General features: G+C 45.3%; 1 protein-coding gene across 3 annotated transcripts; it reads right to left on the reverse strand.

Moving 5' to 3' along the window:
* Window positions 1–27,485: 27,485 nt before the first annotated feature.
* Window positions 27,486–92,224, reverse strand: LOC130290992 (gap junction delta-2 protein-like). 3 transcript variants are annotated; one of them, XM_056539289.1, is made up of 3 exons: window positions 91,193–92,224; window positions 34,054–34,804; window positions 27,486–27,920 (listed from the first exon to the last, which is right to left on the reverse strand). In XM_056539289.1, exons 1-3 carry the CDS (start codon window positions 91,261–91,263, stop codon window positions 27,855–27,857), a joined length of 888 nt encoding a protein of 295 aa, XP_056395264.1. In that variant the 5' UTR covers window positions 91,264–92,224; the 3' UTR covers window positions 27,486–27,854. The 3 variants fall into 3 exon arrangements, with proteins under 3 accessions (XP_056395264.1, XP_056395263.1, XP_056395266.1); XM_056539288.1 differs by lacking the exon at window positions 27,486–27,920 and having other exon boundaries at window positions 32,607–34,804; window positions 91,193–92,222; XM_056539291.1 differs by lacking the exons at window positions 27,486–27,920; window positions 91,193–92,224 and adding an exon at window positions 49,452–49,650 and having other exon boundaries at window positions 32,607–34,804.
* Window positions 92,225–144,179: the final 51,955 nt, after the last annotated feature.

Here is a 144,179-nt window from a genome sequence, read left to right on the forward strand (position 1 = left end):
AACCCCTTAACGACGCAGGACGTATATTTACGTCCTGCGCCGGGACCCACGACTAATACCACACATCGCCGATCGTGGCGATGTGCGGTATTAACCCTTTAGAAGCGGCGGTCAAAGCTGACCGCCGCTTCTAGAGTGAAACTGAAAGTGACCCGGCTGCTCAGTCGGGCTGTTCGGGACCGCCGCGGTGAAATCGCGGCGTCCCGAACAGCTGACCGGACACCGGGAGGGCCCTTACCTGCCTCCCCGGTGTCCGATCGGCGAATGACTGCTCCGTGTCTGAGATCCAGGCAGGAGCAGTCAAGCGCCGATAACACTGATCACAGGCGTGTTAATACACGCCAGTGATCAGCATAGGAGATCAGTGTGTGCAGTGTTATAGGTCCCTATGGGACCTATAACACTGCAAAAAAAGTAAAAAAAAGTGTTAATAAAGGTCATTTAACCCCTTCCCTAATAAAAGTTTGAATCACCCCCCTTTTCCCATAAAAATAATAAAACAGTGTAAAAAAATAAAAAATAAACATATGTGGTATCGCCGCGTGCGTAAATGTCCGAACTCTAAAAATATATCATTAATTAAGCCGTACGGTCAATGGCGTACGCGCAAAAAAATTCCAAAGTCCAAAAAAGCGTATTTTGGTCACTTTTTATACCATTAAAAAATGAATAAAAAGTGATCAAAAAGTCAGATCAAAACAAAAATCATACCGATAAAAACTTCAGATCACGGCGCAAAAAATGAGTCCTCATACCGCCCCGTACGTGGAAAAATAAAAAAGTTATAGGGGTCAGAAGAGGACATTTTTTAACGTATAAATTTTCCTGCATGTAGTTATGATTTTTTTCCAGAAGTGCGACAAAATCAAACCTATATAAGTAGGGTATCATTTTAACCGTATGGACCTACAGAATAATGATAAGGTGTCATTTTTACCGAAATATGCACTGCGTAGAAACGGAAGCCCCCAAAAGTTACAAAATGGCGTTTTTTTCTTCGATTTTGTCGCACAATGATTTTTTTTTCCGTTTCGCCGTGCATTTTTGGGTAAAATGACTAATGTCACTGCAAAGTAGAATTGGCGACGCAAAAAATAAGCCATAATATGGATTTTTAGGTGGAAAATTGAAAGGGTTATGATTTTTAAAAGGTAAGGAGGAAAAAACGAAAGTGCAAAAACGGAAAAACCCGGAGTCCTTAAGGGGTTAAGCTTGTGTGTTCAGTGTTGTGTTCATTTCATGCTAGGAAACATTACAAGATTGAAAAAGTGAAACGCTGGCAGGATAAAACTTCCACGCTGCTCCATTACACTTGACGCTAGTTGTGCATTGCCAAGCATTATTCGGAATTGGTTGGCGCCAGGGTAAGTAGTTGACTGGTGCAATATGCGGCATAGGCCTGTGTGGTAGGAAGTGCTGGGTGTTATATGAGCCAGTGACCGTGCCATATGGTACATTACTAAAAGGAAGTGCTGTGATTAAATGACACAGTGTGGCAGGTATCAGGCGATTCCCAATGGAGTCTGTGGAAGTTCATGGCCGCTGCTTAATGCAGAAATGTCCTTTTTTCCTCTAATCCCCCCGGCTGCTCATTGATTGCGCATCTGTCTGCTGATGTGAGGCTTCTTGGCTTTGCTCCATGTATTATTCAAGGGATTAATGCATTTTCTATGTCTTACATTCCGTTTTGTCTCCTCCTTTCCTGCTGATGCCACAGAAATAGAAACACTGAATTTGTATTTTTTTCTTCTTCCATCCCCCCTTGTCCTTTATACATTCTAAATTTAGCTGTGAGGCTGCCCTGCGGTTCTAGCGGCGGAGAGAAAGATGGGGGCTTGCGTGTAGAGGAGCGAGCGTGCTGGTCTCCGAGGCTACCTTGTTCTGCTCGGTTGATGATATGTTAACTATTGAATGACTGAGCATGGAGAATCCACAGCTCTCTGGAATGGACCATAGATATAAGGACATGACCTCCGCTCCTATATTAGAGGTCAATGATTCGGATTTTCACTGGTGTCTGAGCTTTACATGGGTTCACTGCATTCTCCGTAAATAATCTTTGCTGGCACTCGTATATTTATATCAAGAAGTGTATTTCTGGAGCAAAATGCAGTGGGAATAACTGGAGGTTGCAATGAATACGAACATAGGGCAGCAAGCCTATGACTAGGGTCGCCACCTTTCTTGCAAAAAAAAAAATTACCACCCATGCTAATTTGCATAATTAATTAATTATATATGCGTAACGTCACAGGATACACATATGCGGGGGAAATTTTGTCCTATTCTGACCCCTATAACTTTTTTATTCCTCCTTATACGGGCCTATATGAGGGCTCATTTTTTGCACCCTGACCGATCTATATTTGTTGTGATGTTACTTCTTGATCGCTTACATTTTTTTTTTTTTTTTTTTTAGCAAATACGGGAGGTGCAGTTAGTTACTAACTACAACTCCCAGCATGCTTTGATACAGCCTGGGGCTCAGCAGCTGCCCCAAACAAAAACTACAACTCCCAGCATGTTGGACTATATGGTAGTATATGGTATAGGTCTATGTTTCCTAACCAGGGGTACCTCCAGCTGTCACAAAACTACAACTCCCAGCATGCCCGGACAGCCAACGGCTGTCCGGGCATGCTGAGATTTGTAGTTTTGCAACAGCTGGAGGCGGCAATCTTGTTGGGAAACACTGACCTATTCTATATACTACCATATAGTCCAACATGCTGGGAGTTGTAGTTTTGCAACAGCTGGAGGCCCTCTGGTTGGGAAACACTGACCTATTCTATATACTACCATATAGTCCAACATGCTGGGAGTTGTAGTTTTGCAACAGCTGGAGGCACTCTGGTTGGGAAACACTGACCTATACCATATACTACCATATAGTCCAACATGCTGGGAGTTGTAGTTTTGCAACAGCTGGAGGCACTCTGGTTGGGAAACACTGACCTAATCTTTATACTACCATATAGTCCAACATGCTGGGAGTTGTAGTTTTGCAATAGCTGGAGGCACTCTGGTTGGGAAACACTGACCTATTCTATATATTACCATATACAGTGGTCCCTCAACATACGATGGTAATTCGTTCCAAACGACCCATCGTTTGTCGAATTGATCGTATGTTGAGGGATTCGTGCAATGTAAAAAGTGCATTTAATACTCACCTGTCCCCGCCGCTCTGGACCGCGTCCTCACCGCTCCCGATGCTGTCCCGCTGCTCCGGTGTCTTCTTTGGGATCCTCCGGCGTCTTCTGTATCTTCTGCAGGGTCCGGGCCTCGCTTTCTGGTGACGTTATTACGCTGCTGCGCCGGGACGGCGTGCGTAGTGACGTAATAACGACGCCAGAAAGCGAGGCCCGGACCCCGGAGAAGATGCAGAAGACACCGGAGGATCGCGAAGTGGACCCGGGCAGCGGGGATAGGTAAGTGAACCTGTCCGGGATGCTTAAACTGCTATCCGACAGTAGCTAAAGCATTTTGCGCTGTCGGATAGCAGTTAATGCGATGGCCCCGGCATATAAAAGCATCGTATGTCAATTTGATCATATGTCGGGGCCATCGCATGTCGGGGGGGTTACTGTAGTCCAACATGCTGGGAGTTGTAGTTTTGCAACAGCTGGAGGCACTCTGCTTGGGAAACACTGGTATAACATATGGTGCAACAATCCACAAGTTGGAGGATTGGTTGGACACATACTGGCAAGGTGGCCAAAATACCGGCCATGTGGCGACCCTACCCATGACTGTGGCTAAGATGAGCACAGCCGTATTTGGTATTGCAGCCCCAATATCACATTACCCAGTGTTCCCATTGGGTTTATAGTCCATGGAAAATGGTTTATGCTTTTAGTTAATGTATAATGCATGCTGGGAGTTATAGTTTTGTAACAGCTGGAGAGCCACCGCAGAATATAGACTCAGTACCTATAACCTGGTAGCTAGGATACTGTGAAGGTGCCCCCTCTTTGTTTCCCTGAAGTGTATGGTAGGTCCTACTTTAGAACTACTAATGGCAATTTGAGTCCCTATGTGCAGTACTAGCCCTGCTACACCATTACACGTATTCAATGAGATGCTATCATAACATTGTCACCACTGAATTAGTACAGAACCTGTCAGCTGCCTTTGCTGCTAGAAGTGGCAGATAGTTTGGATAGTTTCTAGGGATGATGGTGTTTACCAAGTTTATAAAATTGTCTTTTTATTGCTCATACAACAAATGGTTAACCAGATATAAAGAGAGAACTTAAAGGGGCACTCCGCCAAAGGATAGGGGATAAGATGTCTGATTGCGGGGGACCCCCGTGATCTCCCTGCTGCACCCGGTGTTGGTTTAGAGCATCTGGTGCAGTGCTGGAGGCTTGTGACGTCACGGCTGTGTACCGCTCGTGATGTCCCCCTCAATGCCATCACGCCCCCTCCCCTAGACTTGCATTGAGGGGGCATGGCCGTAACGTCATGAGCGCGGTGTGACCTTGACGTCATGAGCCTTCGCCCTGCATCGCCAGTCATCCGGCAAAGTTCGCTCCGTGCACCGGATGTCTGGGTTGCCACAGCCGAGATCGCAGGGGTCCCCAGTGGCAGGACCCCCCACAATCAGGCATCTTATCCCCTATCCTTTGGATAGGAGATAAGATGTCTAAGGTTGGAGTACCCCTTTAACCTTTTAAAAAAACTAAATTGCAAATCCCACACCAACAGGTGGCATATTGCCAGTATACATAGGGGCTTTAATATCTGCTCCTATCCAGACAGACAAGTACGGCTGAAGATCGTGTACTAGAGGACTGCAATGGGATTCCTTGGGACCTGATAGAAAACTTGCAGGTCATTTTTTAGACTAGAGCGAGCTGTCGCAGAACATAGAGATTCCTGCAAAATCCTGCGCATTGCCAAAAACCTCTGTGCAGCAGTAGCCTGGTCGTGGGCTGTGAAGATGCTTCCTCCCAGGAAATGGCACATGGGTTAAGGAAATGGCTCGGGGGGGGCTCATGCAGTTGAAGAAATGGCACAAGAGGGTGATGAAATGGCACAAGGGGGTCATGAGATGACACAGGGGGTGATCTCAAGGGAAGGCTAGAATGTTTGCAGGAGCTGGCGGGATAGGACAGACACATTGAGAGAGAAGGCAATAATGGTCAGAAATTCAGTTGAGCAGGATTACAAAAACAGTCCCACAGGGCTCTATCGTGCACCTCCTAAACACAATGGGTCAGACATGCTGAAAAACCTTTAGGTTGTATAATTGGGTGTCCTTACAGCCTTATGCCTCCTTGCTAAGGGAACTGGTGAAGCACCTGTACTGATAAGGGCGACCCCTGTACTGTACTCACCCTCACCAATGGCCAGCACTTGCTCTGCTCACTCAGGGAATGATTGGGGCACTTGCCCTTAAAAAGGTGGCTTCTGCCTCATATGAACCTATATTTGCCCTATCTGGGCCCTAACATTTTCCTGGAGCATCTTAGGGCCCATATGCACTTTCTTGTGTGGAATTTGCAATTTAGTTATTTAAAGACAATGAATAAGGGTTAATATATATATATATATATATATATATATATATATATATATATATATATATATATATTGTAGGGTTAACAATTTGTATGGTATTCTCTTTATAATCCACTTGGTTGTTCAAAGAACATGAGTGGTTTGAGTTCTTTTTATTTCTCACCTAAGTGTTAAGGAGAGGCCATAGCACTCTACATCAGTTTGTTGGGTAGGTAGTCAGGAGGCATGGTACTTTAAAGGGGTACTCCAGTGGAAAACAAATGTTTTTAACTCAACTGGTGCCAGAAAGTTCTATTTAAAAATCTTAATCCTTCCAGTACTTATCAGCTGCTGTATGCTCCACAGGAAGTTTGGAAGTTCTTTTCAGTCTGACCACAGTGCTCTCTGATGACACCTCTGTCAGTGTCAGGAACTGTCCAGAGTAGAAACAAATCCCCATAGCAAACCTTTCCTACTCTGGACTGTTCCTGACACGAACAGAGGTGTCAGCAGAGAGCACTGTGGTCAGATTGGAAAGAACTATACAGCAGCATACAGCAGTTGATAAGTACTGGAAGGATTAAGATTTTTTTAATAGAAGTAATTTACAAACCTGTATAACTTTGTGGCACCAGTTGATTTGAAAACATTTGTTTTCCCCATAATACCCTTTTAACAACTCAGCCCCTCCCCCTTGACACTTGACTGATAAATAAAGTTTGGCAACCATCATCAGCCTCCAGGAAAGGCATAGTTTGGTTTTAAAGCCTAACAGCTACCTAAGGTGTATGCAGCCCTTAGTATCAAATAAAGCTGTCAGATTCTCTATAAAGGCTATTGACATCTTTGAAAAGCATTTTGTTTATTCTTGCCTAGTACTTATTGGGGTGTGTTCGCAGCTGGGGACCCCTGCGATCTCTCCTGCAGCACCCCCATTCCTCAGCTGCACAGAGAGAGGATTGTTCCGTGGCTGATGACGGGCGATACAGGGGACGGAGTATCGTGACATCACGGCTCCACCCCCTTGTGATGTCACACCCTGCCCCCTCAGTGCAAGCCTATATGGGAGGGATTTGATGTCACGAGGGGGCGGAGCCTTGATGTCCCGACACTCCATCCCCTATATTGCCCGTCATCAGTCACGGAGCGATCCTCACTCCGTGTAGCTGAGGGACGAGGGGGGTCCCCAGTGGTGCGATCAGACATCTTATCCCCTATCCTTTGGATACGGGATAAGATGTCTAGGGGTGGAGTACCCCTTTAACTGACATACAAGGTAAGGAACCGAAACAAACTAGCACACTAAGAGCATGTTCACATGGTGGACTTTTCCATCAGCAGAATCCACAGCAGAAATCGGAGGCATAGTCATGGATTTCTGCTGTAAATGTTCATCCTGTATGGTGTGGATTTAAAGGGGTTACCCAGGAAAAAACTTTTTTATATATATATCAACTGGCTCCAGAAAGTTAAACAGATTTGTAAAATACTTCTATTAAAAAATCTTAATCCTTTCAGTACTTATGAGCTTCTGAAGTTGAGTTGTTCTTTTCTGTCTCTCTAATTACACGTGTCTTGGGATCTGCCCAGTTTAGAAGCAAATCCCCATAGTAAACCTCTTCTAAACTGGGCGGTTCCCGAGACACGTGTCATCAGAGAGGACTTAGACAGAAAAGAACAACCTTAACTTCAGAAGCTCATAAGTACTAAAAGGATTAAAAAAATTTAATAGAAGTAATTTACGAATCTGTTTAACTTTCTGGAGCCAGTTGATATATATATATAAAAAAGTTTTTTTTCCTGGATAACCCCTTTAATGGGGCTGATCTGTGTCCTCCCATCTTATGTGGAAACAGTGTCAGTAAGTGCCAACAGTGCTAATGGGCTGTGGTCTGTGGGCGGAATGCACATGGATTTTGATGCAGAAAATCTACAATGTGAACATGCCCTAAGGGTGCCCATACAAATAGTGGTAAAAGATTGTATGGCAAAACTGCAATTATTTTACAGCCAATTACACGGTTTTTGACCGCCGGGTGTTTACATCTGTTCGTGTATACTCTTTGCTCATTTAAATGCCTGTATTGAGGAATAAATGTGTTCGTATGGTGCAGCTACTGAATGGTTTCTCATTTCTAGTAACCAGTCTCACAGATGTGGTCTGAAGATTGAATTGGCACGGAGCTGACAGCAGACAAGACTTGGCAATGCTGAGCCCCATGAAATGACTTGGTATATCAGTAGATTTCATGCAGTGGAACAGAGTCACTGTATTATGGCATTTTGTGTTAATGTGTGGATGTGGGGGCAAAGTGCAGGGGGCAGCTACAACGTTTAATAAACAGAAAAACGTTTTGCTGGAAGACCAAATGTGTCCGAGCATTAGACAGACAGATCAGCAGTCTCAAATAGCATTGTGAAATGTGTAAATTGCCCTGAGGTGGCGCTGCAATGAAAGTGAAAACTTGCTGCACGGTGACTCTGCTGAAAACAACTGTTTTATAAATTATTGTTGTGTTGCTGCAGTCTGGCTTCCATAACCCCTGTCAGATAAATGTCTATATATATATATATATATATATATATATATATATATATATATATATAGTGATCCCTCAAATTACAATGGCCTCAACATACAATAGTTTCAACATACAATGGTCTTTTCTGGACCATTGTAACCAGACTCAACATACAATGCTACGTACAGTCCAGATCTGTGAAACGTGTCAATGGCCGGAAGAATTGACCAATCAGAATGGACATTTACACCTGTACTACTGAAGTGTATGCACTGACTGGTGTCTGGTAGCACCCCCTACAATACAGGGAGGTATTACATGTTCTGTACTACTCTTTATCTGTTCCTTTGGACACCAGGTGAGGGCGGCTCAATTTAAATTTTTTAGGACACTGCGTGTACTGTACAGGACCCTGAAGAAGCTCCTGTCCTCTACATAGACCAGCATTTCCCAACCAAGGTGCCTCCAGCTGTTGCAAAACTACAACTCTCAGCATGCCCGGACAGCCTTTGGCTGTCTGGGCATGCTGGGAGTTGTAGTTTTGCAACAGCTGGAGGCACCCTGGTTGGGAAACACTGACATAGACAGTGATTACAGCTCCCAGCAGATCTTTATTACTTTTATATGTAAGGATTTCCTTTATCTATATTAGTTATCTACTTATTTTTCTTTAATCCTCACTTTTCCTATTTTTGGATGACATTTTGGTGGCTTCAGAACCAATTACCAGGTTTCCATAGAGTTCTGGTCTCAGCATACAATGGTTTCAACATACAATGGTTTCAACATACAATGGTCGTCCTGGAACCAATTCATATTGTAACTTGAGGGACCACTGTATATATATATATATATGTATATATATATGTGTATATATATATATATATATATATATATATATATATATATAAATATATATAGTTTACTGACCACTGTATATCAGGAGCAGGATGATGACACGCAAAATAAATCTCCTGGTCCGGCTCAACTTACTCCTAAGATCCTCATAGGATGCAGAATGCACGGCTAGAGTAAAAAATCGATCAACACTCTTGTTCCTTTCTTACTTAGTCCCTTATATTGTGCTACATATAGGAGGATAATCCATCCCTGATGAAGGAAAGCGTTACTTTCCGAAATGCGTTAGATGCTTTTTGGCCTTGCGCTCTCCCTGTAGTAGTGACGTCAGTCGCAGCGCTAGGTCACAGCACTCTGTAATCCACCAACAGTACAGCAAGCCAGTGAGACGCCACCGGCCGGGGCAGATCTCCCGGCTACTAGGCTGGAACCACGGACTCCTGAAAACTACTCCAAGCACAAAAAGCAAGTACAACGGGACAAGCTCCATACTATCAAGGACACGGACTTACAGCTTTGCGGACTTAAATTGGCATAAAAATGAAAAGTATGCCAATTCCCTGCTGTGCCCCTCCTAATTTTGCCCAGTCCATACTGAGCAGCACTTCCTCCTTTTGTCTTCACAGTATGGCCCAGTGTTTCCCGACCAGTGTGCCTCCAGCTGTTGCAAGATTACAACTCCCAGCATGCCTCTACATCTCCCCCACCTTCCAGGAGACCACAAAGCATAACTGCTGACTGATGTCTGGTCAATTGCGTAAAGCAGTGTTTCCCCAACCAAGGTGCCTCCAGCGGTTGCAAAACTACAACTCCCAGCATGCCCGGACAGCCAAAGGCTGTCCGGGCATGCTGGGAGTTGTAGTTTTGCAACCGCTGGAGGCACCTTGGTTGGGAAATATTGCTATGGCTGATCAGGCATTCCCTGTATGTCAAAATGAATGCAGCAAGCGCTGCTCAGCAGGGACCAGGTACCATCAAGATAGATGCGGTGGGTGGAAGATCAGGGCAGGTAAGTATAATTCATTTTTCCTTTCTTTTAACAGCTTGAGCCCATACAAGTTTTTATTTAAGTGAATGATGAGTTCAGGAAAGAAGCGGAGAAGCAAAGGATCTTTATAAGTGAAGAAAGAGATTTTTCTTTCATAAGACACATTACCTAGTTTGTTATATGCACTTGTACTATTGATTTATGCATAGTTTGTGGAAAACGTTATTATTCTGGACTCAGTTGTATTGCAAATTTATTGAATCAGGACTGAAATCTCCCCTAAAAAGTTCAGAATGGTTATAAATCAATTTATTCATATCCGACAACTGCAAAAAAAAGCATTAATACATTGTCACCTTACAGCTCCGCAGTCCCTTCTCCCCTTCACACAACACATTGTAAATCTGTAGCCACCACTGAAAGAAGTCCAATGCATAAAAAGAAGATTTTGGGATGGTTTCACTTTGTGTTCACTTGTTTTTATTTAATTAAATTTTTTTAGAAAAATGGCGAGTTTTGTGCATTTCTCTGTTTTGGCTAAATATTTCACGATTAGATGTTCGCTGCAGATCAATAGGAAGTCATAAAACGCTCTACAAACATTTTGGTATTTCCTTACTTTAGGAGCAGTTTTTTGTCCATTACATTTTTTTGTTGAAAACGCAAGATACTCTAGATCAGTGGTTCTTAACCTTAACCCCAAGGATTCGGTGAGTCAGTCCTGGGGGTTTGGTGGGGGGAAGTCGCAACAGGACAGGCAAACCAAGCAATTGCTTGGGGCCCCAAGCAGAGCCGGTGTTTGCCCGTCCTGTAGTGACGGGGCAGTTCCCCCCCATCACTATTAACTCCCTGCGGCCCCGCATTAAGTTTAAAAATGCAGGGCCGCCGGGACATAGCGCACGCCGGGAAGTCACTGACGTCCCGTGCGTGCGCCCATGGAAACGAAGGCGCCAAGGACCGGAGGATAGAGAAGGAGGAAGATGCCCGCTGGACAGCTTGGTAAGTTATCAGCGGCACGTCATCTTCAGTGCTCTGACCACCGGCCCCGAGACCTTCTGATATAGCCGGAGCGGTGGTCGGAGCACTGAAGTGGGCAGTACACAGGCATACAGCCTCCAGCCATACACTGTATATGGCTGGAGGCTGTATGTCTGCCGGGGAACACTGCCTACATGAGTGGTCTTCAACCTGTGGACCTACAGATGTTGCAAAACTACAACCCACAGCATGCCCGGACAGACGTTGGCTGTTCGGGCATGCTGGGAGTTGTAGTTTTACAACATCTGGAGGTCCGCAGGTTGAAGACCAGTGGCCTGCCTAATGTGGGGGAACACTGTCTGCCTAATGTGGGGGAACACTGCCTGCCTAATGTGGGGGGAACACTGCCTGCCTAATGTGGGGGGAACACTGCCTGCCTAATGTGGGGGGAACACTGCCTGCCTAATGTGGGGGGAACACTGCCTGCCTAATGTGGGGGAACACTGCCTGCCTAATGTGGGGGGAACACTGCCGGCCTAATGTGGGGGAACACTGCCGGCCTAATGTGGGGGAACACTGCCGGCCTAATGTGGGGGAACACTGCCGGCCTAATGTGTGGGACCACTGCCTGCCTAATGTGTGGGACCACTGCCTGCCTAATGTGTGGGACCACTGCCTGCCTAATGTGGGGGAACACTGCCTGCCTCATGTGGGGGAACACTGCCTGCCTCATGTGGGGGAACACTGCCTGCCTAATGTGGGGGAACACTGCCTGCCTAATGTGGGGGAACACTGCCTACCTAATGTGGGGGAACACTGCCATTGTTGTGAAAATGACATGAGAGTGGCACTTGCCAAGGTAAAGCCGCACATTTCTGAACTGGTCTCTGAAAGACAACAGCAGAAGTCACTGATTTGCAGTAAATATTCATTGGGGGATATTTATCAAAGTTGTCTATTTCCCGCATCAATATAGACCAAACTACAGAGGGTTAGTCTGGTCTATTGTGCGCCTAATTTATCAAAAGGCGCACGGCTCTTGATAAATTCTGTGCACAGACTGCATGATCTATGCTTTAGTCCATATTTAAACCTGCTCCAACATGGTCTGACATTTCGGCGTACTTTCAGCCTATGCGACTTGTCGCTGAAAAGTCGCTTTTGATAAATTCAGCACCAATGCATTTTTCAATGCATTTCAGTCTAAAATAGACTAGAATGCATCATGTTCTAAAAATCCTCTAGAGCAAAAGTCGCAGAAAAGTTGCACATATTTAGACTGCGACTTTCTGTGCGACAAATTTAGACAAGAAAAACCAGTCTAAATCCTTTGATAAATCTCCCCCATTATGTTTTTGTTTTTGTGTGAAAATCCTGTTTTCGTGGTTTTGTTCTTTGTTCTTTATGGTTTTGTTAATTTTGTGCACCTATGTATAAATATATACTTAAATATATACCTCCTATGTTTTGAATCTGAAAAAATCATATTTTATTTTTTCCAATTAAGAAGGATTCGGTGAATGCGCATATGAAACTGGTGGGGTTCAGTACCTCCAACAAGGTTAAGGACCACTGATATAGATAAAAGATTTGTTATGCATTATGCATAGGCTTTTCTGTAGGATAAAAAAGTGTGTGAAGGAGGCCTTAAATAGGCACTGTCATTTAAACTAATTTTGCATAGATCAATATTACAAGTAAATATATGAAACTTTGTATTTTATTAGGCAAAAATGCTTCTTTCTCCTAATATGAAACATTTTCTTCTCCCCCCCCCCCCTGCTTCTCAAACATTCTTTTCTGAAAATCAGCTCCGCTTTGTCCTGTGTATGAACAGGGAAAGGAATGGGGAGGACGGAGCTCTGCCCACTAGCTCTGGAAGAACTGTAAATTAGAGATGAATCCTGCAGAGCAGAAATCTGCTGAAAAATACCATATACACCTTAAAAAATACAAAGACTATACATACAAAATCCCGCAATGTCTCTTGGACTGAAAGGGGTACTTCAGTGAAAAACTTTTTTTTTTTTTAAATGAACTGGTGCCAGAAAGTTAAGCAGATTTGTAAATTACTTCTATTAAAAAATCTTAATCCTTCCAGTACTTATTAGCTGCTGAATACTACAGTGGAAATTCTTTTCCGTTTGAAACACAGAGCTCTCTGCAGACATCATGAGCACAGTGCTCTCTGCTGACATCTCTGTCCATTTTTGGAACTGTCCAGAGTAGGAGGAAATCCCCATAGAATACATATGCTGCTCTGGACACTTCCTAAAATGGACAGAGATGTCAGCAGAGAGCACTGTGCTCGTGATGTCAGCAGACAGCTCTGTGTTTCAAAAAGAAAAGAATTTCCGCTGCAGTATTCAGCAGCTAATAAGTACTGGAAGGATTAAGATTTTTTAATAGAAGTAATTTACAAATCTGTTTAACTTTCTGGCACCAGTTGATTAAAAAAAAAAAAGTTTTCCACCGGAGTACCCCTTTAACCCCTTAAGGACAATGGACGTACTCCTACGCCCCCATTTCCGAGTCCTTAAGGACCGAGGACGTAGGAGTACGTCCTGTCCATTCCCGGCCCCCCCGCTGCTAGCCGGAGGGGAGCCGGTGCCCGATGCCTGCTGAAATCGTTCAGCAGGCATCGCGGCATATCGCCCAGGGGGGTCATTATGCCCCCCCATGTCGGCGATGGCCGCAGATCGCTGGACAATTCAGTCCAGCGATCTGCGGCGATTCCGGGTCAATCGGGTCTCCAGTGACCCGATGACCCGGAATTACTGGCTGATCGGGGCTGTCAGAGATGGCCCCGAACAGCCAGAGCCTGCAGGGGTGAGGTGGCACTGGTGCCTCCTCACGATCGCCCTGATTCGTCGGACGGATTCCCGGCCGACCAATCAGGGCGCCTGCTGCGGGTGTCACTCCCGCACCCGCTCCGCCCCTCTTCCGGAGGACATAAGCGGGTGCGGGAAGACGACCCCGGGTGCTGGGGACCCCGATCCCCGGCGTTAATGTTGGGATCGGGGCCCCAGGAGCGACGACGGCGGCGGCGGGACTGACCTGCAGCGTCAATCAGCAGCAGCAGGAGGTGAGTGACAGCCTCCTGCTGTTGCTTAGCAACAGCTCCCAGCATGCAAAAAGGGCATGCTGGGAGCTGTAGTTATGCAACAGGAGGAGGCAGACCACCACAACTCCCAGCATTCCCTTATGGGAATGCTGGGACTTATGGTTTTGCAACAGCTGGAGGCACATTCTTTTTATGGAAAAGTGTACCTTCAGCTGTTGTGTAACTACAACTCACAGCTTGCACAAACAGCTAAAGTGCATGCTGGGAGTTGTAGTGGTGCATCTGCTGGTTGCATAACTACAACTCCCAGCATGCCCGTTGGCTTTCGGTGACTGCTGAAAGTTGTAGTTTTGCAACAGCTGAAGGCACACTGAGTTAAGTAGCAAACCAGTGTGTCTCCAGCTGTTGTATAACTACAATCCCCAGCATCCCCAGCCAAAGTAGTATGCCTCCCGCTGTTGCATAACTACAACACCCAGCATGCCCTTCCGCTGTCCGTACATGCTGGAGGTTGTAGCTTTTGCAACAGCTGAAGGCACACTGGTTGCAAAACACTGAGTTTGTTGCCAAACTCTGTGTTTCACAACCAGTGTGCCTCCAGCTGTTGCAAAACTACAACTCCCAGCATGCACTGATAGACCGTACATGTACAGGGTACACTCACATGGGCGGAGGATTACAGTAAGTATCCGGCTGCAAGTTTGAAATTTTCTGCTGCAGCTCAAACTGCCAGCGAGAAACTACTGTGAACCCCCGCCCGTGTGACTGTATCCTAAAAACACTACACTACACTAACACAAAATAAAATAAAAAGTAAAAAACACTACGTATACACATACCCCTACACAGCCCCCCTCCCCAATAAAAATGAAAAACGTCTGGTACGCCACTGTTTCCAAAACGGAGCCTCCAGCTGTTGCAAAACTACAACTCCCAGCATGCACTTATAGACCCTTCATGCTGGGAGTTGTAGTTTTGCAACAGCTGGATGTTTCTCCCCACTCCAATGTGAACGTACAGGGTACACTCACATGGGCGGAGGATTACAGTAAGTATCCGGCTGCAAGTTTGAGCTGCGGCAAATTTTCTGCCAGCGAGTAACTACTGTGAACCCCACGCCCGTGCGACTGTACCCTAAAAACACTACACTACAATAACACAAAATAAAATAAAAAGTAAAAAACACTACATATACACATACCCCTACACAGCCCCCCTCCCAATAAAAATGAAAAATGTCTGGTACACCACTGTTTCCAAAACGGAGCCTCCAGCTGTTGCAAAACTACTCCCAGTATTACCAGACAGCCACTGACTGTCCAGGCATGCTGGGACTTTTACAACAGCTGGAGGCACCCTGTTTGGGAATCACTGACGTAGAATTCCCCTATGTCCACCCCTATGCAAGTCCCTAATTTAGGCCTCAAATGCGCATGGCGCTCTCACTTTGGAGCCCTGTCGTATTTCAAGGCAACAGTTTAGGGCCACATATGGGGTATCGCCGTACTCGGGAGAAATTGTGTTACAAATTTTGGGGGGTATTTTCTGCTATTACCCTTTTTAAAAATGTTAAATTTTTGGGAAACCAAGCATTTTAGGTAAAATTTTTTTTTTTTTTTTACATATGCAAAAGTTGTGAATCACCTGTGGGGTATTAAGGTTCACATTACCCCTTGTTACGTTCCCCGAGGGGTCTAGTTTCCAAAATGGTATGCCATGTGGTTTATTTTTGCGGTTCTGGCACCATAGGGGCTTCCTAAATGCGGCATGCCCCCAGAGCAAAATTTGCTTTCAAAAAGCCAAATGTGACTCCTTCTCTTCTGAGACCTGTAGTGCGCCAGCAGAGCACTTTTCACCCCCATATGGGGTGTTTTCTGAATCGGGAGAAATTGGGCTTCAAATTTTGGGGGGTATTTTCTGCTATTATCCTTTTTAAAAATGTAAAATTTTGGGGAAACCAAGCATTTTAGGTAAAAAAATTTTTTTTTTAACATATGCAAAAGTCGTGAATCACCTGTAGGGTATTAAGGTTCACTTTACCCCTTTTTACGTTCCCCGAGGGGTCTAGTTTCCAAAATGGTATGCCAAGTGTTTTTTTTTTTGCTGTCCTGGCACCATAGGGGCTTCCTAATGGTGACATGCCCCCCAAAAACCATTTGTCGCTCCTTCCCTTCTGAGCCCTTTACTGCACCCGCCGAAAAAATTAACATAGCCATATGAGGTATGTGCTTACTCGAGAGAAATTGGGTTTCAAATGCAAGTAAAAATTTTCTCCTTTCTACCAATTGCAAAAATTCAAAAATTGGGTCTACAAGAACATGCGAGTGTAAAAAATGAAGATTGTGAATTTTCTCCTTCACTTTTCTGCTATTCCTGTGAAACACCTAAAGGGTTAATACACTTATTGAATGTCATTTTGAATACTTTGGGGGGTGTAGTTTTTATAATGGGGTCATTTATGGGGTATTTCTAATATGAAGACCCTTCAAATCCACTTCAAACCTGAACTGGTCCATGAAAAATAGCGAGTTTGAAAATTTTGTGAAACATTTCCAAATTGCTGCTGAACTTTGAAGCCCTCTGGTGTCTTCCAAAAGTAAAAACTCATAAATTTTATGATGCAAACATAAAGTAGACATATTGTATATGTGAACCCAAAAATGTTTTATTTTGAATATCCATTTTCCTTACAAGCAGAGAGCTTCAAAGTTAGAAAAATGCAACATTTTCATTTATTTCATCAAATTTTGGGATTTTTCACCAAGAAAGGATGCAAGTTACCATAAAATTTTACCACTAAGTTAAAGTAGAATATGAGTCGAAAAAACATTCTCAGAATCAGATTGATAACTAAAAGCATTCCAGAGTTATTAATGTTTAAAGTGACAGTGGTCAGAATTGCAAAAAACGCTTCGGTCCTTAAGGTGTAAAATGGCCTGGTCCTTAAGGGGTTAAAATCTAACACAACACACAAACACCAGTCAGGCCTAGGCCTAGGCCTACTCTACCCATTTTTCAATTGCAACATGAACGCAAGAAAAATGAAATATTTGACAAAATGGGAAGAAGAAAAACTTTCCCGACCTTGGCATGCCAAAAAGCATTATATATTTGGAAGAGTTTTTCAAAATGCTCTAATCATGGGGAACATTAGGAGAAATTGTACTATAGGTGGTATTACACCCCTGAATGACTCGCCTCAATTTATACCGACCAAGACTCTAACTGTTGGAGAAATTGTGGCATGACTGGTCTACTCTCCCACAAAAGTGTCCAAAACTATCTACAACAAGACATAATTTATTATATCTTTTATAGACCCTCTCACCACCTTCCATGATATCCCTATAGAGATAGCACTTTTAGTGATAGGTATCGAAAATATCCCTGCTAGAATACGTATTCCTATTGCCATGTCTTACACAACTACAGACTCCTTCATCGTGAGGAAGTGGAAATCCTGTGATGTTCCATCCATAGCTGAAATCATACATGTGGTTAACTATAACTTCATCTTTGGGACTGTGGGAGGTTTGGATCCGTCATTTTAATCCCCCCTGACCCACCTTAGTATTTTTAAATTCATTTATTATATGTAGCCTTCTTCAAAATCTATCCTTGTCTTGTCAGTCTATTGGCCACAACACGCGCTGATCAGGGCCGTTTGAAGGAATTTGGGGGCCCCAAGCAAAATGGACATGGTGCAGTATAGTTCTCCCCACATTAGGTGCAGTATAGTTCTCCCCACATTAGATGCAGTATAGTTCTCCACATTAGGTGCAGTATAGTTCTCCACATTAGGTTGGCAGTATAGTTTACCCCACATTAGGTGCAGTATAGTTCTCCACATTAGGTTGGCAGTATAGTTTACCCCACATTAGGTGCAGTATAGTCCCCCCACATTAGGTGTAGTATGTTCCCCCCACAGACATACAGCCTCCAGCCATACAGTGTATGGCTGGAGGCTGTATGTCTGTTTACTGCCCTACTTCAGTGTTCTGACCACTGCTCCTTTTGTCCAGCCACCATAGCAGTAGGTCCCGGGACTGGAGGAGTGGTGGTCGGAGCACTGAAGCTGATGTGCCGCTGGTCACTTACCATGCTGGCCAGTGCATGTCCTGTTCGCTGCTCCACTTCTCCGCGTTGCTTTCCAATGGGCGCACGCACGGGACGGTGCAATTGCCCCGTTTCTCCCCCCTGTATCTGCCACTGCATGCATTATATACACACACACAACACACTGTATACATTACATACTGTACATGCATGCTTCATACACACACAGATACTGTACACATTACATACTGTACATGCATCATACACACACAGATACTGTACACATTACATACTGTACATGCTTCATAAACACACGCACACTACAGATTACATACTGTACATGTTCCATACACACACTGTACACATTACATACTGTACATGCATCATACACACACACTGTACACATTACATACTGTACATGCATCATACACACACACTGTACACATTACATACTGTACATGCATGCTTCATACACACAACATACTGTACACATTACATACTGTACATACATCATACACATACTGTACACATTACATACTGTACATGCATCATACACACACTGTACACATTACATACTGTACATGCATCATACACACACACTGTACACATTACATACTGTACATGCATCATACACACACACTGTACACATTACATACTGTACATGCATGCTTCATACACACACCACACTGTACACATTACATACTGTACATGCATCATACACACACATACTGTACACATTACATACTGTACATGCATCATACACACACACATACTGTACACATTACATACTGTACATGCATCATACACACACTACACATTACATACTGTACATGCATCATACACACACTGTACACATTACATACTGTACATGCATCATACACACACACTGTACACATTACATACTGTACATGCATCATACACACACACTGTACACATTACATACAGTACATGCATCATACACACACACACACTGTACACATTACATACTGTTCATGCATCATACACACACTGTACACATTACATACTGTACATGCATCATACACACATACTGTACACATTACATACTGTACATGCATCATACACATACTGTACACATTACATACTGTACATGCATCATACACACACACACACACACTGTACACATTACATACTGTAGATGCATCATACACACACACTACACATTACATACTGTACATGCATCATACACACACACACACACACACACACTGTACACATTACATACTGTACATGCATCATACACACACACTGTACACATTACATACTGTACATGCATCATACACACACACACAGTACACATTACATACTGTACATGCATAATGCACACACACACACACTGTACACACTACATACTGTACATGCATCGTACATACACACACACTGTACACATTACATACTGTAAATGCATCACACACACACTGTACACATGACATACTGTACATGCATCATACACACACTGTACACATTACATACTGTACATGCATCACACACACACACACACACTACACATTACATACTGTATATGCATCATACACACACTGCACACATTACATACTGTACATGCATCATACACACACTGTACACATTACATACTGTACATGCATCATACACACACTGTACACATTACATACTGTACATGCATCATACACACACTGTACACATTACATACTGTACATGCATCATACACACACTGTACACATTACATACTGTACATGCATCATACACACACACACACACACTGTACACATTACATACTGTACATGCTTCATGCACACACACTGTACACATTACATACTGTACATGCATCACACACACACACACACACACACTGTACACATTACATACAGTACATGCATCATACACACACATACTGTACACATTACATACTGTACATGCATCATACACACATACTGTACACATTACATACTGTGCATGCATCATACACACACACACTGTTAACTATGTTGCTTAAATTCATACGGAGGGGTGGGAGACATAGGCTCTCGGCGGCGGTCCTATCTGCTAAAAAACAGTTTGGAGGCCTGGCCATGCCTGATATATATAAATATTATTTGGCGGTGCACCTCCGGACCAAATTTTTGGCATATAACAGGTGGACTGAAGTTGAGAAGTTGTGGATTTCTCCTATACACCCATCCTCTATGATATGGTCATCCACCCCCTGCACTGTCGCAAGGAACCTTTTGGGGCCAATGAGACTAACTATTAAAATCTGGAATGAGGCCTCCTCCACATACCCTCTTAAATCACTAACCTCTCTACTCACACCAATGTTATTTAACCCTAGTATTCCAGATAGTGATGACATCAGGACTGTCTCTCCTTGGATCACAGCCAAGATATTTTATTTAGCCGACTTGGTTGATCCCATTACTCGAAAGCTTCTAACCCCACAATCTATTAGTGACACATTTCACATAAGAAGAAAGTCCCTGTCTCACTTCCACACCATTCAGGAACATTTAGGGATTCACCCATCCCATCCCCCCTTCCCACCTCCAACACCCTTTGAATCTATCTGTAAACGGGACACCTCCACTAGAGGCTTGATCTCAAGAATTTATGATATCCTAATATCTCCAGAGGACACGTCCCAACTACAGCACCCATATATGACCAAGTGGGAATCTTATTTAGGGAAATCCCTCACCTTTGCACAATGGCAGGTCATATGGTCACGGGCAGCTAAGTCCTCGACTTGTATCACACACAAAGAGAACCAGTACAAAATCTTACTACATTGGTATCACACGCCTGAGCTGCTGCACCGCCTCTTCCCGCAGCTTTCACCCTCTTGTTGGAGGTGTAATAGAGATATTGGTTCTATACCACACATATTTTGGGACTGCCCACTTCTAAGACACTTTTGGCTGGAGGTGCAGTCACTAGTTAGGAGGGTTATAGGGTCCCACATCCCACTGTCAGCGGAGACATATCTTCTGAACATCCCCCCCAACGGAATCACTACCATTCAGTCTAAACTTTTCTTACATATACTCACTGCGGCCAAGTGTCTTGTGGCTCAGTGGTGGAGGAAAACTGATAGCCCCCCATTCCAGATGCTACTAGATAAAATCGCAGATATACGGAGAATGGAAAATATGTCCGCCATGGTGGAAAACAGACTGGATGCTTTTGATACTTTGTGGCGCCGGTGGGATGAATTTGTGGAGTCCCTGAGAGTGGTCTGAGGCAGTGGACGGGCCCCGAGGAGCTGGAGCCGAGCGGATACTTCACTATTATCTTTATCTTCCCTACTTATCCGTCCCTTTATCTTTATCTTCCATACTTACCTGTCTTTTTCTCTATTAACTTTCTACCTCTTACAAACTTTTTACCTCCTGTTTTTTTTTTTTTTTTACATTATTTTACATCTTCTTCATTGCATATTGCCTGGATTATTGACCATAAACTGAGGTGTAATGGATCCAGAGTCAAGAGATATTATTAGTATCCTCTAATAGCACTTCATATTATCCTTGCTTCATTCTTTATTATCTGTTAGATAATGGCTTTTATCTAAGCTTCATGTCTCTGATGTGGGGTCTTCCCCGGATACTCACAGAGCCGACCTGAAATAATCTGGACTTTACAACATCATTACAGCCGGATCTATGTTATCATATTGTAACCTGGTCTTATTAATATGTAATGACTCTGTTTATTATTCTATGTACTTTTATTTTCTTATTCTCAAATATCTGTTTTAAAGAAAAATTCTTTAATTAAAAAACTGTTATAAAAAAACACACACACACTGTACACATTACATACTGTACATGCATCATACACACACTGTACACATTACATACTGTACATGCATCATACACACACACTGTACACATTACATACTGTACATGCATCATACACAAAACACTGTACACATTACATACTGTACATGCATCATGCACACACACACACACTGTGCACATTACATACTGTAATACAATACAGAAATTTAGGTGCACTACTGTGATAGATGTATACACTGATCCCTCAACACTGATGTTAAAATTGAGACATTCGCCAGTGTATCCTTATTTTAAGGACACACCAGAGCCCGCACACCAACGCCAAGGTTTCTCAGATGGCACGGGACCTAACGCTAAACCTACCTGTGCGTAATAAGCAAAAACCAGGGGCCAGTGGGCAATTACAGCAGCACTAGGTCGACATGCAGCCTGCTCCCAGTTCCCTCCAGCATGACTAAGCACACATACAATGGAAGGGGGGAGAGGCTACAAGCCCCACCCAAGTTGGCTGATATAGGTGCATGGCCTCACAGGTGCAACCCTAATGCTGCCTGGAAAATGTTCAAGGCACATTAACATATGGAGTTTACACACCTCCACGTATAAATTTACAAACAACAACAAAAAACGTGGTCTCAAATGGCTGGAGGTGCTCAACCCCAAATGCAGTTGTGCATATATACTGGGGGAGCAGATCCTGCCCTTGTAGTCCGTTGCTAGGGGTGATCCCCAGCATAAAAATGCATACAATGGAGGATGCCTGCAGTGGACTACAAGTGCCACAATAGAATCCTACACCAGATAAACGGTGTGGATGTGTGACAATTAGAATAATACAATACAGAAATTTAGGTGCACTACTGTGATAGATGTATACAATGACATTGGCTAATCCCTCAACACTAATGTTAAAATTGAGACATTCGCCAGTGTATCCTCATTTTAAGGACACATCAGAGCCCGCACACCAACGCCAAGGTTTCTCAGATGGCACGGGACCTAACGCTAACCTACCTGTGCATAAGAAGCAAAAACCAGGGGCCAGTGGGCAATTACAGCAGCACTAGGTCGACATGTAGCCTGCTCCCAGTTCCCTCCAGCATGACTAAGCACACATACAATGGAAGGGGGGAGAGAGGCTACAAGCCCCACCCAAGTTGGCTGATATAGGTGCATGGCCTCACAGGTGCAACCCTAATGCTGCCTGGAAAATTACATACTGTACATGCATCATATACACACAACACACTGTACACATTACATACTGTACATGCATCATACACAAAACACACTGTACACATTACATACTGTACATGCATCATACACACACACACACACACACTGTACACATTACATACTGTACATGCATCATATACACACAACACACTGTACACATTACATACTGTACATGCATCATACACACACATACTGTACACATTACATACTGTACATGCATCATACACACACACACACTGTACACATTACATACTGTACATGCATCATACACACACATACTGTACACATTACATACTGTACATGCATCATACACACACACACACTGTACACATTACATACTGTACATGCATCATACACAAAACACACTGTACACATTACATACTGTACATGCATCATACACACACAACACACTGAACACATTACATACTGTACATGCATCATACACACAAACTGTACACATTACATACTGTACATGCATCATACACACACACACATACTGTACACATTACATACTGTACATGCATCATACACACATACTGTACACATTACATACTGTACATGCATCATACACACACACTGTACACATTACATACTGTACATGCATCATACACACACATACTGTACACATTACATACTGTACATGCATCATACACACACAATGTACACATTACATACTGTACATGCATCATACACACACACTGTACACATTACATACTGTACATGCATCATATACACACAACACACTGAACACATTACATACTGTACATGCATCATACACACAAACTGTACACATTACATACTGTACATGCATCATACACACACACATACTGTACACATTACATGCTTCATACACACACAGATAGAAGAGATCAGTGTTTCCCAACCAGGATGCCTACAGAGGTTGCAAAACTACAACTTCCAGCATGCCCAGACAGCCTTTGGCTGTCTGGGCATGCTGGGAGTTGTAGTTTTGTAACAACTGGAGGCACCCTGGTTGGGAAACACTGGTATGGATACACACATGCACTTTACATATAGTCATCCACAGTAGTAACACACACACAGGCACAGTACATAGACATACACATATGTACACACATATATATATCCACACACACACGCTTATACACAAATACATGCAGGGTCACCTACTATAGTCAGGCCCCATGTTGTACAGCCTCTGCGGTCTCCTTTCCTCACAGCTCTGTGCTCCCCTCCCTCCTCCTGCTCAGACGGCTGAGAGAAGAGTCCGGGCTGAGGGAAGATACCAAGTGCAGCGGGGGTGGGGGGAGCATGATTGTGGTGAGGTGAGAAGAACTCCAATGCTGCAAATTAGTTTATTTTAAAAACATGTCAGACATTCGGGGGTCCTCTTGTTTGGGTGCCTGGGGCCCGGAGCACAAACTCCAAGAGCACGATTGTTAATCGCTACAGGACGGGCAAGCACTGGCTATGCTCGGGGGCCCCCAGCCAGCTCGGGGCCCCAAGCAATTACTTGGTTTGCCTGTCCTGTAGCGACAGGCCTGGCGCTGATGAGGAGGTTGGTGAGGTCCGGAGATTCCGTTACACCAGGAGAGGTACCGTATGTAACTCATATTTATAACATGTTACGATTTCCTGCTTTATGCAGGCCTTCTCCTGCTTTACTACTTGTACTTAATATTTCATTGATCTCATTTGTTCCATAGTGGCAATGTTTAATTTTGTTCATTCTTTCCATTTTCCTTTGTTTTCATACCCCAATTTATCTTGGAAGCTTTATACACTTATTGATATACTCCAGGAATGAATAACTACAGACTCTATCCCTACTTCTTAACATTTTATAGGGCTGACTCTGAAATATACGCCGTATATAACACATGGAGTATAACTGTATTTGATTTATGTTACATTTTACCAAATTTCTTCTAGAAAATACTTTGTTACTAACCATTGTAACCTGAGCATTGTAAACTGATACAACCATTGAAATGTTTATTTTCATGTTGAAAATTCTTTAATAAAAAGCCCATTGAAAAGAAAAATACCATGCACAGTAGAATCTCCCAATAGAGGACACTCACATTGGAAAAAGTGTCCACTTTTGAGAGATGTCCCCTATTGGGAAAAAAGGCTAAAAAATCCTTCTAAATGACCAAATACTGTACTGTAATTACCCCAGAGTGTAATTACCCATAACATATGAGAAAAAACAATATTACAGTAGTCTCTCAGTGCCGTTTAATCACCCCTTATCACCCCTATACCATTTCATCCCCCTATGCCATTTTATTCCTACTAATGATCCCTCCAATGCCACTTCATTCTTTCCCATTTGACCTCTTCTGTGCAATTTCATTCTCCCTTTATATCCTGTGTCAAAGCATCCCTCCATTCCCTCCCCCCCCCTCCGTGCCACATAATTACTGTACTCCTTGATCCACTCGGTGCCATTTCATTCCCCATTTTATTACCCTCTGTTCAAATTAATCATCCCCTTTACCACCCCTGTGCCGTTTCATTACCCCTTTATTACCCTGTGCCACTCTATTCCCCCTGTGCCAAATCACCCCCCCTTACCCCTTGTGCCACATTACTTTTCCCCTTCCCTCCTCCCCCTGTTGTTCTTCTAACCTGGCCAGCAGGCTCAGGTGTAGGGGCTTTGAGCGGGTATGACATTCTTCTGACGTCCTCTGCACTGCACTTACTGAGAGCAGCAGCGGCTGCTGCGGGCACTGACGAGTGATGTCAGGAGCGTAACTCGTCAGTGGCCGCAGCCTCCGCTGCTCACAGCCTCTCAGAGAGTGCAGCACAGAGGATGCCAGGAGAAGGGGTGAGGGGGGGGATGCTTTGGCACAGGGAACAAGGGGAATAAAGAGGCACAGGGGGTGGTAAAGAGATAGGGTGATGAATTTGCACAGAGGGTGATAAAGGGAGAATTAAATAGCATGGGGGATCAAGAGGAAATTGTGTCACAGTGGGTTATAAAGGGGGGGATGATTTGACACGGGGGGGGGGGGGGGGGATCCGGGGGCAAAAGATGATACAGGCAAACATTCAGAAGCAGGTGACCACTGTTTAAACAGCGCTGCCCTGTGTACGAGGTAGGGCCAGTACATAAGCCTGGTTGTCCCCTATTGGGAGCATTTTGTCCCCTACTAGGAATGTTTTGTTCCCTATTGGGTGTGTCTGTGTCCACGTCTGCTATTTGGAATGTCCCCTATTCGGAGGGTGTAAATACACTAAGTCTTATGCCACTCTGCCGGGGAAATAAAAAAACTGCCTGCTATTGGGAGGTATCCCCTATTAGGAGGTGTCCACTAAGGGAGATTTTACTGTAGAAACAGTGCTGCTTCTTATGAACACACACAGGGTAGCTTATCCTAAAAAGTAACCTGAAATGACAGGTACAACTTAAGAAGGCTCATCTTTAAGAATATGGGAAGAAACCAAACAAAGATATGATGAAAATGCCCTTCATGAAAATGCCGTTTAGAATTTATGGCCCTCAGTTGCTGTATTGCTAAAGCTCTCCTGTGTGCAATGGAGGTGGGTAGCTGGCTTGCTGAGCTCTCCTGCCTTCTCTTTATGCCATGCAGTACCCGCCCTTCATTTGAATATTCATTTTTCTTGACTCTCATGTGCTAGTGACGTGTGAGCCTGCGGCCACATGAGCACTTTGCTATTGTTGCAGAGCGCATGCGCCACTCTTCCAGGTGGTAGCAGAGCGCACATGTTGCTGCAGGCTTTCATGTCACTAGGACGAGTGAGTAAAGAAAAATGAATATTCATCAGCTGGGCGGGCATAAGATCTGCGTATGGAGGAGGTAGGGGAGCGCAGCAAGTCGGCTCCCTGCCTCCATTACACTCAGAATAGCTTTAGCAATACAGCAACAGAGGGTCATAACTTCTAAATGGCTAAACCAATTTCTGTAAGTGATGCCTCGTTCACCCACACTATAACTCAGGCTGTTTATCCACACAAAACCCAATACACTGTCAGTTTCCAATATGTAAACAACCAATTAATGGACAAAGGTAGAGATTTATCAAAACCTTTGCAGAGGAAGAGTGGTGCAGTTGCCCATAGCAGCCAATCGTATCTGCACCACTGTTCCTCTACACAGGTTTGGATAAATCTCCCCCAATGTGTTCAAGACAGGATGCAGGATGAGGATCGTACAGTTGAAACTGTTTTACTACCCCTGTCATATATGGTTCAAGATGAAATATAGACAGATAGATACATATGTAAGTGACTTTTAACACTTTTGCTTCAAGATTCGAGTGCTATATTCTTTCTGCTTAATAAGTGTTTGAGCCTGGAGAGTCCACAAACTTTTCCCGCACCTCCTAGCCACAAGTGAAAACGGTGGACATTTGTTGTATGAATATGGTGAGCTTTTTGTGGTTTTTTTTCATGTGCATATTTATTAGTCAATAGGAGAAGAAAATGCCTTGCCATGTATCCCGCTCCCTCCCCCACACAGCGATAACATTAAGAAGACACATATCAGCATTTATTATATTAATTCATAGTTTCTCCATAGAATTCCTGAGACTTGTTCTTCTCAGAATATTGCACCTGTGTTACAGCTGAAATCTGCATTGCATCATCAGTTCACCCCATCCCATGACCCTATGCCAGAAATGTAATGGTAGTAAGTCAATGTCTGCTACTGTTGGATATTTCTGTAAATTTGGTTGATACAAGCACCGTTGAGTTTCTTCCATTTGGCTGTATCCTGAGTCCGACCTGGGATGCTAGTTCCATGCCAGGTGACATCACCATGAAACAGCGCTGCCTGCAGATGACGGTGGGCGTAGCATGGATCAATGAGTTGACTCTTCGCAGAGAGTAACCTACAGATCGGTCAGTAAAAGACATCCATTGACTTGTCTCTCCTGAGGAAGAATTTGCTAAATGGAGGCAGTGATTCCTTAAAGGGAAATAAACATCAATTTAAAGAATAAAAACCCACTGGATTTCCCAGTTGCTGATCTGCATCATCAAACCACTAACATAACATTCTATTACAATACTGTCCACTTTTTATAAAAAAGTAAAGAAAAAGAAAAAAAACAGGCCATATACAGGTATTAAACACATGCTTACATACCAACTCATGATTTTAGAAAAGGTGTGTGACATATGACATGTTGGCTTACTAAGAAGAGGGGGCACATACATATCTGGATGGTTCATGTCTAAGCTGAAGTCCAGGTAGCAGCAGTCCCAGATGCATCAGCTAAGTGAAGGTATGCTATTTATTAAAGCAAATCTCATAGGACTTCTATTTGAGGCAGCAAAGGACAGAGGTGGAAACTCTGAGGTCAGGTAAATTATATATATATCTATATATATATATATATATATATATATATATATATATAATGTACAAAGCTGTGTAACTGCGTAAGCCTACTCCTTCCTGCTTCTCCTGCCTACTCAGGGAATGCTAATCCTACTACCCCACTCATATATGAATCCTGCATCCATTGTACACTCACGAACAGCCTCTGAATTATGCTTTTCCCACCCAAAAACAAAGAAAGCTTGTGAGTCCTACATTCCCGTGCTCATTCATAAAGACTGCAAATAAATCCTGTGCCCCTGCCCTTCCACAGAGAGAGACTGTGAGTCCGGCTTCCCTTGCCCACCCATAATGAGAGCCTGCTAGTCCTGCCCTCAACCTCCCCCCCTCCGACCACTCATAGAACCTGTGAGTCATTCTTGTCCCCACCCACCCATATTGCTAGTGAGTCCTGCTTCCCTTGCCCACCCGTAGGGAGAGCCTGTGAGTCCTGTTCCCCCTCCCCTTCCACTCATAGAGCCTGAAAGTTATGCTTCTCCCACCCACAAAAATATGGCAGACAACTCTCCATGTATACTTATACAGGAAAAGTTGTCAATTAATATGTATGGCTGGGGGAAGCAGGAATTATGAGTGGGTGGGTGGTGTAAGCAGGACTCACAGGCTTTCTCTATGAGTGGGCAGGGTAAGGCAGGACTCACAGGCTTTTTCTGTGAGGGGATCGGGAAGCAGAACTTGCAGGCTCTTTGAGTGGACAGGAGGAAGTAGGATATGCTATCTCTATAAATCCTGACAACAGTTGAACAGCTTTTTACAGTCTTTGTTGGATGCAAATAATAAAAAAAATTATATTGTTGACTTTAGCCTTAGAGAAAGATCCAAGGGCAGACTGACCTTTAGGGCACTGCTTATAGTCACATAAAGTCCAATGGGGTTCCAGAACAGTTTTCTAAGTTACATCGGGCATTCTACCGAAAGACACTTATGGGATATTTCTATGACATGCCCTAAATGTCTGAAAGGTGGGGGTCCCATCACTGGGAATCCCAACTCATTAGAGAATTCCTCATCCCTACTGTTTTTGAGCTCACCCACAGATTAGAGGTAGAAATTAGTCAGATGGACAATTGTGTGGCAAACTCCAATCTACATCTATGAAACAATTATTTTTTTTACAAGGGCATTATAGGGTTACTCATAGCTGTTTCTGTCATGCCCATGGAGTTTTAATAGAATGGTAGCATACATGCTTGACTGTCCTTCCATTTAAACTCCTCCTTGCTGTAGTTATGAGAGGCTGAGAGGGAATTAGGATTCACAGTTGGAGCATCCATTAGGCCCCGCAGCACCTATCTAATGGAAAGGTATTAAATATGTTTGGACAGAATACCATTTAATGCAATTTAAGCTAACTCAAGAAGTCCATGGCTCTACGGGCCGGTAGTGGCCCATGATGCACAATGTCTGGGGACTTAGATTACTCTCAGTCAGTTCCTGGATAAATCCCTACAGTACTTATAAGTAACATATTATGCAAATACTTTTCTTACAATACTCTGTCCTGCATTTGCCTCAACCCCAAAATACTGTAGAGTCAAATAATGTGGTTCTAAACTTTGACTCACTTGGTTTTAGCACTATAATTTTTAAAACTGAGCAGATCCAAATCTGTATTTCTGAGCTGCATTTTTTTTATATACTTGTTTTAATGGTACCCCTCTCAAGCCCCTACCTCTAAAGTAAGGTTTAGCACCAGACTATCATTATAGACCAGGAGTATACCACTATACATGGACTACATAATTTTAGGAGACTATAAAAGGTGTACTAAAAAAGTGGAAATGATACTATATAATATGTTTATATTTAATGGACCTTATTGGCGTAGCCATTGGATCACATTGGCACAGATGGCTGATTAGCCCAATTGCTACCCGAAGGTAGTCACTGGTTCAAATGGTATTACGTAAAGGACATCTGCAGCTATAACAACTTATCCCCTATCCACAGGATAGGGGATAAGTGTTTGATCGTGGGGGGTCCGACCACTGGGACCCACCGCGGTCTCCCAAACGGCCCTGGCATTGCAGCTCTGTGAGAGCAGCTAATGTGCGTAGAGTCGACCTCAGTGAGGTTGACGGTACACCCCCTCCACATACAGCTCTATGGGAGAGGTGGGGAGACACGAACGCTGCATCCCGCCTCTCCCATACAACTACATGTAGGAGGCGTGTCGACCGCAGAGCAGTGGCCCCGTGCAGGAGATCACGGGGGGTCCCAGCGTTCTGATTTATCCCCTATCCTGTGGATAGGGGATAAGTTGTTTTTGCTACAGTTTTCCTTTAAGAACTTTAGGGGTAAGCTACTTAAGTCTATAGACCCAGTTGTTTGGTCCTTTAGCAACTTTGGAAGGAACCTATTTAATCATACAAAAGTTTTTTTGTTGTTGTTTGAGCACTATATTAGGAAGGTAACCTAGAACGATTTGAAGAAGGGAGCTGCCATATGGAAAGCCTTACATATGAACCGTAGGTCCTAAACTTGCAGTATGTCTATTGCCTTGGGAATACTTGCACTGTACACATGCTATGCTTTCAATAGACAGCATAGTGAATGATCATAGCCTTGGGGATATGTTAATGTAATTTAGTTATGGGGCTATTAGCTTATGTTGATAAGCACTGGTACAAACCTTGAAAAAGCAAATGTCTAGCTCCTATATCCATGTATATTTAGCATATCTAGACTTTCCCAGTAGTAACTGACTATTATAAATCCATATCTGGACTTATGTTAATCTTAGCACCTACATTTATCCCCCCCCCCCCCCCCAGCAGCTACCAACATATGACTGGGGAGGTTGGCTGAAGAATTGAAATCTTCATGAATAGTTCAATGGATAAAAAGTTCCTTCTTTGAAAAATGGAGGTTTTGTATTACCTTCATTAGAGTTTGTACATTTAGAGAAGGCCAGATGTGGTGGGTGGATGTGACAAATTTTAAAGGGATTGTCTACTTGGGGCAATATTTTTGTAATAGACGCTAACCTGACTATAAGCTGATTACAGAGTGTCAGAATACCAGGAATCAGCAGTAAGTTTACTTTTCCCCGCAGTGCCTCCACAGGGAAAATGAAGTATTACATGGTGCCCACTGAAATCTATGGCTGCCCATGTAACACACCAATGTGTAGTGTCCTCCAGAGTGAGAGACTCTCTGTAGCCACTGTAAAAAATGAAGGAAATTTAAAATAGTATAGGTTATTAGCCCCAGTCATTCATGCATTGTGCTGGTTGGGAATCCCTGCATATGAATGAAAGTTATGGTGCCCACGGCCTGTTCCAGATACTGTGTCAATTTAGTAATAATAGAAAATGCAGATCATTTATATATATATAGGTGGTAATTCATATACCTATCAAATGAGAATGAAGATAGCACCACGGCATGCCAAATTTACAACCACTAAATGCACTCCTGGTTTCCTCAAGCAAGACAATTGTGTCCTTGGAGGCATCATCTCATCTTGCAAATAGTAAATCTTAATACTTATCTTTAACATGCAAAATTATTAAAAATTAGGTCGTCTTTTGTTTTTTGTCAATAGTCATGCTACTCGTACTGTCTGCCAGTATCAGAAATCTGCCCTGAAGCCTTGCATCTCAACAGCTTGGTGTTTTAGTGCTCCCTCATTGTGCCTATTTATGTATCCTCATTCTGCTTGCTGTTGCTGAGATTGGTAAGGTTTATTGTGTTCCCTATGTTTGCCTGTGTCTAAATTCTGTAAGTTGTAGTGCACTATCTGTTATTCTTGTTTTGTCATGTAGGATCCTGAGCCTTTTCAGTGCACCCTTTAACTACATGTTGGTTGTGTAAATCTTTGTTACCTATGTTTACTGATTTGTTCGTTACATTTTGCTGACTCTCTGTCCATGCTGGGTGTTCCCTCCCTTAGTGGTTGGGATAATACATTGGCTGAATGTTCCAATAGATTTTAAGTTCACACTTAAAGGGGTATTCCAGGCAAAACCTTTTTTTTTATATATCAACTGGCTGCAAAAATTTAAACAAATTTGTAAATTACTTCTATTAAAAAATCTTAATCCTTCCAATAGTTATTAACTTCTGACGTTTTCTGTCTATCTGCTCAATGATGATGTCATGTCCCGGGAGCTGTGCATGATGGGAGAATATCCCCATAGGAACTGCACAACTCCCGGGACGTGAGTCATCAGAGAGCAGTTAGACCGAAAACAACAACTCAACTTCAGAAGCTAATAACTATTGGAAGGATTAAGATTTTTTAATAGAAGTAATTTACAAATCTGTTTAACTTTCCGGAGCCAGTTGATATATAAAAAAAAGTTTTGGCCTGGAATACCCCTACTGTAGATTGAGTAAACATGGGGTGTAATATGCCAATTTGTGGAGTTTCTTAGCATTAGAGGCAGTTTGTAGATTGGAGCCTTAGGGATACACATTCCATTTCAGGGGTGTAATGATACCGGGTGCAGAGGTCATGGTTACACAGGCCAGGGGCTGAAAGTGGCCCAGTGGCTCTTCTGTCATATAAAAAGGCAGCAGTACCACAATTGGTCTAAGATGGTTGGTACCCAGAAGGGTTCATTTTAACCCCTACCTGATATCGTCATCTCCCCATCACATCTGGTCACGTAAACAGCCAGTTGTTCAGCTTGTGACAACCATGTGTTCCTTATTAAATTAAAGCATTGAAACCTTTATGTGGAATATTGTAATGTTTACTTTATATGCCTATTGGGTGTAGTAATACAATGTTCCCTCTGTTTGTCTCCTTGGCTTTGTTTTTTTATTTTTCTAATATCTTCTTAGCTATTCCTTATTCCCTGTCCATGAATTAGGATCTTTGCTGTTTCTTCTATAATACGTGTAAGGTTTTTTCCTTGCTCTATCAATGTCAGAATGTTTCCTTGACCCTTTTTGCTCCAGTGTTCTCTCACCATACCTGCTGGGTGTTCTTCTGCCCTTCTTAATTCATGATATGTGTTACAGAAAAAAATAGAACAGAAAAAGAAATTCCTGGCTCCTTAGCAGGTTTTGTAATTGGCAATTCTGTTTCGGGAGCAGGTGAGGTGTGAATGAGGATTTTGTTGGAGGGAGTTCGCATTGAGTGGGAGGTGAGAGGTATATAACAGTCGTGAGAGGTTTTCAAGCTCCTCTCTTAAAGAACCCCTATTTGTCGTATTTATTTGTCCTCCCTGCCTGTCGTTATGGCTTCTTATTAGTTAGTGCAGATTTTCTATATTTATACACACCCTGGAGGATACATGTATACTACTCTTCAACATCATCAGTCTGTCAGTGGCTGACATTATAAAAACGAGATAAGTTGCAGAATATAATAATACTGAGCAAAACTCTTGAATTTACAGGCCCAAAGTTGTAGTAAAAAAGCAATTGTCCATATTTTCATCTCCCACCCTTTACACATGTCCCACCCCATCCTCCCCCACTAAATTGAAACTTTGCTTCCCATAAAAGCCAGCAGCCAAAATTATTGACAGGCTGCTAACATAGTTTTGAGGGTCTCCACTGGTGGTTGGAAGACTGGCACCATTCTCTGCCATAATAGTGTTCCAATTACATTCTCTATAGTATAGAGACGATCTCTAAACCATTGGCATGACCACACATGGGGTCAAACATAAGCTGACTCACTGGACTGTGTCCTCCCCAAAGTTGGCACTTGAGCCAGGGTGGATGGCTCCTTTTTACGCACCTCACACACTGACTTCCTGCGAGCCTGTACTCCCCTCATGGCCGTCTTAATCTTTCGCCACCCAAGGTGGTTTAGCTCGGCTAAGTTAAGAAGCACACAGATGCCACTGACAGCAAACATGAAGACCAGGAAGACCGTCTTCTCAGTTGGCCGAGACACATAGCATTCTACTTCCTTGACACAAGGGTAGCGGTCACACTCAAAGATGGGTGGCACAGTGAAGCCATAAAGGAAGTATTGTCCTGCGAGGAAGCCAATCTCTAAAGCATTCCTAAAGAAGACCTGAATGATGTAGAAGCGGGAAATTCCCTCTTGACGTTTCACCTTGGGGCTTTTCGCTGCTTTCTTGGGTGTATTTGGGATTTCTTTCACTTCTAGGCAATCTGGTTCATCTTTGGAGGACAAGTCTGGGTTCTGCATTAAGATCCCATTAATATTTTTCATTCTCCTGTTTTCTCGTGGCAGTTCCTTCTCTAGTAAGGGGTAGAGAAAGGAATATCTCCGGTCTCTCTGCTTTGCAGACTGGTGGACAGAGTATGTAATAAAGCAGAGGCTGGGTGTGCACACAAGGATTATCTGGAAGACCCAGTACCGGATGTGGGAGATTGGGAAAGCGCGGTCATAGCAGGCTTGGTTACAGCCAGGCTGAAGAGTGTTGCACATGAACATTGTCTGCTCGTCTTCATAGACCGTCTCACCAACGATAGCCACAATCAATATGCGGAAAATAACCACTACAGTCAGCAGAATCCTAAGGGAAAAAGAAAAAAATACTGAGTACTCAACATATTTGATCTGGCATAACCAAAGTACAATGATCCTTTCTTGTTAAGTCGTAGGGTTAGTCTATCTGATTATTGACCAACAAACAAAGATCCTTAAGAACATTGGTAAAACACATGAGATACACATGGGAAAAAATAAAAATGTATAAATACACATGAGAGATACAGCACATGTGACATAAAGTAATCGGTACATGTTATAACGTCTAGAAATACATTTTATTACAATCTTGCAAATACGAAAAATCTGTACCCCCCCCCACCACCCTCACTACAGCATGAAATAATTGGGTTAGAAGAATCCCTAAAGATTCATGCATTATAGTTACACAAGTAAATTATTCAGCTAACCAGGAGCCAAGTAAAGTCCCACATCACTACAGAAATGTCAAGTTTAGCCCCAAAACAAACATGTTTACAGGGAGTTATAATAGTAATAAAAAGATGGGCGAGGCTGTCCAGCAGTTCCACCAAAAGTATACACAGTATTATAGATAACAGTACTGTACTTGCTATCGCCCGTATACTGCCTTCTGAAAACATGGCTGGATCATAGCATGTACAAAAGGGGGCAATTGGCTTGCAATCCCAACAATGTGTCCCAAAATGGGTCTAAGTCTGTGTCATAGTAATAAGAACCATATAGTGTTATCTGGCACTATGGCACAATGCGTAAGAGTGAATTAAAATCACATGTTCTTTATTTCTTTATATTAAAAATACATGTGTTTTTAGGCTTCTATCCCCTCTTTCATGAGAAGGCATACTCTATAGGTGGTCAAACCCCCCACGATCAGACACTTATCCCCTGTCCTAAAGCGGACATGACTGCAGGTCTTTGGAGTATAAACTAAAAAATGGCTGTATGGGACTTTTGACCATGAATCCGTGCACACCTGCTTTTTGATAATTGACCCTTCCAGTGCTGATATAACATGCTTTTAATTTAAATGTAAATTAGCCTTAAAAGCCCATTGGGCATCTCCTGGGGCTGCCAAAGCCCATCAAAGTTCATCCCATCCACTTGTTAGTAATGCCACTTGGGCTGATTGTAACCTCCTCCGAGAGGCGTTGCGAACAAAGAAAACTCCCACTTGGCTCTTAAGGCCAATATGCCTATTATTTAAAAGCATGATATCCTGGCACTGAAGGGTCCATTATCAAACGGTACATACAGATTCAAGGTCAGAAGCCCTAAACAGTCATGCTATTGTTTTAAACACCAAAATCCTTCTGACAGGTCCGCTTTAACTCTGAGTCTGCATAAAATCCCATCATTTAGAGCGAATGTATCATTATCATGCACCCTCATACTTCCTTGTGAAGAGCACTATGTACCGTACAATCGCTTTGTCATTTAAATTGTTAATTTGATTATAATCTTTAAATAATCCCGGACATAAAACCACAGTGGCATATTTAAATTGAACATGATTTATCTAGCTGTCTACGTCTTAAAACAAATAAGCTTATATAATTACCTCTCCCTTTCCCTTTCCGTAGCTTTACCAGCAGAGGATTGCTTTATTAACCCTTGTTGTGTCATTGAGCTAATCCAATGCAGATAAGCAGAGTGCGATGAGGGTGTGCTGTCTGGGAGGATGACATTCACTGCAAAGCAACATGTGAAAAAGCGGGGGCAAGAATGACACTTTTTGACAGCTTGTGATGCTGCCATAGCCATAGGACAAGCATCCAGTGTTTTTTTTTTTTTTTGCTATCCCACCCACGACAACTTGGTTGTCACATTGCATTTTTCCTTTTCCTCTGACTGGTGCATTAGTGAAGAGTAGCATAGCACTGAGTCTTCCTGGATGCAGGTAGCCCTGTGGCAAGGTTATACATGTATGCAGCGAGCTCTCTAGTAGTGGATGCAGGTAGTCTTATTGCGGTGGTGTACCTGTATGCAGTGAGCTCCCCTAGTGGTGGTTGGAGGTAGTCTTATTGCGGTGGTGTACCTGTATGCAGTGAGCTCCCCTAGTGGTGGATGGAGGTAGTCTTATTGTGGTGGTATACCTGTATACAGTGAGCTCCCCTAGTGGTGGATGGAGGTAGTCTTATTGCGGTGGTGTACCTGTATGCAGTGAGCTCCCCTAGTGGTAGAGGGAGGTAGTCTTATTGGGGTGGTGTACCTGTATGCAGTGAGTTCCCCTAGTGGTGGATGGAGGTAGTCTTATTGCGGTGGTATACCTGTATGCAGCGAGCTCTCTAGTAGTGAATGCAGGTAGTCTTATTGCGGTGGTGTACCTGTATGCAGTGAGCTCCCCTAGTGGTAGAGGGAGGTAGTCTTATTGCGGTGGTGTACCTCTATGCAGTGAGCTCCCCTAGTGGTGGATGGAGGTAGTCTTATTGCGGTGGTATACCTGTATGCAGTGAGCTCCCCTAGTGGTAGAGGGAGGTAGTCTTATTGGGGTGGTATACCTGTATGCAGTGAGCTCCCCTAGTGGTGGATGGAGGTAGTCTTATTGGGGTGGTGTACCTGTATGCAGTGAGCTCCCCTAGTGGTAGAGGGAGGTAGTCTTATTGGGGTGGTGTACCTGTATGCAGCGAGCTCTCTAGTAGTGGATGCAGGTAGTCTTATTGGGGTGGTATACCTGTATGCAGTGAGCTCCCCTAGTGGTGGTTGGAGGTAGTCTTATTGGGGTGGTATACCTGTATGCAGTGAGCTCCCCTAGTGGTGGTTGGAGGTAGTCTTATTGGGGTAGTGTACCTGTATGCAGTGAGCTCCCCTAGTGGTGGTTGGAGGTAGTCTTATTGGGGTGGTATACCTGTATGCAGTGAGCTCCCCTAGTGGTGGATGGAGGTAGTCTTATTGGGGTGGTATACCTGTATGCAGTGAGCTCCCCTAGTGGTGGATGGAGGTAGTCTTATTGCGGTAGTGTACCTGTATGCAGTGAGCTCCCCTAGTGGTGGATGGGGGTAGTCTTATTGCGGTGGTATACCTGTATGCAGTGAGCTCCCCTAGTGGTGGATGGAGGTAGTCTTATTGCGGTGGTATATCTGTATGCAGTGAGCTCCCCTAGTGGTGGATGGAGGTAGTCTTATTGCGGTGGTGTACCTGTATGCAGTGAGCTCCCCTAGTGGTAGAGGGAGGTAGTCTTATTGGGGTGGTGTACCTGTATGCAGCGAGCTCTCTAGTAGTGGATGCAGGTAGTCTTATTGGGGTGGTATACCTGTATGCAGTGAGCTCCCCTAGTGGTGGTTGGAGGTAGTCTTATTGGGGTGGTATACCTGTATGCAGTGAGCTTCCCTAGTGGTGGTTGGAGGTAGTCTTATTGGGGTAGTGTACCTGTATGCAGTGAGCTCCCCTAGTGGTGGTTGGAGGTAGTCTTATTGGGGTGGTATACCTGTATGCAGTGAGCTCCCCTAGTGGTGGATGGAGGTAGTCTTATTGGGGTGGTATACCTGTATGCAGTGAGCTCCCCTAGTGGTGGATGGAGGTAGTCTTATTGCGGTAGTGTACCTGTATGCAGTGAGCTCCCCTAGTGGTGGATGGGGGTAGTCTTATTGCGGTGGTATACCTGTATGCAGTGAGCTCCCCTAGTGGTGGATGGAGGTAGTCTTATTGCGGTGGTATATCTGTATGCAGTGAGCTCCCCTAGTGGTGGATGGAGGTAGTCTTATTGCGGTGGTGTACCTGTATGCAGTGAGTTCCCCTAGTGGTGGATGGAGGTAGTCTTATTGCGGTGGTATACCTGTATGCAGCGAGCTCTCTAGTAGTGAATGGAGGTAGTCTTATTGCGGTGGTGTACCTGTATGCAGTGAGCTCCCCTAGTGGTAGAGGGAGGTAGTCTTATTGGGGTGGTGTACCTGTATGCAGCGAGCTCTCTAGTAGTGGATGCAGGTAGTCTTATTGGGGTGGTATACCTGTATGCAGTGAGCTCCCCTAGTGGTGGTTGGAGGTAGTCTTATTGGGGTGGTATACCTGTATGCAGTGAGCTCCCCTAGTGGTGGTTGGAGGTAGTCTTATTGGGGTAGTGTACCTGTATGCAGTGAGCTCCCCTAGTGGTGGTTGGAGGTAGTCTTATTGGGGTGGTATACCTGTATGCAGTGAGCTCCCCTAGTGGTGGATGGAGGTAGTCTTATTGGGGTGGTATACCTGTATGCAGTGAGCTCCCCTAGTGGTGGATGGAGGTAGTCTTATTGCGGTAGTGTACCTGTATGCAGTGAGCTCCCCTAGTGGTGGATGGGGGTAGTCTTATTGCGGTGGTATACCTGTATGCAGTGAGCTCCCCTAGTGGTGGATGGAGGTAGTCTTATTGCGGTGGTATATCTGTATGCAGTGAGCTCCCCTAGTGGTGGATGGAGGTAGTCTTATTGCGGTGGTGTACCTGTATGCAGTGAGTTCCCCTAGTGGTGGATGGAGGTAGTCTTATTGCGGTGGTATACCTGTATGCAGCGAGCTCTCTAGTAGTGAATGCAGGTAGTCTTATTGCGGTGGTGTACCTGTATGCAGTGAGCTCCCCTAGTGGTAGAGGGAGGTAGTCTTATTGGGGTGGTGTACCTGTATGTAGCGAGCTCTCTAGTAGTGGATGTAGGTAGTCTTATTGCGGTGGTATACCTGTATGCAGTGAGCTCCCCTAGTGGTAGAGGGAGGTAGTCTTATTGGGGTGGTATACCTGTATGCAGTGAGCTCCCCTAGTGGTGGATGGAGGTAGTCTTATTGGGGTGGTGTACCTGTATGCAGTGAGCTCCCCTAGTGGTAGAGGGAGGTAGTCTTATTGGGGTGGTGTACCTGTATGTAGCGAGCTCTCTAGTAGTGGATGCAGGTAGTCTTATTGGGGTGGTATACCTGTATGCAGTGAGCTCCCCTAGTGGTGGTTGGAGGTAGTCTTATTGGGGTGGTATACCTGTATGCAGTGAGCTCCTCTAGTGGTGGTTGGAGGTAGTCTTATTGGGGTAGTGTACCTGTATGCAGTGAGCTCCCCTAGTGGTGGTTGGAGGTAGTCTTATTGGGGTGGTATACCTGTATGCAGTGAGCTCCCCTAGTGGTGGATGGAGGTAGTCTTATTGGGGTGGTATACCTGTATGCAGTGAGCTCCCCTAGTGGTGGATGGAGGTAGTCTTATTGCGGTAGTGTACCTGTATGCAGTGAGCTCCCCTAGTGGTGGATGGAGGTAGTCTTATTGCGGTGGTATACTTGTATGCAGTGAGCTCCCCTAGTGGTGGATGGGGGTAGTCTTATTGCGGTGGTATACCTGTATGCAGTGAGCTCCCCTAGTGGTGGATGGAGGTAGTCTTATTGCGGTGGTATATCTGTATGCAGTGAGCTCCCCTAGTGGTGGATGGAGGTAGTCTTATTGCGGTGGTATACCTGTATACAGTGAGTTCCCCTAGTGGTGGATGGAGGTAGTCTTATTGCGGTGGTATACCTGTTTGCAGCGAGCTCTCTAGTAGTGGATGGAGGTAGTCTTATTGCGGTGGTATACCTGTATGCAGTGAGCTCCCCTAGTGGTGGATGGAGGTAGTCTTATTGCGGTGGTATACCTGTATGCAGTGAGCTCCCCTAGTGGTGGTTGGAGGTAGTCTTATTGGGGTGGTATACCTGTATGCAGTGAGCTCCCCTAGTGGTGGATGGAGGTAGTCTTATTGGGGTGGTATACCTGTATGCAGTGAGCTCCCCTAGTGGTGGATGGAGGTAGTCTTATTGCGGTAGTGTACCTGTATGCAGTGAGCTCCCCTAGTGGTGGATGGGGGTAGTCTTATTGCGGTGGTATACCTGTATGCAGTGAGCTCCCCTAGTGGTGGATGGAGGTAGTCTTATTGCGGTGGTGTACCTGTATGCAGTGAGTTCCCCTAGTGGTGGATGGAGGTAGTCTTATTGCGGTGGTATACCTGTATGCAGCGAGCTCTCTAGTAGTGAATGCAGGTAGTCTTATTGCGGTGGTGTACCTGTATGCAGTGAGCTCCCCTAGTGGTAGAGGGAGGTAGTCTTATTGGGGTGGTGTACCTGTATGCAGCGAGCTCTCTAGTAGTGGATGTAGGTAGTCTTATTGCGGTGGTATACCTGTATGCAGTGAGCTCCCCTAGTGGTAGAGGGAGGTAGTCTTATTGGGGTGGTATACCTGTATGCAGTGAGCTCCCCTAGTGGTGGATGGAGGTAGTCTTATTGGGGTGGTGTACCTGTATGCAGTGAGCTCCCCTAGTGGTAGAGGGAGGTAGTCTTATTGGGGTGGTGTACCTGTATGTAGCGAGCTCTCTAGTAGTGGATGCAGGTAGTCTTATTGGGGTGGTATACCTGTATGCAGTGAGCTCCCCTAGTGGTGGTTGGAGGTAGTCTTATTGGGGTGGTATACCTGTATGCAGTGAGCTCCTCTAGTGGTGGTTGGAGGTAGTCTTATTGGGGTAGTGTACCTGTATGCAGTGAGCTCCCCTAGTGGTGGTTGGAGGTAGTCTTATTGGGGTGGTATACCTGTATGCAGTGAGCTCCCCTAGTGGTGGATGGAGGTAGTCTTATTGGGGTGGTATACCTGTATGCAGTGAGCTCCCCTAGTGGTGGATGGAGGTAGTCTTATTGCGGTGGTATACTTGTATGCAGTGAGCTCCCCTAGTGGTGGATGGGGGTAGTCTTATTGCGGTGGTATACCTGTATGCAGTGAGCTCCCCTAGTGGTGGATGGAGGTAGTCTTATTGCGGTGGTATATCTGTATGCAGTGAGCTCCCCTAGTGGTGGATGGAGGTAGTCTTATTGCGGTGGTATACCTGTATACAGTGAGTTCCCCTAGTGGTGGATGGAGGTAGTCTTATTGCGGTGGTATACCTGTTTGCAGCGAGCTCTCTAGTAGTGGATGGAGGTAGTCTTATTGCGGTGGTATACCTGTATGCAGTGAGCTCCCCTAGTGGTGGATGGAGGTAGTCTTATTGCGGTGGTATACCTGTATGCAGTGAGCTCCCCTAGTGGTGGATGGAGGTAGTCTTAATGCGGTAGTGTACCTGTATGCAGTGAGCTCCCCTAGTGGTGGATGGAGGTAGTCTTATTGCGGTAGTGTACCTGTATGCAGTGAGCTCCCCTAGTGGTGGATGGAGGTAGTCTTATTGGGGTGGTATACCTGTATGCAATGAGCTCCCCTAGTGGTGGATGGAGGTAGTCTTATTGCGGTGGTATACCTGTATGCAGTGAGCTCCCCTAGTGGTGGATGGAGGTAGTCTTATTGCGGTGGTATACCTGTATGCACTGAGCTCCCCTAGTGGTGGATGGAGGTAGTCTTATTGCGGTGGTATACCTGTATGCAGTGAGCTCCCCTAGTGGTGGATTGAGGTAGTCTTATTGCGGTGGTATACCTGTATGCAGTGAGCTCCCCTAGTGGTGAATTGAGGTAGTCTTATTGCGGTGGTATACCTGTATGCAGTGAGCTCCCCTAGTGGTGCATGGAGGTAGTCTTATTGCGGTGGTATACCTGTATGCAGTGAGCTCCCCCAGTGGTGGATGGAGGTAGTCTTATTGCGGTGGTGTACCTGTATGCAGTGGGCTCCCCTAGTGGTGGATGGAGGTAGTCTTATTGCGGTGGTGTACCTGTATGCAGTGAGCTCCCCTAGTGGTGGATGGAGGTAGTCTTTTTGCGGTGGTATACCTGTAAGCAGTGAGCTCCCCCAGTGGTGGATGGAGGTAGTCTTATTGCGGTGGTGTACCTGTATGCAGTGGGCTCCCCTAGTGGTGGATGGAGGTAGTCTTATTGCGGTGGTGTACCTGTATGCAGTGAGCTCCCCTAGTGGTGGATGGAGGTAGTCTTATTGCGGTGGTGTACCTATATGCAGTGAGCTCCCCTAGTGGTGAATGGAAGTAGTCTTATTGTGGTGTTGTACCTGTATGCAGTGAGCTCCCCTAGTGGTGGATGGAGGTAGTCTTATTGTGGTGGTGTACCTGTATGCAGTGAGCTCCCCTAGTGGTGAATGGAAGTAGTCTTATTGTGGTGGTGTACCTGTATGCAGTGAGCTCACCTAGTGGTGGATGGAGGTAGTCTTATTGTGGTGGTGTACCTGTATGCAGTGAGCTCCCCTAGTGGTGGATGGAGGTAGTCTTATTGCGGTGGTGTACCTGTATGCAGTGAGCTCACCTAGTGGTGGATGGAGGTAGTCTTATTGCGCTCGTGTACCTGTATGCAGTGAGCTCCCCTAGTGGTGGATGGAGGTAGTCTTATTGTGGTGGTATACCTGTATGCAGTGAGCTCCCCTAGTGGTGGATAGGGGTAGTCTTATTGTGATGGTATACCTGAATTCTGTAGGCTTCCTAGTTACTGGATGCAGTTAGTTTTATGGTAGTGTTATACCTCTATGCAGTGAGCTCCCCTAGTGGTGGATTCAGGTAGCATTATGGGGGTGGTATACCTCTATGCAGTGAGCTCCCCTAGTGGTGGATGGAGGTAGTCTTATTCTGGTGGTATACCTGTATGCAGTGAGCTACCCTAGTGGTGGATGGAGGTAGTCTTATTGTGGTGGTATACCTGAATTCTGTAGGCTTCCTAGTTACTGGATGCAGTTAGTTTTATGGTAGTGTTATACCTCTATGCAGTGAGCTCCCCTAGTGGTGGATTCAGGTAGCATTATGGCGGTGGTATACCTCTATGCAGTGAGCTCCCCTAGTGGTGGATTCAGGTAGCATTATGGCGGTGGTATACCTCTATGCAGTGAGCTCCCCTAGTGGTGGATTCAGGTAGCATTATGGCGGTGGTATACCTCTATGCAGTAAGCTCCCCCAGTGGGGGATTCAGGTAGCATTATGGCGGTGGTATACCTCTATGCAGTGAGCTCCCCTAGTGGTGGATTCAGGTAGCATTATGGCAGTGGTATACCTGTATGCAGTGAGCTCCCCTAGTGGTGGATTCAGGTAGCATTATGGCGGTGGTATACCTCTATGCAGTGAGCTCCCCTAGTGGTAGATTCAGGTAGCATTATGGCGGTGGTATACCTCTATGCAGTGAGCTCCCCTAGTGGTGGATTCAGGTAGCATTATGGCAGTGGTATACCTCTATGCAGTGAGCTCCCCTAGTGGTGGATTCAGGTAGCATTATGGCGGTGGTATACCTCTATGCAGTGAGCTCCCCTAGTGGGGGATTCAGGTAGCATTATGGCAGTGGTATACCTCTATGCAGTGAGCTCCCCTAGTGGTGGATTCAGGTAGCATTATGGCGGTGGTATACCTCTATGCAGTGAGCTCCCCTAGTGGTGGATTCAGGTAGCATTATGGCAGTGGTATACCTCTATGCAGTGAGCTCCCCTAGTGGTGGATTCAGGTAGCATTATGGCGGTGGTATACCTCTATGCAGTGAGCTCCCCTAGTGGTGGATTCAGGTAGCATTATGGCGGTGGTATACCTCTATGCAGTGAGCTCCCCTAGTGGTGGATTCAGGTAGCATTATGGCGGTGGTATACCTCTATGCAGTGAGCTCCCCTAGTGGGGGATTCAGGTAGCATTATGGCAGTGGTATACCTCTATGCAGTGAGCTCCCCTAGTGGTGGATTCAGGTAGCATTATGGCAGTGGTATACCTCTATGCAGTGAGCTTCCCCTAGAGGTGGATGAAATAAAAACCAGATATTTCTATCCTATTCTGATCACCAACATTATTTATAAAGTAGTAGAAATGGCTACACGGATGACTGTAGTAATTGGCCAAAAATGTGAGTGCAGGATATGATAGTAATTGTAGAATGTGACTGTGCACTTTTATAGACATCCCCCTGTAGACACTGGTCTAGTATTGTAATATGTGCGGTTCAGAAAACAGGAGTATATATACATAGGATAAGGAACAAGTCAAGATGGTAAAACTGATGAGGAAATTCTGGAATTGGTTTGATTGTTGCATAAATGAATAATTCTGGCGTCCTCTCCAGATGTTGTTAGACTCTGCGCATATGTTGGTGTCTGTTTGATGAGATCTCCAGATATTAGAAGAACGCTCTCACGTCGTGTCTCATTTGTGCTAGAATAGTACACAGCGATACCTGATGGGAATGTGAGTAGAAGGGGCCGGACATGAAGCAATAAACGGAGACGGACAGAAGAAAGGAAGGAACGGTACAATTGTGAGGAGAATAAAATGTCACAGGCGTGGGGAGGATGATGGGGTGGTGTAGGCTTTGGTCACATCAGATCAGTTTAAAGGTACGTTCACATACAGGATCTTCTGCAGATTTTGCTGCAGATTTTCTGCCAATTAAAGACAAATATGCAGCAGATCATGTATGTGTGAACGTACCCTAAGTGTCATAATATATGACCTATAACATCATGGACAGTGTCTATACCAGTGTTTCCCAACCAGGGTGCCTCCAGCTGTTGCAAAACTACAACTCCAAGCATGCCCGGACAGCAGACATAGACTTGACTTACTGGAATGACTGTAGCTTTGCGGCCTTCCAGGTGCTGGACACTAGCACTGAGATCTCTGGTGTTTGCTAGTCTCAGTAAAGAGCACAAGTGCTAAGAGCAAAAGAGACAGATTGCAGCACCTCCCTTCCTTATAAAGGGGGATTGTACTAGAAGCCCATAGGTCAAGCTGAGGGTCATGTGTTAAGCTGGTGCCCTCTGGGTAACATGTGATAACATAAACATAACATGTGACATCTCACAGGTCCTTTATACTAACTCTACATTAATACACTGACTACAATTCTATTACAATAAATGACAGTATAGTAACAGGAGGGGAGACACTGCAGGAGAGCCCCAGGTCACCGAGGGACTCAACCTAACCGTGCCTAAGTGTAGTGCAGGACCATGTCCTGTACTGGGACATCACACAATGTGTACAGTCATGGTCGTAAATGTTGGCACCTCTGAAATTTTTCTAGAAAAATAAGTATTTCTCACAGGAAAGGATTGCAGTAACACATGTTTTGCTATACACAGGTTTATTCCCTTTGTGTGTATTGGAACTAAACCAAAAAAGGGAGGAAATAAAGCAAATTGGACATAATGTCACCAAACTCCAAAAAATGGGCCGAACAAAATTATTGGCACCCTTAACCTAATATTTGGTTGTACATACTTTGGAAAAAATAACTGAAATCAGTCAGTTCCTATAACCATCAATAAGCTTCTTACACCTCTCAGCCGGAATGTTGGACCACTCTTCCTTTGCAAACTGCTCCAGGTCTCTCTTATTGGAAGGTGCCTTTTCCCAACAGCAATTTTAAGATCTCTCCACAGGTGTTCAATGGGATTTAGATCTGGACTCATTGCTGCCACTTCAGAATTCTCTAGCGCTTTGTTGCCATCCATTTCTGGGTGCTTTGTGACATATGTTTGGGGTCATTGTCCTGCTGGAAGACCCAAGATCTCCGACGCAAACCCAGCTTTCTGAGGCTGGGCTGTACAGTGCGACCCAAAATCCGTTGGTAATCCTCAGATTTCATGATGTCTTGTACACATTCAAGGAACCCAGTGCCAGAGGCAGCAAAACAACCCAAAACATCATTGAACCTCCACCATATTTCACTGTAGGTACTGTGTTCTTTTCTTTGTAGGCCTCATTCCGTTTTCGGTAAACAGTAGAATGATGCGCTCTACCAAAAAGCTCTATCTTAGTCTCATCTGTCCACAAGACATTTTCCCAGAAGGATTTTGGCAAAATGTAGTCTTGCTTTTTTATGTCTCTGTGTCAGCAGTGGAGTCCTCCTGGGTCTCCTGCCATAGCGTTTCATTTCATTTAAAGGAGAACTACAGAATTAAAAAATTGTCCCCCATACTGCCGGCAGTAAAAAAATTAAGATGTACACACCTTCCTCCGCTCCCCCGGTAACCGGCTCCGGTCTCCACCGCGATCCTCCTCCTGGTTGCCAGTGGTCGGAGAGTCATACTGCGCTCAGCCAATCACCAGCCGCAGAGAAGTCCCGCCTCGGCAGGCGATAGGCTGAGCGGCAGTGTGAGAACGCTCCAGGACACAAAATCCTTCACTACACCGGCACCTGCTGACGGGGCCGAAAACGTCACACTGCTGCTCAGCCTATTGCTGGCCGAGTCGGGACTTCACTGCGGCTGGTGATTGGCTGAGTGCAGTATGACTCTCCGACCACCGGCAACCAGGAAGAGGATCACGGCAGAGACCGGAGCCGGTTACCGGAGGCCCCGGGGGAGCAGAGGAAGGTATGTACATCTTTATCTTTTTTTTTACTGCCGGCAGTATGGGGGACAATTTTTATATTCTGGAGTTCTCCTTTAACTCCTTGGGGACGGAGCCCATTATAACCTTAAGGACGGGAGCATTTTTTGCAATTCTGACCACTGTCACTTTAAGCATTAATAACTCTGGGATGCTTTTACTTTTCATTCTGATTCCGAGATTCCTCCGCCGCCGCAGGTCCGGGTAAGCCGGGCCATGTCCCCCCCCTCGCCGCCCATGTTCCCCCCGTATTCCCCCCGCTCTGTACCGACTTCGATCGGTTTGCAGAGCGGGGGGAAATGAACTCTAACCCCCCGCCCCCCTCCTGGCATTGGTGGTCAGCCTGACCGACCAATGGTAGGGGATAGGAGGGGGTGGCAACACTGCCACCTCGCTCCTATCCTTTAGGCTGGTCGGAGCTCTGATCAGTCTTATTTTCCAGGAGATCGGGTCACCAGTGACCCGATTTGCCCAGATCGCGGCAAATCGCAGGTCTGAATTGACCTGCGATTTGCTGCGATCGCCGATATGGGGGGGGTCTCAGGACCCCCCTAGGCATTGCCACGGGATGCCTGCTGATAGATATCAGCAGGCATCCCGGTCCGATCACCGCCCGGCGAGCGGCAGTGATCGGAAATGCCGACGGCGTATGGATACGCCCTCCGTCCTTAAGTGACGGGACGCGAGGGCGTATGCATACGCCCTTCATCCCCAAGGAGTTAAATGTCAACGGATAGTTCGTGCTGACACTGATGCTCCCTGAGCCTGCAGGACAGCTTGAATATCTTTGGAACTTGTTTGGGGCTGCTTATCCACCATCCGAGCTATCCTGCATTGACACCTTTCCAAGGGTGCTAATAATTATGTCCAGACCATTTTTGGAGTTTGGTGTGACATTATGTCCAATTTGCTTTTTTCCTCCCTTTTTTGGTTTAGTTCCAATACACACAAAGGGAATAAGCATGTGTATAGCAAAACGTGTTACTGCAATCTTTTTCTGTGAGAAATACTAATACTAATTTCAGCGGTGCCAACATTTGCGGCCATGACGGTATGTAGTGGTATGTTAATCACTACAGCTTCATGGCAGGTATATTTTTATATTGGTATATGGACACTGCTGCATGGATGCTATGTACTATCCTGTAGTGATCTCTATATTTCTTTCTGCTAGCTGTAGTCTTTACTGGTTTACCAGGTATTCGGCCTTACTCAGCTTCCTCCACAGCTCAACAAATCACACACTCTCTGCATTACATTGCAAATCCTTATACAAAGGGACATGTGATTTTTTATGTAATTTAGGGGACCTGTATTCAGTCACATGCTCACACCAGCTCCAATAATCTCCTACCTAACAATATACTCCATGTTAGCCCCTGCTACCAGCTAACATTAGCATATCAGCAAGGATGGAATTCCCTAACACCATGATAATAAACCACACAGAACCCACAACCAAATACACAGCATAATAAAGCAATGCAAAAGTATAAATAGATTATAAATACATTTCCAGTTTTGCACTCCAATAAAATGAACATAAAAACAATATTAATACAGCAAAATGGAAGTTGCACCTGAATTTCCCTCTGCCTACAGTTGTATTGTACAGGATCAGTGGATCAGTACAGCACTGTCTACAGTACATACACATAGATGCAATATTACTATAGGCAGTGGTGGCTACAGTGTCGCTCGGGAACCCCACTTAGACTTTGGGGCATTTTTAGCATTGTCTTCTCTGCCTCAGCTGATGCTGGGCAGTGTCTTAGGTAGCCGTGGCAACAGCCCAAGGAGTCATAGAGTCGCTCGTCAATGGGAATTGTTGCTAGCCAGGCCAATCAGCAGTAACGGACGAGATATTTAAAGAGTACCTATCATAAACGAATCTGTCCCAAAATCCCTCCAGCATCTGTCCCTGACTCATCCTGCACTTATTCCCCCCTTTTACTTTTTTTTACAGTTCAGCGGTTTTCCAGTGAGGGAGGAAGTGGGCGTGGCTCAACAGGCGCAACATCACCTGATGCCTGCCTGGGCTGGCTTCCGCCCTTCTTCCTGTATGCTGCGATCCCTCTCGGTGTTGCGCACAGCGGGATAAATGGTACTGGAGGAGAAGGGGAAGATGCAGGGGGCGGGGATATTTAAATTGGGTGTGCACGAGGACTGCGCTCGCTCTCTGCCTGTTTCTTATAGGCAGAGAGCCAGCTGCAGGGATGTGATTTCCTGCAGTGGGACCACTGCCCTGGCAAGCAGTGGTCCGAACGTGCCTTATGTGAGGAGGGGGGAAGCCATCCTGGACCCAGTAGGGAGACACCTAGTGGCCAGGATTTCAAAAGTGAAAAAATATGGTAAAACTTAAATAAAAAGAAATATATTAGAAAGATTTGTATATTTTAATAATCCATATGATATAAAAAGTTTACTTTAGTGAGTGCCCATTTAAATCCTTGCAGTGGGTCCCAGCCTGGCCCATGATGGTTCTTCTACCCTCACCAGCGTTTACTTGCCTGTCTTGCTTTTACTGACCTCTGAGTATTCTTTTGCCTTCTGTCCTATGCCTTGTAATCCATCTGGTCTGACTCTTGCCTGTTTTTGACTACCCCTTCTGCCTATGTTTTGTCTCTCGCTGCTATCTAGGTTTTTGACCAGGCCTGTCTGACATCTTGTCTATCTGTTCACGCCTGTGTCTTTAACTCATTGTCCCGGTCCTGACTTGATCACTAACTTCTGTACTGTGCTGTTTGTTCCTTTGACTTTGCTATACCCTGCACCTTAGTAAAGTGGGGCCAGCATCTTGAATGGGGCCAACCAGTTAAGGAGGTGGTCACCCCAAAAGGCAGGGACAGAGAGTATCAGTTCAGAACTGCACGTATCTCTGCTCAACATGACACCATAAAGGTAACTCATCTCTCATCCTTTCTAGGTGTCTTCTTTTTCCAGTGCTGATCTATGGTTGCAGAGACTGGTACAGGAAGATTGTGTTGCTTTTGTTTTGGACAATGTTATGTGGCTGCCACAATATTCCGGTGGGTGGACACAAAATATATGGGCAGTTCCCTGGGGACTATATTGGCACTAGCAGTTGGCCTACACATAGGGGGAGATTTATCAAAACCTGTGCAGAGGAAGAGTGGTGCAGTTGCCCATAGCAACCAATCAGATTGCTTCTTTCATTTTCCACAGGCCTCTAAAGAGGCCTGTGGAAAATGAAAGAAGCAATCTGATTGGTTGCTATGGGCAACTGCACCACTCTTCCTCTGCACAGGTTTTGATAAATCTCCCCCTATGTGTAGATATTATGTGGGGGTGTCATGCGTCTCAGTATGTCTGTGTTAATGCTCATTTATAAAATGCAGATTTTTTTTTCTTCTCTTTTTCCTCTTTCTCTTTTTCACTTACTAATGTTGACATGTTTATTTTGACCGTGTCATATTTTCCATCTTACGATTCTACATATTTAGCATAAATATAATGGTAGATACGGAATGTAGGATGCCGATACAAATCTCTATTTTCAGTATTCAGTCATGTCATTATAATTACGGTCACGTGTAATAACTGCACCCCTCTGTCTTATTGTTGCACTTTATCCTTTTTATATGCGCATATTCCTGATATGTCTCTTTGTTTTATCCTTTCCTGGGAATTGTTAAAAATATATAAATAAACTGTTATATATATATATATATATATATATATATATATATATATATATAACTTTTTTTTTTTTTAAATCACTTCTATTAAAAATTCTTAATCCGTCCAGTACTTATTAGCTGTTGAATACTACAGAGGAAATGATTTTCTTTTTGGAACACAGAGCTCTCTGCTGACATCACGAGCACAGTGCTCTCTGCTGACACCTCTGTCCATTTTAGGAACTGTCCAGAGCAGCATATGTTTTCTATGGGGATTTTTAAAATGAGGTGTCAGAAGAGAGCACTGTGCTCATGATGTCAGCAGAGAGCTCTGTGTTCCAAAAAGAAAAGAATTTCCACTATAGTATTCAGCAGCTAATAAGTACTGGAAGGATTATGTTTTTTTAATAGAAGTTATTTACAAATCTGTTTAACTTTCTGGCACCAGTTGACTCCACCGGAGTACCCCTTTAACTTTTATATATATCTGGTGCCAGAAAGTTAAACAGATTTGTAAATTACTTCTATTAAAAAAAAATGTAATCCTTCCAGTACTTATTAGCTGCTGAATACTATAGAGGAAATTCTTTTCTTTTTGGAACACAGAGCTCTCTGCTGACATCACGAGCACAGTGCTCTCTGCTGACATCTCTGTCCATTTTAGGAACTGACCAGAGAAGCATATCTTTGCTATGGGGATTTTCTCCTACTCTGGACAGTTCCTAAAATGGATAGAGATGTCAGCAGAGAGCACTGTGCTCATGATGTCAGCAGAGAGCTCTGTGTTCCACGAAGAAAAGAATTTCCTCTGTAGTATTCAGCAGCTGATAAGTACTGGAAGGATTAAGATTTTTTAATAGAAGTAATTTACAAATTCTGGCACCAGTTGATATAAAAAAATAAAAAAAAAGTTTTCTACCAGGGTACCCCGTTAATTTGGCCCACAAGCAGTTTTAGTCAACAATTAACATCCCAGGTTAGGTCAGGCCCTGTGATCTTGAATCTCTATAGCCGACTCAGGAGGCTGTACATTTTAGGCTAGCCACAATGCTATACACTATACATGGGATATTTATTGTGTGCAAATTGTGTTTTTATGTTAATTGTAATTGGTCGCCATTCTTTGCAGTACATGTGTAGGATAAACACCATCCCTACAAGCTCCCACAGCTTACAAGCCAAAGTACAAACAGTACACAACAGATGGGGCTTTGATGTGTCTCATCTATAATAAAAAAAAAGCTGGAATATGAGGCCACGATCTGCGGTTCTGTCATGCAGAGAGCAATGGTCTGCGTGCAGCTAGAGCAGATGGAAAGGCTGGTCGCACATGTGCCAGACTGCACCACAGGGCTCTAGACAGGCACTCACGCAAACAAAGGCAAGGAGTACACAATGCCCTAGTGGGATGGTCCTCAGGCTTAGGGGAAACTTGCACAAAGATGCAGCAAACAGCTGATGTCTAATAGTGTTTCTTCTCTAGAGGATTTGGACCAACTGGGGATTATCAAAACTTCAATGCAAAATCACTATACCAGTGTTTCCCTACCAGTGTGCCTCCAGCTGTTGCAAAACTACAACTCCCAGTGTGCCTTCAGCTGTTGCAAAACTACAACTCCCAGTGTGCCTCCAGCTGTTGCAAAACTACAACTCCCAGCATGCCTCCTTTAAACCATAACCTGGTTGTGGACTCTCATTTTCACTCCCTAGCTATTGGAATAGCGGAGATACCATTCGTGTAGTTCCGGTACCCAAAAAGCACTCTGGCGTCACGAACATTAGGGGTTAATAACACCTTACCCCTGTGGTTAATACCATCTTGCCCCATCCACCTACACCACTACACCCCGTGGTCCCGCCATCATCGTGGGTCACCACTATTGTAAAGACCAGTGTTTCCCAACCAGGGTGCCTCCAGCTGTTGCAAAACTACAACTCCCAGCATGCCTCCTTTAAACCATAACCTGGTTGTAGACTCTCATTTTCACTGCCTAGCTATTGGAATAGCGGAGATACCGTTCATGTGGTTCCGGTACCCAAAAAGCACTCTGGCGTCACGAACATTAGGGGTTTATAACACCTTGCCCCTGTGGTTAATACCATCTTGCCCCATCCACCTACACCACTACACCCTGTGGTCCCGCCATCATCGTGGGTCACCACAATTGTAAAGACCAGGGTTTCCCAACTAGAGTGCCTCCAGCTGTTGCAAAACTACAACTCCCAGCATGCCCGGACAGCCGAAGGCTGTTCGGGCATGCTGGGAGTTGTAGTTTTGCAACAGCTGGAGGCACCCTGGTTGGGAAACACTGGACTATACATAGGAATTCACATCTCATCACCTGGATCCTTATATAATATGATATCCATTAGACCCTTGCAATTCGTTTCGGCACGAAGGCTAATTTATACGGATTTCACCGTTTTCGGGCGCTCAGATTGATCCGAACGCACAAAAACATATTTGGAACATTTCCGAATAACCACGATCATACGAACATCAGATTAACGAACACATTCGTAAAATAACGTCGTAAGATGACGAATGCATTCATTAACCGTAAAACGATAGTAAATAATTGATTTGATTTTTTTCAATTGGTCCTTGGGAGGTCACATGATCGGAGTTCATTGTCACATGATACCTTTTAGCCAATTAGCTTATTCCAGTCGATCCCTACTGTATCACAGACAGTGAGGCTGTTTAATTAGTTGTGAGGTCGTCCTGTGAGAGTTTGCCTGGTGGTGTCACTGGATTGGCAGAAATGGACAGTTTACCTGAGGAAAACTTGGCTTCTGGCACAGAGACAACTGCAAAACAAGTTAAAGGGGTACTCCAGTGGAAAACTTTTTTTTTTTTTTTTTATCAACTGGTGCCAGAAAGTTAAACAGATTTGTAAATTACTTCTATTAAAAAATCTTAATCCTTCTAGTACTTATCAGCTGCTGAATACTACAGAGAAAATTCTTTTCTTTTTGGAACACAGAGCTCTCTGCTGACATCATGAGCACAGTGCTCTCTGCTGACACCTCATTTTAAAAATCCCCATAGAAAACATATGCTGCTCTGGACAGTTCCTAAAATGGACAGAGATGTCAGCAGAGAGCACTGTGCTCGTGATGTCAGCAGAGAGCTCTGTGTTCCAAAAAGAAAAGAATTTCCTCTGTAGCATTCAACAGCTAATAAGTACTGATCGGATTAAGATTTTTTAATAGCAGTAATTTACAAATCTGTTTAACTTTCTGGCACCAGATGATTTAAAAAAAAAAAAAAAGTTTTCCACCGGAGTACCCCTTTAAGGTAACACCTGCTATTTTTTTTTTTACAAGAGAGGATCAGCAAGGCCTGCGTTAGAAATAAGCATTAAAACGAATATCGAAATTGTCCAAAAACAAAAGTGAAACGAACGATATATATAACGAATAGATCCGATATAAGGAATGCATCCGAAAGCCAAACAGTTTCCGAATAGAACCGAAAAAATATATAGGAATGCGTCCGAAAACAGAATAAAACAAATTACTGTATCCCGGAGGTTTAACAGAACCGAAAAAAAATTATCCGAAAAAAAACGAAACAAAACGAAAGTCTAATATCCATATGCTTTCTCCTACCCCTGAATCCGTGATGAATTCGACAAAAAGAATTCCGACAAGAATTTCACCATAATTAACTTCAAACTGATTTGAATGGGATTCTGCAGTCCCATTCAGGCAGCAGAATTTCTGCAGCAGGCATTCCGCCACGGAAATTCTGATACAGAATTCTATGGCGGAATCCCATTGAAGTCAATGGGGGAGATTTATGAAAGTTGTCTATGTCCCGCATCAATATAGACCAATAGACTACAGAGGGTTAGTCTGGTCTATTGTGCGCCTAATTTATCAAAAGGCGCACGGCTCTTGATAAATTCTGCGCACAGACTTCGGGATCTATACTTTAGACTGTATTTAAACCTGCTCCAACATGGTCTGACATTTCGGCGTACTTTCAGCCGATGCGACTTGTCGCTGATAAGTCTCTTTTGATAAATTCAGCACCGATGCATTTTCCAATGCATTTCCGTCTAAAATAGACTAGAATGCATCATGTTCTAAAAATCCTCTACAGCAAAAGTCACAAAAAAGTCGCACATATTTAGACTGCGACATTCTGTGCGACAGGAAAAACCAGTCTAAATCCTTTGATAAATCTCCCCCAATGGGGCTAAATTTCAGCAGAATTTTTTGTTTAAATAGCACAGAATTTTGCCGCAGTTCTGTTCAGCAAGCTTGGAATTTCTGCGAAATTGCGGAAATTCCGTCATGTGAACTTACCCTAAGAGCACGGGTAGGTATGAACTACTCAGCCACTGTAAAATGACAGCTGCTCTGTTCTTTCCTGCATTAACCTGTGACAACATGGATGTAACCTCCGAATAATTACCAGTGAGAGAAAATTGCGCAACTAGGTCACAATGTATGGCCTCTGGCCAACCAGAGAGTTGGCATGTTACCTTACGGGCAACCAAAGAGCAGAAAATCATTGAAGTGTTGTAGATAATTATGCCGGAGTGTATTCACTATGAGCACGGGCAGAACAAGGTTAGGTTGCATTCACATCACATTCTTGCAATATGGTTTCCGTGTCCGATTTCAGTGTAAAAACCGTATGGAACCGTATTTATAGACATGTCATAGAAAACCGTATGCCAAACGTGGCATCCGGTTGTGTATAGTTTTGCATCATTTACAGTTTTATCCGTTTTTTTCCGTACACAAAACCACAGTCTACTACGGTTTTATGTCCGGGTGAAAAAACCGGATACAACCCTTATACATTTTTTTTTAAATGGTGGTCTATGGAACCGTACTGAACCGTATGTGCGTACGGTTCCATCCGGTTTTGCAGTTTGCACATGCGCAGTGCACGCCAAAAGTTCCCACAAATAGAAGAAAAAGAACTTCATTTAATTAAAGACAAACAGAAAACCGTATCCGTTTAAAAAAAAACGTATTAAACCGCATGCAACCGCACATCAGTTTTCAAACCGTATACGGTTTAAAACTGTACAGAGGTGTATACGGTTGTATACGGTTCAGTCCGGTTTTGAGACATACGTTTTTTTTAACAAAAACCTGATACGGGAACCGTACTGTAAAAACGAGATGTGAATGCAGCCATACACAGTATACATACTGGGGCATTGCTGAATACCTACTCTTATCAAGGATTCATGTTAGTGCCGTACATCATCAGTCTAAACAACCAACACTGTTTGGGCTGTAATGGCAATGTCATTCTTTTATACTTATATTCCGACAACCTTACATTTATTTTTTCCATTGACGTAGATGTATGAGAGTTGGTTTTTTGGAGAATGAGTTGTAGTTTTCAGTGGCACCATTTTTGGCTATACTGTAAATATATAATTTATTATTAGCTTTTATTTTTTGGAAAGGTCAATGGAATAAAAACAAGCAAACAAAAAAAATGGCAATTCTGCCATTGTACTTTGTAGTTTTATTTTTTTTATTTAAACATTTTTTTTTTTACTGTTTACCATGTGGTAACATTAACCCCTTAAGGACCAGGCCATTTTATACCTTAAGGACCGGAGCGTTTTTTGCAATTCTGACCACTGTCACTTTAAACATTAATAACTCTGGAATACTTTTAGTTATCATTCTGATTCCGAGATTGTTTTTTCGTGACATATTCTACTTTAACTTAGTGGTAAAATTTTATGGTAACTTGCATCCTTTCTTGGTGAAAAATCCCAAAATTTGATGAAAAAAATGAAAATTTAGCATTTTTCTAACTTTGAAGCTCTCTGCTTGTAAGGAAAATGGATATTCAAAATATATTTTTTTTGGGTTCACATATACAATATGTCTACTTTATGTTTGCATCATAAAATTTATGAGTTTTTACTTTTGGAAGACACCAGAGGGCTTCAAAGTTCAGTAGCAATTTTGAAATTTTTCACAAAATTTTCAAACTCGCTATTTTTCAGGGACCAGTTCAGTTTTGAAGTGGATTTGAAGGGTCTTCATATTAGAAATACCCCATAAAAGACCCCATTATAAAAACTACACCCCCTAAAGTATTCAAAAAAACATTCAGTAAGTGTATTAACCCTTTAGGTGTTTCACAGGAATAGCAGCAAAGTGAAGGAGAAAATTCAAAATCTTCATTTTTTACACTCGCGTGTTCTTGTAGACCCAATTTTTGAATTTTTGCAAGGGATAAAAAGGAGAAAATTTTTACTTGTATTTGAAACCCAATTTCTCTCGAGTAAGTACATACCTCATATGTCTATGTTAATTGTTCGGCGGGCGCAGTAGAGGGCTCAGAAGGGAAGGAGCGACAAATGGTTTTTGGGGGGCATGCCGCATTTAGGAAGCCCCTACGGTGCCAGGACAGCAAAAAAAAACACATGGCATACCATTTTGGAAACTAGACCCCTCAGGGAACGTAACAAGGGGTAAAGTGAACCTTAATACCCCACAGGTGATTCACGACTTTTGCATATGTAAAAAAAATATATATTTTTTTTACCTAAAATGCGTGGTTTCCCAAAAATTTTACATTTTTAAAAAGGGTAATAGCAGAAAATACCCCCCAAAATTTGAAGCCCAATTTCTCCCGATACAGAAAACACCTTGCATGGGGGTGAAAAGTGCTCTGCTGGTGCACTACAGGTCTCAGAAGAGAAGGAGTCACATTTGGCTTTTTGAAAGCAAATTTTGCTCTGGGGGCATGCCGCATTTAGGAAGCCCCTATGGTGCCAGAACAGCAAAAAAAAAACACATGGCATACCATTTTGGAAACTAGACACCTCGGGGAACGTAACAAGGGGTAACGTGAACCTTAATGCCCTACAGGTGTTTCACGACTTTTACATATGTAAAAAAAAAAAATATTTTTTACCTAAAATGCTTGTTTTCCCAAAATGTTTACATTTTTAAAAAGGGTAATAGCGGAAAATACCCCCCAAAATTTGAAGCCCAATTTCTCCCGATTCAGAAAACACCCGATATGGGGGTGAAAAGTGCTCTGCTGGTGCACTACAGGTCTCAGAAGAGAAGGAGTAACATTTGGCTTTTTGAAAGCAAATTTTGCTCTGGGGGCATGCCGCATTTAGGAAGCCCCTATGGTGCCAGAACAGCAAAAAAAAAAACACATGGCATACCATTTTGGAAACTAGACCCCTCGGGGAACGTAACAAGGGGTAATGTGAACCTTAATACCCTACTGGTGTTTCACGACTTTTGCATATGTAAAAAAATATATATTTTTTTTACCTAAAATGCTTGGTTTCCCAAAATTTTTACAATTTTAAAAAGGGTAATAGCAGAAAATACCCCCCAAAATTTGAAGCCCAATTTCTCCCGATTCAGAAAACACCCCATATGGGTGTGAAAAGTGCTCTGCTGGCGCACTACAGATCTCAGAAGAGAAGGAGTCACATTTGGCTTTTTGAAAGCGAATTTTGCTCTGGGGGCATGCCGCATTTAGGAAGCCCCTATGGTGCCAGGACAGAAAAAAAAAAACACATGGCATACCATTTTGGAAACTAGACCCCTCGGGGAATGTAACAAGGGGTAATTTGAACCTTAATACCCTACAGGTGTTTCACGACTTTTGCATATGTAAAAAAATATATATTTTTTTTACCTAAAATGCTTGTTTTCCCAAAAATTTTACATTTTTAAAAGGGTAATAGCAGAAAATACCCCCCAAAATTTGAAGCCCAATTTCTCCCGAGTACGGCGATACCCCATATGTGGCCCTAAACTGTTGCCTTGAAATACGACAGGGCTCCAAAGTGAGAGCGCCATGCGCATTTGAGGCCTAAATTAGGGACTTGCATAGGGGTGGACATAGGGGTATTCTACGCCAGTGATTCCCAAACAGGGTGCCTCCAGCTGTTGTAAAACTCCCAGCATGCCTGGACAGTCAACGGCTATCTGGCAATACTGGGAGTAGTTGTTTTGCAACAGCTGGAGGCTCCGTTTTGGAAACAGTGGCGTACCGGACGTTTTTCATTTTTATTGGGGAGGGGGGTTGTATAGGGGTATGTGTATATGTAGTGTTTTTTACTTTTTATTTTATTGTGTGTTAGTGTAGTATAGTGTTTTTAGGGTACAGTCGCACGGGCGGGGGGTTCAAAGTAGTTTCTCGCTGGCAGTTTGAGCTACGGCAGAAAATTTGACGCAGCTCAAACTTGCAGCCGGATACTTACTGTAATCCTCCGCCCATGTGAGTGTACCCTGTACGTTCACATTGGGGGGGGGGGGGGGGGGGACATCCAGCTGTTGCAAAACTATAAACTCCCAGCATGTACGGTCTATCAGTGCATGCTGGGAGTTGTAGTTTTGCAACCGTTGGAGGCTCCGTTTTGGAAACAGTGGCGTACCAGACGTTTTTCATTTTTATTGGGGAGGGGAGGGGGGTTGTATAGGGGTATGTGTATATGTAGTGTTTTTTACTTTTTATTTTATTGTGTGTTAGTGTAGTGTAGTGTTTTTAGGGTACAGTCACACGGGCGGGGGGTTCACAGTAGTTTCTCGCTGGCAGTTTGAGCTGCGGCAGAAATTTTGCCGCACCTCAAACTTGCAGCCGGATACTAACTGTAATCCTCCGCCCATGTGAGTGTACCCTGTACGTTCACATTGGGGGGGGAACATCCAGCTGTTGCAAAACTACAACTCCCAGCATGTACGGTCTATCAGTGCATGCTGGGAGTTGTAGTTTTGCAACAGCTGGAGGCACACTGGTTGTGAAACACCGAGTTTGGTAACAAACTCAGTGTTTTGCAACCAGTGTGCCTTCAGCTGTTGCAAAAGCTACAACCCCCAGCATGTACGGACAGCGGAAGGGCATGCTGGGTGTTGTAGTTATGCAACAGCTGGAGGCGTACTACTTTGGCTGGGGATGCTGGGGATTGTAGTTATGCAACAGCTGGAGACACACTGGTTTACTACTTAACTCAGTGTGCCTTCAGCTGTTGCAAAACTACAACTCTCAGCAGTCACCGACAGCCAACGGGCATGCTGGGAGTTGTAGTTATGCAACCACCAGATGCACCACTACAACTCCCAGCATGCACTTTAGCTGATTGTAAAAGCTGGGAGTTGTAGTTACACAACAGCTGAAGGTACACTTTTCCATAGAAAGAATGTGCCTCCAGCTGTTGCAAAACTACAAGTCCCAGCATGCCCATAAGGGCATGCTGTGAGTTGTGGTGGTCTGCCTCCTGCTGTTGCATAACTACAGCTCCCAGCATGCCCTTTTTGCATGCTGGGAGCTGTTGCTAAGCAACAGCAGGAGGCTGTCACTCACCTCCAACGATCCTCGCCGCACAGGTCAGTCCCTCGTCGTCTCCGCCGCCGCCGCTGCTTCTGGGGCCCCGATCCCAACAGGGGCGCCGGGGATCGGGGTCCCCAGCACCCGGGGTGCATGTCCCGCACCCGCTCACGTCCTCCGGAAGAGGGGCGGAGCGGGTTGCGGGAGTGACACCCGCAGCAGGCGCCCTGATTGGTCGGCCGGTAATCCGGCTGACGAATCAGGGCGATCGTGAGGTGGCACCAGTGCCACCTCACTCCTGCAGGCTCTGGCTGTTCGGGGCCGTCTCTGACGGCCCCGATCAGCCAATAATTCCGGGTCACCGGGTCACTGGAGACCCGATTGACCCGGAATCCGCCTCAGATCGCTGGACTGAATTGTCCAGCGATCTGCGGCCATCGCCGACATGGGGGGTCATAATGACCCCCCTGGGCGATATGCCCCGATGCCTGCTGAACAATTTCAGCAGGCATCGGGGACCGGCTCCGCTCCAGATGGTTGCGGGGGGCCGGTAAAACACATGACGTTCTCATACGTCATGTGTCCTTAAGGACTCGGAAATGGAGACGTATGAGAACGTCATGTGTCCTTAAGGGGTTAAAGAGGTTATTCGGGAAAAATCTTTTTTTTTATATATCAACTGGCTCCAGAAAGTTAAGCAGATTTGTAAAATCTTGATCCTTTCAGTATTTATGAGCTGCTGAGGTTGAGTTGTTCTTTTCTTTCTAAGTACTCTCTGATGACACGTGTCTCGGGAACTGTCCAGAATTGAAGCAAATCCCCATAGCAAACCTCTTCTGCTCTGTGCAGTTCCCGAGACAAGCAGAGATGTCAGCAGAGAGCACTGTTGCCAGACAGAAAAGAACAACTCGACTTCAGCAACTGATAATTATTGCAAGGATTAAGATTTTTTAATAGAAGTAATTTACAAATCTGTTTAACTTTCTGGAGCCAGTTGATATAAATAAAAAAGTTTTTTTTCCCCTGGAATACCCCTTTAATGCTAACCTTGTATAGGTAAGTACAAATGTGGCAATATGTATAGTTTTTCTTTTTACATTTTTGTGCTTTTCCACAATTAAACAATTTAAAACAGCATTTTTGTACTGCAATATTTCAAGAGCCATTACTTTTTTAGTTCTTTTTTTCAAATCAATGTAATGTGCGGTAACGTAAAAATAATAAATTATCTTTATCCTAAAGGCCATTAAAATGGTGTTGGCTTGTTTTTTCTTTATCTTGAAGAATTCGTTTTTAATGAAGAAGCAGATCTTTTGTAAGCTTTATTAAAATCATTTTACTTTATTCTTCCCCTTAGGGAACAAGAAGCAAAGATCCTTTGATCGCTTGTATTATGCTTTAAAATACTTACAGATTTTAAAAAGGTATTTGAAAGAACCATCGCTTTTTTGATGTTACACTGACTGCCCACCTATTAGGCTATGCCAGAGGCAGATACTGACGGCAGACCTGAAGGCAATTGGCAGGCCTCCAGCTATACCGCTTTACCCACTAGCACCTCACTGCCTCCAAGTGGCCAAACAAAGGCCTCCCAAAATATTTTAGAAGCCATGGTTGATATTGTAGCTTCAAAGTGGTTAAACTGCTAGGATTAAAGGGGTACTCCAGTGGAAAATTTTTTTAATCAACTGGTGCCAGAAAGTTGAACAGATTTGTAAATTACTTCTATTTAAAAATCTTAATCATTCCAGTACTTGTCAGCTGCTGTATTCTCCACAGGAAGTTCTTTTCTTTTTGAATTTCTTTTTCTGTCTGACCACAGTGCTCTCTGCTGACACCTCTGTCCATGTCAGGAACTGTCCAGAGCAGGAGAGGTTTGCTATGGGGATCTTCTCCTGCTCTGGACAGGTCCTGACATGGACAGAGGTGTCAGCAGAGAGCACTGTGGTCAGGGGTAAATTTAAAAAGAAAAGAACTTCCTCTGGAGCATACAGCAGCTGATAAGTACTGTGAGGATTAAGATTTTTAAATAGAAGTAAGCTACAAATCTGTTTAACTTTCTGGCACCAGTTGATTTAAAAAAAAATGTTTTCCACTGGAGTACCCCTTTTAAGTTATCTGGCAGCTGCCGCAGGGACTGGGCTGTCTATTACTGCAATGTACTGTATCCATCACAATTTCCATGGTACATTGTGCAGTACCCTTGAGATCATAATCATAGAATTTTACATGGAGGAAAAAATTTGGCATCCCCTTCCCCCCCATGCTCCTAATGCGCTGTGCCACTGTCCTGTAATAATCTCGGCCACCATGCTCCAATGAACTGTGCCACCATGGCCCTAGTAAACGGTGCTATCATGCCCCTAATGATATGTGCCACCATGCCCCTATGAACTGTGCTACCATGCCCTAATGATATGTGCCACCATGTCTCTAATGATCTGTGCCACCATGTCTCTAATGATCTGTGCCACCGTGCCCCTATGAACTGTGCTACCCTGCCCTAATGATCTGTGCCACCATGTCTCTAATGATCTGTGCCACCGTGCCCCTATGAAGTGTGCTACTCTGCCCTAATGATCTGTGCCACCATGCCTCTAATGATCTGTGCCACCATGTCTCTAATGATCTGTGCCCCCATGTCTCTAATGATCTGTGCCACCATGTCTCTAATGATCTGTGCCACAATGTCTCTAATGATCTGTGCAACCATGCCCTAATGAACTGTGCCACCATGTCCTTAATGATCTGTGCACCACTGCCCCTTATGATCTGTGCCACCATGTCTCTAATGATCTGTGCCACCATGTCTCTAATGATCTGTGCCACCACGTCCTTAATGATCTGTGCACCCCTGCCCCTTATGATCTGTGCCACCATTCCCCAATGGATTGTGCCACCATGCCCCTAATGATCTCAGCATCTATGCCCCAATAATCTGTTCCACTATGCCGTAATAATCAGTGCCATCATACCCCAATGAATTGTGCCACTATGCCCTAATGATCTGTGTCACCATACCCAAATGATCTGCGCCTCCACGACCCTAATAAACTGTGTCACTGTGCCCCCTAACCCTAAAGGATTGTTTCCCAATCTGACTCTCTAGATGTTGACATAAAGACATAATGGGAGTGGTATTTTTGCATCATCTGGAGAGCCAAACATTGGGGACCACTGACCCTACATAACCTGTGCCCCTGGAAATACCCACCTGTCCTGGCTCCTGAGCTGCAGATTCAGTATGTAGTGACCGTTGCCACCCCTATTGCTATGCCACAGCATTTATCCTTAAATGGGTACTCCACTGAGCAGCTTCGGAAGTAAATGTTCTGAACGATGTTTTTGCTCTGCAGGGGTCAGCCAGGCCCCCTCATGACATCACGGCAACGCCTCCTCAATGCAAGTCTATGGGAGGGGGCGTGACGGCCATTGACTCCCATTGACTTGCATTGAGGCGGAGTGGCCATGAAATCATGAGGGGGCATGGCCGACCCCTGCAGCTCGAAAACAGCGTTCAGAACATTTACTTCCGAATGCTGCCCAGTGGAGTACCCATTTAAGGTGTTGGAATATAAGCAGTATGTCACAGGGGGGGTTCAAGTGTTGGGGCTGTAGAGTTCCAGAAGAAGATACTAGTGTACTAGATAATACATAGGGGCCCTAATATAACTTTTTGGGGTCAAGGAGGTTTAAGAGGCCACCACAACAAAAACGGACCAATTTTAAGATGAAATGCGTGCAATTTCTAAGCAACAAAGCTGAATCTATATACTATACAGTGACCCCCCCCGACCTATGATGGCCCCGACCTACGATCATTTCAGCATACGATCACTCTCAGAGGCCATCGCATGGTGAAGGCAGCATCAACATACGATACTTTTGTATGTCGGGGCCATCGCATAAACGGCTATCCGGCAGCGCAGACTGCTTCAGCTATCACCGGATAGAGGTTTACGGTGCCCCGTGTGGTCCGCTGATGATCACTTACCTGTCCTCGGGGCTCCGGCGCGTCCTCTTCGGGATCCCCTGCATCGTCGGCGCTCTCCATCGACGCCATCACATTGCCGTGCACACCGTCCCGTCATCCAATAGGAGCGGCGTGCATAGCGACGTGATGGCGGAGACGAAGAGCGAGGATGCCGGGGAAGCAGAGGCCTTGCCTGAGCGTCGGGGACACCCCGGGGACGCGGCGACAGCGATGGAGGACGACATCCAAGGCAGTGGTGACGAGCGGTGACGGTCCGGAGCGGCGGGGACAGGTGAGTACAACTTCCTATACCAGTGGTCTTCAACCTGCGGACCTCCAGATATTGCAAAACTACAACTCCCAGCATGCCCGCACAGCCAACGGCTGTCCGGGCATTCTGGGTGTTGTAGTTTTGCAACATCTGGAGGTCCGCAGGTTGTAGACCACTGTCCTATACTTTACATTGCACGGATCCCTCAACATACAATGGTTTCAACAAACGATGGTTCATTTGGAACGGATTACCATCGTATGTTGAGGGACCACTGTATTCAGAGCCCGGACAAGGATATAATGCTCAAAAATATCAAATGTACCTACAACAATTGGAATGACTGTAGTCAAAATACAGGCCGGACCTTGACCTAATAAACAGCAAGGCTTAGTCGATGGATTACATAATTGGTAGAAACAGATTAGAGATGAAGGATAGATTATAATGGATTTAAAGTATTTTATTCTTAAATGTAATAACTGTGTTATGCAGATATCATCTGCCATTATCTATTATCCCTATCGATCATTTTTTTAAACAGTGGTCCCAAAAATGTATTTAGTCAAATAGTAAAAATATGACCTCACTCTAGCCACTGGGCCCTTCTTGTTCCTGATCCTGACAGTGACCTGAGATTCAGTAGCTCTCTGTTACAAATGACCCCCCCATACAGGGACTTAAAGGAATTATCCAGGGAAAACCTTTTTTTTATATATCAACTGGCTCCAGAAAGTTAAACAGATTTGTAAATTACTTCTATTAAAAAAACTTAATCCTTTCAGTACTTATGAGCTTCTGAAGTTAAGGTTGTTCTTTTCTGTCTAAGCGCTCTCTGATAACACGTGTCTCGGGCACCGCCCAGTTTAGAAGCAAATCCCCATAACAAACCTCTTCCAAGCTGGGCGGTTCCCGAAACATGTGTCATCAGAGAGCACTTAGACAGAATAGAACAACCTTAACTTCAGAAGCTCATAAGTACTGAAAGGATTAAGATTTTTTTATAGAAGTAATTTACAAATCTGTTTAACTTTCTGGAGCCAGTTGATATATAAAAAAAAGTTTTTTCCTGGAATACCCCTTTAACCTCAAACACCACAAAAGGGCCTGTCATAGAGATGCCTTCCAGAGTATCTGCCACAGAGAAGCCCCCAATGATGCCCCGTCAACAGCCATAGATAACCCGATAGTGTGCTTCTTGGCTAGACATTCCCCCGATCGCATACCAAAGGTATGGTGTATGACATAACACAGAAAGCTTGCAAAATCTTAAAAAATTTACTCCACTGGAAAACATTTAGTTTTTTAAATCAACTGGTGCCAAAAGTTAAACAGATTTGTAAATGACTTCTATTAAAAAATCTTAATCCTTCCAGTACTTATCAGCTGCTGTATGATCCACAGGACGTTCTTTTCTTTTTGAATTTCCTTTCTGCCTGACTACAGTGCTCTCTGCTGACAGTAGGAGCAAATCTCCATAGAAAACCTATCCTGCTCTGGACATTTCCTAAAATGGACAGAGGTGTCAGCAGAGAGCACTGTGGTCAGGCAGAAAGGAAATTCAAAAAGAAAAGAACTTCCTGTGGATCATAACAGCAACTGATAAGTACTGGAAGGATTAAGAATTTTTCAATAGAAGTCATTTACAAATCTGTTGGACTTTCTGGCACCAGTTGATTTAAATGTTTTTTTCCCCCCAGTGGAGTACCCCTTTAACCCCTTAAGGATGCCGGGCGTACAGGTACACCCCCATTCCCTAGTCCTTAAGGACTCAGGGCGTGCGCCCTGATTCCACTAAAGGGGTTTAAACCGTTCTCACAAGCAGATAACAGGTTAAACCCCGTGGGTCCCGGTTGCTACGGATAGCCAGGACCCACGGCTAATGCCGGGCATCGCCGATCGGGCCGATACCTACATTAACCCTTTAGACGCCACGATCAAAGTTGATCCCGGTGTCTAAACTGAAAGTAAAACTATCCCGGCAGCTCAGCGGAGCTGATCGGGACTATCGCGACAGAATCGCGATGCCCCGATCATCTTACTGGACGATCTACTGCCTCCTCGTCGTACGATCGACGATCTACTGCTCCATGCCTGCTAAGCAGGCTAGAGCAGCAGAGCGCCGGTAATACTGATCAATGCTATTCTATGGCATAGCATTGATCAGTGTATGCAAGCAAAAGATTGCATGGTATAGTCCCCTAAGGGGGCAAAAAAAAAAAGAGAATAAATGTGAATAAGCCCCGCTCCCTCAATAATAATTTTAATCACCCCCCCTTTTCCTATTTTTTAAATAAAATAATGTAATAAAAAGAATTATCATCTGTGGTATCACCGCAGTTCATGGCGTACACGTAAAAAAAAAAAAAGTCCAAAATATTGAATATTTGGTCACTTCATATACCATAAAAATATTAATAAGTGATCAAAAAGTCCCATCAAAACAAAAACTACAGACCAGGGCACAAAAAAAATAAGCCCTCATATAGTCCCAAACGCGGAAAAATTAAAAAGTTAGAGGGATCAGAAGATCACAATTTTAAACATACAAATTTTGGCGCATGTAGTTATTTTTTTTAAAGTAGTAAAATAAATAAAACATACATAAATTGGGTATCCCTGTCACCGTATTGGACCTACAGAATAAAGATAATATGTCATTTTTACCGAAAAGTGCACTGCGTAGAAACGGGAGCCCTAAAAAGTTGCAAAATTATGTATATATTTTTTTTCATTTCACACCCCAAATAATTTTTTTGGGGGTTTGCTGCAGATTATGTTATAAAATAAGTAATGTCTTTACAAAGTACAATTGGTGACCCAAACAACAAGCCCTTATATGGGTCTGTAGGTGCAAAATCGTGTTATAATTTTTAGAAGATGAGGATGAAAAAACGAAAGTGCAAAAATGAAGATTTTTATCGAAAGGATGGGGGATAAGATATCAGATCGTGGGGGTCTTGCCGCTGGGGACCCCCGGGATCTCGGCTGCAGCACCCACCTGTTGCGGCTTCCGGCAGCGCAGGAGGCTCTCATCCTAACGCCTCCCGACCATGGAGATTGTGACGTCACGACTCCACCCCCGTGTGACGTCACGTCCCGCCCCCTCAATGCAAGTCTATGGGGAGGGGGCATGACGACTGTCACGCCCCCTCCCATAGACTTGCATTGAGGGGCGGGGTGTGACATCACACGGGGGCGGAGTCGTGAAGTCACAATCTCACATCACCGTGGTCGGGAGCCGAAGCCTCCAGCGTTTCCGGAAGCCGCATCAGGTGGGTCCTGCAGCCAAGATCCCGGGGGTCCCCAGCGGCGGGACCCCCGCAATCGGACATCTTATCCCCTATGTTTTTTGGATGGGGATAAGATGTCTAGGGGCGGAGTACCCCTTTAAGGTGAAAATGGGATGAGTTCTTAAGGGGTTAAGCACATTAAAAGCCATGGAACTTTTGGTAATCTGAAATTCTACATACACTTGGCATGTCATATTAAAAGGTTAATCACAAGAACAGCATAAGCTGTCACTGGGTCATCCTCAGCATCTTGTAAAGGTGCCAGCACATGGTGAGACTTCTAGCACTAGCTGCTGCCTTCAAGGTGTTAATGAGCTACTGTAAAAGCTATTGTTAGCAAGTGCCACCACCTCTCGAATACCATCATGGACCCCGGGTACTAGGCAAAAGCAAAGCCTGCTATAATTTATCACTGCATCCGCTGGGGGAGAGCTTCATAATATGCTCCTAGGCAGAGGGCTACAAGAAAATATGTAGATCTCAAAATAGAAGTTGATTCACTTAAAGGGGTATTCCAGGCCAAAACTTTTTTTTATATATCAACTGGCTCCGGAAAGTTAAACAGATTTCTAAATTACTTCTATTAAAAAAATCTTAATACTTCCAATAGTTATTAGCTTCTGAAGTTGAGTTGTTGTTTTCTGTCTAACTGCTCTCTGATGACTCACGTCCCGGGAGCTGTCCAGTTCCTATGGGGATATTCTCCCATCATGCACAGCGCCCGGGACGTGACATCATCATTGAGCAGTTAGACAGAAAACTTCAGAAGCTAATAACTATTGGAAGGATTAAGATTTTTTAATAGAAGTAATTTACAAATCTGTTTAACTTTCCGGAGCCAGTTGATATATATATAAAAAGGTTTTGCCTGGAATACCCCTTTAATGCTACAAGGAGTAAAGATAGCCCATATAAAAAGACAGGGACATGTTCAACAGAAGAATCATCAGCTCATAAATGACTAAACCAAGGAACCTCCCAGCTAGGAAGTCAGACGTAACCCGTTAACTTGGGCCATTTCCGGAGAGCCATTATGGGGATTTTCTGGGCAAATACAATACTTTTCTTTCTACCTTTCTATGTATTAATAAAATAAAAGCCAACATACTTACCTTCACCACTCCTCCACCTCTGCCACGGTTCTGTTCTTTCTCCTTTTGGTGACGTTTTGATCCCGTACAGCCAATCAATGGGCTGATTGGGCAGTTCCTATGGGCACAAAACTTAATCGGAAGCAGAAAGAACAGGACAGCAGTGGTCACTGGGAGATTTTACAGAGGCAGAAGCAGGGAAGGGTAAGTATGCTCTTTTGTTTTTTCTTAATGCACAGGGAGGCATCTATTTGCCTGGAAAACCCCTTTAAAGGTATACTCCACCCCTAGACATCTTATCCCCTATTCAAAGGATAGAGGATAAGATGTCTGATTGTGGGGGTCCCGCCACTGGGGACCCCCATGATCTCCCTGCTGCACCCAGCATTCGTTTTGACGTCACGGCCGCGCCCCCTCAATGCAAGTCTATGGGAGAGGGCTTGATGGCCATCAATCATCACTTGCATTGAGGAGGCGTGGTCGTGACGTCATAAGCTTCCGCCCCGCATCGCCAGTCATCCGGCACGGAGCAAAGTTCGCTCCATGTGCCGGATGTCTGGGGTGCCGCAGCCGACCTCGCCAGCAGTGGTACCCCTGCGATCAGACATCTTATCCCCTATCCTTTGGATAGGGGATAAGATGTCTAGGGGTGGAGTACCCCTTTAATGACTCTTTAGTGTCTCTAGTATATATCAATGCTACAAACCAGAGGTGTGTAGCTATACAGCTTATTCCCCTTTACCTAGTGAAAACACATGCATGGTCAGCTGAGTCCGGTGCACGTGTGTATGGGTCAGAGAAATAGCCATTGACTGAATGAGTAATTGGCCGAGAGCTTAAAGGGGTATTCCAGGAAAAAACTTTTTTTTTTATATATATATCAACTGGCTCCAGAAAGTTAAACTAATTTGTAAATTACTTCTATCAAAAAAATCTTAATCCTTTCAATAATTATCAGCTGCTGAAGTTGAGTTGTTGTTTTCTGTCTGGGAACAGTGCTCTCTGCTGACATCTCTGCTTGTCTCAGGAACTGCACAGAGTAGAAGAGGTTTGTTATGGGGATTTGCTTCTAAACAGGGCACCTCCCGAGACACGTGTCATAAGAGAGCACTTAGACAGAAAAGAACAACTCAACTTCAACAGCTGATAAGTAGTAAAAGGATTAAGATTTTTTTTTATAGAAGTAATTTACAAATCTGTTTAACTTTCTGGAGCCAGTTGATATATATATATATATATATATATATATATATATATATATATATATAAATATAAAAAGTTTTTTCCTGGAATACTCCTTTAAATTTGCCTTAGTAAGCATGATCCTGGAGGGTTGCTTTTGGGAGTTCTCAATAGTCAATAAACTAACAGAAAAAGATGCCCATATTGCATTACACTGAAGCCCTCTGCTGTCTATCTATGAAGATGCTGTCATAATGAGAACGTTGGTTTGTGGCCAGGTGCATCACTTTAGGCCAGTGTTTCCCAACCAGGGTGCCTACAGCTTGTTACGCCGAGCGCTCCGGGTCCCCGCTCCTCCCCGGAGCGCTCGCAGCATCCTCGCATTTGCAGCGCCCCGGTCAGACCTGCTGACCGGGTGCGCTGCAATATCCCTCTCAGCCGGGATGCGATTCGCGATGCGGGAGGCGCCCGCTCGCGATGCGCATCCCGGCTCCCGTACCTGACTCGTTCCCCGTCTGTCTTGTCCCGGCACGCGCGGCCCCGCTCCTTAGGGCGTGCGCGCCGGGTCTCTGCAATTTAAAGGGCCACTGCGCCACTGATTGGCGCAGCAGGCTTAATCAGTGTGTTCACCTGTGAACTCCCTACTTATACCTCACTTCCCCTGCACTCCCTGGCCGGATCTTGTTGCCATTGTGCCAGTGAAAGCATTTCCTTGTGTGTTCCTAGCCTGTGTTCCAGACCTCCTGCCGTTGCCCCTGACTACGATCCTTGCTGCCTGCCCTGACGTCCGACCTTGCTTCTGTCTACTCCCTTGTACCGCGCTTATCTTCAGCAGTCAGAGAAGTTGAGCCGTTGCTGGTGGATACGACCTGGTTGCTACCGCCGCTGCAAGACCATCCCGCTTTGCGGCGGGCTCTGGTGAATACCAGTAGCAACTTAGAACCGGTCCACCAACACGGTCCACGCCAATCCCTCTCTGGCACAGAGGATCCACCTCCCGCCAGCCGAATCGTGACAGTAGATCCGGCCATGGATCCCGCTGAAGTCCCACTGCCAGTTGTCGCCGACCTCACCACGGTGGTCGCCCAGCAGTCGCAACAGATAGCGCAACAAGGCCACCAGCTGTCTCAACTGACCGTGATGCTACAGCAGCTATTACCTCAGCTCCAGCAACCATCTCCTCCGCCAGCTCCTGCACCTCCTCCGCAGCGAGTGGCCGCTTCCGGCCTACGATTATCCTTGCCGGATAAATTTGATGGGGACTCTAAGTTTTGCTGTGGTTTTCTTTCGCAATGTTCCCTGCACCTGGAGATGATGTCGGACCAGTTTCCTACTGAAAGGTCTAAGGTGGCTTTCATAGTCAGCCTTCTGTCTGGGAAAGCTCTGTCATGGGCCACACCGCTCTGGGACCGCAATGACCCTGTCACTGCCTCTGTACACTCCTTCTTCACGGAGATCCGAAGTGTCTTTGAGGAACCTGCCCGAGCCTCTTCTGCTGAGACTGCCCTGCTGAACCTGGTCCAGGGTAATTCTTCTGTTGGCGAGTACGCCATCCAATTCCGTACTCTTGCCTCCGAATTATCCTGGAATAACGAGGCCCTCTGCGCGACCTTTAAAAAAGGCCTATCCAGCAACATTAAAGAAGTGCTGGCCGCACGAGAAATTCCTGCTAACCTGCATGAACTTATTCATCTTGCCACCCGCATTGACATGCGTTTTTCCGAAAGGCGTCAGGAGCTCTGCCAGGATATGGACTTTGTTCGCACGAGGCGGTTTCTCTCCTCGGCTCCTCTCTCCTCTGGTCCTCTGCAATCCGTTCCTGTGCCTCCCGCCGTGGAGGCTATGCAAGTTGACCGGTCTCGCTTGACACCTCAAGAGAGGACACGACGCCGCATGTAGAATCTCTGCCTGTACTGTGCCGGTACCGAACACTTCTTGAAAGATTGTCCTATCCGTCCTCCCCGCCTGGAAAGACGTATGCTGACTCCGCACAAAGGTGAGACAGTTCTTGATGTCAACTCTGCTTCTCCACGCCTTACAGTGCCTGTGCGGATATCTTCCTCTACCTTCTCCTTCTCTGCTATGGCCTTCTTGGATTCCGGATCTGCAGGAAATTTTATTTTGGCCTCTCTCATCAACAGGTTCAACATCCCGGTGACCAGTCTCGCCAGACCCCTCTACATCAATTCTGTTAACAACGAAAGATTGGACTGTACCGTGCGATACCGCACGGAACCTCTCCTAATGTGCATCGGACCTCATCACGAAAAAATTGAATTTTTGGTCCTCTCCAACTGCACTTCTGAAATTCTTCTTGGATTACCGTGGCTTAAACGCCATTCCCCAACCCTTGATTGGTCCACAGGAGAAATCAAGAACTGGGGTACTTCTTGTCATAAGGACTGTCTTAAACCGGTTCCCAGTACTCCTTGCCGTGACCCTGTGGTTCCTCCTGTATCCGGTCTTCCTAAGGCTTATATGGACTATGCTGACGTTTTTTGCAAAAAGCAAGCTGAGACTTTACCTCCTCACAGGCCTTATGACTGTCCTATTGACCTCCTCCCGGGTACTACTCCACCCCGGGGCAGAATCTATCCTCTGTCTGCTCCAGAGACTCTAGCCATGTCGGAGTACATCCAGGAGAATTTAAAAAAGGGGTTTATCCGCAAGTCCTCCTCCCCTGCCGGAGCTGGATTTTTTTTTGTGTCCAAAAAAGATGGCTCCCTACGTCCTTGCATTGATTACCGCGGACTTAATAAAATCACGGTAAAAAACGCTACCCCTTACCTCTTATCTCGGAACTCTTTGATCGCTTACAAGGTGCCCACATCTTTACCAAACTGGACTTAAGAGGTGCTTATAATCTCATCCGCATCAGGGAGGCGGACGAATGGAAGACCGCATTTAACACCAGAGATGAACACTTTGAGTATCTGGTCATGCCCTTTGGCCTTTACAACGCCCCTGCCATCTTCCAAGACTTTGTTAATGAAATTTTTCGTGATCTCCTATATTCCTGTGTTGTGGTTTATCTGGATGAAATCCTGATTTTTTCTGCCAACTTAGAAGAACACCGTCAGCATGTCCGCATGGTTGTTCAGAGACTTCGAGACAATCAACTTTATGCCAAAATGGAGAAATGTCTCTTTGAATGTCAATCTCTTCCTTTCCTAGGATACTTGGTCTCTGGCCAGGGACTACAAATGGACCCAGATAAACTCTCTGCCGTCTTAGATTGGCCACGCCCCTCCAGACTCCGTGCTATCCAACGTTTTTTGGGGTTCGCCAATTATTACAGACAGTTTATTCCACACTTTTCCACTATTGTGGCTCCTATCGTGGCTTTAACCAAGAAGAATGCCAATCCTAAGTCCTGGTCTCCCCAAGCGGAAGACGCATTTAAACATCTCAAGTCTGCCTTTTCTTCTGCTCCCGTGCTCTCCAGACCTGACCCAGCTAAACCCTTCCTATTGGAGGTAGGTGCCTCCTCAGTGGGAGCTGGAGCTGTCCTTCTACAAAAAAATTCTTCCGGGCATGCTGTGACTTGTAGGTTTTTTTCTAGGACCTTCTCCCCGGCGGAGAGAAATTACTCCATCGGGGATCGAGAACTATTGGCCATTAAATTGGCGCTTGAGGAATGGAGGCACCTGCTGGAGGGATCAAAATTTCCAGTTATCACATACACTGATCACAAGAATCTCTCCTATCTCCAGTCTGCCCAACGACTGAACCCTCGCCAGGCCAGGTGGTCGTTATTCTTTGCCCGTTTTGACTTTGAAATTCATTTTCGCCCTGCTGACAAGGACATTAGTGCCGATGCCCTCTCTCGTTCTTCTGATGCCTCTGAAGTAGAGGTCTCTCCGCAACACATCATTCCTCCTGACTGTCTGATCTCCACTTCTCCAGCCTCCATCAGGCAAACTCCTCCAGGGAAGACCTTCGTTTCTCCACGCCAGCGTCTCGGGATTCTCAAATGGGGACACTCCTCCCACCTCGCAGGCCATGCTGGCATCAAAAAATCCTTACAACTCATCTCTCGTTTTTATTGGTGGCCGACTCTGGAGACTGATGTTGTTGATTTTGTGCGGGCCTGTACGGTCTGTGCCCGGGATAAGACTCCTCGCCAGAAGCCTGCTGGCCTCCTTCATCCTCTGCCTTTCCCCGAACAGCCTTGGTCACAGATTGGTATGGACTTTATTACGGACTTACCCTCATCCCGTGGCAACACAGTTGTTTGGGTGGTCGTTGATCGATTTTCCAAGATGGCACATTTTATTCCTCTTCCTGGTCTTCCTTCAGCGCCTCAGTTGGCAAAGCAATTTTTTGTACACATTTTTCGCCTTCACGGTTTGCCCACGCATATCGTCTCGGATAGAGGCGTCCAATTCGTGTCTAAATTCTGGAGGGCCCTCTGTAAACAGCTCAAGATCAAATTACATTTCTCTTCTTCTTATCATCCCCAATCCAATGGGCAAGTAGAAAGAATTAATCAGGTCCTGGGTGACTATTTACGGCATTTTGTTTCCTCCCGCCAGGATGACTGGGCAGATCTACCATGGGCCGAATTCTCATACAACTTCAGAGTCTCCGAATCTTCTGCTAAATCCCCATTTTTCGTGGTGTACGGCCGTCACCCTCTTCCCCCCTCCCTACTCCCTTGCCCTCTGGTTTGCCCGCGGTGGATGAAGTGACTCATGATCTTTCCACCATATGGAAAGAGACCCAAAATTCTCTTTTACAGGCTTCATCCCGGATGAAAAGATTTGCCGATAAGAAAAGAAGAACTCCCCCCATTTTTGCTCCCGGAGACAAGGTATGGCTCTCCGCTAAATATGTCCGCTTTCGTGTCCCCAGTTACAAACTGGGACCACGCTATCTTGGCCCTTTCAAAGTCTTGTGCCAGATTAACCCTGTCTCTTACAAACTCCTTCTTCCTCCTTCTCTTCGTATTCCCAATGCCTTCCATGTCTCTCTCCTTAAACCACTCGTCATTAACCGCTTCTCTCCCAAACTTGTTTCCCCCACTCCTGTTTCCGGTTCTTCTGACGTCTTCTCTGTGAAGGAGATTCTGGCCTCCAAGACTGTCAGGAAGAAAAAATTTTTTTGGGTGGATTGGGAGGGCTCTGGCCCAGAGGAGAGATCCTGGGAACCTGAGGACAACATTCTAGACAAAAGTCTTATCCTCAGGTTCTCAGGCTCCAAGAAGAGGGGGAGACCCAAGGGGGGGGGGTACTGTTACGCCGAGCGCTCCGGGTCCCCGCTCCTCCCCGGAGCGCTCGCAGCATCCTCGCATTTGCAGCGCCCCGGTCAGACCTGCTGACCGGGTGCGCTGCAATATCCCTCTCAGCCGGGATGCGATTCGCGATGCGGGAGGCGCCCGCTCGCGATGCGCATCCCGGCTCCCGTACCTGACTCGTTCCCCATCTGTCTTGTCCCGGCACGCGCGGCCCCGCTCCTTAGGGCGCGCGCGCGCCGGGTCTCTGCAATTTAAAGGGCCACTGCGCCACTGATTGGCGCAGCAGGCTTAATCAGTGTGTTCACCTGTGAACTCCCTACTTATACCTCACTTCCCCTGCACTCCCTCGCCGGATCTTGTTACCATTGTGCCAGTGAAAGCGTTTCCTTGTGTGTTCCTAGCCTGTGTTCCAGACCTCCTGCCGTTGCCCCTGACTACGATCCTTGCTGCCTGCCCTGACCTTCTGCTACGTCCGACCTTGCTCTTGTCTACTCCCTTGTACCGCGCTTATCTTCAGCAGTCAGAGAGGTTGAGCCGTTGCTGGTGGATACGACCTGGTTGCTACCGCCGCTGCAAGACCATCCCGCTTTGCGGCGGGCTCTGGTGAATACCAGTAGCAACTTAGAACCGGTCCACCAACACGGTCCACGCCAATCCCTCTCTGGCACAGAGGATCCACCTCCCGCCAGCCGAATCGTGACACAGCTGTTGCAAAACTACAACTCCCAGCATGCCCGGACAGCCAACGGCTGTCCGGGCATGCTAGGAGTTGTAGTTTTGTAACAGCTGGAGGCACCCTGGTTGGGAAACACTGCTTTGGGCTGTGTTCATACATTCAAATTTTAATTTCAAATAATTACAAAGCCAGGAAAGGATTTGAAATGAGCTTCATACGTGTCATCCATGTATGATCTGCCCCTTGGGAACAGACCCTTAGAAGTTTCAGAAGTATCAGTTGCACCCAGATTCAATATTATAAGTGGCACATCGAAGGCTCGTCCCCTGTGTTAAAGGGGTACTCTGGTGGAAAACCTTTTTTTAATTTTAAATCAACTGGTGCCAGAAAGTTAAACAGATTTGTAAATGACTTCTATTAAAAAATCTTAATCCTTCCAGTACTAATTAGCTGCTGAATACTACAGAGGAAATTCTTTTCTTTTTGGAACACAGAGCTCTCTGCTGGCATCAGGAGCACAGTGCTCTCTGCTGACATCTCTGTCCATTTTAAGAACTGTCCAGAGCAGCATATGTTTTCTATTGGGATTTTCTTCTACTCTGGACAGTTCCTAAAATGGACAGAGATGTCAGCAGAGAGCACTGTGGTCGTGATGTCAGCAGAGAGCTCGGTGTTCCAAAAAGAAAAGCATTTCTTCAGTAGTATTCAGCAGCGAATAAGTACTGGAAGGATTAAGATTTTTTAATAGAAGTAATTTACAAATCTGTGTAACTTTCTGGCACCAGTTGATTTAAAAAACAGTACCCTGTCTGTAATACACTGTAGCGTTACTTAGCAGTGGAATAGTAGACGATCACCCAGGGGTCAGGTTCTGGGGAAAAAAGTGTGGGGACTCACCCATGATTTCCACTCAAGGGCTAATCCTGCAGCACTCCTGCTAATAAGGACTGTGTTCCTGCTCTAGAAAAAGTGCAGGAACTCCGTTCCTGTGTGTTCCTGCAGGACTTGAGCCCTGCGTTCACCTTCCCCTCTGCTACATCTCACAGGCTCCTCATTGCACTTTGGTTAGTCATCATAAGACAAAACTCCAACCTATTTGTACGTGAAATCATGTCAATGAGATTATTCAGGGATGTTCAATAGATAAGTAAAGCAGGTGAAGCCATTACAGCAGAATCATCATTGTGACTTTTTCATTGTCCTGGGCATCTGAAGGCAGCGCTTACCTCCCCCGTGCAATCATTTTTTCTTAATTAAGTTCCCTTAATGGATTGGACTAATTGGATGTCCTGGTATTGGCATGTCCATGATTAATCACCAGTAAAGCCAGATCTGGGCTCGCGGGCGGCAGAAATTAAAACTGAGGATGTGGAGAGAAACCACTCACAATGCTTTATAGTTCAGTTCAATCAGCAAATCATCCCAGATGCAATGAGAAGGTTTACACACATAAGCAGAGACGAAATGCGTTGTCTTATAAAGCCTATATTGGATATGGACAGTGTGCCAGTGTCAGCAGCCATGGAGCATCCAGAGAAACATAGCTGAAGTCCAGCACCTGTTTAAAATTTTTAAAGGGGTACTCCGCTCCTTAACATCTTATCCTCTAAGGGTAGGGGATAAGACGTCTGATAGCGGGGTCCGGCCGATTGGTCCCCCGCGATCTCCAGCGTGGAACCCCAGTCATCCCGTGCACGGAGCGAACTCTGCTCCTTGCTAGATGATGGGCGACCACAGCCGTCACACCCCCTCCATTCATGCCTATGGGAGAAGGCGTGATGGCTCCAGGCTTCCGTGTCCAGATGGGGGGGGGGGGGGGGTTCCAGCAGCTGGACCCCCCCGCGAGCAGACATCTTATCCCCTATCCTTTGAATAGAAGATAAGATGTCTAGGGGTGGAGTACACCTTTAATCCACTAAAACATTATGATGTGACACTCCCCAGAGTTTTGAGCCTATATAACTCTCGTTCGTAGACAGATGGAGGGTAATATTAGAGGGCAAATGGGTCATAGAGTCATAGAGACCTGAAATGCGTCAAAATTATACTCTACACTATAATGTTTTAAATGCATTAAATAAAGATAAACGTGCTTCTCCAGTGCAGCATTTTTCTAAATAATTTAAATTTAGAATTTTGCACTGTTATAGCATTCTGAGCACCCATTTCCCACCTTCCCCACAGCATATCAGTATGTGTTATGAGATGGAGCTTTCCACTCTAACTCTATAGCACCCGACTCCAGTGCAAGGCCCAGCGTAATGGGATTCTAAAGCGCTGGGTAGGGCACTGGAGATGGGTGTTATTGAGACTGAGTGGGATGCCCCTTCTCATAATGGAGATGGGAAGCAGGGAGAATGGGCACTCGGAAAGCTATACTGGCTCCAAATTTAACCCCTAGAGGACAGGCAATGTACATATACATTGCTGTGCTCTGGTACATATACGTCGCTGCAGGTTTACCATCTATCAAGCGACTGGTGATGGAGTGCCCACTTCATAGAGTGTGGGTGCCAGGGCCAATGGCGACCATCAGCAATCAATTCTGATCACAGCAAAGGTGGGTGCTGAATTACATATTGCGGTGGTCCCCAGCGGCAGGACCCCCGGGATCAGACATCATATCCCCTATTCCTTGGATAGGGGGATAAGATGTATTATGGCCAGAGTACCCCTTTAATAAATTGTCCTCTGTGGGGGCTTTTAAAAATTTTAAAAAGTTTGAAAAAAAAGAATTAAAAAGTTGTTTAAAAAAAAAAAAAAGGTGAATTAGCCCATCCTATTTTTTTTCACTCCTATTTACAAATAAAAAAATTTTAAAAATAAAATAAACATATTTAATGTTAATGATTTTGTATGGTGGACTGCGTAAATGTTATAAAAAAATCACAGTCCAAAATTTCAGATTTTTGGTCACATCACATCCCAGAAAAAATGGGATAAAATGTGAACAAAAAGTTACATATACACAAAAGTGGTACCAATAAAAACCACAGATCACAACACAAAAAATGAGCCCTCATACAGACATAGATATGGAAAAATATAATAAGAAAGTTCTACATTTTAAACATACCTATTTTGTTGAAAAAGTTAGATTTTTTTTTAAAGCAATACAATAATAGAAAAACATTTCAACATCCGTATCATTGTAATCACATGGACCCAAAGAATAAAGGGAACATGACAGCTTTTACCATAAATTGAATTTAAATAGAGAAAGCAACATGGTCACACATCCACAAAATGATATAAGGCTTCTCAGCAACATTTATTAAAGGGGTTCTCCGGTGCTATCACGCCCCCACCCGTAGCTATCATGCCCCCTCCCGTAGGCTTGCATTGAGGGGCGGAGCGTGACATCACACGGGGGCGGAGGCGTGACGTCACACGCCGCCGGCCCTGTGATCGCCGGTAATCAGACCCGGAGCGAACACGCTTCGGGGACTGATTACAAACGGGTGCCGCTTGCAAGATCACGGGGGTCCCCAGCGGCGGGACTCCCGCGATCAGGCATCTTATCCCATATCCTTTAACTAAGAGGTTGTTAGTGTACTTTATGATCATGAAGTGCAAGTCCTCTAGCCACGTCAAGGCCACCTGTAAGTAGCGGGTCCCTAACTATTTTACCATAAGTTGCATATCGTAAAAAGAAACCGCTACAAAGTTGCAACATTTTTTTCTTTTTAACTTCCCGCTAATTTTGGTCACACCAAACATTTTATGGTAAAATGAAAGGTGTCATTACCAAGGAAAAATTGGTTATGCAAAAAATGAGCCCTCATATGGGTCTGTAAATGGAGAATGGCACAAAACATTATAAAAAATTAAAATATCTTAGAGGTGGAGGTCCAAAGTGGTCCTGTTAAGTGGATTGCATGTTAGGTGGATTGTATGTATATGACTCTCTCTATAGAAATCTATATGATCGGAGTAAGTGCTGCCTGCAATCCATGTAGTTTCTTCCTCCTGTGGAACCACTTTATAATGGCGGCCATTCACTGAGAAAGTCTCTTGCCAACTTGAAAATCCTTGACCCCACCTGAAAATCCTTAAATGTGTCCCTGCCATTTAGAACACTGGGGTTTTGAACCTCTAAATCACGAAGATGCAGGTGTAACAGCGACCTCTGCATCCCCCTATAGCTACGCCAATGTATATTACAGATGGTTGCACATACGTGATAACATCTCTGCATAGTACCTTCAAAGGTCAAACAATTATTATGTATGTAAATGATGTATTTTATGTACAGTCTATTTAACATGAACCAGTTAATGTAAAAGAAAATGACCTGGTTCTTGACAATCCTAGATAGGACTGCATATTTTACCATAACTAGCTGCTGGGCTTTGATGGATTAATGTTTCAACCTTGCCAAATAAAGTGAGTACACCCCTAAGAGGAAATGTCCAAATTGGGCCCAAATAGCCATTTTCCCTCTCGGATGTCATGTGACTTGTTAGGCTGCTTTCACACTATGAGGTTCTCCCGTTAATACACGTACGTTTGAAACACAATAGTACAAGGTCTCCGGTGTAAAAGGGGAGCAGCTGTCTTAAATTTGCTGTTATCGCTTTCACACACTCTAATACTGCTCACTGGAAGTTCGACATGGCAACAAATAACTCTCTGAGGATTTGAAAAAAAGACTTGTTTCGGTACATAAACATGGCCTAGGCTATAAAAAGATTGCAAAGTCCCTGTAACTGAGCCAAAGCATGGTTGCCAAGACCATACAGCGGTTTCATGTGACAGGTTCAATGCAAAACAGGCCTTGCCATGGTTGACCAAAGAAGTCTAGTGCACATGCTCCGCATCATATCCAGGGGTTAGATGTATGAGTGCTGTCAGCATTGTTGCAGAGGTTGAAGGGGTGGTGGTCAGTCTGTCAGTGCTCAGACCATACACCGCACTTTGTATCAAATTGGTCTGCATCCCAATCATCCCAGAAGGAAGACTCTTCTAAAGATGAAGCACAAGAAAGCCTGCTAACAGTTTGCTAAGGACAAGCAGACTAAGTGGTCCGATGAGACCAAGATAAACTTTTTAGAAGTTGTCAAGTGTGTGTGGCTGTAACCAGGTAAAGAGTACAAAGACAAGTGTGTCTTTCCTACAGTCAAGTATGGTTGTGAGAGTGTCTTGGTCTGGGACTGCCTGTGTACTGCTGGCACTTGGGAGCAGTTCATTGGCAGGGGATCATGAATACCAACATGTACTGTGACATAATGAAGCAGAGCATGATCCCCTCCCTTAGGACACAAGGCTATATTCCAACATGATAAGCCACCTCCAAGACCACCACTGCCATGCTAAAGAAGCTGAGGGTAAAGGTGATGGTCTGGCCAGATATGTGTCCAGACCTAAACCTTATTGGGCATCTGTAAGATTTAGGAATCTGGGGGAGCATAAGGTCTCTATCATCCACCAGCTCTGTGATGTCATCATGAAGAGGACACCAGGGACAACCTGTGGATCTGGTGACCTCCATGCCCAACATATTTTGCTTCACTAGTTTCTGAGAGCTAAATAACCTTTTTAATTTTGACAGCAACAAAGATTGCTACATAGATTTTTTTTTGCAAGACAAGTTAATTTATTCAATGGTACCATTTTGGGCCACATTTATTTATTAACTTAATTTAAAGATATTGGGCCTCATTTACTAAGCTGAAACCGACCAGTTTTTGTCTGGTTATTTCGGCGCAGAGTGTCTGAGACATGTCTGCGCCAGTCTGCGACAGTGTGCGCCTGTAAAATCCGACAAACCTGACATTGCACTAAGGTCTGTCACAAAGGGGCGGGGCCAGCCATAAAAGGGGCGTGGTTTCACAACCTGACCGATTTACTATTGAATTCACAGAAAATCCTGTGGGTAAATGGCTGGAAATATCCACCTAGAAAAAGCTGGTCAGAACATGTTCCCGACTTTTCCCAATAGTAAATAGAGAGGAATCCTGCAAGTCTGACACAACTTTTCCCACTAGTAAAAACCCGACAATCTTAGTAAATGAGGCCCAATGTTTTTAGTTTTGGGAATACATGAGAAAAACTCAGCGATTTCACAACTGTGTTTTGTAAGGCTAGGTTCACATCATGATTTGAGCGTCCACTGCACAGATACGATTTTGGAAGCTCAAATTGACTGAAATTGTATCTGTGCACGGACATGTATGGACCAATTAACTTTTATGGGACTGCGGACCCGATCATAGTCAGCTAGTGACTACGATCTGGTCATTTTCTCAGCACGTCAGATTTTTTACACAATTTTCAGTCCATGTCCAAAATCTGATGTGCTGAGAAAATGACAAAATCATAGTCACTAGCTGACTACGATCGGATCCACAGTCCCATAAAAGTTAATGGGTCCTTACATGTCCAGATACGATTTCAGCTGATTTGAGCTTCCAAAATCGTATATCTGTGCAGTGGACACTCAAATCGGCATGTGAACCCAGCCTAATTCTTTTTTCATTGACTAATTAATTTTTCTTTATTGTGTGGTAAACATTACATTGAAACTTTTATACATAACATTAGAAATGTGTTGATACCAAATATGTATAATTGGTTTTAAATTGTTATACCCCTTCTGTGAATAATGATTTGACATTGGGTACTGCAATATTCATTCTGTGAATTACCAAATATGTATGTATATATTTTTTATTTCACTACACTTTTAAGCTGTCTTACTGTAAGAATATCTTTGTTTCCCATAGCAACCAATCAGAGCCCAGCTTTCATTTTACCAGAGCAATATGAGAAATAAGAACTGAACTGTGACTGGTTGCTATGAGCAACAAAAATAATATTAATACTGTATGAGACAAATTGTTTACCCTCCCTCTTTCATTTTAATTTAATAAATTTTTTTTCTCCCCCTATGGGAGTGACTGATGTTTTTATAACACATAACAATACTGCTGTTTCACAATGTACTGTATCAGTGCCTGCTAGTGATTTACTGACGGGCAGCTTATTAGGCTCTCTCACATATACAAGGCAGACACAATTGCCTTTGTTACATCACCAGTTGCCATAGAAACCCATTGGCACCCTTCAGTTGTGTTGTGGGGGCAGCAGTGAGGTGACAAAATGAGCCAGGGGCGACCGCATAGATATGGCTTTCACTGGCCATATAAACTGTTGGGCACCCTGGGATTGTGTTAAAGGGGTATTCTGCCCCTAGACATCTTATCTCCTATCCAAAGATAGGGGATAAGATGTCTGATCACAGGGGTCCCGCTGCTGGGGCCCCCCGCGATCTCTCCTGCAGCCCCCCTGAGTCATCAGCTCTCCAGAGCTACATTTGCTCCGTGGCTGATGACTCACCATACAGGGACCGGAGTTTCATGACATCATGGCTCCGCCCCGTTTCATGACATCATGGCTCTGCCCCCTTAATGGAAGTCTATGAGAGGGTTTCCATTAAGGGGGCGGGGCTTGATGTTATGAACCTCCCGCCCTCGTCATCAGCCACGGAGCAAACATGGATAGGGGATAAGATGTCTAGGGGCAGAGTACCCCTTTAAGGGGGTGCCAATCAGTCACCTTAACCCATTGTCAGCTGTCATTTTTACATTTAAATGCCACAATCACTATTAATTGAGGCATATAAAGGGTAAAATGACTGACAACAGGGTGATGTGGATTGCACTTACCGGCTTTGAAGCTGTTGCCAAGGGCACGGAGCCCTAAATGCTTAGGGCCACATGGGAGATTCCTCCATCTCTCAAAGCTAAGGGGGGGGGGGGGTAGTTCGATATTTTATATGTAGGTATTGTTATTTTAGTTGGGTCATTTCTGTAAAAAAAAAAAATATATATATATATATATATACATAAATACATATATTGTGAGAAGGTGAAAGGCATCGTGGTGGATGGGCGATATGTGTCACCAAGGCTCCTGGCCTTGGTGAAGTAAGAGCCGGTATTTATTCAGTGTCTGTGCTGCGATGGAGACTGACACTATGGCCGTAGTATGGCTGGAAGGCCAATTCGGGATGGCTCTTACCGGGAATGACCAAGTGTAGGGTGGGGGCCATTCCCCACAATCCAGGCCGTCTTTTGTTGACCTTAAAGGCAACCTGTTTCACCAGCTGAGGGGGTTTTGTTAGTTGCAGCTCACACTGCCAGAGAGAGCTGTATGTGGAGTTCTTCCCTACGTTTGCTCCAAGGTTGGAAGCTGGTGAACAGTCTGCCTGGAAAAGTCCTGCTTGGACTCAGGTGTGAACAAACACCTAAGGAATACAGGTGGACTTTTGTTACATTTTCCTTTGTTCTGCGTTTAAAGACTGTTTGCTGTGTGACAAGTGTGAATAAAACACTGAACTTTGATCTGGAAAATACTGCTTCCTCTACACTGCAACCGCACCCTGTCTGCTAGAGCGAGTCATGACAATTTATATATATATATATATATATATATATATATATATATATATATATATATAGTTGTAGTTTATTACATTGGTGTTCTGTGGTTGGCCAGTTACCTGTTACTGGGCAGATGTTGTTTTCTGGCTAGATGTGTGGGTGTTTTCTGGCCAACTATGATGGGCGGACAGGTTTGGCTAATGCTTACCTTTTTTAGTAGTCATTTATTAAATTAATTTTTATGGTTATATTATGCATTGTTTATTAAAGTTGTTTAACTTTGCGTTTTCCCTAATAAAATTTATGACCGCGGCCTATTTTATCCAACATTTTGTCTCTTGTGGTTATTATATTTAGTTCATAGTTCTAGAGTGTGGAGGCTAGTCCTCCCATGAGCTCGCTTAATAGTCCTTAAGTGCACACATGATATAAATATAGGTCATGTGTCATTAAAAGTTTTTTCTGGGGATGGGGTGGGCAATCAGAACAAAACATATTTTCCTGTACAGATCCCTAGTGATCACTTTTCAAGGGAGAACCAGTGAGCAAGTCTTTAATTTCCCTGCAGCGCCACCACAGGGGTAATAATAGCATTACATGGTGTCAAAAAAAAAAAAATCTGTGGACTTTAGCGTTGATCTTACATTTCTATTTCTGGCTAAGTACATTGGTTGTGTATCTTACACTAACAATGTTACCATCAGTACCAGTTTAGGGGTTGACTTCTTCTCTGGTTTCTATAATAGCACATCAGTAATGCTTTTGCGTAGGTTTTATTACAGATTTTTCATTATACATTACACGCATTCCACTGGTGCTAACCAATGAGTCAGAGTCCGTGAGTCATTCTTTACATTGATAGATTTGTTTTCTCCTTACAATTGTTAAGCATATGAAATAAATCATCACAATAAGTGTCATATGAGATGTGGAAAGAGGTTAAATACATTAGACTAGGAACCAATTATAATGGTGAACAGAATGACAGTAAACTGGTGTCGAGAAGATGGTCATCTGTAGGGTAGAATATTATTGGGTTACTAGAAGCTTATGGGTTATCAGTGGAAACATAAAATAGAACTAGACAATATAATAACAATAAATATAAGAATATATAAGCTTAAAATGAGTCTGCCAAACGGACACACCATAGTTTATTTATGTAAAGCTGGGGGCTTTGAGCTGTCTGATGGTAGACACTAAAGGTCACTAAGGTTCACGCCAACGGGAAGCATAAAAAGCCTTATCGGAATTCCACAATCATTGATGTCCCCAAGGACATCTTTACTAGAAGGACATCTTAGATGGAATTCAGCATCTGTGTGACGTGTAGGTTCAAGGTGATAGTTTTCCCGGTTTTAATCTTCCATCCATGCTAGAAAACTATATTGTGTCTACACAAGGTCATAAAACATATCATTAGGATTGTCTGTAGTCAGTTTTTGAAAGGAAAGACATTTTCTATATCCGATATTTGGACTGTGGATTAACTTTTCCAACAAGCTCAATAAATTAAAAATACAGTATGATCCTATGAAACAATGCGGGGATGAACTGGATGTGAGGAAAAAAATAGAATGCGGAAGTAAACAACCTAATTTAGGACTAAAATCTAATGTTAGTTCTGAAATGCTGTGTTTTTTTTTTTTTGTTTGTTTGCCTTAAAAAAAAAAAATATTATGGCTTCAGCCACCACTAGGGGGAGCTAACTACATTTGGAGATGTATACAGGTAGGCTTGATCTCAGTGGAAAAAGTATAACTCTGTATGCAAAGAGCTCCCCTAATGGTGGATGCAAGTGGCAGACACTGTGAACTGAACAAAAAAAATTGGGGTTATTTACAGTATACACAATATTTTGGAGCAGTGTGTTTTTTGGCGACTTTTCCTGCGACTTTTTATTTACCTGTGTTTTGGATTGCTGCTGTGGTAGATGTGTTTTTGGTAGATTTTTTGCAGTGGTCAGGGATTTTCGAAACTGCGATTTATTTATTTTTTTAAATTAAAGTGGAATACTTTGGTGCAACCCACCAAAAAGGCACTAATCACCACCAAAAAGAAAGGGGTTACAAACTAACTGTGGACAGCACAAAAAGTCATAGAGAAAACACCATACAAAGTGGAGTACTAAAGTAAGAAATGTGATCAGCACCAGATTTGCAGGTACACAGTTTCCACTACATGACTAAATGGAGTAAAAAGATGTTCATCTACACCACTTTTCATAAATACCCCCCATTATTCTCACTAGCATTAGGGAGATCTGTAAAAACATTGCCAATGCAAGGCAAAAAATAGTAATGTCATATATTTTATGACCTATATACTTAAAAGGCTCATAACAGAGAGAGCCACAATCAGGGGTCAAGTACTGGGGGAAAAAGTGTGGGAACTCACCCAAGATTTCCACTTAAAAGGGTACTCCACCCCTAGACATATTATCCCCTATCGAAAGGATAGGGCATAAGATGTCTGATTGCGGTGGTCCTGCTGCTGGGAACCCCCGCGTTCTCCCTGCTACACTCGCCATTCGTTTAGGGCGTTGGGTGCAGCGCCGGAGGCTTGTGATGTCACGGTCACAGCCCCTCAATGCAGGTCTATAGGAAGGGACATGACATCCGTCACGCCCACTCCCATAGACTTGCATGGAGGGGGCATGGCCGTGGTGTCACAAGCTTCTGCCCCCCTTCGCCAGTCATTCGACACGGAGTGACATTCACTCCGTGCACCAGATGTCTGGGGTGCCGCAGCCAAGATTGCTGGGGTCCCCAGCGGCGGGACCCCAGGATAAGATATCCCTTTTAAGGGCTGGTCCTGCAGGGCTCCTGCTGTGGAAAAAGTGCAGGAACTCCGTTTACATGAGTTCCGGCAGGACTTGAGCCCTGGCCACAATAAAGAGAACCCCAGCCAAACACATCTACCAGCAGCTTGTTTCTTCCAATTGGCCAATCCATATATCTCCCTGTTCCCTGGAGAGAGTGGAGTGCACTGTGCATGCGCAACCAGCGGTACTTTCAATGGCAGCTCAGGCTGGGTTCACATCACGTTTTTCCCAATACAGGACCGCATACGGCTGGGGGGGAGCTAAAACCTTGTGCTCCCGTATACCTGCCGTATGCTGCCTGTATGTAATTCATTTCAATGAGCCGCCCGGAGTGAAACGCTGACTCCAGTGGGCTCATTTTTGCCCTGTATGCGGTTTTCCCACCGCACCTAAAACCGTAGTTGACCACGGTTTGAGGTCCAGTGGAAAACTGCATACGGGGCAAAAATGAGCCCACTGGAGTCAGCGTTTCACTCCGGGCGGCTCATTGAAATGAATTACATACGGGCAGCATATGGCAGGTATACGGGAGCACAAGGTTTTACCTCCCCCAGCCGTATGCGGTCCCGTATTGGTAAAAACATGATGTGAACCCAGCCTTACAAACATTGTCCAGCTCAGCCCTTGGCAATGTTCAAAAGCCTCACAGAAAATAAATGTAGTGCTGGCCAAGCCTACACAGTCCACTCCATTCATTGCAGGAGAAATTTCACCTCCGTTCTCATGATTGTGGGGACCCAGTGATTGAACCTCCACCGATCAAATACTTATCCCTCATCATACGGATAGGGGATAACTTGATTGTGGTATAACCCTTTAAAGACTGGTCTTTTGTTTGCCAGTTTTAAATTGAAGTTAGCTGAAGTGAAATGCGCCAAACTAATTAGGAGGCCCTTAGTTCATCTACACAGGGTGCCTCCAGCTGTTTCACCTCTACAACTCCCAGCTTGCCCTGACATCTATTGGCTGTCAGGGCATGCTGGGAGTTGTAGTATTGAAACAGCTGGAGGCACCCTGTGTAGATAAACTATTAGTTAGTTACATGCGGCGTTAGCCCGTCCCCTCCGTCTCCCTCCCCCCGCGCCATACCCCGTTCCCTCCATCACAACCCCCCCCGCATACCCCGTTTCCTCCATCACAAACCCCCCTTCCGCATACCCCGTTCCGTCATTACACTTACTGCAGAGTCCGGCAGCGGGCGTGCAGGGACAGTGGCGGCGGCGGTGGCGATGTGCGGGAGGAGTGGCCTCCCAGCCAGTGGTACTACAACATATCAAAAAATAAAGTTGCTGACAGTGCCCATTTAAGCATCATACACTTTCATATATACCAGTGTCTCCTAACCAGGGTACCTTCAGCTGTTGCAAAACTACAACTCCCAACATGTCTTCCTTCTCAGTGCGCCTGCGCAATGCTAGGTGCAGAGAGCGCGCTTCCTCTCTGCACCTAGTATCGAGAACTAACCTGATTGCATGCTGCTCTGCGCAGGCACACCGAGGAGGAAGACGGCGGCGGGAGCGAGCGCTTGATGGATGACACACAGCGGTGCACAGGTTAGATTAGCTGAAGGACGCATGCGCAGGGACCTGTGTGTCAATCACACAGCGGTCCCAGCGCTGACATACGGGGTGGGCGTGGCGGCGGCGGGGCATCACATACTTCGCGCCACGCCTATCTGACCGTTAGTGGCTTTGAATAAAAGCCTTTTTTGCAGTCATGAAAGCCGCCAAATATGAGGTAAAAATATTGCTATACACCTCACCTGCACACAGTACAAAGGCTGAGTACAGGTTATTGCACCAACATTACATGACAGTTGCTCCTTAAATTGATTTAAACCTAATATTGCAAATGTATTAAAAAGAAAAAAATATAAACATTAACTATCACAAAAGCATTCAATATTTTATTCATAAAAGTGTTGAACTGTACAAAATGTTTTCAGGTTATAAAACAAGTTACTTTCACAAAAAAAACACAATGGCAAACAATTCCTTGTTAGAAATCGCTCCATTTTTGGAATTTCACTCGGCCTCTTGGCTGTCGGTTATTGTGTGAGGCATACTCACACTTTTTCTCGAGTGATTTTTGAAGTACTCCGAATATTTTTTGTTTTGACGGTAAAATGCCCATTTTTGCATAAAACACGCCCATTTCAGAGTGAAAAAAAAGAACACTCAGAGTGTTTTCTAAAGTGTCGGTTGTGCAACAAAAATTTGGTCACATAAATAGTCGCACAGACGTTGCGACTAAAATTTAGGCTCAATAACAGGGAAAAAGAGTCGGTTGGACTTTAGTAAATGAGGGCCATTGTGTTTCAAGCCATCATATAGTAAGGACATATTCTCCCCTTAATGTATTGATTCCTGGGAGACACTATAGTGGTCACAGTAAATTGCCTTGACTTGACTTCCCACCTATCCCTTTCATTCTGGAAATGTGTGATGGTCTGAGATCAAAGTCCTTAGACTAATGAGATCTTCTCATGTCTCTATGACATGTTCTGATAAATTCCTAACCTTGTGCAGTGCATAACTAAAGATGAGGGACTAAGATTCACCCAACCCCAATCTAATGAATTTGCTGTCAATTCATTTAGTCTTGTGCAAGTCATTCTGCTTTCCAAGTGTTTTCATTCCCTGGAGAAGTCTGGAATAAGACTCTGGACTGTCTCATTCCAGACATCTCCGGGGGAATCGGAGAACGACTATAAGACTAAATTAATTGATGGACGATTTATTAGATTTGGGCATGGCAGATCTTATTTTAGATTCTTTCAACTCAATGCATAATATTATACTGTGTACAATGTATACAGTACTGCTGTTTCTGGAAGAAAGCAGCCATGTTTTTCTGGTCTTCCAGCTAGGGAACACTGTCTTGACAGTACAATATCAGCAGTAACATCTCATATGTGAGGACACAAGGCTGGAAATAGGAAATCCTTAGACAGTAAAACACTGACTTGGCATTGGGGAATATTATTAATCCAGGATATGATTGATTTGAATGTGTGTAAATATAAAGCGCTTTCTTTATAAAGAGATGTCCCCTAAAAGGAACCTATAAAGCGAGATTACTCTGAAATCCTTAGCAGGTTTTATATCCTAATGGTCACAGTCTACTCCCTGCCTGTATGGATGGTCATCTTCTGACTGTATATAAGGGCCTACATTGTAATCTGGCCAATTGGTTTCCATGTTTAAGAAGCCTTAGGCCTTGAGCTGAGAAACATTGAACAACACAGGAATGTCTTGGTCTTCATGATCTATATCTCTAGTAACATGGAGGCCATAACTAAGCAACATTACAGTGGGTTACATAGACCTGAAGACCAAAGTAAAGGATGTTGATCTTAACATAAGATAGACAGGAGCAGGATATGGCTACACTACAAGGAAAGGAAAGAAAACCCCAACATGCATTATCGGTGACAGTCTTTTTGGATATAATGACATTACTCACAGCTGAGTCAACCATTGGTATCAGCCATGGAATGACCAGGTGGGAAACTCCTCAGCCAAACCCAAACCAACATGGATCAACTCTACAATTATTTTTTTGTTGTCCCTAATGATGTGTTTTTTTGTTGCCTCTGTTACAAGGAAGAACCATGAAGGGTTATGAAACAGCCTTAAAAATGGCAAATTGAGTGTGACATTTCAGGCGGGAGAAAGAAAAGACTGCAGGGAACGAGTGATCTTTATGAGTTAGCGATTAACGTGTGTAGACGAAGATACACTGTAACATCCAGACATCCATCTCACAGTGACAGGTTTGCATGGTTACACTAGCACTCCATCGGTGACCTAGCAACACACACGGCATATAGTAAATAGTGAGATTGACGACAGACACACCTAGTACATTCATATTTCTGCTCTATTGTATAGGCTTATACGGCTTGAATGAAAATGCTCCTTTTTTTGTCCATTTTGTGCGACCTTTAAGTCTCTGACACTGTGTGAATGCTTTAAACAATACACGGTGCAGGGTTCTATCAGTCGAGACCCTTGTATGGATTGGTCCAATAGATTCCTTTAACCCTTTCATGTCCAGTTAGGAAAAGCATGCATTCAGACATCATGGTAAAGCCCTGCACCTCATCTAATGCTCTTGTATGCAAATCCTTCTATACACACCACTCACCACACCCACCCATTAACCTACCTTTCCTCTACCCTGGTGTGAAGACATCTGCATTGCCATGTACTATAAATAAGAGTTTTTCAGGCCCTGTATTCTGGAATTTTGAAGGTGTTGAGGTAACAAGACCGTTGAAGGTGTAATGTATAGTGTGCAAAACCATCTCTCATTGAATTACATTTTCCCATGTGTCAAAGCCTTTGGGCCCCAGCCCACCCCTCCATTGCAGACCATTAGCTTACCTCCCTATCATGGTGGAGTGCTGCTGTACTGCAGCCTCCAGCAGGCGCTCCAGTATGGTCCACTCGCCCATCACGTCTGCCTCTTGCCCCGCCGTGCTCAGCTCGGACACCGGGGAGGAACGAGCTGGCCCCCCTCTCCAACCACCTTTCCTTACTACGAATTTCCACCTTCTTATTTTACCGATCACTCCTGGAAAACATCCTCAGTAGGAGATGGGGAGAGCCATAACTCCCCTCTTTTCTTTGATGCCTAAAGTCTTGTCCTCAGCTCACCCCAAATCTTTTATATGGGGCAGGTAGTAGCATTTCCTTCATACTGGTCACCTATTCCAGGAGATGGCTGGTAAATCCTCCTACATGGGAAACACACGCCCCTTCCACATCGATGCCCCGACGGCTAAGATCAATAACTCTAGAATGAGAATAAATGACAATGGTCTGTCGGGCAAGAAGCCAACCCCTAACAAGCACCTGTTTAATGAGTTAAAGAAGAAGCGCCCCCTCTTCTTGACCCCCGTCTAAATTTGCTTCTTCTGCTGCTTACAGCTCCCCCCTACCCAGCTCCCTCAGCCAGGTTGCTGTCCAGTGCTGAAAAAGCTGCTGGTCCAGATGAGATGCTTCTCTGCCAGTGATCAGCATCATTTCCAGGTTATCTCATCCTCTCTGCCATCTCCTTCTCTCACCTTTCCTCCCCCAGACCCCCATTCTTTCCCTGAGACTACCTGCTGTCTCCCCTCCTCTGCTTGTGTCATTGCATCCCTCTGTCTTCTACCTTTCTCTGCCCTCCCTCTGCCTCTTCTCTCTTTGTCTCCCCCTCACTCCTTATTGTAGATCCCTCCCCTCCTTCCACCCTGCGATCTCGCTCTGTCACTTTCCCCTGCACACTCTCTCCCTCTCTCTCGCTCTTTCTTTAGCCCGGTCTGTCTCTCTCGCTGTCTCTCTTCCACATGCTGCTGTCTCGGTTAATCCGGATAAATGACTCTTTCTCTATTGGATGGGAGGAGATTTTCTGCCATATTATAAGCTGATTTCATCCTGCATCTTTCCCCAGTCACTGGAATGGCTTGTGTGTAGGAATGTAGGCGAGAGATTGACTGAGCCCAGATCTGTGGCTGTCTCTGATATGATGGGGTTGCTGGCTGTATCTTAGCCTCCTCTCTGGGTCATTTTTAGCCTCCTCTCAGCATGGCCTTCCCTTTGGTGTCTTTGCACCTTCCTTTGTCTTACAGTATGCATTAAACCAGCCTTTTGTTCTCTCATTGCTTAGTTTAGTAGCTGCCCCTCACCCTTTCTCCGCATTTACATCACCCTCTCACTCCCATGTCTCCATTTTATCACTGTCACTCCATGTCCTCCGCACCCTTTCCCTTCCTCAGCTCCATTCACTGCTGAACCCACTGGTGCATTTATATCCATTGTTCTCATAATATTATCATGCAGCAAATAATAGAGGTTTAACGCTGGAATGAGCTCTATGGAATATGGGGGTACACATCAATTTAGGGTTCTTTACTACATATGTGCATAACCTGGAGCATGTATGCTGTTTGTTGTCATAGCCCTGTATCTAAATATTCTGGATAAGGCAGAGTAGCTTGCTAGTGTCCCTCCATGCACCCAGCACCCAGGTCACGTGACCCACCAGAACACCCCCCCCCCCCTTACTATGCCCTCCAGGAATGTTTAGATTACACATTGCATACTACATAGGTATTCTCTATGATGAGAATGATTGACACATAGCAGAAGGGGGATGCTTTTGTTTATTAAGTCAGCTTCTATATATGTACATAGTCCATGGGAATACAGAGGGATTACCAGTTACACATAAATGGATGTAAGCCCATTCTGTGTTTTAATTAACAACAATTGCATGTGAATTATTGATAAGAATATGACTTTAGCTCAGCACGCACAGCGAGATACAGTCTGCGCAGGATTCCTAGTCTGTATGCTAAGCTGGCCAATGTTGTACGGCCAGTCTGTTCTAATGGCTCTAATATAATAGTTCTGCTTGTAAGTGTTTGGGTCGAACATACTGACATTACAATTTATATGTTAACTAAGACAGCTTTGCAGACAAACGCAGCTGGAGATGTGTCAAATGTTCCCTTAGCCATACATCGAGGCAGCCGCTGTGGGGCCCCTATAAAGTGGTAAGAACCTTTGCAGGGATCCCCTCTTCACTGGCCTTTCAATGTTTAGCAAACAGGGATGTGGGTGGGATTAACCACCAGATTATAGGAAGGAGATGAGGGGCACAAACAAACATTAAAGGGGTTGTCCAGCAAAAGAAACAACCTGTGTGTCTGTGGTGACCCGGTACATAACATTCTACTCTGCCTACCCTGTCAGGCTGATGTTGCCTCAGGTGTCTGTTTCGGCACATAGCTCCAGGAAACATGTTATTTAATTTTGTATTTATTGTTCTATGGTTTATACCAATGTATGTAGTTTACCTTGTATAATGTGTACTGTGCCTTTAAGAGAAAGGTTGCAGAGGTGTCATGTGATCATTATGATCAATCAGGGTCTCTGGCCCTAAGCTCCCTGGTCTGCCTAGACAGGGAGGAGTCAGACTAGTCAGTGAGGAGGAGAGGAGTTCTAGTTGGGATCCAGAAGGAGAAGTCTGGTCTTGGGCAAGGAGGAAAGCCTGTGTGGTGTGGAGGAAAGGTCAGTGCCGTATCCAAGTCACAGTAGTCAGTGGAGTCTGAGGAGAGGTCAAGTGATAAGCAACTGCAGCAAAACACAAGCATCCTGCCATCTAGGTCAAGTCAGTCAAAGTTTATGTTGTGGGGAGAAGTATCTAAGAGCCTAAAGGACCCCATAGTGCAAGACAAGGATAGTGAGAGTGAAGTTCCCCTTGCCACCGCAGTCCAAAAGTCCAAGTCCGTGGATGTAGTGAAAAGTACCCCAAGTCTGTGTTAGTTGTCTCCTAAGTCAGCATAAAGTTAAGTTCTGTCATAACAGCTGAACTATAACTACAAGTTCCAGAATGCCCAGTGATGAAAAGTGACTATTTCTGCAACTTTTCCCCAACTATTGTACTACTAAAGTTTGCCGTAATATTGCATGGAGTGTAACATTTGCCTGCAACAACTTTGAGTAAAAGTAGTTTCTGTAAACCTGCATCTGTGGTTTTTATTGCCCCAGCACTGACCCAGGATTCTCCTTATCCTCATGTGGAGTGTGGAGGTTAACACAACCCTGGCGTCACAAACTCTATTTTAGTCACAACACCCCACCAGCACATCATACACACCACCCTGGGTCTCCACATATGGTGTCAAAAAATAATAATAATGCAATTTTCTGATATACTGTAATGTGATTGTCACGATTCGGCTCACAGGTAGTGGATCCTCTGTGTCAGCGAGGGATTGGCGTGGACCGTACTGGTGGACCGGTTCTAAGAGGCTACTGGTGTTCACCAGAGCCCGCCGCAAAGCGGGATGGTCTTGCTGCGGCAGTAGCAACCAGGTCGTATCCACTAGCAACGGCTCAACCTCGCTGACTGCTGAGAAGGCGTGGGACAGAAGGACTAGGCAGAGGCAAGGTCAGACGTAGCAGAAGGTCGGGGCAGGCGGCAAGGGTTCGTAGTCAAGATGGATAGCAAGAGTTCAGGTAACACAGGCTTGGACAACACTAAACGCTTTCACTGGCACAAGGCAACAAGATCCGGCGAGGGAGTGCAGGGGAAGTGATCAGATATAGCCAGGGAGCAGGTGGAAGCCAATTAAGCTAATTGGGCCAGGCACCAATCATTGGTGCACTGGCCCTTTAAGTCTCAGAGAGCTGGAGCGCACACGCCCTAGAGAGCGGAGCCGCGCGCGCCAGCACATGACAGGAGGGGCCCGGGACGGGTAAGTGACCTGGGATGCGACTCGCGAGCGGGCGCGTCCCGCTGTGCGAATCGCATCCCCGACGGCCATGTCAGTGCAGCGCTCCCGGTCAGCGGGACTGACCGGGGCGCTGCAGGGAGAGAGACGCCATGAGCGCTCCGGGGAGGAGCGGGGACCCGGAGCGCTAGGCGTAACAGTGATTAGCCATACTGCAGAGATCTCTACATATCAGCTGAGCTATCTAGCTTGTAGCTGTGATGTCCCGTCACACTCTCGAAAGCAGAGCTGCTCCTGTGCCTCCTCCTCCCTCTCCTCCTGTCAGCTTAGAACCAGACCATTGATATGAAGCTCATATTACTGCTCATTAGATTTTTCTTATCAGAGAAAGCATTCTTTTACCTTAAAATCTTATAAGCAGTAATATGTGCCCCCCGTTTCATATGATTGGTCTTTCCCTGTGCAGACAGGAGGGGAAAAGGAGGGAGGAGTGACAGGAGCGCTGCATTCACAGCCTACAACATCCATCAAGGCAGTGAGTTGAGTTAAGATGGAGGACTACAACTGATAACATTATATTAGTAAGTTGCTTTATTATATACTTTTTGATACCACTCACAGGTTGCATCTTTTGTTGGAAGCTCCTTTAACATCTGGCCTTGGTTGTCACAACCAGTACTAGATATTGGTCCCATTTTAATTTTTATATGTGCCCAGCAGGTTTATAGGGGTTTTATTAGCATAGGCTACAAATGTCAGTTGGGTACTAGATTTGGCACCACGCTGATCAAGTAGTTTTTAAGAGCCTCAGCTCTGGAATATATACAGTGAATGAGGTTGAAGCAGATAGCTCTGGTTATTATGTAGTGGTGCCACCAGGTTACTGCGGCTTAGATCCCATTAAATTTAATGTGAGCTGAACTGCAGTAACCTGGCACAGCCACAACGCAATAAACAGAGCTATCTGATTCTGACCCCATTTATTGTGTATATTTTTAGTTGCTGCTTTGCTAAACAGCATAACAGTGGGGGTGCTGGGTGTTGGCCTATCCAAAAAAAACTTTAAAAGTATGGCTGAGGAGCATCTTCTAGGTCATTCTCAAGAAAGATTGCATTCATTTTAAGACAAAAAGTATAGGGAAAAGGAGACAGAAGGAGAAGATATTCCTTAAATGGGCACTGTCAGATTCAAAAACTTTTTATATGTTATACATCTTTGCAAAACATTAACCTTTCTAATATACTTCATAAGACAATTTTATCCTGTCTGATAGCACTCCTCTGTGCTCTCTCCTGACTGATAGGACTCCTCTGTGCTCTCTCCTGTCTGATAGGACTCCTCTGTGCTCTCTCCTGTCTGATAGGACTCCTCTGTGCTCTCTCCTGTCTGATAGCACTCCTCTGTGCTTTCTCCTGTCTGATAGGACTCCTCTGTGCTCTCTCCTGTCTGATAGGACTCCTCTGTGCTCTCTCCTGTCTGATAGGACTCCTCTGTGCTCTCTTCTGTCTGATAGGACTCCTCTGTGCTCTCTCCTGTCTGATAGGACTCCTCTGTGCTCTGTCCTCTATGATAGCACTCCTCTGTGCTCTCCCCTGTCTGATAGCACTCCTCTGTGCTCTCTCCTCTCTGATAGCACTCCTCTGTGCTTTTTCCTGTCTGATAGTACTCCTCTGTGCTCTATCCTGTCTGATAGTACTCCTCTGTGCTCTCTCCTGACTGATAGGACTCCTCTGTGCTCTCTCCTGTCTGATAGGACTCCTCTGTGCTCTCTCCTGTCTGATAGGACTCCTCTGTGCTCTCTCCTGTCTGATAGCACTCCTCTGTGCTCTCTCCTGTCTGATAGGACTCCTCTGTGCTCTCTCCTGTCTGATAGGACTCCTCTGTGCTCTCTCCTGTCTGATAGGACTCCTCTGTGCTCTCTTCTGTCTGATAGGACTCCTCTGTGCTCTCTCCTGTCTGATAGGACTCCTCTGTGCTCTGTCCTCTATGATAGCACTCCTCTGTGCTCTCCCCTGTCTGATAGCACTCCTCTGTGCTCTCTCCTCTCTGATAGCACTCCTCTGTGCTTTTTCCTGTCTGATAGTACTCCTCTGTGCTCTATCCTGTCTGATAGGACTCCTCTGTGCTCTCTTCTGTCTGATAGGACTCCTCTGTGCTCTCTCCTGTCTGATAGGACTCCCCTGTGCTCTCTCCTCTCTGATAGCACTCCTCTGTGTTCTCTCCTGTCTGATAGCACTCCTCTGTGCTCTCTCTCCTGTCTGATAGGACTCCTCTGTGCTCTCACCTGTCTGATAGCACTCCTCTGTGCTCTCTCCTGTCTGATAGCACTCCTCTGTGCTCTCCCCTGTCTGATAGCACTCCCCTATGCTCTCTCCTCTCTGATGGCACTCCTCTGTGCTTTTTCCTGTCTGATAGTACTCCTCTGTGCTCTCTCTCCTGACTGATAGCACTCCTGTGTTCTCTCCTGTCTGATAGCACTCCTCTGTGCTCTCTCCTGTCTGATAGTTCTCCTCTGTGTTCTCTCCTGTCTGATAGCACTCCTCTGTGCTCTCTCCTGTCTGATAGCGCCCCTCTGTGCTCTCTCTCCTGTCTGATAGGACTCCTCTGTGCTCTCTCTCCTGTCTGATAGGACTCCTCTGTGCTCTCACCTGTCTGATAGCACTCCTCTGTGCTCTCTCACCTGTCTGATAGGACTCATCTGTGCTCTCACCTGTCTGATAGCACTCCTTTGTGCTCTCTCCTGTCTGATGGCACTCCTCTGTGCTCTTTCCTGTCTGATAGCACTCCTCTGTGCTCTCTCCTGTCTGATAGTACTCATCTGTGCTCTCTCTTGTCTGATAGTGCTCCTCTGTGCTCTCTCCTGTCTGATAGTACTTCACTGTGCTCTCTCTCTCCTGTCTGATAGCACTCCTCTGTGTTCTCTCCTGTCTGATAGTACTCCTCTGTGTTCTCTCCTGTCTGATAGTACTCCTCTGTGTTCTCTCCTGTCTGATAGCACTCCTCTGTGCTCTCTCCTGTCTGATAGGACTCCTCTGTGCTCTCTCCTGTCTGATAGGACTCCTCTGTGCTCTCTCCTGTCTGATAGGAGAGAGAACAGAGGAGTCCTATCAGACAGGAGAGAGAACAGAGGAGTCCTATCAGACAGGAGAGAGAACAGAGGAGTCCTGTCTGATAGGACTCCTCTGTTCTCTCTCCTGTCTGATGGCACTCCTCTGTGTTCTCTCCTGTCTGATAGTACTCCTCTGTGCTCTCTCCTGTCTGATAGCACTCCTCTGTGCTCTCTTCTCTCCTATCAGACACAGAGGAGTGCTAGCCTACCCTACTTACTGGACTTTGCTTCAGCTTGGATAAAGCCATGATTTTATAAGCCATGATTTCTATATAAAGTAACATTTTCTCATGAAGTATATTGGAAAGGTTAATGTTTTGCCAAGATGTACAGCATATAAAAAGTTTTTGTATCTGACAGTGCCCATTTAAGAATGTTCTTGTGTCCTGATAGCACTCCTCCAACAGCTGTCCGGGCATGCTGGAAGTTGTAGTTTTGCAACAGCTGGAGGCACCCTGGTTGGGAAACACTGAAATAGACAGTGATTACAGCTCCCAGCAGATCTTTCTTACTTTTGTATGTAAGGATTTGCTTTATCTATATTAGTTATCTACTTATTTATCTTTAATCCTCACTTTTTCCTATTTTTGGATGACATTTTGGGGCTTCAGAACCGATTACCAGGTTTCCATAGAGTTCTGGTCTCAACATACAATGGTCCTCCTGGAACTGATTGATATTGTAACTTGAGGGACCACTGTAGATCCATTGTATCTCCCCTAATAGCAGAAAGCTACTTCTAGAGAATCGTGACTTAAACTAAGACTTTTACTTTTTTTTTTCCCTATTAGAAAGTCATGGGCTGTGCTCAGGGTAGACTGCAGCAAGAACTTAAAGTGGACATAACATCAAAGAAGCCAGGAGTATTGGGAGAGAAGAGCAGCAGAGGGAAGATAAGAGGTCACAGGAGAGGATAGCCAAATCAGAGAGTGTAGGGAATAGAAAGCAGCCAGGTCATTTTTGAGTGAAATCCAACAAAGATCCACCCGGACATGCTTTATAAAGTAGCAGCTAGGCAATCTTAGCTGCTTAGTAGCTGCTCCTGAAGGCAGGTAAGCATTGGAGGTGAACCTACAACCTCAGAGCCTCATCATCTCAGGTGAATCAGTGAAAACACAGCTCTGCCGTCTGTGGACCAAGGGTGCGATAATCACGTGGCACCAGATCTGGGCTGCAAGAAAAATGTGGAAGACTTTTGTACCCAAGTTGGGCTATCTGTACAGTTGCTGCTGCTGTATGAGGACGTATATATTGTAATGGTGCAGCAAGACTCTTTTGGACAGTATTCCACTTTTTTTTGCTGTGAATTACAGGTTTAATTTCATTTTGCAGCAATTCACAGTAATTTGCACTGGTCACTGTTTTCCATGATCTTTAAAATGCTCCAGAATAGACCTCTTCATGTCTCAAAAGAATGTGAACATGAGACACCATTATCCGTTCATCAGTCTTTTTTAATCACGGCATTGGTCCTGTCGATGTGCTCTTTTGTGTGCAATGTTGATGGGCGACCAGAATGACCTTCTTTGTTTTTGCCTGTTATTTCCACTGTAAGTTTTTCTACCACTTATAAACCTTTCATTGATTCATGGTGCTATGTCCACACTAAGCCGACATCCGGAGGTACATTTCCACATTTCCTCTGCCCATTGCACTGTGTGTGAGCAGCCTATTTTACAGTCTAACAAACATGCTGGTATGTTGCATTTCAATATATTTTCGTTGTTGCAGTTATGTGATATAAAAATTGCCTTTAGTTTTTATTTCAGGTTTCATGGCTTACAAAATGAATAGAAGTCATTATACAAACTTGAGCAGAGAGTAAAGACTAGTGCAATGTCCGTTTTAGTTTTTTTGTATTTTTCTGTTTTGGGGTCTGTTCAGACACTGGGTTCAACTAGATTCACAATTTACAAATAGAAATTTATGTGTGAACTCAGGGTCCTACAAAGGGAATCCATTAATGTGCCATCCCAAGGTTAACAGATGTCTTTTCCTTGGTGCTAAAAAGTTAATGTTTTTCCTGCTAAACCTTCCCGGGATATACATAATGATGCTCATTGGTCGCGGCGCGGAGCCTTTTTAAAGACGATTTCTAATTTTAGGACCAAACTATCAATTCTTCCTCTCTGTCAAAATGCCAAAGCAGATTTGGCTGCATCCAGAGAGATTATTGAAGGCGGATTTTAGCAGTGAAGTCTGTTTTTGGTCTTATCAGAATTTGCACTGATTGTCACTGTTCACAAATAGAAACATGCTCTCGGAGTCTATATCATTCTCAGAATTGCAAAGCTCTTGGCATTAACATGTGAGTAACTTCACTGCTGAACAGGTGGTTCTAAGCTTCCAAAAGTCACCCTAGACCAGTGGTGTCCAAACAGTGGTCCTCCAGATGTTGCAAAACTACAAATCCAAGCATGCTTTGCAAATCCTAGCATGCCCAGACAGCAAGGGAGTTGTAGTTTTGCAACATCTGGAGGGCCACAGTTTGGACATCACTGCTCTAGACCCATCTCTCCTTGAAAACAATCATTTAGGTCCAATATTCTGTACCTATAATTTCTTAAAGAAAATATACTAGCCATTTAATGCTGCTCGAACCATGAGCAACCACAGAGACAAGGAGCACAATCCTGACACACGATTTACTATGAAATGCTTGGGGATTTCAGCAAAATCATAGTTTTAAAAAGCTGAATAGGGAGAGATGTGTTACTCAAGGCCAGAGGGGCAAAGAGAAGTCATCAGGGAATGCCCCAATAACTATTTAAATTTGGTGGTTCAGGCCGTGCCCTCTTGACTAGGGGATCGTCTAGATCCGCTGACCACTACCACTATCCCAAACATCTTTGTGGTAGAAAACGACCACAGCGGACCACATTTTTTTAACACAATATTCCATAAAAATAAATATATAAATATTCCTATTAACAACAATATTGGAGTCAAACATTAACCTCATCCCAACAAACAGATATAAAAATGCAAACAACAATAATAATAACAGTGCAAACCCTGCTTAACCTGAGCTCTTGAACTCCCCCAGAATGAAGGAGGGACCTGAAGGCAACCGCATTCCACCTTCTCCTACTGTGTCCTTAGTCGCCTCTCCCCCTGACCCAAGGGCCCCACCTTCGGAGAGTATAAAGCCAGAACAAGCTGGGTCCCATCCCAGCTCCACCAGGGTCAGGTATAACCGTGCCGCTGCCACCACTTTCCCATAAATGCCTCCACGTCCCCCCTTTAATTCCTGCCACAGCGGGCGGGCATGATACCTTACACCCGGTTGTCCCTCCACAAAAGCACGGCACGTTCGGCCGCCTCGCGGATCGACAACTTCCAAGGGTCACAACCAATGCCATTCAGGTGAATCCCGTCAGCATCCATCATAGCGACATCCGGAACCTCCGAATCGACATGCCGAACTACCAACCCCCCATTACTCGCAACAAATTTGGCAACCGCCTTGTTAACCCGGGCCCTAGCCCGATTCACTCAGCGGACCGACCGTGCCTGCCGCCACCGAAGTCTCGCCACGATGTCAGACCACACCAACAGAAGACCCGGAAACATGGACCACAATCTCAACAAGTCCAGCTTGATGTCTCTAATCAACGACCGGGAGGTCCGCACCGCCAGGTCGTTTCCCCCAGCAGGCACCACCAGCACATCCGGGGCCCTATCCTCCACCACAAAAGAATGAAGAAACGGAAGAAGCTCCGACCACAACAAGCCCCCCTACCCAACCAGCGCACCTGAGCCATTGCCTTGGAGAAACCCAGCTGACGACCATTTGGCCGCACCGCCGCTCGCACTCCACCCCTCCGCAAATATGAGTGACCCACGATCCAGACCAAACAGGGACCAGAATCTGAAAGACAGAACACAAACCTCAATACCCCGAAAGCAATCCCCCCCCAACCAGACAAAAAACAGCCCCCCAACCAACCCCCGTTACAACAAATGCTGCCACACATACAGTTGAAACCTGCCCGACTCCCATCTGCCAATCCTCTTAATCACCTCAGGCCCCAACCCCCACCTAGCTGCTTCCGTAGCCGCCCCAATCCAGAAGGAATGCGAACTATAGCCGGACACCTCCTACCCCACCGCAGCCACACACCGCCGGAACATCTGAATAAATTGAAAGAGAGACAAACTCCCACCATCCGCATGCACCAGCAGCGATCCCCCACAACCCGGCCGCAAAGTCATAAAAGCCCTGTAACACCGCACCGCACACATGGCGGACGCCTCCAGAGATGCCAGACGCACCATTAAACCCCTACCCAACTGATCCGTTTTAGACCGACGAATAAAACATTCCAACACCGCATTGACCACCCCCACGTCCGTCACCAGCAAACCACCAACTGCCCCCTTTCTAGGCGCCACCAACTCAGAGACCCGGAAAGCCCCAAAAAACGCCAACGAGAATGCCAGGCCGGCGTGAGTCCCGCACCTGAGCACCCCTACGAAACCCCTTAGCAGCCTGACGCACTAAAAAGGCCTTAGTGACATCAGGCAACCCCTGACACTTAAACCAAAAGGCCAACACCACCAAACGGTGGCTCAGCCCAGACGGGGACACCCCCACTCCAAAAGCACCGGCCCACATAACTCAACACCCGCACTTCCCAGCCCCCTTGCTCACCTGCATCCCCCAAATCCCCCAGTGCCAACTCCCACTCACGCCAACATCTGCTATACCCCAACCATGTCGCCTCACTTACGGACTGCCGAAGCAACATAAAGGCACTCCTCAGACTAGCGTCCACAGCCACTCCGGGCACTGTTCGCCACATACGGCTGCCTCCGGAGCCAGCTCCCGAAACCGCTCCAACTGAAAGCGAGAAAGAGAATCGGCTATATCATTCCGTACACCAGGAACATGACGTGCAACAAAATGAGCATTCAATTCAAGCCCCCGCAGCACCAACCTGCGCAGTAAGTGCACCACCAGCGGTGAAGACGCCATTTGTGCATTCACCGCCTAAACCACCCCCAAATTGTTGCACCAAAAACAGATCCTCCGGTTACGGAACCGATCCCCCCCCATATCTCCACAGCCACCACAATAGGAAACAGCTCAAGGAGCGCCAAATTCCGCACTAACCCAGCCACCCTCCACTCATCCGGCCACGCACTCGCACACCACCAACCTTGCCAGTACACCCCAAACCCCCCACTGCCAGCAGCGTCAGTGTACAGTTCCAAAGCACCACTAGATACCACCTCCTCCTGAACCACCGAACGCCCGTTGTAGCGCTCAAGGAATGACTGCCACACCAGCAGGTCAGCCCTAAGGTCAGCAGACAGCCGCACGTAGTAATGTGGCCTTCTAGCCCCGGAAGTAGCCGCTGCCAACCTACGACAGAACACCCGCCCCATAGGCATAATGCGACATGCGAAATTTAATCGCCCCAAAAGCGACTGAAGGTCCCGCAACTGCAACTTGCCCACCCGGACTGCCGAAGCCACAGCCACCTGCAGCTCCGACAATTTGTCCGCCGGCAACTGGCACTCCATGGCCACGGTGTCCACGATCACAATGCCCAAAAACGTAATTTCCGTAGCCAGGCCCTCCGTCTTATCAGGTGCCAAAGGAACCCCAAACAAACGTGCCACCCTTTCCATCGTGTCCAACAAAATCCCACACAACGCAGAGCCGGCCGGCCCCAAGAACAAAAAGTCATCCATATAGTGCAGTACTGACGACACCTGAGCCTCGGACCGAACCACCCATTCTAAAAACGTACTAAAACACTCAAAATACGCACACGAAATAGAACAACCCATAGGAAGACACAAATCAACGAAAAACTGACCCTCCCAACAACAACCAAGGAGAACAAGGATGAAGCAGCAGCAACCAAAACGCCGCCTCAATGTCGGTCTTGGCCAACAGGGCCCCGCGACCGTATTTTCGCACCCAAAAGCCTCATCAAACGAGGTGTATGACACACAACAAAGTTCCGAGTCAATGCCGTCATTCACCGATGCCCCCTCAGGGTGAGAGAGGTGGTGAATGAGGCGGAACCTGTTAGGTTCCCTTTTTGGCACCAGCCCCAAGGGGGATAAATACAAGTCCGGCAATGGCCGCTTAACAAACGGCCCAGCCATCCGATCCAGCGCCACCTCCCTAAACAACTTGTCAGCCACCACGTCAGGATGCACTAGGGCCGTAGTCAAGTTGCGCACCACCCGTCCCCCCCCCCCCCCCCCCGTCCCGGCATCCAGTATCCTAAACCCTACCGAGAACCCCTCCCGAAGCAACTCCGCGGCCCGTCTATTTGAGTACCGTGCAAGGAAAGGCAGCATCTCTGCCAACCTCACCGTCGTCGACGGAAGCATCGTGACAGCCCATGAGCGCCTCCACAGCCGGAGCACTCGTGCTTGAAACGGCACACCGCGCCAAAACTACACTGCACCTCGTTGAACTGCCAGCAACATCCTTTTCCCCCACCCGCTGACCGCCCGGCGCCCTAGCCCGAACCGCTGGCACCCTCACGAAAGGGCTGCTGACCGCCCCCTGACTGCGGACTCGACAACAGGCGCATCCACAGACTGATGTCCTTATGGTCCCAGCGCAACTCTGGACAACAGAATTGCTCGTCATAGCGGAGCCAGGTATTCCCCCCCCATACACCCTGTAGGCCTCGCCCACAGCATCTAAATAACAGAACAGCGCCGAACAGTTCTCAGGAGCCTTCTCCCCCACCATGCTCGTCAAAATGGCAAACGCCTGCAACCAGTTGGAGAAGGTGCGCGGTATCAGCCGATACCGCCGCCGCTCCTCCTCCTCCTTTTTAGATTCATCCGGCTTGACCCTGTCCAAATTAAATTTCTCCAAGGGGAGCAGGGAAAAGATTTCCACATACTCCCCCTTCCACATGCACTCCCTGACCTCAGCCTTCAAATGCACCCCCAGCGGGCCCTCGAAGCACACGTACACTTCGCCCCTGGCCGAATCCGACAAGCGCACCCCGTCCACCCCCCTATCTGCACCAGCGGCCGCCACAGGCGCCACCACAGACGAAGCCTTCTTCGTGAGGTGCCCAGAGCCCCGGCCCCGACGGGAAGTCCTGCCGGCCCCCCCGCCAGCCTCGGGGGCAGCAGCACGGACATGGCAGGCTGGAGGGTCCCTCACTGGAGACTCCCGATGGCGCTAGGCTTGCGGCTCCGACCCTGGGCTGAGGCGTTCTGGCGCACGGGAACACCGAGTGCTCGCCCGCGGGGCCACCGGAGCAGCTGGAGCCGCTGCCGCAGAGGATGACCCCCAGAGCTGCATTTCCAACCACTCGGGACCCCGCTGCAGTGCCTCGGCACGGACCCGCCGCAGTATTTCCTCAAGCTGGGACTCAATCAGGTAACGATCTGCACAAACTCCTGTCTTCCGGTAAACTGGCCCTGCACTTCCTGCTAGCCCCCTAATAACCCTTCACTCTACTCCCCCTTTTTCCCCCGCTCTTTACCTGACCTTTCCCTGACCCCTCTTGCTCCTCATCCCACCCCTGTCATGAGCCCCCTCCCTTCCCATTCTGTCCAGTCCATGGGCTATCTGTCTCAGTTTCATGCTGTCTGTGGTTTGGGCAGCATGAATAAATCTGTAGAGTATTTCAGCTTTGTTTTTCTTACACAGAGCTCCAAATCCTCTGCAGAGACCCCACTGGTGAGAATAAAAAAAAAATACTGAAAAAAAACTGCATACTGTGTCAGTATTGAGTTCATTAAAGGGGTATTCCAGGAAAAAACTTTTTTTTTATATATCAACTGGCTCCAGAAAGTTAAACAGATTTGTAAATTATTTCCATTAAAAAATCTTAATCCTTTCAGTACTTATGAGCTGCTGAAGTTGAGTTGTTCTACTCTGCTCTCTGATGACACGTGTCTCGGGAACCGCCCGTTTTAGAAGCAAATCCCCATAGCAAACCTCTTCTACTCTGTGCAGTTCCTGAGACAAGCAGAGATGTCAGCAGAGAGCACTGTTGACAGACAGAAAACAACAACTCAACTTCAGCAGCTGATAACTATTGAAAGGATTAAGATTTTTTTTTTTTATAGAAGTAATTTACAAATCTGTTTAACTTTCTGGAGCCAGTTGATATAAAAAAAAGTTTTTTCCTGGAATACCCCTTTAAATAAAAAAGTATGTGGTAAGCTCGTAAGCACCCCCTAGTGTCGACTGAAGACAGACAGACATTTACCATTTGACTTTATGGGAGATTCAGAGCTCTGTATCAGACAAATGAAGCTACAACCACTACAATCATATATTAAGGAGCTCAACGACAGATTTAGATTAAATGAACAGAATGAACATTAAATGTAGAAAATACACCTTTTAATGGGGGGCACTGTGTTTATAGCAATGTTATGGGGCTACTGTGTCTAGCATAGAGGCTGTTGGCGTCAGGGCAGCGCTGTGTCCAGCACTGTTCTAGGAACATGTAGCTGACTGTTCTATTAGTCCTGTGGCTACTATAGTTATACAGTATATAGAGCACAGTGGCTAGCTCTGTTATGGGGTCATGGTTTTGTGTTTGGCACTGATATGGTATTTATGAGCACTGTGGTTGATTGTGTTATGATAATACTTTGGCTGGATAAATGATGGGGGGGGGGGGTACTGTGGCTAGCTGTGTTATGAGGACATAGTGGTTGGCTATGTTATTTGTTCTAGAAGGCTATGTTACTGGAGTTCTGTGCCTTCTATGTCAAGGGGTGCTATAGGTGGCTTTTATTGAAATACCACTGTATCTGGCTGTTGTATAGAGGACTTGTAGCTGTCATTGTTATGAGGGCACTGCAGATGGCTGTGTTATGGGAAAACTGTGACCTTAGTGATGAGCGGCATAGGCCATTTTCAAATTTGCGATATTTCGCGAATATATGGACGAATATTCCTCCTATGTTCGGGAATTTCGCATATTCGTTCCCTTTTTTTTCCCATGCAAAATTCGTAATTAAATTCGTATAGTGCGCATGCGCAATTATATATTTTCACTGAACTATCTGTAGGCAAATTTCCAATTAGTTTCTAGGGATGTTGCTAACCTCTGACAACTGTATTTGCATATTTCTCATTGGCCCACAAGCTAAAAGATGGGAGGGATCAGTCTCCTCTGGAAGTGCCGATATTTGCAAATGTTCGCATACATGAAATATTCACGCTCCACACCGACTCACACAGTAAATAATATTGGAGCCTTCTTTACATAGTAACATAGTTCATAAGGTTGAAAAAAGACCAGAGTCCATCAAGTTCAACCTAAAACCCTAATGAGTCCCAAATCAGTTGATCCAGAGGAAGGCAAAAAACCCTCATACTAGAGGTAAAAATTCCTTCCCGACTCCAAATATGGCATCAGAATAAATCCCTGGATCAACGTTCTGTCCCTATAAATCTAGTATACATAACCAGCAATGTTATTACTCTCCAAAAATGTATCCAGACCCCTTTTGAACTCTTTTACAGAGTTCACCATGACCACCTCCTCAGGGAGAGAATTCCATAGTCTCACTGCTCTTACAGTAAAGAACCCCGTCTGTACTGGTGTAGAAACCTTCTTTCCTCTAGACGTAGAGGATGCCCCCTTGTTATAGATACAGTCCTGGGTATCAATAGATCATGGGAGAGATCTCTGTACTGTCCCCTGATATATTTATACATAGTTATTAGGTCGCCCCTAAGCCTTCTTTTTTCTAAACTAAATAACCCTAATTCTGATAATCTTTCTGGGTACTGTAGTCCTCCCATTCCCCGTATTACCCTGGTTGCCCGTCTTTGAACCCTCTCCAGCTACTCTATATCTTTCTTGTACACTGGTGCCCAGTACTGTACACAGTATTCCATGTGTGGTCTGACTAGTGATTTGTACAGCATGAGAATGATTTCCTTGTCGTGGGCATCTATGCCCCTTTTGATGCACCCCATGATTTTATTTGCCTTGGCAGCAGCTGCCTGACACTGGTCACTACAGCTAAATTTACTGTTAACTAAGACTTCTAAGTCCTTTTCCACGTCAGTCGTCCCAAGTGTTCTCCCATTTAATACATAATCCCAGCCCGGATTTTTCCTCCCCATGTGCATTACCTTACATTTATCAGTGGTGTACCTCATCTGCTACTTCCCAGCCCAAACCTCCAACCTATTGTTACGCCGAGCGCTCCGGGTCCCTGCTCCTCCCCGGAGCGCTCGCGGCATTTTCCTCTCTGCAGCGCTTCGGTCAGACCCGCTGACCTGGAGCGCTGCACTGACACTGACGACGGGGATGCGATTTGCATAGCGGGACGTGCCCGCTCGCGAATCGCATCCCAAGCCACTTACCCGTCCCGGTCCCCGGCTGTCACGTTCTGGCGCGCGTGGCTCCGCTCTCTAGGGCGCGCGCGCGCCAGCTCTCTAAGATTTAAAGGGCCAGTGCACCAATGATTGGTGCCTGGCCCAACAATCTAATTAGCTTCCACCTGCTCCCTGTCCACATAACCTCACTTCCCCTTCACTTCCTTGCCGGATCTTGTTGCCTTGTGCCAGAGAAAGTGTTTAGTGTTGTCCAAAGCCTGTGTTCCAGATCTTCTGCTGTTGCCCCTGACTACGACCCTTGCTGCCTGCCCTGACCTTCTGCTACGTCCGACCTTGCTCTTGCCTTGTCCTTTTCTACCGCGCCTGTCTCAGCAGTCAGAGAGGTTGAGCCGTTACCGGTGGATACGACCTGGTTGCTACCGCCGCAGCAAGACCATCCCGCTTTGCGGCGGGCTCTGGTGAATACCAGTAGCAACTTAGAACCGGTCCACCGGTACGGTCCACGCCAATCCCTCTCTGACACAGAGGATCCACCTCCAGCTTGCCGAATCATAACACCTATCCAGATCCATTTGTAACAGTGCACTGTCCTCTATTGTGTTCACCGCTTTACAGAGTTTAGTATCATCTGCAAAGATTGCTACTTTACTGTTCAACCCCTTTACAAGGTCATTAATAAATATATTAAATAGGACAGGACCCAAGACTGATCCATGTGGTACTCCACTAGTAACAGTCACCCAATCAGAATAAGTACCATTTATAACCACCCTCTTTGGACCACAAGCTGGAAGCAGGGAGGGATGATCACTTTTTTTTTTTTTTACACAGTACACATCATTGTTGTGATGTGTACTGTGAAGAAAAAAAAATTAATATTCGTCAATACAAATATATATCTATTTAAAAAATGTGGGAGCTCAACGTAAAAAGAGAAAACCTTTACCGAGGATACTGCGTTGCACATACCCATGTGCCAAGAAAGAGTACTAATAGTGTAAAAAGGGGAGGCAGTCCTGCTAGGCTAGGTCAGAGTAAAAGATATAAGGTCAAAAATTAGAAGAAAGAGAGAGAGAAAAAAGAAAACGTGTATAAAATAGCATAAAATGATAACATTTGGAAAAATGATGTGAGGTCTGCGGCAGGGCCCTTGTCGCAGACTGGTCACTAGATAAAATGGTTACAATGGTATAAAATGCTAAAAATATAAAATATACACAGCGGTATTGCACTTCACTAATTGGACAATGAGACAATGAAAGCGGGGCAATGGGACAGTGCAAACAGTATCTGTTTAGTTATACTGTAAAGTCATATTATAACAGCCAGGATTAATCCAGATGAAAGTACATAGCAAAAAAGTTGATAAGGCAAATTTTCGGTAGCTCTGGAGCCTCCCAGATTGGGGCCCACTATAAACGTTTTTAGGTGCAGAGATACAGGCAATGCCCCCTCTACCCCGACGGCACGGGGACTGAATGCAAGAGGGCAATCGCTATACAGTTCAGGCACTTAGTGCCTCTTACCGGCTACAGTGTGCACAGTCAGGTGGGTGCAGCTGTGCTTGCGATCCGGATACACGTCCCTCTGTCCCGGCGGCAAGGGAGAAATGTAGGAGGGGTGATATGATCCGGTGCTGGGGGTTGGAGATGATGGCTGGGAAGCAGCGTGTGGCAGCGCTGTGAAGCCTAGCGGTCGTAGCAGCGTATGGCAACGCTGGAGGTATCCTCTCTACCCCGACGGCACGGGGAGCAGGTGAGAGAGTAGGTGAGGACCGGCAATGCGGTAACGATTGTCTCAGATGATGTGCAGGGTTGTCTTAACACCAGACGCGTTTCGGGGAACTGTGTCCCCTTTTTCAATGGTGGAGGTTCAGGAAGACTGTATCATACAGATGTGTTTTAGTCCAGTATCCTGGTACCCGTTCTGCTGCTGCAAAAGTAAAGGGTTGTTGTGTGGCAGTAGATTTGTTACAGTCTGCCTAATCCACTGTTTCCTAACCAGGGTGCTCCAGCTGTTGCAAATCTACAAGTTGTAGTTTTGCAACAGCTGGAGGCCCCATTGTTGGGAAACACTGGTCTAGTCCAATATGGATACTATGCCAGAAAGTTAAACAGATTTGTAAATTACTTCTATTAAAAAAATCTTTACCTTTTCAGTACTTTTTAGCAGCTGTATGCTTTTTTGTCTTGTCCACAGTGCTCTCTGCTGACACCTCTGTCAGGTTTGCTGTGGGGATTTTCTCCTGCTCTGGACAGTTCCTGATACAGCATCAGGTGCCAGCAGAGAGCACTGTGGACAAGACAAAAAAGAAATTCAAAAAGAAAATAATTTCCTCTGTAGCATAAAGCTGCTAAAAAGTACTGGAAGGGTAAAGATTTTTTAATAGAAGTAATTTACAAATCTGTTTAACCCCTTAAGGACGCAGGACGTAAATGTACGTCCTGGTGAGGTGGTACTTAACGCACCAGGACGTACATTTACGTCCTAAGCATAACCGCGGGCATCGGAGCGATGCCCGTGTCATGCGCGGCTGATCCCGGCTGCTAATCGCAGCCAGGGACCCGCCGGCAATGGCCGACGCCCGCGATCTCGCGGGCGTCCGCCATTAACCCCTCAGGTGCCGGGATCAATACAGATCCCGGCATCTGCGGGAGTTCGCGATTAAAATGAACGATCGGATCGCCCGCAGCGCTGCTGCGGGGATCCGATCATTCATAACGCCGCACGGAGGTCCCCTCACCTTCCTCCGTGCGGCTCCCGGCGTCTCCTGCTCTGGTCTGTGATCGAGCAGACCAGAGCAGGAGATGACCGATAATACTGATCTGTTCTATGTCTTATACATAGAACAGATCAGTATTAGCAATCATGGTATTGCTATGAATAGTCCCCTATGGGGACTATTCAAGTGTAAAAAAAAATGTAAAAAAATGTAAAAGTAAAAGTAAAAAAAAAGTGAAAAATCCCCTCCCCCAATAAAAAAGTAAAACGTCCGTTTTTTCCTATTTTACCCCCAAAAAGCGTAAAAAACATTTTTTATAGACATATTTGGTATCGCCGCGTGCGTAAATGTCCGAACTATTAAAATAAAATGTTAATGATCCCGTACGGTGAACGGCGTGAACGAAAAATTTTTTAAAAAGTCCAAAATTCCTACTTTTTTAATACATTTTATTAAAAAAAAAATTATAAAAAATGTATTAAAAGTTTTTTATATACAAATGTGGTATCAAAAAAAAGTACAGATCATGGCGCATAAAATGAGCCCCCATACCGCCACTTATACGGAAAAATAAAAAAGTTATAGGTCATCAAAATAAAGGGATTATAAACGTACTAATTTGGTTAAAAAGTTTGTGATTTTTTTTAAGCGCAACAATAATATAAAAGTATATAATAATGGGTATCATTTTAATCGTATTGACCCTCAGAATAAAGAACACATGTCATTTTTACCAGAAATTGTACGGCGTGAAAACAAAACGTTCCAAAATTAGCAAAATTGCGTTTTTCATTTTAATTTCCCCACAAAAATAGTGTTTTTTGGTTGCGCCATACATTTTATGATATAATGAGTGATGTCATTACAAAGGACAACTGGTCACGCAAAAAATAAGCCCTCATACTAGTCTGTGGATGAAAATATAAAAGAGTTATGATTTTTAGAAGGCGAGGAGGAAAAAATGAAAACGTAAAAATTAAATTGTCTGAGTCCTTAAGGCCAAAATGGGCTGAGTCCTTAAGGGGTTAAAGGGGAATTCCAGGAAAAAACATTTTTTTTAAATAATATCAACTGGCTCCAGAAAGTTAAACAGATTTGTAAATTACTTCTATTAAAAAATCTTAATCCTTTCAATAATTATCAGCTGCTGAAGTTGAGTTGTTCTTTTCTGTCTGACCACAGTGCTCTCTGCTGACATCCCTGCTTGTCTCGGGAACTGCACAGAGTAGAAGAGGTTTGCTATGGGGATTTGCTTCTAAACTGGGCGGTTCTCGAGACATGTGTCATCAAAGAGCACTTAGACAGAAAAGTAAAACTCAACTTTAGCAGCTCATAAGTACTGAAAGGATTAAGATTTTTTAATAGAAGTAATTTACAAATCTGTTTAACTTTCTAGAGCCAGTTGAGATATATATATATATATATATATATATATATATATATAAAGTTCTTTCCTTGATAACCCCTTTAACTTTCTGGCACCAGTTGATTTAAGAAAATAATAATTTCTACCAGAGTACCCCTTTAAGCCCCGACGATGCAGAAAGGTAGCGAAACGAACGTTGGGGTATGCATGCGGTGATTGTCTTGGCACCAGGGCTCAAGTCCTGCAGGAACGCATGGGAACTGAGTTCCTGCATTTTTTCCACAACAGGAACACCATTCCCATTAGCAGGACCACACTTTTTTTTCTGAGGACTTGACCCCTGCTCGGCACTATACTCTTCTAGAGTCCTTTCTAGGTTTGTACCTATATATTGCTGTATTTGCTTTTCCCTTTGCAGCATGTTGTCTCCCTGTAATTATATATACAGCGTATAGACTCATTCTATCCTCCGCTTTTTATCATGTCATTTTCTGCGCTCCGCATTTGTTTTCTAGGAGTGCACTATGGTATCTATTTTATTCTTCTCATGCAATGTTCTTAATGTGATTTTATATTATGTTGCGTGTTAAATAAAGATTATGAGGGAGATTTATCAAATCCTGTCATGAGGAAACGTTGCTGAGTTGCCCATAGCAACCAATCAGATCGCTTCTTTCATTTTTAACAAGGCCTCTGCAAAATGAAAGAAGCGATCTGATTGGTTGCTAGGGGCAACTCAGCAACTTTTCCTTTGGACAGGTTTTGATAAATCTCCCCCAAGGTGTTCATATTTTTGTTGCCGGTGCCTTAGTTGGAGTTAATATGAAACCTGTGTAGCCCTATATCTTTTTTTTCTCCTTGGCTCTAAATCTAATGGAGCAGTGGTCTCCAACCTGTGGACCTCCAGATATTGCAAAACTACAACTCCCAGCATGCCCGGACAGCCAAAGGCTGTCCGGGCATGCTGGGAGTTGTAGTTTTGCAACATCTGGAGGTCCACAGGTTGGAGACCACTGTAATAGAGGTTCTTCCTTTTGCTCAGTATAGGCTGTGATTTAATAAAAAAAAGAATAAATAAATGAAAAAACAAAAACATCTCCTTGGCCTCATCCATCACCCCCCCCCCCCCCTGCTTGTACTTATCCCCAGCCACATAGAAGAGTTAATGGGGTATTCCGCCCCTAGACATCTTATCCCCTATCCAAAGGATAGGTGATAAGATGTCAGATCGCCGGGATCCCGCTGCTGGGGACCCCGGGGATCGCTGCTGCAGCACTGCGCTATCATTACTGCACAGAGCGAGTTCGCTCTGCACGTAATGACGGGCAATACAGGGGCCGGAGCATCGTGACGTCACGGCTCCGCCCCTCGTGACGTCACGGCCCGCCCCTTTCAATACAAGTCTATGGGAGGGGGCGTGGCAGTCGTCACGCCCCCTCCCATAGACTTGCATTAAGGGGACGGGCCGTGATGTCATGAGGGGGCGGAGCCATGACGTCACGTTGCTCCGTCCCCCCTATCCCCCGTCATTACACACAGAGCAAACTCGCTCTGTGCTGTAATGATAGCGGGGTGCCGCAGCGGGGATCCCCGGGGTCCCCAGCAGCGGGATCCCGGCGATCTGACATCTTATCCCCTATCCAGGGGATATGATGTCTAGGGGCGGAGTACCCCTTTAAGGGCGGGCTGGCAGTCAGTGGGTGGGATGTGGGATGATATTATTCCCTGTGATCTCCCTTCTGATCACAGGTACAGAGGTCCTGAGGGAAATTACTGACAGATATTCCATTGATCTAATCATGGAAGAGTTCACTGTTAACGGGAGGGGGGTGGATGTTTAAGGTGGTTGGGGGTTGTGTTGTAGAAATGACACATCCACGATCTACATTGCAGCACACTCATCTTGTCATCCAGCTGTGAGATCTCTGGATATCACTGTGTTCTTTATCGTACATACCAAGTAGTATACTACGTTTTGAGGTCCGGTCAGAAAACGGGTAAAAAATGAGCCGACCAGAGTAAAACGGTGACTCCAGTTGGCTCATTAAAGTCAATATATTAGGGCGTCGGTCCGGCTGGGGTACGGGAGTGCACAGTTTTCCCCTCCCCCCTGCCGGATCCGGCACCCGTAGAGTGAAAACGTGGTGTGCATGCACCCTTACCCTCCATTATATCTGCCTAGTGTCTTATAGATATTATTCTTCTTCCTTCTCACTGTTCAAATACCATCATTTCATTTCGCTAATCGCTCGTCGTTCTTAAACTCATTGGGGGACATTTATTTAGTAGATTTTATTTTGCTTAAAATTGTTGCAAAAAAGTCGCACGTGCAACTACGCTCTTTTTTTTTTTTTTTGCGACTTTTTGATTGTGCAGTGTCCTAAGCAAAAAATTAAAATCTTGCTTACCAAAGCAAAAAGTGATTTTTGACTTGCAGTGGTCAGAGATTTATCAAGTGCGAAAGTCGCAAAAAAGTCGCATTACATGAAAAAACCTACTAAATTTACTCCAGCTCAGACATGGAGCAGAAAAAGCCTCTACCAAAGCAAAAAAAACAAAAAGTGCTTACGTTAAAGAAATTTATCAGCAGGCTGAAAGCAGTTGATAATTACCATAAGTCGCACATAAGCAAAAAAAAAAAAATAGTAAGAAAAAAATTAATAAAAAAAGGAATACATAAGCAAACATTGATAAATGTCCCCCATTGTATTTTGGAGATGTCATCAATTTACCCCACAGCCTTGGCAATAAGCACCCCCCACCCAATGTTAGCATGTGCTTCATATCATCACCCATTGCAGGCCGTACATGTATAGTAGAGCGTGCCGAGCAGTAAGAAGGTCACCTGTTCACACGGAACCCATTCAATCTTCTGGTGGAATCCATTATTAGTCAATGGGATGGCGCATATGTCTGCAGCAGATTGCCGCAGACGTAACCAGTGATTCTGGTCAATTTCTGATCCACTACGGAATTCAGCAAGGAAATTCCTCAATTCATTTTCTCGGTGTGAACGGACCCTTAAAGGGGTCCTCTGGCCCTGAGACATCTTATCCCCTATCCAAAGGATAGGGGATAAGATGTATCATCGCGGGGTTCCTGCCACTGGGGACCCCCGCAATCTTGTATTCGTCACCCACCTGTTTGAACTGCACGCCGCAGTGCCAGCTCACAAACAGCCTGGTGCCGAACACGGGGCTGGAGTATCGTGACGTCACGACTCCGCCCCCTGTGACATCACCCCGCGCCCCCGCTATGCAAGTCTATGGGAGGGGGCGTGACGGACATTTATACACGCGGCGATACCAAATATGGTTTTTATTAAAAAAAAATAAAAATGTATGCTTTTTGGGATAAAATAGGAAAAAGGGGCCATTAAAATTTTTATTAAGGGAGGGGCTTTTTCAAAATAAAAAAATTTTTTTTTTTTACAATTTTTATAAAAATTTTTTTATAGCAATTATTAGATTGCATATATTGAACAGTGCTATGCATAGGCATACGATCATTATTATGGTCGATCTTTCTCTCTGGTCTGCTCGATGCAGGATGACAGCCGGAGCAGGTGAGGGACCTTCGGTCACCATGTTGAATGATGGGATCCCCGTGGCAGTGCTGTGTGCGATCCGATCATCCATTCAAACGCCCGCATTGCCGCAAACGCCGTGATCTGTATTGATCACGGCATCTAAGGGGTTAATGGCAGACAGCGCAATCACTAATGTCCGCCATTACCGGCTGATAGCAGCCGGGACCTGCCATGCATGATGCGAGCACCGGTCCGTTCTGGTGCGTTAAGTGCCACCACATCAGGACATATATTTGTGTACATTTGTGATTTGGTGAGCTAAAATGGCGGAGGAGGGTCCCCTTAGTCAGACTATATCAGTGGATAGCCGATCTCATTGTGAAATGCAATGCCATGGGCATAGCATTATACAGTGAATGCAATATAATGATTGCATTTAATAGTCTCCTATGGGGACTTAAAGGGGTACTCTGGTGGAAAACAGTTTTTTAAAATCAACTGGTGCCAGAAAGTTAAACAGATTTTTAACTAACTTCTATTTAAAAATGTGATTCCTTCCAGTACTTATCAGCTGCTGTATGCTACAGAGGAAGTTGAGTTGTCCTTTTCTGTCTGACCACAGTGCTCTCTGCTGACACCTGTGTCTGTGTATGGACCTGACCAGAGAAGGAGTAAATCCCCATAGCAAACCTTTCCTGCTCTGGACAGTTCCTGACATGGACAGAGGTGTCAGCAGAGAGCACTGTGGTCAGACAGAAAAGAATTTCAAAAAGAAAAGAACTTCCTGTGGAGCATACAACAGCTGGTAAGTACTGGAAGGATGGATTTTTAAATAGAAGTAATTTACAAATCTGTTTAACTTTCTGGCACCAGTTGATTTAAAAAAAAAAATTCCACCGGAGTACCCCTTTAAAAAGTGTAAAATAAAAAATTGTTAGTAAAATTAAATAAACCCTTCCCCCACTACTAAAAAATAAAATTCACTTCATTCCCTGCTCTTTCTTAGTGCCTACTGCACATAGCAAAACTACAACCCCCAGCATGCCCGGCTGTCTAGGCATGCTGGGAGTTGTAGTTTTGCTTTGTGCAGTAGGTGCTAAGACAGAGTGGGGAATGAAGTGAATATTAAAGAAGAAGTCCCATGCCTAGAAGTACACAAAAACTACAGATAATGATTTTTAATGATAAAGATAATGTATCATTTTTACCATAAAGTGCACTGCGTAAAAACCAAAGCCCCAAAAGTTGCAAAACTTCAGTTCTCAATTTTTTTTTCACTCCTTAAGGCCAAAATGGGCTATGTCCTTAAGGGGTTAAAGCTCAAATCAGTTGTCACTTTTTTATTTTTACACAAATGAGCCAGGTCAGACCTTATGCCAAGATTTTTGGTCTTGGGGTCTTGGAAAAAACAATTGTGATGCTTGGTGCCATCTAGTGATCAAACAGGGTATCACTCTTTTGCGGAAGTGTTTTGAATATGGGAATCGCTAAATTAAATTATAATTCACACGTATCAGAATTGCTCCCTTAGCAGTAAGTGTATTTGAATTTCATACATTGAGGTTTGTTGCACAGAAAATGTATTGGAATTAACATGTGGCTATGGGTCGGGTACCATGAAGACTTACTTTTATTTGTCTTATAGGTTTTTCACTGCGTGTTTATACAGTGTTTCAATGTACCGTATTTTTCGCCGTATAAGACGCACTTTTTCTTCCCCAAAACTGGGGGGGGGGGGGGGGGGGGGGGGAAGTTGGTGCGTCTTATACAGCGAATACACATTAAAACCCTGTCCTATTGCGGCGGTCCCTGCAGCCATCAACGGCCGGGACCCACGGCTAATACAGGACATCACCGATCGCTGTGATGCCCTGTATTAACCCTTCAGACACGGCGATCAAAGCTGACCGCCGCATCTGAAGCGAAAGTGACACTAACCTGGCTGCTCAGTCGGGCTGTTCGGGACGCCGCGATTTCACCGCGGTGGTCCCGAACAGCTTACAGGACACCGGGAGGGACCTTACCTGCCTCCTCGGTGTCTGCTCCGTGTCGGGATCCCCTGCATGGCCGGCGCTTTCCTTCGTCATCATCACGTCGTCGCGCACGCCGTCCAGTCATCCAATAGGAGCGGCGTGCGTAGCGACGTGATGGCGGGCTGGGCAGCAGAGACATTCCGGAGCGACAGGGACACCCCGGGGACGCAGCGACAGCGATGGAGGGCGACATCCAGGGCAGCGGTGACGAGCGGTGACAGGTCCGGAGCGGCGGGGACACGTGAGTACTACCTCCTATACCAGTGGTCTTACACCTACGGACCTCCAGATGTTGCAAAACTACAACTCCCAGCATGCCCGGAGTTGTAGTTTTGCAACATCTGAAGGTCCGCAGGTTGAAGATCACTGTTCTATACTTTACATTGTATTTGGTTCAGAATCTTTAATTTCTGGATTTTTATCCTTTACAATTGGGTGCGTCTTATATGCCGGAGCGTCTTATATGACGAAAAATACGGTAACGTTTATGTTTGAAACACTGGACGGGGATGGTGCACAGGGTGCCCGAACACATATGTAATTTCCAGTACTGTGTCATCTGTGTTAAAAAGCTGGGTATTTATTTCCCATGTGAAAATCTATAAAATGATCATTATAACAAGTATAAAAGCCTAAACAGAAGTTGGAGAATGCATTTGGAAAGTCTTTAGACCCTTTCACTTTTTGTTATATTGCGGCTTTGTGGTAGGCCTTGGGGGGGGGGGGGGGGGGTAGTGTTGCTTCAGTAAATGAGGGGTTAATTTAACCCCTGTCACTCGTGACGCCAGGGTGAGGGTTAATACGCTGAGGTAAATCTTCGGCCTATCACCACCCTTCCCAGAAACAATTGGTGCGTGCTTAAATGAATGAAGGTCAACAATAGGGATGAACTTGAACTTGATTAAACTTCACTGAAGTACTTGCGGTACATCCAATTAACAGCAACAGTCTCAGTAATACAGTCTCTATGTAGTACAGCAGTGATTGACAGATGCCGCGGACCATTAGCTTATCCAAAGGACTAGTAGAATTAGGATTGATGCAGAGATCCGTCCAGATTTAGGGGTCTGTTTAGGTCCGGTGATCTTGCAGACTTAACAGGAATTGAGGTAACTCACAGTTTTGTAAGATGGCCGTTGCCGCAAGGCTTGGGCCTAGTCACTGCTGATGACAGCTGCGCAGATCCTCCTCTATCAGCAGCACACGAGGAAAGAGAGCGATTAATGGCCGCCGCTCCCTTATATGGGCAGGGGCAGGGCCGTTTTGGATTGGTCCGAGTCAGCTGTCACTCACCGTTACAATGCATGGTGGGCGATCACCTGACTTCCTTCAAAGGTCCTTGAACCAGAAAACCATAGTTTTGGAATGCATCACGTGACCCGCAGGTCCTGCGAAGCTACAACAAGGTAAATATACTTTATTTACATATTTACACATTAAATGTGAATAATTTTAACTATTGAAGGGGTGACAAGGGGCTAACTATTGATGAGGACCCCACCGGTACCTAGGGACTCTGACGACTTTGGGGACCTCACCACAAGGTAACGGATACAATCCGGTACCGGGATACCACACGGCCTTGTGCTAAAATGGAAAAAAATAATAATAATTAAGTAATCTTGCAGTGACATAAGTATTCAGACCCTCTATTCAGTACTTAGTTGAAGCTTCTTTGGCAGCGCTTTCAACCTCCAGTCTTCTTAGGGATGATTCCACAAGGTTTGTACCTGGATATGGGGATTTTCTGCCATTCTTCTCTGCAGATCCTCTCGAGCTCTGTCAGGTTGGATGGGGACTGTTGGTGGAAGCAATTTTAAGGTCTTTCCAGGGATGTTTAGTTAAATCAAGGCTCTGGCAGAATTGTCCCTAAGCCTCCTGTGTTGTTTTGGCTGCGTGCTTAGGGTCTTTTAGGGGAATATATCATTGCCTTTAGAACTTTTTTTGTGTGTATATTTCCCACAAGGTTGATGCAGTGCAGCGACCCAGACTCTTTTTTGAGACTTTTTTTGGTTTAAACCTTTTTTTTTAAAGTATGCATGTGGTGTTTGATGGGGTAATGTGTAATTAACCTTATCATGATGCCAGGACGTGGTTGACCTATACACCACCTGAGGTAGGCCAGCTTCAACTTTGCCATGCACGTGGTAAATAATCACTCATATGCAAGGTTATGGTTAACTGGGTTGCTTTACTAAGGTTGGAAATATGGTACAATCCGTTACAGCTCAGATTAGAGTGAATGAAATGCAGGGGGAACTTAGAGAAGCTTTTTGGCTTGCTGGGACTTATAGTTAATTGTGCTGTATATAATTGACTTGACTGGTATGCAGCCCACGCTATACTTTAGGGACTTGGACTTTACTAACTTGACTGAAGTAATCGCAGAGACTATAGGCTTACTGCAAGGCTTTAACTTTCACCTGGGTACTGGGGTTAACTTGTAGTTCAAGTATAGTTGCTAGACTAGGCCTCAGGCCTCCTTTCAGATCCACCTCACAGAAAGACTTCACTCCTCACCATACTGTACCTCAGAACAAGAGAGAGAGCGCACTGAACTCTGACCTCACTATATATGGGAGGAATTTAGAGAGATCCCATTGGCCGGATAAGTCACCTGTTCAACACTGCATACTGCCCTTAACAACAAGGACCTGACAACAGGTTTCTTAAGGTAACAATTGCATAGAAAATACAATACATTAACCCTTATGTAACATTACATTTATTTAGTGCATTATGGAGAGTTCTAAGGAGAGTGGGCCCAAGACAGACATTGAAACAACATCTGCCACACAGGATGGGCAGGAGTACAGAAGAACATGTGATTCTGCACTGGGCCACCACATGTACAGGCAAGCTGTTAAGCATAGTCTTTTGCAGTGGTAATGAATATATCAACTTTTTGAAACAGTCGCAAATGTGTGAGCAAAAACCACAAAAAGTCTCAAAGCTATACCAGCCTAGCTTTGCTTTTTGGGGTGTGTGTGTGTGTGTGTATAGCGTAAAATTTTAGAAAATGTGTACCTGCACAAAATTTATCAAATGCCCCAGCACACAAAAGTGTACAAATATGCTTCACCTACACCTACAATGAAGAATGAGCCCCATTGTCTTGTTGGAAGGTGAACCTTCAGTCCAGTCTGAGGATCAGGGACATGCACACATAGGAGTGAAAGGGGGCTGGAGCCCCTGCCCTTTTCCTCACCTTCCCCTCTAATGCCCTCACAAAAGGAGCTGCAGACTCAGGGTGACAGGTGAAGTAAAAAGGATCCGTTGCTGGGGAGATTTCTATGGGGTTTAATGGAGGGTGCTGTGCCCTCCCTGCAGCAAGGGGGCGCCACTCACCCTGTCATTATCTGCCATTTTTTTTGCTTCTCTCCACACGGAGGAGACAGGAGCAGGGGAGGCAGAGAGAAGCCCTGCCCACAGCATGTCCGGCCACAAACTCCAGTCTATGCAGCCCTTACTGTAAGTAACTGTAAATATATGTGAGTGATTGTATGTCAGTGTGTGAGTGTGTGTATATATGTGAGTGATTGTATGTCAGTGTGTGTGTATGTATATATGTGAGTGATTGTATGTCAGTGTGTGAGTGTGTGTATATATGTGAGTGATTGTATGTCAGTGTGTGTATATGTATATATGTGAGTGATTGTATGTCAGTGTGTGTGTATGTATATATGTGAGTGATTGTATGTCAGTGTGTGAGTGTGTGTATATATGTGAGTGATTGTATGTCAGTGTGTGTGTATGTATATATGTGAGTAATTGTATGTCAGTGTGTGTGTATATATGTGAGTGATTGCATGTCAGTGTGTGTATATGTATATATGTGAGTAATTGTATGTCAGTGTGTGTGTATATATGTGAGTGATTGTATGTCAGTGTGTGTATGTATATATGTGAGTGATTGTATGTCAGTGTGTGTATGTATATATGTGAGTGATTGTATGTCAGTGTGTGTGTATATGTATATATGTGAGTGATTGTATGTCAGTGTGTGTGTATATGTATATATGTGAGTGATTGTATGTCAGTGTGTGTTTGTATATATGTGAGTGATTGTATGTCAGTGTGTGTATATGTATATATGTGTGATTGTATGTCAGTGTGTGTATATGTATATATTTGAGTGATTGTATGTCAGTGTGTGTGTATATGTATATATGTGAGTGATTGTATGTCAGTGTGTGTGTATATGTATATATGTGAGTGATTGTATGTCAGTGTGTGTGTATGCATATATGTGAGTGATTGTATGTCAGTGTGTGTGTGTATGTATATATGTGAGTGATTGTATGTCAGTGTGTGTATGTATATATGTGAGTGATTGTATGTCAGTGTGTGTGTATGTATATATGTGAGTGATTGTATGTCAGTGTGTGTGTATATGTATATATGTGAGTGATTGTATGTCAGTGTGTGTGTATGCATATATGTGAGTGATTGTATGTCAGTGTGTGTGTGTATGTATATATGTGAGTGATTGTATGTCAGTGTGTGTATGTATATATGTGAGTGATTGTATGTCAGTGTGTGTGTATGTATATATGTGAGTGATTGTATGTCAGTGTGTGTGTGTATGTATATATGTGAGTGATTGTATGTCAGTATGTGTATATGTATATATGTGAGTGATTGTATGTCAGTGTGTGTGTATATATATGTGAGTGATTGTATGTCAGTATGTGTATATGTATATATGTGAGTGATTGTATGTCAGTGTGTGTGTATATATGTGAGTGATTGTATGTCAGTGTGTGTGTATGTATATTTGTGAGTGATTGTATGTCAGTGTGTGTGTATGTATATATGTGAGTGATTGTATGTCAGTGTGTGTATGTATATATGTGAGTGATTGTATGTCAGTGTGTGTGGATGTATATATGTGAGTGATTGTATGTCAGTGTGTGTATGTATATATGTGAGTGATTGTATGTCAGTGTGTGTATATGTATATATGTGAGTGATTGTATGTCAGTGTGTGTATATGTATGTATGTGAGTGATTGTATGTCAGTGTGTGTGTATATGTATATATGTGAGTGATTGTATGTCAGTGTGTGTATGTATATATGTGAGTGATTGTATGTCAGTGTGTGTGTATATGTATATATGTGAGTGATTGTATGTCAGTGTGTGTATGTATATATGTGAGTGATTGTATGTCAGTGTGTGTGTATGTATATATGTGAGTGATTGTATGTCAGTGTGTGTGTATATGTATATATGTGAGTGATTGAATGTCAGTGTGTGTATGTATATATGTGAGTGATTGTATGTCAGTGTGTGTGTATGTATATATGTGTGTGATTGTATGTCAGTGTGTGTATGTATATATGTGAGTGATTGTATGTGTGTGTGTGTGTGTATGTATATATGTGAGTGATTGTATGTCAGTGTGTGTATGTATATATGTGAGTGATTGTATGTCAGTGTGTGTGTATGTATATATGTGAGGGATTGTATGTCAGTGTGTGTGTATGTATATATGTGAGTGATTGTATGTCAGTGTGTGTGTGTGTATATATGTGAGTGATTGTATGTCAGTGTGTGTGTATGTATACATATATTTGAGTGATTGTATGTCAGTGTGTGTGTATGTATATATGTGAGTGATTGTATGTCAGTTTGTGTGTGTATGTATATATGTGAGTGATTGTATGTCAGTGTGTGTGTATGTATATATGTGAGTGATTGTATGTCAGTGTGTATGTATGTATATATGTGAGTGATTGTATGTCAGTGTGTGTGTATATGTATATATGTGAGTAATTGTATGTCAGTTTGTGTGTGTATGTATACATATATGTGAGTGATTGTCAGTGTGTGTGTATGTATATATGTGAGTGATTGTATGTCAGTGTGTGTATGTATATATGTGAGTGATTGTATGTCAGTGTGTGTATGTATATATGTGAGTGATTGTATGTCAGTGTGTGTGTATATATGTGAGTGATTGTATGTCAGTGTGTGTGTATGTATATATGTGAGTGATTGTATGTCAGTGTGTGTGTATGTATATATGTGAGTGATTGTATGTCAGTGTGTGTGTATGTATATATGTGAGTGATTGTATGTCAGTGTGTGTATGTATATATGTGAGTGATTGTATGTCAGTGTGTGTGTATGTATATATGTGTGTGATTGTATGTCAGTGTGTGTATATGTATATATGTGAGTGATTGTATGTCAGTGTGTGTGTATGTATATATGTGAGTGATTGTATGTCAGTGTGTGTGTATGTATATATGTGAGTGATTGTATGTCAGTGTGTGTATGTATATATGTGAGTGATTGTATGTCAGTGTGTGTGTATGTATATATGTGAGTGATTGTATGTCAGTGTGTGTGTATGTATATATGTGAGTGATTGTATGTCAGTGTGTGTGTATGTATATATGTGAGTGATTGTATGTCAGTGTGTGTGTATATATGTGTGTGATTGTATGTCAGTGTGTGTGTATATATGTGAGTGATTGTATGTCAGTGTGTGTGTGTATGTATATATATATATATTTATATATATATATATATATATATATGAGCAAGTGAATCTATGTATGTGTGTATATATATCTGTGAGTGATTGTATGTGTGTACCTGTATGTATGATGTGCTTATTTGCTATATCTTTTAGTATATATTCCATGTTATATGTGTGTCTGTGTATTTATGTTTCTTAATGTATATTTGTACCTGTATCTATGTGTCCAAGTGTCTTTTTGTATGTGTGTATATTACCTATGTACTGTATGTGTGTATATTACCTATGTACTGTATGTGTGTATATGACCTATGTACTGTATGTGTATATTACCTATGTACTGTATGTGTGTATATGACCTATGTACTGTATGTGTGTATATGACCTATGTACTGTATGTGTGTATATGACCTACGTACTGTATGTGCCTTTATGTTATGTGTTTGTATGTATTGTATGAAGCACATTATTAGGGATTTATTAGAGGAATGTAAGCACAGTATATAGGGAATTTATGGAAGCACAGTATATATTTCATAATATTGGAACATTATATTTTTATGTATGCTGGCACTGTGTATAGATCCTTAGGGTGCGTTCACATGTGCCTATTTTTGCTGCAGATTTTGCTTCCCATTGACAATGGGAAGATAAATCTGCTAAAGCAAATCTGCAGCAGAAAATACGCACGTGTGAACGCACCCTTAGTGGAGGCACAGTATAGTTAAATAATAGTGGCACAGTATGTAGTTCATTAATGGTGGCACAGTATATAGGGAATTAATAGATGAATGGTGGTACAGTATATAGGGAATTAATAGATGAATGGTGGCACAGTATATAGGGAATTAATAGATTAATGGTGGCACAGTATATAGTTAATTAATGGTGGCACAGTATATAGGGAATTAATAGATGAATGGTGGCACAGTATATACGGTAGTTCATTAATGGTGGCACAGTATATAGGGAATTAATAGATGAATGGTGGCACAGTATATAGGTAATTAATAGATGAATGGCGGCATGGTATAGTTAAATAATAGTGGCACAGTATATAGGGAATTAATAGATGAATGGTGGCACAGTATATAGGGAATTAATAGATGAATGGTGGCACAGTATATAGGGAATTAATAGATGAATGGTGGCATGATATATAGGAAATTAATAGATGAATGGTGGCACAGTATATAGGGAATTAATAGATAAATGGTGGCACAGTATATAGGGAATTAAGGGGGATACGGTATATAATTAAAGGGAAACTGACAGGCTGTTTACTCGCACTAAACCCAATACACTAGGTTACAGTGCAGTATACAAAAATTGGTCTTTCCATTTTCTAGGTATTGCCCCACATTGCTAGTATGCGAAGTCAGTCTTGTGCACAATGGAGGCGGAGCTTCCCTGCCTCCATCCTGTATACTGTGCTATGCCTGGCCGTCTTTGTATATTTATAATTCTTTTTTTTTTGCCAACTCTAGTATATTGTAGACTGTAAGCATATATTAGTGTGGTGTCCATCTCTTCAGTGTAAGAACCAGAGCTGTGTGGAGATTCCTGCATAAGGTGGGTGATTGGTGATGGGTGCTGGGTGCTGGGTGATGGGTGATTGGTGCTGGGTGATTGGTGCTGGGTGATTGGTGCTGGGTTATTGGGGATGGGTGCTGGGTGCTGGGTGATTGGTGCTGGGTGATTGGTGCTGGGTGATTGGTGCTGGGTGATTGGTGTTGGGTGATTGGTGCTGGGTGATGGGTGCTGGGTGATTGGTGCTGGGTGATTGGTGCTGGGTGATTGGTGCTGGGTGATTGGTGCTGGGTGATTGGTGATGGGTGCTGGGTGATGGGTGCTGGGTGATTGGTGCTGGGTGATTGGTGCTGGGATGTCGAGGAGGCCTGGCGGGAGTCCACTGTATCCCTGGGCCGCAGTACATCTGCCCATTAAGTCTGGCAGACGTTTTTTAAATTATGAAAAGTGCCCTCTTTTTTTTTTACTTGAGCCCCTGCCCTTCAAAATGTCTGTGCACGTCCCTGCTGAGGATCCACAGTGGTCTTGATCAGGTTTTTATTAAGAATATCTCTTTAAATATCTCTGTACTGTACTTTGCTACATTTAGCTTTCCCACAACCCTGACCAGTCACCCTGTCCCAGCCTTTAAATTACACCACAGCATGATATTGTCACCACCATGCTTCACAGTAGGGATGGTTTGGGGCCAGTGATGACCAGTACCTGGTTTCCACCAGACATGATGCTTAGATGAATTTAAAAATTTAAAGGGGTACTCCGGTGAAAACCTTTTTTCTTTTAAATCAACTGGTGGCAGAAAGTTAAACATATTTGTAAATTACTTCTATTAAAAAATCTTAATCCTTACAGTACTTATTAGCTGCTGAATGCTACAGAGGAAATTCCTTTCTTTTTGGAACACTGATGACATCACAAGCACAGTGCTCTCTGCTGACATCTCTGTCCATTTTAGCAACCATGTATAGCAGATGTATGCTAAGGGAAGCATGGTGGCTCAGTGGTTAGCACTACTGCCTTGCAGTGCTGCGGACTTGGGTTCAAATCCCACTAAGGACAACAATAAATAAAGTGTTATTATTATCATAATAACATCAGCAGAGAGAACTGTGTTCGTGATGTCATCAGAGAGCATTCCAAAAAGAAAAGAATTTCCTCTTTAGTATTCAGCAGCTAATAAGTACAGGAAGGATTAAGATTTTTTAATAGAAGTAATTTACAAATATGTTTAACTTTCTGCCACCAGTTGATTTAAAAGAAAAAAGGTTTTCACCGGAGTACCCCTTTAAATTGAAGATTTATGGTAGCTAGTGCTACTATGAAAATTTGTAGGTAATGTCTCATGCCCAGCAGCATCAGTAAACCATATAGTGGCTGAATGGCACAGCCTGGAGTTGATGGCAGATGAGGAGACCATATAGTGACTGAATGGTGCAGCCTAGAGTTGGCGGCAGCATGAGTAGAACATATAGTGACTGAATGGCACATCCTGGAGTTGGCGGCAGCATGAGTAGAACATATAGTCGCTGAATGGCACAGCCTGGAGTTGGCGGCATATGAGAAGACCATATAGTGGCTGAATGGCACAGCCTGGAGTTGGCGGCATATGAGGAGACCATATAGTGGCTGAATGGCACAGCATGGCGTTGGCAGAAGCATGAGGAGACCATAAGGTGGCTGAATGGCACAGCCTGGAGGTTGCTGAAGCATGTGGAGACCATATAGTGGCTGAATGGCACAGCCTGGAGTTGGCGGCAGATGAGGAGACCATATAGTGGCTGAACGGCACAGCCTGGAGTTGGCGGCAGCATGAGTAGAATATATAGTGGCTGAATGGCACAGCCTGGAGTTGGCAGCATATGAGGAGACCATATAGTAGCTGAACGGCACAGCCTGGAGTTGGCGGCAACATGAGTAGAATATATAGTGGCTGAATGGCAAAGCCTGGAGTTGGCAGAAGCATTAGGAGACCATATAGTGGCTGTATGGCACAGCCTGGAGTTGGCAGAAGCATGGGGAGATGATAGAGTGGCTGAATGAGACAGCCTGGAGTTGGCAGCAGCAGCATCAGGAGTCCTGAAAGTGACCAGGTGACAGAGTGGTGCGGTGGGTGGCAATACCAGTACCCAGTGATTAAGGTGGGTAAAAAAAGGTCTGATGCGGAAGAATGTTTGTTTGTAACTGGGGAGCAGTGCCTTAAATCTGTTTGGCACTATCCATATTTGTGAAGTGTTGGTGTGGCACCATGGTCAATCTACTGTGATGCATCAGGCATTGATGGGTGGAAATCCTGGCTGATCCATGCCTGATTCATCTTCACAAAGGTCAGACTCTCCACATTTTTTGTGGACAGACGAGTTCTCCTTGGGATGCCTATGGCCCCCGCTGCACTAAACACCCTCTGATGGCACACTACTGGCCGGGCAGGACAGCTTTTCCAGGGCAAACTCTGCTAGTTGCAGCCACAAATCAAGTTTGGCTGCCCAGAAGTCCAGCAGATCTTCAAGGTGTGTTGGCATGGTCATGTCAAGGTAGGCACCACGTCTCCATTGCCCTGACCAGCCATCGTTTCCAACACGGTTTGTAGGAAATGAAGCAGGGGAATGACTTTGTTCATCCCGTAATGCTGGCAATTTACTAATAATGTGACTTCCTCAAAGGGCCTGAGCTATTGGCAGGTGTCACGTATGAGCTGCCACTGGTTGACATTGAAGTTACACAGGGGTTACCCCTATCCGCTTGGATCATCAAGAAATCGGTGATGGCTTTTCTCTGTTCGTATAGTCGGTCCAACATATGGAGGGTGGAATTCCAATGTGTGGCAACGTTGCAAATCAGACTATGTTGGGGGATATCGTTCTGACGCTGCAGCTCAAGGAGGGTGCGCTTTGCATTGTACAAGTGGCTGAAGTGCATGCAAACTTTCCTTCCCAGGATGTTTTGCAAATGGGGGGAACACTTCAGGAACCACTTGACAACCAGATTAAACACGTATACCATGCAGGGCGCATGGCTCAGCCTACCCTGTCGCAGCGCATACAAGATGTTCTTCCCGTTGTCAGTTACCATGGTTCCCATTTCCAGTTTTCGTGGAGTAAGCTATGCTCCGATTTCTTTATGAATGACTTTTAGCAGTTCCTCCCCTGTGTGACTTTTTCGCCAAGGCAAACCATGTGAAGAACGGTGTGACACCGCCGTGCCCTGCACACATGGTATACTGAACGGGCACTGAGACTTGTCTGTGCAGTTTTAGGCTGAGAACACGGGGGAGGATTAGGCTGAGAACACGGGGGAGGATGAGGAGGCAGTCGCACACTGTCACAGGACCAACGGCCTGAGAAAGTAGAGGATGAAGCGGCGTGAACTGTCCAAGTTAGTGTTGTGGCTATGCAGGAACAACATTCACCCAGTGAGCCATAAAGGACATGTTGTCAGGATTTGGCAGGCTGAAGGTGGATCCTCTGTGTCAGAGAGGGATTGGCGTGGACCGCACCGGTGGACCAGTTCTAAGTTGTTACTGGTTTCACTAGAGCCCGCCTCAAAGCGGGATGGTCTTGCTGCGGCGGTAGCAACCAGGTCGTGTCCACCGGTAACGGCTCAACCTCACTGACTGCTGAGAGTGGCGTGGGACAGAAGGACTAGACAGAGGCGAGGTCAGACGTAGCAGAAGGTCAGGGCAGGCGGCAAAGTTCGTAGCCAAGGGCAACGGCAGAAGGTCTGTTAACACTGGTAAGGGCATACACAAAAACGCTTTCACTAGGCACGAGGCAACAAGATCTGGTAAGGACAGGAAGGGGAAGTGGGTATTAAATAAGCCTGGGGCAGAAGGAAGCTAATACACTGATTGGGCCAGGCACCAATTAGTAGTGCACTGGCCCTTTAAATCTTAGAGAGCCGCCGCGCATGCGCCCTAGAGAGCGGAGCCGCGCGTGCCAGGACGTGACAGCCGGGGAACGGGACAGGTGAGTAGATTGGGATGCGACCTGCGAGCTGGCGCGTCCCTCTACGCGGATCGCATCCCCGCCAGCGGTGACAGTGCAGCGCTCCCGGTCAGCGGGTCTGACCGGGGCGCTGCAGAGAGGAGAACGCCGCGAGCGCTCCGGGGAGGAGCAGGGACCCGGAGCGCTCGGCGTAACACATGTATTGTCCCTAACCATAGTTACAGCTCCAGAGGTCGGCGCTGCCATGCACTTTGGTACACACTGACAGGCTGAAGGACTGGCCCACCTTCTCTTCCACAAAATTGTGCAGGGCTGGTAATGCCTTCTTCGCAAATAAATGACGGCTTTGCAATCTCCACCATGGCTCGGCACAAGCCATTAGTTCTCTGAAAGGTGCAGAGTCCACCAGCACCAGCAACTTGGACAAGAGCACATTCAGCTTCTGTGCCATTGGATGAGTGGGCGCATACTGTTGTCTCTTGGACATGGCGTCCCCAATGGAATGCTGGCAGAATGACTGACTAAAAGTAGGAGGAGCAGGAGCATCTGGAGCGACAGAAGGAGGGTATAACACACAGCTCCCTTCGGCTGAGGTGTGGAGCCTTGGCTGGCAGAAAGAGGGAGCGGCGTACCACTGGATGATGCAGCAGACTGGACCACTACATCGGAGCCACGGTTCTCCCAGGCCGCTTTATGGTGGCGCAGCATATATTGATGCAGGGCCGTGGCAGCTTTGATTTGCTTATCTCTAATTACAGTCATGAAAGCCTAATACAGAACTTGGGCTGCCATGACAATGGATGGGTTTCTTTCCATCACATCACAGGAAGAAAAGCTGTCCCCCTTTACCACCACCGACGTGGTGCAATACTAATTAAATGCTGATGTCAGGTTTCACAGCAGCATTCAAACAGTTAGATTGAATCTGCGTTAAATAGTCACATACCTTTTGTTTTCAGTCATGCACTTTGCATATAAATTTGTTCTTGGTCATGCACTTTACATGACAGAGAAAACCGGGTTATCATGTCCAGCTTTCTGATGTAGACATGGATCGATTTCCCTCCACAGTTGCGTCATGGTGCCATAAGGGGTTATTCCTCTTGACAAGGGGATAGTCTATGCCGCTGTGAACCCCTAAATCCCCCTTTAATAAATACACCAACACCATGTATGGTAGAAAAAGGCCACAGCAGCCCACTTTTATTAAATAACTTATTTTAACAAATAATAATAAATAACTTTATTAAATAATCAGGTAAACCTTGCCCAGAACATTATTAACAGTGCAAATGACAACCTTAAACCCTATCCCAGCAGGATGGGGACCTGAAGGCACCCGAATATTCACTCTCCTAGTTTACCCTTGGCCGTGCCTCACCTGACCCAAGGGCACCTCGTTCGGAGACCATTCCCCCTTTGGGACCGCTCCCACAGGGAATTTCCACCACCGGCTGGCTACCGCCCCAGCCCCACCATACTAATCTCCAATCCTCTTCTCCGTGTCTCTCCAAATGCCTCCAAGTCCCCCTCCAGCCCCTGCCACAGCAGGCACGAGTGACACCTTACTCGCCGCCAGCCACACACAACTTCACTGCTCTCTCCACAGCCTCCCGAAGGGCAAGCGCCCACAAATCCGTCCTGATAGCATTCAAATGAATGCCATCAGACGCCATGAAATCCAACGAAGACACTTCCAGCTCCCTGTGTCTAACCACCAACCCCCCATTCCTGGCCACAAACCGACCAACTTCACGATTGACCTTAGCCCAGGCCCGATTAATGCCCCAAACCGACCTCGCCTGTCGCCAAACTAGCCGGGCCACTATATCAGACCATATGATCATAATCCCAGGGAATGAGGCAAACAACCACAACAGGTCCAATTTAATGTCATGCATTAAAGCCCTGGACGTGCGCGCCCCCAGGTCATTGCCCCCGGCATGCAATACCAGGACATCAGGAGCCCTATCCAACACCACATACGAGTGAACAAATGGCAACAGACCTGCCCACAACAAGCCCCCTTTACCCAACCACCTAACCCGGGCCATCTCTCTGTGAAGTTCCAGCTGACGTCCATTCGGGCGAACGGCCGCCCACACGGCGCCCCTTCTGACATATGAATGCCCCACGATCCACACGAGATATGGAACTGGCCCTGAAAAAACACAAACACAAACAAAAACTACCCACAACACCAGCACACAGAAAGCCACAACCAACACTTTCATAGCAACTGAGGCCGAACATACAATCTAAAACACTCTGATTCCAACCTTCCTATCCTCCAAATCACCTCAGGCCCCAAACTAGTGTTGAGCGGCATAGGCCATATTCGAATTCGCGAATATTCGCGAATATATGGACGAATATTCGCCATATATTCGCGAATATTCGCATATTCGTAATATTCTTGTTTTATTTTCGCATATGCGAACATTCGCGTGTGCGAAAATTAACATATGCGAAAATTAACATATACAAAATTAGCATACGCGAAAATTCGCATATGCTAATTTCCGCATATGCAAATTTTCGCATGCCAATCTCACACAGTAGTATTAGAGCCTTCTTTACATCACACAAGCTGGAAGCAGAGAGGGATGATCACTGTGATGTGTACTGTGAAAAAAAAAAAAAAAAAAAAACAATATTCGTAATTACGAATATATAGCGCTATATTCGCGAAATTCGCGAATTCGCGAATATGCGATATTCGCGAATAATATTCGAATTGCGAATATTCGCGAGCAACACTACCCCAAACCCCATCTAGCCCCCTCCATGGCCACCCCAATCCTAAACGAGTGAGAGCTAAACTCCCGGGATGGCTTCCCCCGCGCCTCCAAACAGCGGCGAAAAACCTGCGTGAACTGATAACGGGACAAAAAGTCCCCATCCTCATGAGCCAATAATGACCCCGCCCCAGTCGGGCGAAGCACCATGAAAGTCCGAAAACACTCCACCGGACACATGATGGACCCCCTCATCGCAGCCAACCGTACAATGAAACCCCGACCCAGCTGATCCGTCTTAGAGCACCTCACACGGCACTCCAACATCTGCCCCACCAACAACACATCCGACACCAATAAACCCCTGCCACTTTCCTACTAGGGGCGACCAATTCTGAGACCCGAAAGGCCCCCAAAAAAACCAAAGCAAAGGCCAACCTAAACAACGCCACTTCAAACCCTGAAAAACACACCCGCAATAACTCCTCCCTCAGCTCCAATAGCATGGGGAAGGACACCGGGCGCCTAGAGTCCCGCACCACAATCCCTCTCCGAAAACCCTTTGCAGCCTGTTGAACCAAAAACACCTTAGTGACATCCACCAAACCCCGAACTTTAAACCAAAAGGCGAGCGCCGCCAACCCAGACGGAGACACTCCATCACCAAACAAGCGCCCCACGTAAAACAAAACCAACACCTCCCAATCCCCAGGCCCCCGCTCCCCACCAACTTTCAACAATGAAGCTTCTCATTTCCCACCAACACCGACCATAACTCGTCCAGGTTGACTTACTCACTGACCGCTGCACCAGCACCATCGCCGCTGTCACACCACAGTCCACAGCCGATCCGGGAATGCCCCGAACCTCTGTGTCCGGCCCCAGCCTCCGAAACCGCTCCCACTGGAAATGAGAAAGTCAGCAATTTCATTGAGAACCCCAGGCACATGCTAAGCGACAAACTGCGCATTCAAAACCAAACCCCTGAACACCAGCTGCCGCAACAGCCGCACCACCGGCGGGGAGTCCACCGCCTGCGCATTAACTGCCTGCATGACGCCCAAGTTGTCACAGCGAAAACACACCTTCCGATTGCGAAGGCGACCGCCCCATATCTCAGCCACCACCACAATGGGAAACAGCTCCAAGAGCGCCAAATTAAGAGTCAGGCCTGACACCCTCCACGACTCCGGCCACTCACCCACGCACCACTGACCTTGACAGTAAGCCCCAAACCCTTGACTGCCCGACATGTCGGTGAACAATGCAATGTCCCAATTGGACACCTGGTGGTCCATCAACACCGACCGCTCATTGTACACACCCAAAAATTCCTGCCACATCAACAAATCGGCCCGCAGCTCCTCCATGAGGCGCACGAAATGGTGAGGCCGCCGAGCCCCAGCCGTGGCCGCCGCCTGCCTGCGACCAAAAATACGGCCCATCGGCATAATACGACAAGGGAAATTAACAACAGCGACTGCAGATCGTGCAATTGAATCTTCCGTGCCCAAGACTCCGACCCCACCGCCGTCCACAACTCCGCCAACTTATCCTTCGAAAGCTGACATTCCATAGCAACCGTGTCAATAACGATGCCCAGGATTTTAACTCCATGGCAGGCCCCTCTGTCTTGTCGGGCGTCAAAGGCACCCCAAAGTGGGCCGCCACCCTCTCCATGGTTTGCAACAAAATGTGGCAAACCGCCAAACCCTTCGGACCGACGAACAAGAAGTCATCCAGATAGTGCAAAACTGACGCCACCTGCTACTCCAAACGCACAACCCATTCCAAAAACATAGAAAAATACTCAAAGTATGCGCAAGAGATGGAGCAACCCATCGGAAGGCACATGTCTACAAAAAACTTCCCTTCCCAACAGCACCCCAACAACTGAAAACTATCCGGATGGACCGGCAGGAGCCGGAACGCCGCATCAATTTTTGCCAGCAGCGCCCCAGCCCTGTACTGCCGAACCCAAACCAAAGCCTTATCAAAAGACGTGTATGAAACAGCGCATAGCGCCGGATCGCTCCGGGTGCGATAGGTGGTGAATAAGGCAGAATTTATTCGCATCCTTCTTTGGAACCAAACCCAAAGGGGACAAACGCAATTCAAGAACCGGGAGGTCCCGAAACGGGCCAGCCATCCTGCCCAACCCGACCTCCTTCAACAACTTCTCCCGCAACACCTCCTGATGACGGAGTGCTGAAACCAAATTCTGCACTTCCCCTTCCGGATGCTCCGAGGAACATGGAATCCAGAACCCCTCCTCAAAACCCCCCCGCAACAACCGGGCCACCTGCCTATCTGGGTACTGGGTGAGGTAAGGAAGCATCCTTCCCACCATCACCGGCGTTGCCCCTCTTTTAGTCGGCATCGCCACCCCCCTCGCCCCTTGCCCTTCTTAAAACATCGGGACAAGCAATGGCCCCCCCCGCAACCAGAACACTCATGCCTAAAGCGACAGGACTCGCCAAACTTACACTGCCCCTCGTTGTACTGCCAGCAACAACCTTTGCCTGCCCCCTCCGGCCGCCCAAACCCGGGTCCGAAACCGCCGGCACCGTCCCGAAAGGACTGCGGAACCCCGCTCCCTTTTGGCACCGCCATCAGGCGCATCCACAGGCTAATGTCCTTGTGGTCCCACCGCAAAGACGCCCTAACCGCCTTCCGCTGGCGCAACTGCTCATCGTACCTGAGCCAGGCAATGCCCCCCATAAACCCTATACGCCTCCCCAATAGAGTCCAAATAGCAGAAGAGGCTAGAACAGTGCTCCGGTGCCTTCTCCCCTATCATGCTCGCCAGAATAGCAAAAGCCTGCAACCAATTTGTAAAAGTACGAGGAATAAGGTGATATCGCCACCTCTCTTCCTCCTCCTTTTTTGAGTTGTCCGGCTTAACCCGGTACAAGTTACATTTTTCCAAGGGGAGCAAGGAAATACTCCCCCTTCAAAATGCGCTTCCTAACCTCCTTCAAATGGGCCCCGCTACCACCTCCCCGGCACCTGCACCTGACCATGCCGCCACTGGGGACCCTGCGTGCGCCCCCTCCCCTCTAACAAAAGTCTCACATCCCACATTAAAGTCTGCAAACCCTCTAACAAACCCCCACCCGCAACCCACCCCGACACCAGAGAAGGAGGTCAATTCACCCAAGCGCGCCGACGCAGAAGCCCCGGCGGCCGCATCTCCAGCAGATCCCTGACGATCCTGAGCAGCAGCAACTTCAGCGAGGAACTGATGCTCGCAGCCCCGCATCCGCAGCTGGTGGCACCACCACACTGTGAACAGCAGGCCGCTGGCCAGGCAGACCAGTCCTTCTGGGAATGGCAGCAGTCTCCTCTTCCTCCTCCTGGAACAAAGGTGCGCTCCCCTCCTCGTCCTCGGCTCCATACAACTCCGAGCCCTAATCCACCACTGCAGCAGCACAAGGGGCGGGGCCTCGATCATGCTCCCCCGCCGTCCACCTGGTCTCTCACAGCTGTAATCTCCTTGAGGCTGCCGCCCCGCCCCCTGGCTGGGGGACACGGTGCTGGAAACAGTTGTGGCCATCTGTCCTGAGGCCGTAGGACATACTCCTCCTCTTGCCTGAGCCCCACCGGCGTGCGATACCTCCACGCCTGCTCCGGCCGCCTGCACCTCTCTCCCCCGTTTCACGCCACTGCCAGCAGCAGCCTCCTCCTCCCCCTCAGATACTGCCGCTCGCTGCCGCCCTGCGGGATTCCTCCCGGCCTCCCCACCGCTCGACCCTGGCACAGAGCAGGAGGAGGAGGCCGGAGGCGAGCGCGGGACTACCTCTGGGCTCAGCCTCTCCGGGGCCTGGGACCGCTGCACACTGGACCGTGTAGCCCGCGACTCACCAGAGGGCCCAGCAACCACGGGGGCCCCGAACAGCTGAGCCTCCAGCCAGCCAGGTCCCCGGGCAAGAGCCTCCTCGCGGACCCGCTGTAGAATCTCCTCCAGCTCAGACGACATCCCAGCAGCTCCGGGCACACGTCCAGCAACTTTTCCAGGCAGAACTGCACTGACCCCCCACGCTCCTGCTTCCTGTCTAGGTAAGCCCTCCCCTACCTAGCCACCCTCTTCCTGTTAACCCCTACCTGTCCGCTGTCCATCCTCCCCCTGTCATGTGCCCCTCTGCTCCCATGCTGTCCGCTCCAGAGCTGCTTTGTAGGCTTTAATGGGCATTTTCCAATTGGCAACAAAATATGCAGAATTTAGAGGGAGAATCTACATTAGAACTCGGATGGTATGTTCTTGGATTTCTGACACGTATAGGAAATTATTTTTTTCCATCTTTAAGGACCCCGAGATTTCTTTATATCCCTCTTTTAACTATGGCTTCCTGTGTCACGTGATGCCATTTTTGCCTTCAATTTGACCATATATGCCATGTATCCCTATTTATTTATGTTGGTATCAGCTTATTTTGTTGTCTCACGACACCTGAACCAACACGCAGCTTGTCTTGTCTTTATCCGATAGTCCACCACACCATCTCTGCTACCAGCTACTGTCATCACACATCCAGAACCACTGATGTCACTACTAATGTTGTGCCGCTGTCACTTGTCACTTTGTATTGACTTGTAGTGTTGAGCGGCATAGGCCATATTCGAATTCGCGAATATTCGCGAATATATGGACGAATATTCGCATGTTCGTAATCTCGTTGTATTTTCGCATATGTAAATATTCGCGTGTGCGAAAATTAACATATGCGAAAATTCGCATATACGAAAATTAGCATATGCAAATTTTCGCATGTGCGAAAATTCACACGACGGTCTCACACAGTAGTATTAGAGCCTACTTTACACCACACAAGCTGGAAGCAGAGAGGGATGATCACTGTGATGTGTACTGTGAAATAAATAAATAAATAAATAAATAAATAAATAAATAAAAAAAAACGAATATTCGTAATTACGAATATATAGCGCTATATTCGCGAATATTCGCGAATTCGCGAATATGCGATATTCGCGAATAAAATTCGAATTGCGAATATTCGCGAGCAACACTATTGACTTGTATGAGACCATATCTCATCTCTCTGGTGACATTGTGGGACTACTCCTGTCATTCACCAACCCACATCCCAGTCTGCCATCTGGCCCCAGCTCCGGCTCCTGGAGTATTACACGATTATCGGAGAACAGTTTGCTCACTCCATGTTCTATTGGAGAAGTAAATTAAATCAATATATTTTCTGTATATTTCAGCCATGCCTGGGGAAGATTTATGGTTTAATGTTGTTTTCTGTACCTTCGGCTCATTACTAATCCATTCCACCGCCTCTTCAGCACCTGCACCTGATGCAGCCCCGTTCTCCTATATACATCTCATCTAACATCCCCTCTAGTGCTCTCAGTGTTCCCATGACAATGTTTGTTGTCTCGCTGTTATATGGTCAGAGCTATAACCTGTTTGTAAAGGCATGTCACTCATTTATCTCTATTCTACCCACCCCATGTCATTGGTCATGCTGCAGCTAAGTTGCCAAGTAGCATAAAACACAACAGGTACTCAAATAGATAGATGCTATAGTGCAAATATCAGCATGGGAATGCCTGATATTACCACTAAGGCATTGTTCCTTAACCAGGGTGCCTGCAGCTGTTGCAAAACTACAGCTCCCAGCATGCCCTGGAAGCCAACGGCATGTTCTGCTCACCTGCTCAACCCCAACCCCCCCCCCCCCCCCCCCCCAAAAAAAAAAAACAACAACAACATGCAAACAACTATATATACAGTACAGACCAAAAGTTTGGACACCTTCTCATTCAAAGAGTTTTCTTTATTTTCATGACTATGAAAATTGTAGATTCACACTGAAGGCATCAAAACTATGAATTAACACGTGGAATTATAGACATAACAAAAAAGTGGGAAACAATTGAAAATATGTCATATTCTAGGTGAAAAGTGTTCCCAAGTGCAGTCACAAAAACCATCAAGAGCTACAAAGAAACTGGTTCACATGCGGACCGCCCCAGGAAAGGAAGACCAACAGTCACCTCTGCTGCGGAGGATAAGTTCATCCGAGTCACCAGCGTCAGAAATCGCAGGTTAACAGCAGCTCAGATTAGAGACCCAGTCAATGTCACACAGAGTACTAGCAGCAGACACATCTCTAGAACAACTGTTAAGAGGAGACTGTGTGAGGCCTTCATGGTAGAATATCTGCTAGGAAACCACTGCTAAGGACAGGCAACAAGCAGAAGAGACTTGTTTGGGCTAAAGAACACAAGGAATGGCCATCAAACCAGTGGAAATCTGTTATTTGATCTTTAGTTCAAACCACCGTGTCTTTGGCGACGCAGAAAAGGTGAACGCATGGACTCTACGTGCCTGTTTCCCACCGTGAAGCATGGAGGAGGAGGTGTGATGGTGTGGGGGTGCTCAAGTGCTAAGCATCTCTGGGAACTCCTCCAAGACTGTTCGAAGACCATTTCAGGTGACTACCTCTTGAAGCTCATCAAGAGAATGCCAAGAGTGTGCAAGGCAGTAATCAAAGCAAAAGGTGGCTACTTTGAAGAACCTAGAATATGACATATTTTCAGTTGTTTCACACTTTTTTATGTCTATAATTCCACATGTGTTAATTCATAGTTTTGATGCCTTCAGTGTGAATCTACAATTTTCATAGCCATGAAAATAAAGAAAACTCTTTGAATGAGAAGGTGTCCAAACTTTTGGTCTGTACTGTATGTATGTATATATATATATATATATATATATATATATATATATATATATATATACACTAACAATACCATCAATTATTAATAATCGCCTATGTGCTCCATTGATTTTTTTGCTATTAGTGCCATGCTGTGAGGTTTCTTTGCTTTTTGTATAACTTTCTCAGGGTCAACCTATCTGATGGTGACATTTCCTTTGGTCCATCTGTGGTGTCCAAGCACCACAGGCTGTCTTGTGGCTTCAGGCAGACCTGCAGCACAGATGTTGGGCCCACTAAGGAACTGATTGTTATATTAATTATGTTTCAGCACTTTACCAAGAATTAACATGTGTGTGTAATTATTTTGTTGCTGTTATCCTTATGTATGTTATTTATGTGTTACTGTGCTTTTAAGCAGAGGAGCAGCGTACCCCATGTGACCCTGCCTGCCAATGGGAACCCCTAAATTCTTGTCCATATAGTGTAGTGGGGGGAGGAGTTGCCCCAGTTGAGTCTAATACTAGTTTGAGCAAGTGTGGTAAAGGTGTAAGGTGCATTGTGTGCTCTAAGAGAAGGCCCAGATCAAATCTACTTTATCTGGTCATTCTGCAAGGATCACCCGCACGGTGGAAGTTCATGCCCTGGCGGAGGAAGCTACAAAACCTTTACAGAACCCAGCTACTAGGATCAATCTTCAAGTTTGTCATGTCAGTATCAATTTATTTGATAAAAGCACCACAAGTCCCAGCAAGGCAACAGGGCTCCCAAGGGGTTTAGCTGCTGTTATGTCCCAGTACAGGACATGGTCCTGCACTACACTTAGGCCCTGTTAGGTTGAGTCCCTCAGTGACCTGGGGCTCTCCTGCAGTGTCTCTCCTGCTGTTACTGTAATGTTATCTATTCTATTTTATGGATAGTCAGTGTCTTAATGTATAGTTAGTATAAAGGACCTGTGAGATGTCACATGTTATGTTTATGTTATCACATGTTACCCAGAGGGCACCAGCTTAACACATGACCCACAGCTTGACCAATGGGCTTTGGCTCAGCCCCATCTATATAAGGGGGCGGCCATTACAATTCTCTCTCTTCCATCACTTTAGTGAGACCAGCAAACACCAGAGATCTCAGTGCTAGTGTCCAGCACCTGGAAGGCCTCAAATCTACAGTCATTCCAGTAAGTCAAGTCTATGTCTGCTGTCACTATTTACAGTCTAGTCTATGTCTGCTGTCACTATCTACAGTCTAGTCTATGTCTGCTGTCACTATCTACAGTCCAGTCAAGCCTCAAGTCAATTATAGTACAAGTATAATTGGTCCCAGCAAGCTGCAAGGTCCTTCTGTGTTCCTGGCCACCTCTCTGGGATTCTGGCCTAGCTGTGAAGATAATAACAACTGTCTGACCTCAGTAAATCCTCAGTTAAACCATAACCTGGTTGTGGATTCTCATTTTCACTGCTTAGCTATTGGAATAGCGGAGATACCGTTTGGGTGGTTCCGGTACCCAAAAACCACACTGGCGTCACAAACATTAGGTGTTAATACCATCTTGCCCCATCCACCTACACCGCTACACCCCGTGATCCTGCCATCACCGTGGGTCACCACTGTCACGATTCGGCTGGCAGGAGGTGGATCCTCTGTGCCAGAGAGGGATTGGCGTGGACCATGCTAGTGGACCGGTTCTAAGCTGCTACTGGTTTTCACCAGAGCCCGCCGCAAAGCGGGATGGTCTTGCAGCGGCGGTAGCAACCAGGTCGTATCCACTAGCAACGGCTCAACCTCTCTGACTGCTGAAGATAGGCGCGGTACAAGGGAGAAGAAAAGAGCAAGGTCGGACGTAGCAGAAGGTCGGGGCAGGCAGCAAGGATCGTAGTCAGGGGCAACGGCAGGAGGTCTGGAACACAGGCTAGGAACACACTGGGAAACGCTTTCACTGGCACGATGGCAACAAGATCCGGCAAGGAAGGGAAGGGGAAGTGAGGTTAAATAGGGAAGTGCACAGGTGAATGAACTGATTAAGCCAACTGCGCCAATCAGCGACGCAGTGGCCCTTTAAATCGTAGAGACCCGGCGCGCGCGCGCCCTAAGGAGCGGGGCCGCGCGCGCCGGGACAGGACCGACGGAGAGCGAGTCAGGTACGGGAGCCGGGGTGCGCATCGCGAGCGGGCGCCACCCGCATCGCAAATCGCATCCCGGCTGGGAGAGGTATCGCAGCGCACCCGGTCAGCAGGTCTGACCGGGGCGCTGCGATTGCGAGGATGTTGCGAGCGCTCCGGGGAGGAGCGGGGACCCGGAGCGCTCGGCGTAACAGTACCCCCCCCCTTGGGTCTCCCCCCCTTCTTGGAGCCTGAGAACCTGAGGACCAGACTTTTGTCTAGGATGTTGTCCTCAGGTTCCCAGGATCTCTCTTCAGGACCACAGCCCTCCCAATCAACCAGAAAAAATCTTTTTCCTCTGACCGTCTTGGAGGCCAGTATCTCCTTTACGGTGAAGATGTCAGAAGAACCGGAAACAGGAGTGGGAGAAACAAGTTTGGGAGAGAAACGGTTGATGATGAGTGGTTTAAGGAGAGAGACATGGAAGGCATTGGGAATACGAAGAGAAGGAGGAAGAAGGAGTTTGTAAGAGACAGGATTAATCTGGCACAAGACTTTGAAAGGACCAAGATAGCGTGGTCCCAGTTTGTAACTGGGGACACGAAAGCGGACATATTTAGCGGAGAGCCATACCTTGTCTCCGGGAGCAAAGATGGGGGGAGCTCTTCTTTTCTTATCGGCAAACTTTTTCATGCGAGATGAAGCCTGCAAAAGAGAATTTTGGGTCTCTTTCCATATGGTGGAAAGATCACGAGTCACTTCATCTACAGCGGGCAAACCAGAGGACAAGGGAATAGGGAGGGGGGGAAGAGGGTGACGGCCGTACACCACGAAAAATGGGGATTTAGCAGAAGATTCAGAGACTCTAAAGTTGTACGAGAATTCGACCCAAGGTAGAAGATCTGCCCAGTCATCCTGGCGGGAGGAAACAAAATGCCGTAAATAGTCACCCAGGACCTGGTTAATTCTTTCTACTTGCCCATTGGATTGAGGATGATAAGCAGAAGAGAAGTTTAATTTAATCTTGAGTTGTTTACAGAGAGCCCTCCAGAATTTTGACACGAATTGGACACCTCTATCCGAGACAATCTGCGTGGGCAAACCGTGAAGACGAAAAATGTGTACAAAAAATTGTTTTGCCAACTGAGGCGCTGAAGGAAGACCAGGAAGCTTCTGGCGAGGAGTCTTATCCCGGGCACAGACAGTACAGGCCCGCACAAAATCAACAACATCTGTTTCCAGAGTCGGCCACCAATAGAAACGAGAGATGAGTTGCAAGGACTTTTTGATGCCCGCATGGCCTGCGAGGTGGGAGGAGTGACCCCATTTGAGAATCCCGAGACGCTGGCGTGGAGAAACGAAGGTCTTCCCTGGAGGAGTTTGCCTGATGGAGGCTGGAGAAGAGGAGATCAGACAGTCAGGAGGAATGATGTGTTGCGGAGAGACCTCTACTTCCGAGGCATCCGAGGAACGAGAGAGAGCATCGGCCCTAATGTTCTTGTCGGCAGGGCGAAAATGAATTTCAAAGTTAAAACGGGCAAAGAACAACGACCACCTGGCCTGGCGAGGATTCAGTCGTTGTCCAGACTGGAGATAGGAGAGATTCTTGTGATCGGTGAAAATGATAACTGGAAATTTTGATCCCTCCAGCAGATGCCTCCATTCCTCAAGTGCCAATTTAATGGCCAGTAGTTCTCGATCCCCGATGGAGTAGTTCCTCTCCGCCGGAGAGAAGGTCCTAGAAAAAAACCCACAAGTAACAGCATGCCCGGAAGAATTTTTTTGTAGAAGAACCGCTCCAGCTCCCACTGAGGAGGCATCAACCTCCAATAGGAAGGGTTTAGATGGGTCAGGTCTGGAGAGCACGGGAGCAGAAGAAAAGGCAGACTTGAGCCGTTTAAATGCGTCTTCCGCTTGGGGAGACCAGGACTTAGGATTGGCATTCTTCTTGGTTAAAGCCACGATAGGAGCCACAATAGTGGAAAAATGTGGAATGAATTGTCTGTAATAATTGGCGAACCCCAAAAAACGTTGGATAGCACGGAGTCCGGAGGGGCGTGGCCAATCCAAGACGGCAGAGAGTTTATCTGGGTCCATTTGTAGTCCCTGGCCAGAGACCAAGTATCCTAGGAAAGGAAGAGATTGACATTCAAACAAACATTTCTCCATTTTGGCATAAAGTTGATTGTCTCGAAGTCTCTGAAGAACCATGCGGACATGCTGGCGATGTTCTTCTAAGTTGGCAGAAAAAATCAGAATATCGTCCAGATACACAACAACACAGGAATATAAGAGATCACGAAAAATTTCATTAACAAAGTCTTGGAAGACAGCAGGGGCGTTGCACAGGCCAAAGGGCATGACCAGATACTCAAAGTGTCCATCTCTGGTGTTAAATGCAGTTTTCCATTCGTCCCCCTCCCTGATGCGGATGAGATTATATGCACCTCTTAAGTCCAGTTTGGTAAAGATGTGGGCACCTTGAAGGCGATCAAAGAGTTCAGAGATAAGAGGTAGGGGGTAGCGGTTCTTTACCGTGATTTTATTAAGTCCGCGGTAATCAATGCAAGGACGTAGGGAGCCATCTTTTTTGGAC

This window comes from Hyla sarda, chromosome 9 (assembly GCF_029499605.1).
Source record: "Hyla sarda isolate aHylSar1 chromosome 9, aHylSar1.hap1, whole genome shotgun sequence".
Taxonomy (NCBI): Eukaryota; Metazoa; Chordata; class Amphibia; order Anura; family Hylidae; genus Hyla; species Hyla sarda.

Coding starts and splice junctions, on each gene's coding strand:
- LOC130290992 (XM_056539288.1), bottom strand. CDS start 91,263: ATGGGCGAGTGGACCATACTGGAGCGCCTGCTGGAGGCTGCAGTACAG. Junction 34,805..91,192: donor CACTCCACCATGATAGGGAG/GTAAGCTAATGG, acceptor TTTTTCCCTTAG/GATTCTGCTGACTGTAGTGG.